Raw genomic sequence first — 144,179 nt, 5'->3', positions numbered from 1 at the left:
CAATTGGCCATGCAGTCAGAGATGACAGCTCTGCATAAAAACAAGACATGGAAGCTAGTTAAATTACCACAGGGCAAAAAGACTCTACCTTGTAAATGGGTTTACAGGTATAAGATCACCGCTCATGATAATCAGCCAAAGTACAAAGCAAGGCTTGTTGCCAAGGGCTTTAAGCAAGAACAAGGCATTGAATTTGATGAAGACTTCTCTCCGGTGGTCAAGATGACTACATTGAGATGCTTTCTTGCATTGGTTGCCATATTAGATTTGTTGATGCACCAAATGGATGTCAAGACAACGTTCTTGCATGGTGATTTAGATGTGGAAATTTACATGCAGCAGCCAGAAGGGTTTGTTGAGAAAGGCAAGGAAGATTGGGTATGCCAGTTGTTAAAGAGTCTTTATGGCTTAAAACAATCACCGAGGGCATGGTACCATAAATTCCACAAGTTTATGCTTTCTCAAGGCTACAAATGTAGTGAGTTCGATCACTGTCTATATACAAAGAAGGCTAAGGATGGCAGTTGGCTGATCCTTATTTTGTATGTGGATGACATGTTGATTGTTGGCAAGCACTTGGAAGAAATTTCAGCTTTGAAGTCAAAGATGGCAAAATCGTTTGACATGAAAGACATGGGTGAGGCAAGTCATATACTTGGTATGCGCATTGAGAGAGACAGATCAAAGAAGTTGATTTGGTTATCTCAAACAGAGTATATTGACAAGGTTTTGCAACGTTTCAATATGGAGAAGGGAAAGGCATTGAGTGTTCCATTGCCACCATATGTGAAACTTAGCAAACAAGATTGTCCTGTGTCTAAGGAAGAACAGGCTGAAATGGATAAGATTCCATATGTGTCTGTAGTGGGTAGTTTGATGTATGCAATGATTGCTACTCGCCTAGACATTGCATTTGCAGTGGGAGTAGTAAGTCGATACATGTCAAACCTAGGCAAGAAACATTGGGAGGCAGTGAAAGGAATATTGAGATACCTGAAAGCTACAAAGAGTATGCGTATATGCTATGGGAGTCAGGAGCTAAGTGTAAAGGGTTTTACAGACTCAGATTATGCAGGTGACTTAGACAACCGAAGGTCTACGTCAGGGTATGTCTTTACATTGGCTGGTGGAGCATTATCATGGCGTTCTAGATTACAAGATTGTGTTACTCAGTCTACTACAGAGGCTGAATATGTTGCAGCATCAGAGGCATGCAAAGAATCAATTTGGCTTAATCGACTAGTAACAGATTTGGGAATCAAAGAAGAGATGCCTGTGTTATATTGTGATAGTCAAAGTGCTACACAATTGGCTCGCAATCCAGTTTATCAGTCAAAGACAAAGCATGTGGATGTGAAGTATCATTTCATCAGGGAAATGCTCGAGGATAAGCAACTTCAGCTTGTCAAAGTTCACACCACAGAAAATCCTGTTGATCTACTTACAAAAGGACTTCCCTCAGAGAGCTTTGCGCATTTTCGCAAGCAGTTAGGTGTAGGGTAGTACATCACTTCTCTACATCTCTTGTATATTATCTTATATAGTAGCTTCTCTCACACTTAAAGTACCACATTGGACTTTAAGTGGGAGGTTGTTGGGGTATAAAGCCCAATGTGGTCGCCCAGGTAAGTGGGCGGGCCGCCAGGTATGTACACATATTCTTTTGTTAAAACCTAATAAGAACTCACTATGCTCTACACATTACAGTAGAGCGAGTTCACCATATCGTCGTGCTCTTCTTCTCGCACTCTCTCTCGCGTCGCACTTCCGCTCGTACTCCTTCAAATGGAGTCCCCAATAGGTAGTGCTTCCATGTGTCCAGGGCATGTAGAATAGCTAAAAGCTCTTTCTCATAAATTCCCAAGACTCATTCATCAATATTGAGCCTTCGGCTCTCATATGGTATGGCATGCCCTTCTTGAAGCAAAACTGCTCCAAGGCAATCACCACAAGCATCACATTGGACCTCAAATGGCTTTGAGAGATCCGGAAGCATGAGGACTGGTTGGGAAGTAAGCTTCTCTTTGAGCTTTTCAAAAGAATTTTGCTCCTTAGTAGTCCATACAAACTTAATGTTCTTCTTAGTTAAGTCGTGTAGTGGTCTTGCTACTTGAGAGAATTTTGCTATGAAGCGTCTAATATATGCGCACATACCAACAAAGCTTCTTAGCTCATGTAGATTTCTTGGGTTAGGCCATGCTTTTATTACCTCTAACTTTGATGGATCCATTCGGATACCATCTTTAGAGATAATATGACCTAGGTATTGAATCTCTTGAAGGAAGAATTTGCTTTTCTTTTGGTTGAGAAAAAGCTTGTTCTCCCTCAATGCTTAAAAAATCACTTGGAGATGTTTCTTATGTTCCTCCAAAGACTTGGAGTAGATGATGATATCATCAAAGAACACTCCAGTGAATTTGCGGTATGGTCTAAAAATTTTCTCCATCAAACGATTGAACATAGTTGGTGCATTAGTCAAGCCAAAAGGCATGACTAGATATTCATAAAGACCAAACGTTGTACGAAACGCGGTCTTTAAGATATCTTCATCCACTATCCTTATTTGATGATAGCCACTCTTAAGGTCAATCCTACTGAAGTAGCTAGAGCCTTGTAGCTTATTAAACAGATCTTCTACCCGAGGTACGGGAAATCTGTTTTTGATAGTGATATGGTTTAGTGCTCGATAGTCCACACACATACGGTATGTACCATCTTTCTTTTGCACTAAAAGGACTGGAGAACAAAAGGGAGAGAAACTAGGCCTCACCATCCCTTTGTCTACCAGCTCTTGTACTTGCCTCATGATCTCCTCTTGTTGAGCTTGTGAGACTCAATAAGGAGGCTTGTTAGGTGGTGAGCTTCCAGGAAGGAGCTCAATGCGATGATCATCATCCCCTTGTTTTGGAGGTAAGTCCATAGGGATATCATCGATGAACACATCTTGGAATCCTTTTAGAAAATTAGACAAGTCTAACTCTTCTTGATTCCTACCGTTTACATTTGATGAAACATTAGTATCTTTTAGAGACTCTTTGACAAAAATGATGTACGTAGAAACTGAGCTCTTCATTGACTTATCAAAAGCAAGAGGATTTACAAGTGGGATAGTGCGACCACTCTCACTAGCATCTATATACATGTTCTTCCCCCTGTAGGTGAAGTAGATTCTCCTTTCAGGGAACTTCATGTTGGCAGCTTTGCGATCAAACCATGGTGCCCCTAGGATAACATCCTCATGTTGGAGAGGAGAGATGAAGAAGTCTTCTTTGTCGACATAGCTTTGGACATGAAGCCTCAACTTCCCAATCAAGGGAGTAATGGAGGCTTGTTGTCCCTTGAAAGCCGCATCAGCCACTACTATATCTCCCATCTCAAAACCTTGAATGCCCAACTTGGTGGCCAACTCCATTGATATGAAGTTAAGAGTAGAGCCAGGGTCAAACAAGATGAAGGCATCATGCTCTCTTACCTTTCCCCAAGCATAGGAAAGTGATGATCCTTTGCAATGAGCATTCTCTTTTGGAGCTTCGATGGTGGAAGCCCTAGGAGTCTCATTGCGAGTATTCTTCTTGGGGCAAGAACGATAGCCATGTCCTTGCTCCCCACACTTGAAACACTTATGGTCCTTGCAAAAAGCTTCAAGCTCTTCAGGAGAGAGTTTGTTTTTACCTTTGTAAACTCCCTTCTCCTTGGACCGATTGTTGTTATTGTTGTAATTGACTTGGGAAGTATTTTGAACATTGGTTTTCCCCTTTGCATCATTTTTGTCTTTGTTTTCCATGGGCTTGACATTACGTCTAGCCCCTTGATGGAAATTGATGCGTGAAGCAACCATGGTGTGATGGATTACTTCGCTAATAGTACCAGGCCGTTGAGAGTTGATGTATTCGGCCATCTCTTCAGGTAATCCTGCACAGAATTGCTACCTTTGCTCGGCAAAGTCTATCGTTTGAAAGACAGTAGCCTTGAGATGTAAATCCCAAAACTTGTCTACATATTTGTGGATAGACTCATGGGAGAGGAGCTTCAAGCTGCGCCATTCGGTAAGCACTTTGTCCTTTGCATCGCTTGCAAGGAATTGTTTCATGATGGAAACTCGTAGAGTTTTCCATGTCTTTGGGGCTTCACCATTTCCACGAAGGCTAGCCCACCATTGACGAGCTGATTTTTGGAAGTGCATAGCTACATGGCGTAGCTTAGAGGACTCTATGAAGCCCTCATCTCCAAAGGCCGCATCAAATTGTTGGATGAAGGCCAACACTTTGTCGGTAGCACCGAAGGTGCCATCATAGGTGAGAAAAGAGATACTCTTTCCTCCCTCCTTGAACTTCTTTAGCTTTTGTGACCTTCGCCATGTAGGAAATGATTTGCGATGTCCTCCCCTCTTGTATTCTCTAGGAGAATAGCCATAACTTTTGTCGGAAGAGGAGGAAGGTGAAGAAGAAGGAGAAGAGGGTGACCTCTTCCTAGCCCTTTTCTTCCTTTGTTTCCTCTCTTGCCTTTCAGAGTGATGAGGAGAAGGACTATGTGTTGATCTTTTCCTCTTGGGAGGAGTGGGCGATCGTCTAGACCGCCGTCTTCGTGGAGCCACATCTTCAGAGGAACTTAAACTTTCATTGCTTTCTTGCTCTTTGGATTCCTCCTCTTGAATGGGAGAGAGTCTTCTTTTGGGGATCTCTTCAAGAGGCCTCCTAAGCTCTCTCTCCTCTTGGAGAGGAAGGGAAATTCCATAAGCACGAAGTTGTTGAGTAACTTCGGCTTGCAAAGTAGGGTTGCCCATAGCTTGCTGCAACCTAGTGACAATTTAATTCACAAACATGGGAGCATCATCATTAGCACCTTCATGTGCAAAATCAAAGCTATCAATGTTCATTCTACTCTCTTGATTATTGTCAGCCACGTTAACAAAATTTATGTATGTACTTAGTGTATGCTTTGGCAATTCAAAACCTTAGTTGCCACTCCTCTTAGCCTTTGAAAATCGGCTCTTAAGTATCTACACCCACGGCTCGAAGTGGTTAATTATAGAGAGTAGAGGAGTAGGTCTAACATAGCAGAGTTGCCAAGGGCTAGCTCCTTTTGGACTTCTTATGGCTCAATAATGGTAAAGCCGTAGGCAAGTATAAAAAGACTCCATTTTTAAGTCCAAAGCTCCCGAGGTGTGCACCATCCCCCACATGGTGGGATCAACAAAACCGATAATAGATCCCAGTTCCACTTACCCTAATATAATTAACAACATCAACCATTTAGAGGCTACTCAAGGATCTCTCTTCTTAAGCAAGAAAAGAGAAACCAAATGCTCTGATACCAACGTAATGGAATTGGCCTATTTAACTTGAGAGTAGCGGAAATTAATGAAAGTACTTTTGAGAAATGACTTTGTGAGCATAGCGGGTGTACATAGTTGAAGATAGCAACATAATCATAGCAATTAGTTAGCTTGCCATGAACAATACTTTTGCAAGAGAGAGAATTTAGAGAACATGACAACAGTTGAGGACCGGATTTATGTGGAGCCGGTCCCCCCTCCAATAGGCATTTGTATTATGATTTCTCCCATTAAGAGAGATTTGTTACAATACAATCTTTGTGTTCCTTGTGACCTAGGTGATGCAATGAATATGGAAAACTTCATTCATCACAAACATAACATAAACTTGAAGAAAGCTTTAACTATCCCAAGCCTCAGTCCCAAGACCTCAAACACCTTCGAAGGTGGAGAGAGCTAGCAGGGAATGAGGGTAGGGAAGAGGAAGAAGAAACATTTCGTAAGAGAAAGAATTAGTTCCTCACTTATCATAGCTCTTGTTGTTAGCATACATAATAGCATAGTAATGAAGAAGAAAGAGATGGCAAGCTTAAGCATTGAAGCATGGATCTTGGTTGGATTTGCACTCCATATCCAAGAGTGTTGGTGTAGGCTCTCAACCTCTACTTGCTCGGAGAAGGAGAGGGAGCTCTTGCACTTTGCATAGCACACAATGAGAGTATTTGTGAGTGTGTGTGGGTGAGTATACCCCCTAAGCAACCCCCTAGCTTGCTTGGGTCGACCCCCCTTGTAGCTCATGCTTGAAGCTCATTGGACCCCTCCAGGCCTAGCCAATCACAAGTAGGAGGCATTACAAGCAGCAAGGGTAGCCTTGAGACAAGTGTCCCCCTTTCCCCTTTGAGAGAGAGGGCTAGATAAATGCTAAATCAATTAATTAAATCTCCTAAATTATTATTGGACCCCTTGGGTGGCCAACCAATAGGCTTCAAGCACACCATGAGGGCAACATGAGGAGGAACTTGACAAGTGTCCCTTTTGCTTTATTTGTACCATGCATGCCTTGTGTCAGTGTGTGGGTGTTCTCTCTCATCCCCCCTCATGTAGGGCTCGCCCCCTCCTTGTAGGGATTGAATCTTTGAGTTTTTGACACCTCAATCCCCTCATGCATAGGCCCAGTTCCCACCACAAGCTTGGCTCATAAGCACTTTAAGCTTGGGCTGGGTTCTCACCTCAAGTGCAACCCTAGCATCTCAAGCATGTCAAGCACCTCAAGCATCTCAAGCACCTCAATCATCAAGCACCTTAGTCATCAAGCATGAGAAGCAGGACAAGCACCTCGAGCTGGGTCAGGTTCCCGCGCCTCAAGCTCAGCCCTAGCTTACCTAAGGTCAAAGGCCTTTTACACACATTATTGGAGGTCTTCAATGAAGCTAACCCTAAGGTCTTATGCTCCATTTGTTAGCCTTGCTCTTTGATAGACCATCTCTCATTTGGGCCCCTTTACCATTGGCCGTGTGTTGAGATAGATCTATAAGCACATGTCTATATCTTAACACTTGTTCCCGTTTATTCTCCCACATTAAGTGATCAATTTAATATGAGAAAATCATTTGGGTTGGTTAGATATTAGATATTAGATTTTATGACACACATTGTATGTAAAGCGTGAGGTGATGTACTTCTCATTGTAGTTCTTTATGTCGATGATTTGCTGATCACTGGACCAAATAAGAGACATATTGCTGAATTTAAGGCTGATTTGAATGCTACTCTCAAGATGAAAGATTTGGGGATGTTGCATCATTACTTGGGTGTACAGTTTAAGCAGTGTGATGGTGGTATTGCCTTGTGTGAGAAAAGTTACATAGAGACATTGCTATGTAAGTTTGGACTTGAGGATTTCAAACTTATTGCCACTCCCATGGAAACAGGTTTGAAGTTGAGTCTACATGATGCTGACGATCCTGCTGATGTCACTCTTTATCAAACTGCTGCTGGCTGCCTCATTTATGTATGCAACACGAGGCCGGATATTCAATTTGCAGTCTCACAGGTCAGCAGATTTATGCATAGCCTAGGGTCTAAGCATTGGCAGGCTGTCAAGTGGATTTTTCGCTACCTTAGTGGCACTTTACATCTTGGCTTGTTTTATCCCAAGGGGGGATCATTGCCGCCAGACTTACATGCTTTTTCGGACTTAGATTGGGCTGGTTGTTTTGACACGCTAGTGTCCACAAGTGGTTTTTGTTTTGACACGCTAGTGTCCACAAGTGGTTTTTTTTTCATGCTTGGCAGTTCATGTATATTATGGTTGAGCAAGAAGCAACCTACAGTGGCCACTTCGAGTTTGTGAGGCTGAGTACAAGGTAGTGTTCACAGCTACGGTTGAGTGTGTATGGCTCAGACGCCTTATGGCTGGTTTGGGTGTCGGGCAGGACACTACCAACACTATCTACACTGACAATCAGAGCACATTGGCAGTTGTGAGAAACCCAGTTTTTCATGCTCGCACAAAGCACATTGAGGTGCATTACCACTATGTCAAGGAGAGGCTCTCAGCAGGAGAGATCAGCTTGGATTATGTGCCAACACAAGACAACCTTGCAGATCTTTTCACAAAGGCATTGTCTCGTGAGAAACTTGAAGCTTTCCACAAGCTTTGGGCTTACTCCCCTCTGCGGATTGATCATGTCCTCAGGGCATGGCACTTCCCTTTACTCATGTGCCAACTCTCGTTCACCGCATCACTCCAGGGGGGATTTGTTACCATATACATGTGGTAGTGATGTGTGTGAACACACTAGGACCGCCGAGGCATTTTCCCCTCTTTATGAGGTTTTTTCCCCATGCATTATATATACGCCCATCACTCTAGGGCTATCTATCTTTCCATTGCACACTAAGTAACACACTCTCTATTGTGTACCTTGAGCTTCCTTTGTCTTCTCCAAGATGTGTGCGTTTCTCTGCAACCCTAATCCCAATAGAAATCGTTGGCACATATGACTAATCTTCATTTTATTGCTTGGAATCTCCACAGATTCCACTACATCCTTTGCTTGTTATACAACGAGACAAAAACAAAGATTCAAATGTTGGATTCGAACTCGTGCAACCGCATGTATATTAAGGGTCATTGCTCTAACTAGCTCATACCCGGCCTGGTGGTGCTTCAGATATGCACTTCACTTTACAAAAAGGCCTTCTTCTGGTAAGCTCCTCGTGGCACTGGTTGGCTTGGCTCTTACGTGAGCTGCAATGCTTGCCACCTTCCTCTATCCACCTGCGAGCTAGACCTGTGATGTGCCTTGGACTTTTCATTTGCTACCTTCCTCTCTCAACTCGCCGCACCGTTGGCTACCACACTTGCCTTTGCTAATTAATCAAAGCGGGCATCTTTCTTGATTTCTTCTGATGCATATTTCCAAAATCGTACCTGCATTATTATTTGGCATACGGGAACATCTAAAAGGAAAACCCAAATATCTAAGAGATACCCCAGAATGTTCTGTCACCCCCCCCCCCCCCCCCCCCCCCCCCCCCCAAAAAAAAAAAAAAAAAAAACACACACACACACACACACACACACACACACATTGGTAGAGGGCCTGGAAGCTCCCCTCATCGCCCTCATATGCACCCCCCCCCCCCCTCCCCGTGTAAGTACCTACTCATGCGTCAATGAGAAAGAGAGCATATGGGCGGAGAGAGATAGAGAGACACTCGAATTAGTACCCTAGGCAGCAAGCTCCAATGAATACCTCTATGCACTTGCCTCCCCCTCCCTTGCCTCATCCACGCGTGCCCCCTACTTTTGCTCATCCCTCTGTAGAGACCACCCGAGCTCCCTCTGCTTAGCCCAGAGAGAGAGAGAGAGAGAGAGAGAGAGAGAGAGAGAGAGAGAGAGAAGTCTTACCTACACCACCTTCCCCCCCAGCTCTCGGTCACCCTTCGACATGAGTTCTCTCTCTGCTACACTTACTACGGGCCAATCAACAAGTGGACTCTTATCTAGAGGGATAGGTCGGCAAATAGTTGTCCACCACCTTCGGGTTTCCAGAGAGAGAGAGAGGGTTCGAGAGAATTCTAGCTAAAGATCACGCCACCCCGCCTCCAGAGAGAGGGTTCGAGAGCATTCAAGATAAAGACTAGGCCCCCTTGCCTCCACCCGACTCATCAGGGCCGCTGGCTCCTCTTGCATTGCTGCCACATGGAAGGCATCGTCTGCAGATACTGCATTTTAACGATTTATTTAAAATTGTATGTGTATGACATACTGGGTCTACGCTACTTATTACGTGGAATCTTGCCAGATCCCTCTGCCCCAAAAACACCTTAAATATTTCCTGTCTCTCGTTTGTCTTTCGTCTCTCTCGTCTCTGCGCCCCCTCGTGCTGTCCATCGTCAGATACCTCGCCCCCCTTCGTGCCTCCACCGTGCTGCATGGTAGCTTCTCCTCTCCGCCTCCACAAAGTTCTTTTAGAGGCAGCGCTGACTCATGCAACCCAGATCAGCGAGGCACCCTCAAAGAGGTTTTTCATCACAAAAAAAAAACGCAGCGATCGTGTTCGCGAACGTCTGCACATCCTTGCCGTTCCCGAGTTCTTTTGCCACCCACAGTTGCCTGGTCGTGTGCGTTCTTCACCCTGGCTTCTGGCAGAGAGAAAAGAGAAAATTGATGCTGCAGCTTTACAAGCAAGACGAAAAAAAAAAAATCCACAACAGGCACTAAGGTCGAAAGCACGAAACAGAATCTTGCCCCAATCATCCAGCTATGCTACATATTAGCCTACCTGCCTCTGTTGCTTTGCTGTTGCAAAGCAGAGACGAACCCTCTTCTGTCTACGAAGAGCCCAGAGAGAGAGAGAGAGAGAGAGAGAGAGAGAGTTTACGCCTCCAGTGTACTATCGGCTCTAGACAAACCAGAGAGAGACACGGCTCCATATCTCGTGCTCCTTCCCCTCCCCAAAAACAGTCTCCTGCTACCTCCTCTGCTGCGGGTCCTTCTCCTAGCTCACAACGAAATCTCCTTCTCTCTCTCTACAATACTCTCAACGCACGGCACGTTGATCAATTCCTGAGCATCTTGCCTACCAACTGGCCACCGTCACCTCACCTTTCCTTTTCCTTCTTACCTCACCCGAGGTATCTTCCTTGATTCCCCTTAATGAGATTCCCCTTAATGAGACCAGCTTGCAAAATTGGGAGCACCTACTTTGGGTTTTTTAAAAGTCCAATTGAAAACGTCCATCATTGAACCTCCTCAATGGAATCCCCATGCGCTTTGGATGGCCTAATAATTAACCTGTCTGCTGATGAAGAGTGCCAGGCGGCGTTGATGAGCATTATTCCAGCTGGTCTAAAGAAAAAGAGAGAGGTGCATCGTGCTCTGCAATTGTGCAACCAGAGCAAAGACCTTGTCACTGGCAGGCAACTTTACGCTGTTATCGTCAAGCATGGCCTTGATTCTTCTTCCTTGTTGGCTGATTACCTTATTCGACTCTTTGGATCATGCGCTCTCGTGCAAGAAGCGTCTTATGTTTTCCAGGCTCTTCCGCAAAGAACTGTCTACACATGGCATGCTCTTATCTCTGCTTATACAAAATTGGGTGATGGCCACTCTGCTTTGAAATTGTACCATGGCATGTTGCTGGATGGCATTCACCCTGATAAGTATGTCTTAACTTGCTGCCTAAAGGCTTGCCTCTTGGTTGATGACATAGGTAAGGGTAAGATCACACATATGCATGTCGTAAAAGCTGGGTTCGATTTTGATGACGCTGTTGGTAGTGCTCTCATTGATATGTATGCGACCTGCGGCTGTATGGATGAAGCCTTTTACGTCTTTGATTCCTTGGCTTCTCATGAGATTGTCGTATGGGACACATTGATGTTTGCCTGTGCTGCACAAGGGCATGGGATGGTTACTCTTAATCTCTTTGAAAGAATGGCACAAGATGGCATAGAACCAAGCAGAGTGACATTTATCTGTGTGTTCAAAGCATGCAGTTGTATAAGGCACATAATCTGTGGTTTTTTGCTACATGCACTTGCAGTAGAGAATGGACTTAAGTTAGATCTTAAGGTTGGAAACACTCTTGTCGATATGTATGCAAAATGTGGATGTGTTGCTGATGCTTATGCGGTATTTTGTGTGCTGCCTAACAGAGATGTTGTATCATGGTGTGCACTCATATCTGGATATGCAGAGTATGGCCACAGTCATCTTGCAATTGACATGTTCAAGTCCATGCAGGGCGAAGGTGTAAAGCCCGATAATGTGACATTTCTATGGGTTTTGAAAGCTTGTGGAAGCTTGGAGTTTCTTCCAGTAGGTAGACTTGTCCACAATCACATCCTTCAAAGTCGAGTGACGTGGGATACATCCGTCACAAATACTCTGATCGACATGTACTTTAGATGTGGAGCCTTTCGAGAAGCACATTTTTTGTACAATAAGCTACCGAATCCAACGGCTGTCTCTTGTGCTGCTATGATTGCAGGATATGCCCAGCATGGGCATGGCTTGCAAGCCCTCGAAATATTTGAGTTTTTGCAGCATGAAGGTTTGGTGCCGACTCTTGCTGTATTCCTTTCTACTTTAAAAGCATGTAAAAGCGTTGAGGCTGTAGACTATGGGAGAGAAGTACATGATTCGATCATCAAAAGAATGCTTGAATCAGACATTCAAATTGGAAATGCATTAATTGATTTTTATGCGAAGTGTCGGTATTTACGGGAAGCATGTTCCATTTTTCAGAAGATGACCAGCCATGATGTTGTTTCCTGGGGTGTGATCATAACCGGCTGTGTAGAAAACGGGAGTTGTCTGGCTGCCCTCAAGTTTTATGAGAAGATGGCCAAGGAGGTCACTTTCCCTGATAAAGTAACCTTCTTGGCCTGCTTGAGAGCATGTGCCTATACATGCACAATAGTAGAAGGCAGGTGGACACACAGGATGATTGTGATGAGTGGACTCGAATCAGACATCGCTATTTGTAGTAGCCTTGTGGACATGTATAGCAGATGCGGATGCATAGTGGAGGCATGCGATGTATTTGAGAAGTGCCCATTTAGAGATATTGCAATGTGGGGTTCTATGATTGCAGGATATGCACGACATGGATCTCGTAGCCATGTGGAGAAGTGTCTACGAGGCTTGCAACACGAAGGCTTGGAGCCAAACGGCGAACTGATAACCAGTGTTCTTTCTATGCGGAATCACACGAGTCCTTTAGATATTTGTCGTGCCTATTGCGAGCATTTGTTCAAGGGTGGCAATAGTGATGTAAGCGTCGAACATTACAGCTGCATCATCAACATATTGGGGCGTGTGGGACAGCTCGATGAAGCAGCAGGTCTGGTTCATACCATGCCTATTTCTCCCAATGCAATCTCATGGACAGGTTTGCTCACCAGTTGCGGCACTTTTGGCGACCATGGACTAGGATATCGCTGTTTTGACCAGACAAAGAATGTGGATATGGAAGCCTGCAGCTTTACACATTCTCCAAGGTTGGTGCCTAATGCTAGTTTATTAGGAGAGACACCTACATATTAGAGGTACAGCAAGTGCTTAAGAGGCCCTATGCTCATTTTTACAAACCAAAGGTGTAGGGCCTCAATTTATTTGGTTTGGCTTTCACTTGCACTTGCAACAAATAACAAATGTTACACCGCCTTTCAAGGAGATTCCTGAGCCTTTTCAATTAAGAAAAAGAGGAAACTCATTCGAAGACTTTCCATGCAATGAAAGGGAGCCGCAAGGAAACTATGTTAGTCAGTCCGCTTGTAAAAGAACCCTAAAGCTAAGATGGAACCCCCGATGGGCTGTCTAGAAGTGGCTGTGGAGGGTCCTTTAGCCCTGAGATGGCAGCCCTATACACTCTCCTCATCTAACAGATGGAAGTGCTAAGAAAAGCTCTTGCAGTTTCAAAAGAGGGTGCTTCAACTACCCTCGAGAGGCAATAGTCACCGCTTTCATGGGTTGTCCAGTCAAAAGACCACACGATCTGTGCAATGCGTGAATTCTACCTGGGAGCCTTTGTGCAGAGCGGACGTGCGGGGCCAGGCTATTTTGCCTACAGTCCTTGAAACTCTTGGAGAGGCCTGTTATTTCTCTTGTATGGGAGAGTCCTTCAAACTAGTGGCATTTAGGTTCAATGTATCCTTGTTGGTTGGCCAGAACACGATCAAGCCATGACATGTAGTAGGGGGTGACTGGAACCTACCAAAAGATCAAGCCCCGCCTCCCCCTCTCAATGACGTATCAACAAGTCTTCATCCTCAATGAGAAAAGAGCTAAGATCATCAAATTCCAGCTTTTCCTTCGTGATTTGTAGCCGAAGTGTTCTAGACACGTTTCATACGCCTCAGGAAACTTCGTGGAGAACCAAAGCAGGTAACTAAGTACCGGTCAGTGCACTTTTCATAGCCGATAGTTGATCATGAATAACTTTAGCCTTCATAAAAAATAATTGCATGGAACTTCCTTGTGAAATCTGGATGGCAAATAACTGTTCAAGAAGGGTGACTGCTTGCATCGTAGAATCTCGATCAAACATTCCAACGAGCTTAAATGTCTTCAAAGTCTGAATGGTCGGAGAAATTTCCAATGACCGACATTGCCTTCGCATTACAAGCATTCCAATCAACATACGATTTTTTATGCTTGTCATCTTGAAGGTGGGTGTACCTATTGTTGGGATCCCTCGTAGGACGGAGCTCCGAGCTGTTGACTATGTCACATAAGTCTTTCTATGAGAATAAGAGTCGCATAATCAAGTTCCAATGGGAGTAGTTATTGCTGTTCAATTTGTCATTGGCGCTCGAGCAAATGGGGCCATGTTGAAGGATCTTGAATTTACAAGTCTTTCTCCTAATCCAATGGGTGGATGCACAATCCAAGCCTCTCAACACACTCCTTTATTGGTTGTGCAAGTCGCCTTTCCAAGGCGAAGAAGAAACCCACTTTAGATGCCCCTCTCTTGGGCTCCAAGGTCCTGACTCCAATTCTCCAATTTGCTGCTCAAAGCTAGGCACCTCTCCTTATCAGTTTCCAAGCCTCAGTGATTAGCCATTGGTAGCGTTTTGAAAAGTTGTCACTAGGCTCTTACTGGATAAAGCAAGGTTTGTGCATGAGGATACAAGACAACATAATGAAACGTTGCCGCAAGGGGTCGGAGGAATTGGGGCCGGCTTCGCGTGTCAAAATGCAGCTTGTAGGAGAGAGGAGAGACGACATCGTCAAGGGTTCAGGGGTGCCACTAGCCACTAGCATCTTAAAACAATGGCCACAAAGGTAATCTTGTCATTGTCACCAAGGGCCGCTCTTCACAGCTTCTTCTTCTCGGTGCAGCTCCTCCACCAAGGCTCTGATACCTTCTCAAAGTCAACGATGCGGATGTCACTTGACACATCCAACCCTATGTGTCCGTGGACAAGCTACAGCATGACCAGGGTTCAGTCAGTCAAATTTGTCTAGAATAGGAAGTGATCTCTCACTTTTGTGAGTTTGTTCGCAGATCGTGCATGACGAGTCACTTAAATTAGATGCATATCCTCCGATTGCACACAGCATGATCATAAGCATTCCCATCAGAATCCATCAGGGGAATTTTGCCAGTGCATTAAGCCTATTTTCCCTATTTTTGACGTTTTTCACTTATTATTTTTAAGTGACTTGTTGAAAAGTAGGTAGGGCAATTTTGCTAAGTTAATATATAAGCAAACTAGAGTTAGCACTTTCTGGCAGAAGAGGCAGCAGGAGCCAAGCTCAACAGGCAACTTCTCAGCAAGAACCCCCTTGGTGGTTTTTCCTCCGAGCAACACGTCCACTTCTCTAGCGTTTTCATTAGAAGACCCATCACGAGCATCACCCAAGCATTGGCGTTTTCAGCAAGCATCATCGCCAGACCATTCCAGTCAACTAGCGTTTTCGGCAGGCTTCATCGCCAAAGAACTCCTCAGCCTAGCATTTTATAAGAACCCCCAATCGTCCCCATTTTGGTATAGTGTTTTTCAGGAGATAAGACCTGCAGTTTTCACCAGACAAAGACCGGCATTTTCAGCCCTAAAGACCATCAGATTTCAGTCCCAAGTACCCGCAGGTTTTTAGCCATAAAGACCAACAAGGGCAACGTTTTCTCTTGCGTTTTCAGTCGTAGCAGATTTCAGTCTATTAGCATTTTTGGACAGCAGATAAAGAGTAGCAGGTTTCAGCCCTTAGATCGGTCTCGCCATCCCCGTCGTCGTCATTGATCTAGCGTAGACTTGCATCAATCACATGCATTCAGTTTGTACCCGTTTGTGCAATCAATAGTAGATCACTCTCGCCAACGAGAGTGGGGCCTTCGGAGGAGGGTTTTGCAACGTCTCTGGTGTCGTATTCTTGTCTCTCTCTATCTCTCAATCTTATACACTTGCACGCACAGTGTCCATTCACTTGTTTGTGTTCATAGCACTCTCTCATTAAGAACGGAAGGCTCTCCCTTCCATAAGAACAAAAGGAACCTTGAGCACAGTTCGGAGCACTTATCTTGAGCAAAGTTCAAACATTTATTCCGCTGCACCTTACATTGGCATCAGAGCTTTGGCAGTGTTCAGTATCACTCAAGGAAAGAACCACAAGAATCACAAGATTTTTTTTCTTCTTGTGGTCGCACGAACCCAAGTTCGCTTGGGCGTATCGATTCCTAATCATGTTTTTGAAGAGTGACAGGAATCCCACGAAAGAAGGGCTTGTCCAGCCTCCCCTTGTGCCTCTTTTCACTCATTGAGAGCAGACCGTGCACTTGGCGGCCGTCCAATCGACGTGGGGTGAGAAAAAGCAACCTTGGTGTGAGCGTAAGGCCGCCAAGGGATGCGCCCACAGAAAAGAGCAGAACTCGGGTGAAAAGAAGATCCTTCTCGAACACAGATTGCAAGCGCAAGAAGAACTTAAGAACCCAAGAACCCAAGACCCACAAGAACTCAAGTTCCTCGTGAACTTAAGAACCCAAGACCACAAGAACCCACGACTTCAGTGGATGGTCATCACTTGAAGCGGAATGGATACTTCACTTAGAGGTGATGAGCATGAGAGAGGCGAAGAAGAATTTTCCCCACAGGAGGTTTTTCCGACCCTCCCCCTTCCCCATCTACGCCAAGGATTGCACTGACTCTTATGGAGGAGTTGACGTAGTTGTTTATGGACAACAAGTTCGAACACGAAACAAGAGAAGCAGAAAGAAAGGTCTACGAAGAAGAAATGACAGACATAGATCGTGAATACGAAGAAAGCATGGCAGCCATAGAGCGTAAGTACGACTTGGAAGACAAAGAAAGACAAGCCAAATTGGATTGCGAGAACAAAGAAAGTCAAGCCAAATTTGATTGCGAGAACAAAGCAAGACAAGCAGAATTTGATCGTGAGAACAAAGCCATAAAAGAAAAGAGCGACCAACACATGAAAGAGTTTTTGCGACTCTTTTCTCAAGTGCAGGCACATATACAAGAGATTCGGGAAAAAGAGACTCTCTCAGTCTCTTCTTCTCCAAAGCATGACACATAAGATTTGCATGATTATGAGAAGCATGATGAATTGAATGATAATGATGAGCATGATGATTTGAATGCCAATGATTTGCATGATGATTTGGATGACAATGACAAGCATGATGATTTGCATGATTAAGATGTGATTTCTCACAAGGATGATGATTTGCATGAAGGTGACGTGATTGTTCACAAGGATGATTGTTTTGTTGATTCTTTTTCTAGCGAAGCTAACCTCGTTGCAGATTCGATAAATCACGAAGAATCGATCTTGACTTTCGAGTTGAGGTTCACAGAACCCCCACAAGAAGATTCGATAGATTCCGAAGAACCGATCTTGGCTCTCGAGCTTAGGTCCAAAGAACCATTACAGGAAGTATTATGTGTTCACATGATTAATACGCACACATTGTACAAGTGTTTTATTCGTGATCATTTCCTGTATTTTCGTCAGTGTCTTTATGTGATCCCTTTTTCTAGGCATGGCATATTGTACGTTTTACTCATGAATGAGCACGAATGTATGCGGAATGTTCATGAAAAACTGAAAAGTATGTATTCAAGGAAGTCACATTCCTTGTCTCTTCCTTGGCATGACACATTCGTAGAAAGAGCACATGAAAGTATGAGCACCAAGCATGGGCATTTCCGTTGTGAATTGCCACAGTTGATCGATTTAGATAAGAAAGACAAGATTCGATTTCATTATTTGAGTGTGTGTGGTGAACGGTTTGACACTCCGTCTATTTGTTCATCTGCATTGCATGCACAGTCTTTGTGAAAGATAAGAATTTTTACAGTCACTTTACATGGAATGGATATGTTCATATTTTGTGTTGAAAATGGTTTCAGGAATTTTCAGCCATGGACATTCTTGAAGAAGAAAGAAGCATGACTCTAGACAAAGTTGAAGCATTGAAGGAGACACAGAAGACTTTGTGTCGCTTTCGGCGCGGCCCAAAAAAGCAAGCGTTGCAGACCTTTATGAAGTTTAAGTATCTCGTGACCCACGCATTAGAATGAGCCGACGAAGAGTCCTTTCCAGGATTCCAGAGGCGATCTCCCTCGGTGCCATACAGTTCAGTACCAGTACATCACTTTGAAAAGGAGGGGATGTCACGTGATACATCCAACCCTATGTGTCTGTGGATAAGCTACAACATGACCAAGGTTCAATCAGTCAACTCAATCTAGAATAGGAAGTGACCTGGCAGTTTTGTGAGTCTGTTTGCAGACCGTGCATGACCAGTCACTTAGATTAGATGCATATCCTCCGATTGCACACAACATGATCATAAGCATTTCCATCAGAATCCATTAGGGGAATTTTCTGGTGCATTAAGCCTATTTTCTCTATTTTTGACATTTTTCACTAATTACTTTTTAAGTGACTTTTATTGAAAAGTAGGTAGGGCAATTTTGCTAAGTTAATATATAAGCAAACCAGAGTTAGCACTTTCTGGCAGAAGAGGCAGCATGAGCCAAGCTCAACAGGCAGCTTCTTAGCAAGAACCCCCTTGGTGGTTTTCCCTCCAAGCAAGACGTCCACTTCCCTAGCGTTTTCATCAAAAGACCCATTGCCAGCATCAACCAAGCATTGGCCTTTTCAGAAAGCATCATTGCCAGAACATTCCAGTCAACTAGAGTTTTCTGCAGGCTTCATCACCAAAGAACTCCTCAGCCTAGCGTTTTACAGGCACCCCCAATCACCTCCATTTTGGCATAGCGTTTTTCAGGAGATAAGACCCGCAGTTTTCAGCAGACAAGGACCTGCATTTTCAGCCCTAAAGGCCATCAGATTTCAGCCCCAAGTACCCGCAGGTTTTTAGCCATAAAGACCAGCAGATTTTTAGCCGCAGTAGATTTTAGTCCATTAGCGTTTTTGGACAGCAGATAAAGAGTAGCAGATTTCAGTCCTTAGATCGGTCTCGCCATCCCTGTCGTCGTCATCGATCTAGCCTAGACTTGCATTAGTCACATGCATTCAGTTTGTACCCGTTTGTGCAATCAATAGTAGACCACTCTCGCCGACGAGAGTGGGGCCTTCGGAGGAGGGTTTTACAACGTCTCTGGTGTTGTATTCTCGTCTCTCTCTATCTCTCAATCTCATACACTTGCACGCACAGTGTCCATTCACTTGTTTGTGATCATAGCACTCTCTCATTAAGAATGGAAGGCTCTCCCTTCCATAAGAACAAAAGGAACCTTGAGCACATTTCGGAGCACTCATCTTGATCAAAGTTCAAACATTCATTCCGCTGCACCTTACAGCGGAAGCGAAGTGACGGAGAGAGAGAGAGAGAGAGAGAGAGAGAGAGAGAGAGAGAGACCTAGTCAATTAAGCATGGAAACCGTTTACGTCTCTTGACAGTTTATGTTTGAATTGAACACTTCAAGAACCTTAGTCGTTTAAGCATGAGAAGCACCTCAAGCTTGGAAAAGGTTCCCACAAACACTTTGAGCACTTTAGTTAGCAAGTGGACAAACACCTCATGCTTTGGGTAATATTCCCACCTCAAGGTCAGCCCTAGCTTGCCTAAGGTCAAGGTCAAAGGACTTTTTAACACTAACTGTTGGAGTTCTTTAATGAAGCTAACCCTAAGGTCTTTTAAGCTCCATTAGATGCACGGCTCTTTGATAGACTACCTCCTTTTGGATCCCTATTGAGATGTAACCATCTGTCCTCTTGGTCCCTTACTGAGGTGAATCTAAAAGCACTTATTGCACATTGCTCTTTGGTAGACCGTCTCCTTTTGGACCCCTATTGAGATGCAACCATTTCTCCATTTGGTCCCCTGTTGAGATAGGTCTAGAATCACATATCTATATCCTAACTCTTGTTCCCCTTTTATCTTTCCATATTAAATCATCAGTTTAACATGAGAAAATCATTTGGTAAAGCTATATATTATATTTTATGACAGACAAACTCAAAAAACACAGTAAGTATCAATAGACTATAAAAAATTAAATTGTACTACCTACCTGATAATCACATACGGCTGTCGTCCAATCGCCTTAGCTAGAGAACAATGTTTGTGCTAAGCTACTCAAAACCAAAATGAATAGTTATACATCTCGTCTTGCAATGAAGCGTCACAAAGTGAAAATGCTAATTATACAATGCACGCCATGCATAAGTGCCATACAAAAGTATGGTGGAGAGTTGGCACTGTGCTCTCTCCAAACATTATAAGAAACAGAAACTATGCCCTATCCCACAACAATTATGTGTTGCGCAAAGCAAACATATAGGCATAGGGAATTGGATGCAGATAACGGAACTTGCAGTATTGTCGAGTTGGAGTCATGGTTGCATCTCAATCGCTCTCCCTATGCTAAAAGGAGTGAGCTTTAGAGGACACAACACATGTTTGAGGTGTTTATTGTCCGAGATGGCATCTTTTGCAACATATAGATTGAGAGTGGGATATGGCCAACATGGCAGTTAGGGAAGATACTTAATAATGCTTCAATCAATATGTGCTCAGCTAAGTTATCGTTGATATATGCTCAACTATGCTTTGGTGGTTAAACATGCCAAATGTGGTGAACTTCAAAGAAAATAAAAGTGCTTCTTATTTTTGGGATGTTGGTTGTTGGAGCTTTGATTGTGGTATAACTCTCACATGGAAGCTCGAGACGAAGAGGTCTTTTCTTCAATGCATTTATCCAAGCTTGCATCTCGTCCGCTCATAAGAGCATGTGGATGCATACTTGATCTGTGAAACTTAAAATAAAATAAGCTTAAGCTATGAGGTCTCTCCAATCTTTAAAAATTAAAAATCATTTGAAAAGATATGGAGTGCATAAGTGAAGGGTGAGTTTAGGAAATGAAAAGACCATAGAGGTGAAAAGTCAAAAGACTTTTTTGTGTGCATAGGAATAGGAATAGAGAAGGTAGAATGTTCTTTATACATTTGTGTTTTTCTTCTTAGTTTTCTTTCCTCTAGCGGTTTGAAGCCATTAGACCCATTACCAAAGCCTTTTTTTTTTTAAAGAACCGTTAAGGAAAGCCTTTCATTTTCAGCAAAGGATAGTTGAAAATAAAGCAAGCGAAGGTGGTGGTTGAAAAGAGTCGTCATCGTCAAAGGGAGAACATTGCTTGGAGAAGGAGACGTGCAGAAGATTGGAGTGCCCACTAGCATTGAGGGGAGAAGCAGAGAGGCTGGTCCTACTTGGAGCCATCGACGAGCAGGAATAGATTACAATGTCAACCGTCGTCGAGCACAGGAGCATCAATGTGAGCAAAGTGCTGCCAATGAGTGGATTGCAAGAAGGTGTTTGTGACATTTAATGGTCTAGTAGCTTGTGTGTAGTGGAAAATAGCATGAACATATTGAGCATTTCATTAGAATACCTTCCTAATGAGAATAACAAGAGTGCTTCGGTAGAGTGAGCAATAAAAAGTATATCACCTAGTTAGATAGCATGAAAAATACTTCAAAAGATAGAGAAATTAAGCAATTGACAACAGTTGAGGACCGGATTTGCATGGAGCCGGTCCCCCCTCCAAAAGGCTTTGTATTATGGTTTCTCCCATCAAGAGAGACATTTCACAATACAATTCTTTGTGTTCCTTCAATACTAGCTAGTGCAATGAAGATGGAAACTTCAAGCACTAAGCAAAACACTTATCAAACACAACATTAATTCCCTCACGGTCTCAGACCCAAAACCTCACACACCTTCGAAGATGGTGGGAGCTAGCTAGGTATGAGAGTAGATTGAGAGGAAGGAGTAGGTTTACGAGAAAGATATACATCTCCTCACATAAACACTCATATTAGCATAGCTTAGCTTAGTAATTAGCATGGTAGAGGAGATGAGCATGCATTGAAGCTTGGCTCTTGGTTGGATTTGCATCACAAAGCCAAGAGTTGTTGGTGTAGGCCTCCCTTCTCACAAGATTGGAGTAGGTGGTAAGCTTTCTATTAAAACTTGAGAAGGAGAGAGAGAGTCTTCTTGCTTTACACATTGATTGTGTGAGTGAATAATTCCTTTCAAAAATCAGCCCCCTCTCTCTCTCTTGGTGGACCCCCCTTGCTAATTGCTCATGCTACAACCCTATTGGACCTCCCCAGCCTCAGCCAATGGAAATTAAGCAGCATAAGTAATAGCCTTCTGACATGTGTCCCCCTTTCCCCTTTTGTGAGAGCTTTAGGTAATTAATAAATGCAACTAAAGTCTCATTGGACCCCTTTGCCTCCTAGCCAATAGGAATCATGCAAGCCATTGGACCGCTGAATGCACATTGGACCCCTTGAGAGACTGTCCAATAGTCTTCTAGAGAGCTTAATTCTTATTGGTTCTTTTATTAAGTGTTTTTAAATTGATTAAACTAGATTTACTCTAGCCTAATTCTCATTGGTCCACCTCCAAGGTCATCCAAAAGGATTTGAGTACACCTTGTGGACATTTGGGCTAGGGAGTTGACATGTGTCCCTCATTTCCTTTGTGTAAAGGGAGCTTGTGTGTGTGTGTGTGTGTGTGTGTGTGTGTGTGTGTGTGTGTGTGTGTGTGTGTGTGTGTGAGAGAGAGAGAGATAGAGAGAGAGAGAGAGAAAGAGTTTCTCTCTCATCTCCTACAACTAGGGCTCGCCCCCTCCTGTGTAGGGATGCATGAAGACTTTTGGGGCACACACAAAGCATCTAATTTCCCTAATGTTTGACCTTTGGACACAACCTTTGAATTTTGGAACCTTAGCACTTTGGAAGTTTTAATGGGTTGAACCTTAGGGTCTTTTAAGCCCATTGTTTCACATTGCTCTTTTGCAGATGCCCCCCCCCCCCCCCCCCCCTTTGGATCCCTACTTTCCCTCCTTCGGATTCCTACTGTGGCTGTCTGTCAGCTTAACCAATATTCTAGCTTTTTCTCCCCTGGCACTTCCCCATATTAAATGATCAGTTTAACATGAGAAAATCATTTAGGAGAATAAAATATTAGTTTTTATGACATTACCTCTCTCTTGAAACCATAGTCCTCCTTGACTGTGGGGTAGAGAAGATAAAGCATATTCATTAGTCCTTTTCCTAGCGGGTAGAGGATCCCTATGTTACTCTACGACATCGTTCCAGAATGGATGACTAGTCCATTTGGCGCTTGAGAGCCTAAGCTGCCGCAAGCATGTCTGCACATTAGTTCTGTCAGTCTTCCATAGTAGAGGGACATCCTAAATTCTTAAAGAGACCCTTCCAGAAATTACTGGTCATTCTAGGATCTCTATCCGACACTATGGACATTGGCAAGCCATGGTACTTAAAGATTTGTGAAATGAAGAGGGTTGCCATTTGATGGGCTTTGATAGTCTTTTTGACAAGTATAAAATGAGCTTGTTTATTGAACCTGTCTACTATCGTCCATATTCCCGTATTCCCATGGATAGACTTATGCAATCCAAAAATAAAATCCATGGATATGCTCTTCCATGGTGAATTAGGGATTGGAAAAGGTTGGAGCAATCCAGGTTGCTTCCCTGTATCAAACTTCGTCTTTTGGCATACCACACATTTAGAAACATACTCTTATATGTTTGCTTTCATGGTACGCCAATAGAAATATGTTTCAATTCCCTTTAGGGTAGACTGAATCCCTCTATGCCCTGCAGAAGGAGGAGCATGAGATTCATACATTAGTTTCTCACGTAATGAGCTAGTAATGCATAGTCTATTGCCGTAGAGAAGATAACCATCTTGTAAAGTAAATGGTTCCTCTTTCTTCCCTAGTGCAAGGGCTAAAATCATGTCTCTAAAATCGGGATCAATAGCATACTCATCTACCATAGAAGATAGATCATTGTGAATTGCTATGGAAACCGCATTCACTCTCGGCCATCTTGAGAGTGCATCGGCTACTTGATCATGCTTGCCAGCAATGTGAGCAATATGAAAATGAAATTGCAAAAGAAAGTTTGCCCACCTCATTTGTTTGTCGGAGAGCTTGGTTTGTGTCATGAAGTACTTAAGACTTTGGTGATCCGTTTGCAGAATGAAAGGAGTCCCCAATAAATAGTGCTTCCATGAGTCTAAGGCATGTAGAACTGCAAGGAGTTCCTTTTCATATATTCCCAGAGCTTGCTCAATTGGGTCGAGCCTTTGACATTCATAGCCTATGGCGTGCCCTTCTTGAAGAAAAACAGATCCAAGGCAATCACCACAAGCATCACATTGGACCTCAAATGGCTTTGAGAGATCCGGTAGTGTAAGCACAGTTTGAGAGATAAGCTTTTCTTCAAGGTTTTTGAAAGCATTGTTCTCCTTGGCAGACCATGTGTACTTAACGTTTTTCTTTGTTAGGTCATGTAATGGTCCTGCTATTAGTGAGAACTTTTCTATGAAGTGTCTATAGTATGCGCACATACCTATAAAGCTTCTTAACTAATGAAGATTCCTTGGTTTAGTCCATCCTTTTATTACCTCTAACTTTGATGGATGCATTTGGATGCCATCTTGAGAAATAATGTGACCTTAATACTGAATCTCTTGTAAGAAAAAATCACTTTTCTTTTGATTAACATAAAGTTTATTCTCTCTTAGAACTTGAAATATTACGTGGAGGTGTTGCTTGTGTTCGTCTAATGAATTAGAGTAGATGATGATATCATCAAAGAACACTCCAGTAAAGGTTTGGTGAGGCCTTAATAGTTTCCCCATCAAGTGGTTGAATGTGGCTGGTGCATTGGTCAAGCCAAAAGGCATGACAATGTATTCGTAAAGACCAAATGTAGTACGAAATGCGGTCTTTACAATGTCTTGATCAACTATCCTTATTTGATAATGATAGCCATTTTTTAGGTCAATCCTTCTGAAGTAGCTGGACCCTTGTAGCTGGTGGTTGAATGTGGCTGGTGCATTGGTCAAGCCAAAAGGCATGACAATGTATTCGTAAAGACCAAATGTAGTACGAAATGCGGTCTTTACAATGGCTTGATCAACTATCCTTATTTGATAATGATAGCCATTTTTTAGGTCAATCCTACTGAAGTAGGTGGACCCTTGTAGCTTATCAAATAGATCTTCTACCTGTGGAACGGGAAACCTATTCTTGATAGTGATCCTATTTAGTGCTCTATAGTCAACACACATACGATATGTGCCATCTTTCTTTTGCACTAGTAGCACAGGAGAACAAAATGGAGATGAGCTAGGCCTAACCATGCCCTTCTCAACTAACTCATGCACTTGCCGCATAATCTCCTCTTGTTGAGCTTGAGAAACTCTATAAGGAGGTTTGTTAGGTGGTGAACTTCCTAGAAGAAGTTCAATTGCATGGTCATCATTGCCTCGTTTAGGAGGTAGCTCACAAGGGATGTTGTCAATAAAGACATCTTAAACTCCCTTGAGAAAATTGGATAACTCTAATTCCTTTTGGTTGTGTAGATTTTATTTTGCTAAAACATTAGGTTCATTTTGAGAATCTTTAACAAAAATCATGTACACGAAAGCAGAGCTCTTTATTGACTTGTTGAAAGCTTGTGTATGTACAATGGGTATAGTGTTACCCATTTCCTTAGCATCTATATACATATCTTTTTCCCTGGACTTAAAGGAGATTCTCCTTTCAGAGAATTTAACATTGGCATCCATGCGATCAAACGATGGTGCCCCTAGGATTACATTCTCATGCCTGAGAGGAGATATAAAGAAGTCCTCTTTTTCCACATAGCTTTGGACATGGAGCCTCAATTTCCTGATTAAGGGAGTGACTGAAGCTTATTGCCCCTTGAAAGCACCGTCTGCGGGTAGGACATCTCCCATCTCGTAGGCTTGTATGCCTAGCTTGGTGGCCAACTCTAAAGATATAAAATTGTGAGTAGAATTAGGGTCAAAGAGAATAAAAGCATCGTGTTCTCTTACCTTTCCCCAAGCATGGCATAGAGGAGATCCTTTGTGGTGAATTTCCTCCTCTTGGATTTCGACCAAGATAGCTCTAGGAGGTTCATGGCGGGTGTTCTTTTGGGGACAAGCGCGGTACACATGCCCTTGCTCTCCGCACTTGAAACAATGGTTATCCTTGCGATAACGCTCAAGCTCTTCAGGAGAGAGTTTATTTTTGCCTTTATAAACTCCCTTCTCTTTAGCTTTGTTGGAGTTGCCCTTAGGAGACTTTTGGACATTGTCCTTCCCCTTAGGCTCATTGGAACCCTTGTCTTTCGTGGGCTTAGAATTTCTTTTAGCCCCCGTTTGGAAATTGATTCCAGCGGCCACCATAGTATGGTGTATAACCGCCAATATGGTGCGTGGCCTTTGGGGGTTGACATACTCCGCCATTTCTTCAGTTCAGCCCGCACAAAATTGTTGCTTTTGCTCTCCAAATCCAACTTCTTGAAGACAGTGGATTTGAGTTCTAAATCCCAAACCTTTTCTACATATTTGTGAATGGATTCGTAGGGAGAGAGCTTCAAGCTTCACCATTCGGTGAGTACTTTGTCTTTGGCATTGGTGGCCAAAAATTGCTTCATAATGGAAGCTCTTAAAGCTTTCCATGTTCGTGGAGCTTCACCGTTGGCCCGTAGGCTAGACCACCATTGCCTGGCAGAATTTTGAAAGTGCATAGCTACATGGCGTAGCTTAGAGGACTCTATAAAGCCCTCATCTCCAAACGCTGCATCAAATTGTTGGATAAAGGCCAAGACTTTGTCCGTAGCACCAAAAGTGCCATCATAGGTAAGGAAAGAGATTCTCTTCCCTCCCTCTTTGAATTTCTTGAGCTTGGATGACCTCTTCCATGTGGCATAGGATTTCCTATGGCCTCTTCTTTTTGATGGTTCAAAGGTTGCACCATCACTTTCTTCAGAAGATGAAGAATTTGAGGAAGATGGAGAAGAGGGTGACCTCTTTCTCGCCTTCTTCTTTCCTTGATCTTCTTTGTCTTCACCATCAATTTCATAAGAGGAAGAGGATGAAGAAGAGGGTGTTCTATTTCTCGCCTTTTTCTTCTCTTTCTTTTTGTCATCTCTCTTTGAAGTATGGTGTAAAGAAGTATGTGATGGTCTTCTCCGTTTTGGAGGTGATGGAGAGCGTTTAGCCCGCCGTCTTCGTGGAGCCATCTCCACCGAGGTGATAGGAGACTCACTTCTTTCTCGTTCCTTTGGTGGAGGCTCTTGAATTCTCCTTTGAGAAGGAGATGCGTCATTAAGGAGCACATTTCTGAGCCCTTCATATGGATCCTCTTCTTCTTCCTGAATCGGAGAGAGGCCTCTTTTGGAACTTGCAAGGAGGCTTCCTAGATGCTCTCTCTTCATGGTGGGGAGCTTGGAGAATCCCATGAGCACGAAGCTGCCGTTGCACTTCAATTCGGAGGGATGGATTGCCCATGGCTTGTTGAAGCCTAGAAACAAGATATTTAACAAGCATTGGGGTATCATTAGTAGCTTGCTCGTTAGCAAAATCAAAGTTATCAACATTAATTTCACTCTCTTTACTATTGTCAGCCATTCTAACAACTTTTAGGTGTAAACTTCTTAGGTGTACTTTGGCACTTCAAGCCCTAGTTGCTACTCCTCTTTACCCTTTTAGAAAAATCACTCAAGCTACTGTACCCGTGGCTCGAATACCATTAATTGCAAGGAATAGAAGAGAGGGTCGTTCAACACCAAAACAGTCCCGGCTCCTGTCAAGCTTCTAATAGCTCAATAGTGGTTAAGCCGTAGGCAATATCCGTAAGACTACACTATTAAGACCATAGCTCTCGACGGTGATGCCCCATTAACTGCACAAAGGCAGGTGCACTGCAAGGCTAAAAAATCCATATTCTACTTACTCACATGCAATTAATAGTACCAACCATTTATAGCTAGCTTGAGGACCTCCCTTCTTCAGCAAGAAAAGAGAAACCTTGTGCTCTGATACCAATGTAACATTTAATGGTCTAGTAACTTGTGTGCAGTGGAAAATAACATGAACATAGTGAGCATTTCATTGGAATAGCTTCCTAATGAGAATAACAAGAGTGCTTGGGTGGATAGAGCAACAAAAAGTATAACACCTAGTTAGATAGCATGAACAATACTTCAAAAGAGAGAGAAATTAAGCAATTGACAATAGTTGAGGACCGGATTTACATGGATCCGGTCCCCTCTTCAAAAGGCTTTGTAGTATGGTTTCTCCCATCAAGAGAGACATTTTACAATACAATTCTTTGTGTTCCTTCAATACTAGCTAGTGCAATTAAGATGGAAACTTCAAGCACTAAGCAAAACACTTATCAAACACAACATCAATTCCCTCACGGTCTCAGACCTAAGACCTCACACACCTTCGAAGATGGTGAGAGCTAGCGGGGTATGAGAGTAGATTGACAAGAAGAAGGAGTAGGTTTACGAGAAAGATATATATCTCCTCACATAACCGCTCATATTAGAATAGCTTAGCTTAGTAATTAGCATGGTAGACGAGATGATCATGCATTGAAGCTTGGATCTTGGTTGGATTTTCACAAAGCCAAGAGTTGTTGGTGTAGGCCTCCCTTCTCACAAGCTTGGAGTAGGTGGTAAGCTTTCTATTAAATCTTGAGAAGGAGAGAGAGAGAGTCTTCTTGCTTTACACATTGATTGTGTGAGTGTGTGAGTGAATAATTCCTTTCAAAAATCAGCCCCCTCTCTCTCTTGGTGGACCCCCCTTGCTAATTGCTCATGCTACAGCCCTATTGGACCTCCCCAGCCTCAACCAATGGAATTTAAGCAGCATTAGTGATAGCCTTCTGACAAGTGTCCCCCTTTCCCCTTTTGTGAGAGCTTTAGGTAATAAATAAATGCAACTAAACTCTCATTGGACCCCTTTTCCTCCTGGCCAATAGGAATCAGGCAAGCCATTGGACTGCTGAATGCTCATTGGACCCCTTGGGAGACTGTCCAATAGTCTTCTAGAGAGCTTAATTCTTATTGGTTCTTTTATTAAGTGTTTTTAAATTGATTAAACTAGATTTACTCTAGCCTATTTCTTATTGGTCCACCTCCAAGGTCATCCAATAAGATTTGAGTACACCTTGTGGGCATCTGGGATAGGGAGCTGACATGTGTCCCTCATTCCCTTTGTGTAAAGGGAGCTTGTGTGTGTGTGTGTGTGTGTGTGTGTGTGTGTGTGTGTGTGTGTGTGTGTGTGTGTGTGTGTGTGTGTGTGTGTGTGTGTGTGTGTGTGTGTGTGTGAGTTTCTCTCTCATCTCCTACAACTAGGGCTCGCCCCCTCCTATGTAGGGATGCATGAAGACTTTTGGGACACACACAAAGCATCCAATTTCGCTAATGTTTGACCTTTGGATACAACCTTTGAATTTTGGAAGTCTTAATGGAATGAACCTTAGGGTCTTTTAAGCCCATTGTTGCACATTGCTCTTTTGCAGTGCCCCCCCTTTTGGATCCCTATTTTCCCTCCTTTGGATCCCTACTGTGGCCGTCTGCCAGCTTAACCAATATTCTAGCTTTTTCTCCCCTGGCACTTCCCCATATTAAATGATTAGTTTAACATGAGAAAATAATTTAGGAGAATTAGGTATTAGTTTTTATGACAGTGTCGAGCAACTGAAGAGGGACAAGCAAAAGGTGCCAGTTTGCAGGAGATACGGAGTGCACAATCAAGGTTAGAATACAACAATGGTTTTGACAGGAAGCAACGCTAGCAATTTGGACTACAACTCGACTGCCCTTTTTAACACTCCTTGATGAACTCCAATACTTATCCCCTTTGATGACTACGTTTCTCCCCTATTTAGCTGCAAGTCATCTTTTCCAGTGCTACAATTCTTTATTGGCTTCAACTCTATTTCAGTTGCCCCACCCACACTGCTCGCTTCGATATATCTGCTACAGGCTGCTTGTTGTTCTTTACAGCTAGTTTGGCCTCGTCCTTCCCCTATTGCTTCTGCAGCACCTCCTCTAGTTGTTGCAGCTCGACGGTCTCAACTTGAAGCTACCCCTCACTACTCAGTTCCCCTTGTTATTCGTTGCTGCCTCCTATATTTAGTTGCGCCCTCCATATTCTTAGCTGCTTCACAATTTTTTTTTACTTTTGGCCGTTTGTGGGCTCACCGAGTAACGAGGTCAAGGGAGCTCTGGACATGGCCACCAAGACCTCATCGTCTTTTTCAACCTCTGAGCCGTGAAAATATTTCTCAGTGACTACCCTACTCTCGCCCGACGTACTGAGAATGTTGTTACCCTAATTTGTTCAAAGGGGGAAGGATGTCTTTGCGGAAAGCATTGTGGGATGGGGTTTGTGCCTTCGTCCTCAGGCTTCCAGGGTGCTAGCCTGGAACTCATCGTCAACCTCGCCAGAACGCCTATGGCTAGCCACAAGGGCCCGGCCTCATTCCCCCCAGTTCAGAGGTCCCTCAGCTCCTTTCTCAGGCACGAACAGGCCAGTGCCACAGCAAGAGAAGCAAAGCTTCATCGCATTACTAACACATTGTCTCCCATTGATCCCAAGGTGCTCCTCTACAAGTTACTCCCCCCCCTACATTTGCATTGATTCCACCCAGAGGGATAAACCCCAATGTAGTTGTTCTTGAGTCGTACGCCCCTGCCCGGTTCCACTCCTCTCTTGCGGGTACTGCTCAGATCCTTCCCTCTTCTACAAAATTCCATCCTCAATTCTTTGCAGGTATGTCTAACTACTCAGTTCACAACTTATGGCAGTATGTAGAGGATTGTAGCTATAAACCATAATAAGACTGAACCTACTAATGCCCGCCCTAATGGGACCAAAACCATTCTGTCTCCTAGCTCATGCACTAAAGACCAGATATCTCCAGAGACCCATTGGTAGGTTAGCACTAGTCTGGTAACCTAACATGACATAAAAGTATCCTTTCAAGGTTTTGGGAAAAAACTCCAAAACCATAGTAGATCCATTCATTTTGAAAAATACTTTCATGAGCTTATAGTACAAGGACTACTACATATGGAAAAAATGAGAACCACAAGCCTCCAAAGGTGATGGGGTAGTGCATTTGGCCCAAAACAACCATTTTTTATGGTTGATTGCATTTAAATAAGAGTGGGGATTTTTGTAGGACATGAGATAAAATGCTCCGTTAACTTCAATGGGTTGGTGATCAAAACATATGGTTGCTTTTGTCTCATTAAGTTTTTTTGGGGCAAAAGAAAGGTACAAAAATGTCGCATTTTTTCCATTCTGCAGACCTATCATCAAAGTTTCTATAGTCATGCTCAATACTGATACTATACACATGTTTTCATATTTGCCTTTGGGCCATTGGATTCAAAAGAAGCCATGGAGCATGTCAAAAGAACAACGGATCTATTACTAAGTGGAACCTTGGGGACAATGATGATGTGCTAAATAGAGCAAACATGAAAAAAATGGGTTTGGCATTATGACCTTTAGAATCCCAAAGAAACTACTCAATATCTATCCAAATTTGTAGTTTATGATTAGATATGGTTACTACCTACAAAATACACACAATTGGCCTAAGAAACTAGCAATATTGAGAAAGCTATACTTGCTACACTAAAATGTCTCGTATTCTTCAACAATAAAAAAACTCAACCATCATCATATACCATATATACTATATAGCGTATTAGGTTCCCCAAAACTCAAGGAAGATTAGCTTTATGTTATACATGCCACTTACACAATCAAAATTGCAGTTGAATATCAAGAAAAACACCAAAAAATCATAAAAGTGCTAATTTTGGGCAAAAAACAAGATTATGCAATTCTTGTAAGGTGGTCATAACTTTCAATTTTAACACTTCGTTCTCCCTAGAAGCATCAAAACATATTGAGAACTATGAAGGCTTATCCTCTAGCAATCTAAACCTCACAAACATGAAGTTTAGAGTGGTATAGTTGCAAAAATTTGAGAAAAATCCAAAAACAGGACCCATTTTTTCACACAATTTAGATTTGAAGATGTTGTACGAGAGTAAAGTTAATGGTGAGATCGATATTCCAAAAAAATTGTCAAGTTTTTTCTAGCTCATAAAACAACTTTTTGGATATATAGCACCTAGAAATTCATTTTTACAGTTTTCAAATAATTCAAGCAAAATGGTCACTTAACATGGCACAAAAGTGTCTTGTTACCATTCTAGTGCTAGGGACAATCTATATTACTCTATTATGGGGAAGCGAATTCAGGCATGCTAGGTGGCATTGAAGATAATTCAGGGGTGGTGAGCCAGGAGCTGCCGAGAATATTGGTGAGCCCTTTGGGAGATGAACATCCACTTATGCAAGGGAGGCAAACAGGCTAGAGAGAGAGAGAGAGAGAGAGAGAGCTGATTGAAGGCAGGCAAAAGTGATTGCATGCTCTCCATGTGACAGCTTAAGGAGGCCGTGAGCCGAAGACGTTAAGAGGGTGGCAAAGGCCCGAAACCCGAGAGCCTGGAGGAAATTCAGGGAGGTAGAATAGGCTACCTGCACATGGCGATATCTCCCCCTAATCTTGGAATCTAGCTAGCCAACTCAGCGCAAACTCCTTGAGCTGAACAACACTCTTGACTCCCGAGTCCCCATTCTGACGAGCCAGCTGCCTATTGCACACGGCGACGGCCCAGGATGTCTTATACTACTCACGACATAGTCCGTTTTTTGTGCTGGCCCATCTTGGCAGTTTCATGTGACGTGTGGCCTCCTTTATAAGGATCTCTTCCTATATGAGCTTTGCCTCTCTCCAGCTCTAGACCTCTTGCATGCAACTCTTGCTTGCAGTCTTCTAATGTACTGCAATGCAATCTCACACTTGAGGTGCATGCACACAAGTCCAGTTGTGGGATGGGCTCACATTGCACTTGTAAAGTTCTGCACCCACCTCTTGAGGTATTTTAGGAAGGCGGTACTCTTGCATGCATGATCGATATAGTGCTCTTTCGATGCACTACCGCAGGGAGCCAGTACATCCAACTCTCTCTCTCTCTCTCTCTCTCTCTCTCTCTCTCTCTCTCTCTCTCTCTCTCCTAGGCAAGTTGTTTGTGCCCTCAAATGTGACTTTCAAGCTTTGATTGAGGAGGTGAACGTCTTCCAGTACTTTGGCATATTAGCAATGAGGTCTAGTGATCTCATCTTTGCCTCACGAGGACCAGCCATGCAATGTAGTTGCGGCATTGTAAGTCGCAATTTTTGCCATCATGCACAGTGCTCTCTCTATCCCTCTCTCTCTCTCTCTCTCTGTCTCTCTGTGCGCAATAGCGAAAGGGGGATGGTTGAGCAACTCGATGCAAAGAGAAGGGGGAAATGTCCTTTGGAGCACTAGCTAGAGCAAGCAAACACATATTGGAGAAAAGGGCAATGCTAGCAAGACAGCAAATGAAGGGGTGATGCTACCAAGGCAGCTCTAGCTAGTGCTCCACAGGACATCTCTCCCTTCTCTTTTGCATCGAGCTGCTCAACCATCCCCCTTTTGCTATTGCGCGGAGAGAGAGAGAGAGAGAGAGAGAGAGAGACAGAGAGAGAGAGAGAGAGAGAGAGTCACTTGCTCTTGATTTGTCACAAAGATCTATCTGAGAGCTACATTGACATTGTTGAGCATTGTGTGAGGGGACTACTAGGCCAATTATAGGAGTGAAGTTTCAATTCTCTTAAAATGGCAAGTACTCAACATACATTGTGCAACCATCTGAGCTTCAATCTTGAGAGTGGCACACGTAGAGAGAGAGAGAGAGAGAGAGAGAGAGAGAGAGAGAGAGAGAGAGGACATGCCTGAAGCCAATAGGGTGTGTATGGCGGTCACCTTGCCTACACTCATGCGGCCTTATATGCAAGCACATGTGTAGCCTTAAAGACTCATCATAATCATGTCAAGCTCTAGGCTGCTCTGGAAGAGCTGTTTCAGGCCTTCCACGTGGCAAGAGCTGAGCAACATAAGGACCATGTGCAATGGATGGAGGAACCTGAACAATCAACTGAGTGGGGGAGTAAGGAGTGCTCTCTCTCTCTCTCTCTCTCTCTCTCTCTCTGGGAGCCCATGCATGCCAAATCTGAAGCCCATCTATGAGTTAGCACCTCCAACCTCCTTGCCCACAAGCTTGGAGCTTAGTTTGAGAAGTACAATAAAGTACAACTTGGTTTGTAGCTATGGGCATGCTAAACCAACTTCAACAAGGCCAAAGGTTATGTGTTCAATATTGCAACCGAGACAAGTTGATTGTTGGCGACATCTCCATACGTGGCCCCGATAGTGCTTGGTGAAAAGTAATCATCGACAAGACAATTACACACGTTCAAATTTCTAAGCTAATAGTGTTGTTGAGGCAAAGACAAAGCTATTGAAGATGGCCACAAGGATTGTGGTGGTGCTATTGATGGAGGCTGAGAGGCCACAATTGTTTGTAAGCGTTTAGTTTGGCAAGCTATAAAAAAGGGCCGCACCTTTAAATTATCAGCTATGTCATTGATGAGAAACTAAATGCTATTAACGGACCCCTTAAGCAAGCACATAATGGAGAAAGGGGCGATGCTAGCAAGACAACAAATGAAGGGGTGATGCTACCAAGGCAGCTCTAGCTAGTGCTCCACAGGACATCTCCCCCTTCTCTTTTGCATCGAGCTGCTCAACCATCCCCCTTTCGCTATTGCGCGGAGAGAGAGAGAGAGAGAGAGAGAGAGAGAGAGAGAGAGAGAGAGAGAGAGAGAGAGAGAGAGAGAGAGAGAGAGAGAGAGAGAGAGAGAGAGAGAGATTATAGAAGCCACAATTTAGGTAGGGCATGTGGTTGCAAGCAAAGGTGGTTGACAACGTGAGTCGAGGACGCTAGGAGGGTACTAGAACCCGAGATCTTGGAGCGGCCGATGGGAGGTGAATAGGTAGCTGAAGGCTTGGTGGAAGACAAACAAGTGTGTGCACATGAACACACACACACACACACATAGCGGGGGGGGGGGGGCTTTTCAGATCTCTGCCATGAGAAGGGGCAGAGGAGGGAATATACTTCTTTCTATAGAATTACATTGGAAGAAGGACCTCATGGGTGGTGGCTAGCTTCATTGCTTTCTCCTCCAAGATGACCTCTTCTCTTACCCTACCCTCTCAAGCCACCTCATTTATGTGTATGTTGCATATGGGCGCTTGCTAAAATCAACCCACGTGTTCCTTCAAGCTCTCCTCTCCACTGTTTTCACATGGAGTTCCATCATCTATGCATTTGCAAAACTTGGGGAAGGTGAACACGCCCTCACTCTATTCATGAAATGTTTTGAGCAAGGCTAAAGCCAGACAAACATATGGGCCCAAAAGAGTTGTACAATTTTGGTGGATGGGACGATGGCCTACAAGAGGTCATGGGGATGAATCACAAAACATCCTTTCCACATAATCTCAAGATTGCTAAAATTTTTGCTGGTAAAGGAGCCTCAGAGTCTTGTCTCTATCGGTGCCCAAGATCCCGATTGTCGTGTCTATGGAGAATAATTTAGCACATATATCCTCCCCCCCCCCCCCCCCCCCGAGAGTGGGGAGCCCACGCATGCCAAATCTAACACCCATCTATGAGTGTTGAAAGGTCAACCTTTCAACAACGCTTCCACAAAGATTCCTCAAAGATTCTCTAAAGATTCCAAATAAAGATGCTGATGAAGTGATAAAGACGAAGATGGATGCTGTAATGTGAAGATACAAGCTCATGGACATCATCGAACATCCCGTTATTATTATTTTGAGCCATTACGGCCACTTTTGTAATGTTTACGGGAACTTCATATTTTAAGTTGGCAATTGTATTTAGGCCACAGATGCTTGTTGGATGAGCAAAGCCAGCTCACAGTGTTGTAATTAAGCTCTATAGAAGCCTACGGACAAATCAGGTCATTTTGGTCGGAACATTAGGTTTTCTAAGGCTTAGTATAGAAGCCAAAACCTAAAGCTTTGTAAGGGGACTTCTAATAATCTGATCTTCTGTGTCGTTGGGAGATTGCGAGAGAGTGAGAGTGTGTGTGTGTGTGTGCTACAGAAGCTACGGTGGTCGGAATGGCAAACGGAGAGCTACGCGTTGATGCTTACATCACGCGCGTTCGTCTGTGTTTTGGCAGATTCACTCGCGAGCTACTTTTGGAGTTTCGGTGAGTAACTGTTGTCCGTTTTTTCATTTCAGCATATCCACGCGATCAGAGCGATTAGAGCTACACATTAGGCACTTTCGTTTTCGGAAACGTCGACCTGCAAAAATCGGCCAGACATCCTACGCGTTTTCTGCACGGAGGGTATTGGGTACGTTTTTTTGGTCACGGACCTTAGGGAGAGTGGCCTATTGGTGTTGATAGGATATCCCTCAAGTTTCGTAACGTTTCGAGAACGTCTAATGGGCTTTTGGCTTGCGGTAGCATCATAGGAGACTCTCACATTCACAGAACCGATGGCATGTAGATTTGATATCTCTGTAGGAAGTAGTTATTAGTCGGTCGAGTAGAGGTTGACACCCTTTGCTTGCATCCACGTGCCTGCGGGTCAAGCTTCGTCCTAAGTTGACATTATATGTTAGGTGAGTTCTCGCTATGTTGACGTCCGTCGCAGCGTACCGGTCTAACATTGGCGCCGCTGCCGGGGATGAGGGCCCTAAGTAGGTGACCGAGACTAGTCCTTGAGGATAGAGGTCCCTCTGACTTGCCAGAGTATATTCATTCTTTTAGATAGGATCGGAGAGTGGTGGACTCTTTTGGTTTTAGAGGGAGTCTAGGGAGCGTGTGTCTGGCCTAGATCCTTCGTCTTAGGTAGTATTAGGTAGTAGTAGGTTGGGGTGTAGAGAGTAGGAGTTGGAGTGGTAGATGTGGTGGTAGGTTGACTTGAGACTTCTTGTGAGGCCAGGAAGCAACCAAGACATCAAAATCACCATCTCACATGATGAGCAGGAGTAGGGTAAGTAGGATATCTTGATTGATGATCTAGAGTACTTTATGCATGTCTTATTTGCTGATTAGGCTCATCAGAGAAGTGGAAAACGCTAAGTAGCAAAGACGGTAAATTGTGTTTGGAAGCTGATTTGAAGTCCAAAAGTTTTTGTGATTATTGCTGAGAGCTCTATAGAGCATAGGGAGTACTACTGCCAGAAAAAAATTGTATTTTAAGACAGTAGACATCCTACACGTAGGATGTCTCTAGGGCACTTTTGGCAGGGAATTTGCGAAAACTGAGGCTACCAGTGGGTTCAGAGGGTAGGTTTTACCCTAGTAACATATTGACTTGAGTGTTTTTCCCTATTTTGTTGACCAAAAGCCAAAAGCTGGAGTCAAAAAACGTAAAATTTCAGAAAAGGCTTAAATTGAGTGATTTTTGCATGTTTTTGCAATTGTGAAGCATACATGCACTTGCTGAGAGTATAAGGAAGCATCAGGGACATTTCAGTCTGAAAAAATAAGCAGTAGACATCCTACGTGTAGGATGTCTACAGGGTGATCTGGGCACTTTTTTTGAAAATCTGAGGTTACCAGTGTGTTTAGAAGGTAGGTTCTACCCTATTTTCACCTGGAAAGTGGAAATTTGACCAAATTTTGATAGATCAAAGCCAAAAGACGAGAATTGACAGACATCCTACCCAAATTGTGTCCAAGGCCTAATTTTGAGACCAAACCATAGGATGACTCCATAGGCATGTTCTAAATGTTGTATTGAGTGCATGTGATAAATTTCATCTCATTTGGGTCAGTGAAAGGAAGATTGAACAGACTTTAGCATTTTTGTCTGAAAAAGGCAAGAATAGCTAGTTTTGGGGTCTTTTGACATCCAAACTCAAATCTAAGCATACCAGTGGGTTGCTGAAGACTAGGGGCATCTTTGGTCCAAGTTTGGGTTCATTCTGAGCAAAAAGACATCCTACGCGTAGGATGTCTACTGCATGATTCTGAGACCAAAATTCTCTTGTGACCATACCATGCTGTCATATAGCCTTGGATAAGCCTCCTAGGAAAATTTGGTCCAATTTGGAGTTGATTTGACTTGGGAATTCATGAGAACAGACATCAGGCTTTTGGAACAGATTCTTGATCATTTGACCAACCTATAGGTGTCAGAATCAAAAAGTAAAAATAGCTGTGAGTTTAGCACATCAAGGGGAAGCTATAGTGCGAGTTTGAGCTGAAACAGAGCGAAAAGACATCCTACGCGTAGGATGTCTCCAGGGTCATAAAGTGGTCAAAATTCTACTGTAGCCATATAGGGAGGTTCTAAGTGTCTCAAGGATTCCATAATTTTTTTTCAAAAGTGAATTTGGACCTTGTTTTGGCCTATTTACCAAGCAAAGACAAGAATTGTCAGACATTCTACTCTTGGAGTGCACTAGAGGCTTATGCAGCCCAAATCTTTACCTATTGACATCCAAATTCAATTTTGAGCATACCATTGGGTTGTTGAGCACTAGGAGAATCTTGGGATCAAGTTTGGACAAAATATGAGTAGTTAGACATCCTACACGTAGGATGTCTCCAGCTTGATTTAGGACTCCAAACCAACCTATGAGCACACCTGTGATCAGCACATCAAGGAGAAGCTGGGGTGAAAATTTCAAGTCATTCTGAGCAAAAAGACATCCTATGCATAGGATGTCTCAAGGCCATTTTTAGGTCCAAATGAAATTCTGATCATACCATTGTGTTGCTGACCTTAAGGGGAGTCTCTGGACCAAATTTTGTGAAATTCTGAGCATATAGACATACTACGCGTAGGATGTCTCTAGGCCAGTTTTAGGGTCCAACTGTAATTTTGACCATACAGGAGTGTTCACAGTGTCACAGAGATCCCAAATCTTCTTTCAAAATTGAATTTGGACTCATTTTGACCATTCTAAACTGCATTTCACTGTTTTGGCCATAACCTTCACAAACGGTATCGGATCGGAAAAGTTTTTATATCAAAATGTAGCCTGAAATGCATGCCAACGGCAACCATTTAGTTCAACTTTTAAAAAAACATCGTTTAAGGCCTCAAAATGCATCCGGAAGTCAGGAGTGTCTAAAACCTATAGTTCAAAAGAATTGTGAGAAAACGGTCACGGTTTTGAAGACTGCTAAGTTAGCAGATTGAAATTATCTTTTGGAAAAACCATTGGTCACCCGCTGGAAGGTGCTCAAGGATCAAGTGTGGCCATCAAAGGCACATCAAGAATTTTTGCATTCATTGTGAAAAAGTTTGCCAGCTAAATAGAATTTTGCAGATTGTGTGCTAAAGTGAACACAGGTTAGCTCGACCCAAGAATCGCTACAAAGGGAGCAGTCATTGCAGTATGGTGGTAAGTTGCATAACTTATCACAGTGCTTCCACTAGATCGAGGCCTGCTAAAAAGCTCTAGGAAAAGCAAGCAGCCAGACAAGACAGTATCAACCCTGGCAAGCAAGGGAGCTAAGAAGTTCAAGCAGTTCAAGCAAAGCCCAGTTCAGAAAACTCAGAGATTAAGACATCCACAAAAGCTCAAGGACCTAAAGCAAAAAAGACCGACACAAGGGTGTTAATAATTTTTATTAGCATTGAGGTAAGCAATTAGAGCTATCACTCAACAGGTACAACAAGGGAGTCAAGACGAAAGCAATGGTGTCTCAAAGGAATCAGACCGGTCAGGAAGAAGCTTCAAGTACATCCACAGAAATTACTACCATGCTATGAGGATGACAATCGGAATTTGTACATCAAGACAAAGAAAGATACAGAGGAAACTCGGACATCTCAATATGTGGAAGTTGAAACAGCGACATCCAGATTTCATGGAAGACTTTCTGGGATCAATTTACATGAGGCACGGAAAATACATCGAAAATGAAAGAGAAATGTTGTACAAGGATCAACTTACAGAACTCCACGCATATCCTCCAAGTATTTTTCTGTACAAAGCACAAAATGGAAAACGGAAAATTGGTACCCTCTATGGAGACGAAGACGGCGATACTACAGGGCTGTCACAAGTCAGGAAGTTCCTGTAGAAAACAATCATTACTTTATAGCAGAAGCATTTGGCTGAAGAGGAGAAGACTACATGTCTAAAGGTGGTAATGTATACCATCTTGTCATGGGTTTCCCTCTAACTACGCACTTGGAAGAGTTAACAACGACAACTGTCAATGCAGAAATGAGTGACACACCAGATGACACACAACAAGGCACAACACAAGACACAACATGGAAAGACACGACACAAGTCTCGTGCACCGCAATAGCACAAGAAGTACCAGCTATGAAGAAAGCCCAACTTCAAAAAGAACTAGCTCGGTCTCCAGAGCTACTTAACAGAGCACAACAAGTCATATCATCAGGCATTGAACATATGCCAACATCAGATATGGAACCCTCTCGAATGGGGGGAGTTCAAACTCAACAAAGAGACCCTATATCTTCAAGAGTGGGATTAAGAAGTCCAACTTTACAAGAAGCAGTGTCCTTTTCAGGAGCCCAAGTGGAATTTCGAGAAGCATTGGAAGATGTCGAGCCGGAGGAGAGACCACTGGAAATTCACAATGCCCAATGTAGAAGGTCAGGTCAATATGTCATTGCGGTCGACAAATACGATAGGCACCATGAAATAGCCGATGTGAAAAATATGGATGAGTTTAGCAATTGTGGGCAACCTGTAAGTCACATACTTGGACCCCGTCCAAAAGCACCATCAAGGGAAACGGAAAACAAAGATTCGGTTCGATCTTCACTCTCGGTGTAGAACTTGCCAAAATCAACTCGGTGTAGAACTCGCCAAAATCAACTCAGAAACATAGCCCTAAGGCTATGCAGAAGCCCCACGTCAAAGACCATATACTGATGGAAGAATTAGCAATACAACTGCTAGAAAGCATGGATAGTGATTTGATCTTGTATGGAAGCAATAATGGAAGCTATTTTCAGCTTATCAAGGACAAGACGATGAAGGATAAAGAGACAAAGCCAGTGGATACACCTAAGTCAGTCGTAATCTACAGGTTCATGCATGCAAAGAAGAGGTCATATCTGTATCTAGATACCACAGGAAACCATTATCAGCAGTATTATGGAGAGCTACCTCATCCAAAGGGTGCACATGTTGAGATAACAACATATTGCGACCAATGTGCCATTGGTCATTTAGTGAAGGACTGCCCATCAAAGCTCTACATGGAAAAGAAGAAGCACCAAGCCAAAAGCAAAGTTCAGATAGTGACAACAAGGGAACGGAAGAAAGAATCCCCAACAAGATCTCTGGAAAAGAAGCAGATCTTGTCGTAGAGCACAAAAGATAGGCTCAAGACACAGTTGCTTGAAGTCAAGGGTGTCAACGACATTATCATAGAGAATTATGCTTTCAAAAAAGATCAATTGAATCAGCTGATTCAAGATCGTTTAAGGAACCTCAGTGAGGACAAGTCAAAGCATCCACAAGGTGATGAAGATGAAGCTCGTACTTCAAGGTTCGAGAGCAAAAGAAGCCAAGATTCTGACGATAGTGAGCCAACACAAGAGGAGGTGGTAGAGGTAACAAAAAATCTTAGTGCCACATCACAAGTGGAAGACATGCAAATAGAATCAATGGATGAAGCTGAAAGTCTACCAAATAAATTCTCTACTGTGGACTCTTTATGGGTGATTGAACAAACCAAAGAGTATGAGAAGCTAAAAGAAGATGTAACTGAAGACATAGAATGCACAGAAGAAAGGGAATTGACCGACTCCAAAATTGACTACCAAGGACAAGCAATACAGGATATGAATGAATATTTTCGAGAAGAGACTCTACAAAAACCCATGGAACAATGGAAACCAAAGGCCACGGCGACCATTGCATCAGAAGAAGAGAGTCAACCTCAACATCTTGCTACACAAGCTTCAAAACATTTCCAAGAAGAAAAGTCACCATTGAATGACCTTCAAGTGCTAGAAGAAGTAAATAGTGACAGAGAGCTTATGAAATCAAGAATCAAGGCGTCACAGTCAGAAACTAGCAATGAACACCAATAAGCAGCTACAGCAGAAGATAGTAAGCACTTGGGACATGCTACCACCAGTCAAATGACAAAGAAGTTCAACATACAAGAGGATGACAAAGCCTTCAAGGCACAAAAGTCTAAGAAAAGTACCGAAAGCAACGAGGACATCAGTTACTTGGCAGCCAACAAGAAGATTAAACTCTCGTTGGATGTGTATGAGAAACTGAAATTCAATTTTACAGCAGAGATAGATTGCACTGCCACGACTAATGTCATGTCTTATGGGCTGTGGTTACTTCTAGATAAGCCAGAACTGTATGAAATTCAGGTACAGGTTCCTATATCACTTGGAATAGCCGTCACAAGTTTAGGGATTGCAGACGGTACCCTTAAACTACGGTCAAAGGTAATCAAAGACAAATTCCTAGTGGTGGATTCCTCCAAAATGAGTACACATTTGATTTTGTCGAAGCACTAGGCAAAAACATTGGCAGAAGAACATGAATTTTCAACAATGGTCATCACGACTAGCTCTCAAGAAATCCAGCCTACTACTGCTCCAAGATTATCGGCTTCCGACAAAGGCAAAGCCAAAATGAGCCCACAAATGTCCTACCAACAGAAGCAGCCCCTTAAATCAGAGTCTTCAATCTAGCCCCGAAAAGTTCAAGACAGAGCTTCGACATCAACTGACCACATGCTTCCACATTAAAGACAGACTCCAAAGAAAGTTTTTCAACCGAAATACCCTACACTACGAGATCACCGCCGCCAAAGGTTTTCAAAGGTCTACATTAAAGTTGAAGAAATAAAGATCAAGGACCCAATATGGGTAAATGATCCTAGCCAATTGACGAAAGATAAACACATGGGATGGATAGCCTCCCACTACAGCTTAGCAGAGCAAGGCTATTATAAGGGTCAAAAGAAACTTTGGTTACCAGAACCACAGACCTCGGCTTGTGTGGTGGATAAAGGTTTCAAAAAGCGTCCCCAAAAGCAACAAAGCTCATATTTATATCACCAAAGGAGACCAACCAACAAGGCTTGCCAAAGGGATGCAGTAAATTTCAAATCCAACTGGCCTTCATACCAACATAGGACTTCATCGATAAATAATGCCAAAAATGGCACTCTTGTACATCTCAATACGACATCAAAAACATCATGGGAAGTGCCATCTACAATTCTTCAAGCACAAGGTTACTATCAAGGAAATCGGAGAATCTGGCTACCAAAGATGCCAGGTAAACATTCTTCAATCCGACGACTTCAGCATGAAAATAATCGTAATTTCACGAAAGGCAAAATCAAGGACAATGTCACAGTCAAGGCAAAGGATATCTGCAAAGACACGCTAATCACACGATGCAGATACAACTGGGTGCCAAAAGAACAACACATAACGAAGAAGATTGAAGTCATCTCTAGCTCTCAAGAAATGTCAAGACATGATAGACAAAGTGTTACGGAGAATGGAGCGAGCCAATCTTCTCAACCAAGGGACCAACAACAACAAAAAGAAATTTTGACAACCAAGGTCACCCAGGTATGGCAAAAGAAACCAATATTGCCAGTATGGTCCTTTACAAATCCTCTCTTCGAGGATGGGAGTTTTGAATTTCAAAACCTATTCTTGGTCGAAAGCTCCCGAGAGTAAGTCAAGTCGCCATAAAAATCATGGCATAAGAGTCAAGAGTCGGGCAGCTGAGCCACTAAATGAGCAAGCATCAAACCTAAGCTTCATGTCTTAATATTTTTTGTGGTCTATGAGTCAAGATATTTAGATTATAGCTCAAGCTGGAAGAGTTGAGCATATTGTAAAATGGAGTCGCTCATGCTGGATAGGTGAGCATAAGAGTCGAAGTCTACTATTTTGAATGGTGGAGTGGCAGAGTAGTCCAGAAAACACTCACGCACATGAACACAGTGAGGAGAGTGGTAAAAACCTCGTCGACAAAAACCCTTCTTGTGAGTAACGGCAGCTCTTGAAGTCAAATATATTTTTGCTTCTCTAGCTACGTTCACTCCTGGAAGCACCCATTAAAACTCCTCTCGCACCGCATATTGTTTCCCATGCATCTATCTGTGCAAGCATATATAATGTCCCATCATTGGAAGTTTGCATTTGAAACGATTTGTGTTCCACCCATGCACTTACACAACAAAATGATGATGACGAAGCGGTAACAGGTTTCATGAGCATTTGCTCAACAACAATGACTTTGACTTCAAGCTACTAACACTTATCCAATGTATATCCAGTCAATTATAGTAGCCATACGGCCATAAGTACTTTAACTCAACAAAACTCGGTTATATCAATACATAAGTACATATAGCCTAACATTTAATTGCTACTAAGGGCATTTTTTCCCACTGGGTTTTTCCCTTTAGTCCTATCCAGGTATCCAAGACCTTCATTTTGTAATATATGCCACATTTTATTTTTCTTATAAAAACACAGAAAATCAGACCAACGACATCCCCAAAAAACTACATGCTCATCAACTAGAAAATCAAAGGGGAGCGGCCCAGAAAAAATTCAAAAAGGCTTCAAGATTACAGGTACACATGCAGGATGACACCCAAAAAACAAACAATACAGAGCTGCCAAGATAAAGACTTGCTGCAAAAATAAACCTCACTCGACTTATTCACGCTACAACAACCAATCAGAGGGGGAGAGATATGGCTTCAAATACACTACATGTACAAGAAAAAGGTACCTCTACAACATACAAAGCATCTAGTAGAAGCAACTGCAACAACAAAAGCTTCAACCAACACCAAAACATGAAGCACTCGTCAAGGCCAGTGCAGACATAGGGTCTTGTCGGGGACGACAAGACTTCGGAGGGGGAGAGTGTTGAAAGGTCAACCTTTCAAAAACGCTTCCACAAAGATTCCATAAAGATTCCTCAAAGATTCTCTAAAGATTACAAATAAAGATGCTGATGAAGTGATGAAGACGAAGATGGATGCTGTAATGTGAAGATACAAGTTCATGGACATCATCAAATATCCCGTTATTATTATTTTGAGCCATTACGGCCACTTTTGTAATGTTTATGGGAACTTCATATTTTAAGTTGGCAATTGTATTTAGGCCACAAATGCTTGTTGGATGAGCAAAGCCAGCTCACAGTGTTGTAATTAATCTCTATAGAAGCCTAGGGACAAATCAAGTCATTTTGGTCGGACATTAGGTTTTCTAAGGCTTAGTATATAAGTCAAAACCTAAAGCTTTGTAAGGGGACTTCTAATAATCTGATCTTCTGTGTCGTTGGGAGACTGCAAGAGAGTGAGAGAGTGAGAGTGTGTGTGTGTGTGTGCTACAGGAGCTACGGTGGTCAAAATCGCAAACGGAGAGCAGCAGTGTGTTGCCCACGAGGAGAGCTACGCGTTGATGCTTACATCACGCGCGTTCGTCTGTGTTTTGGTAGATTCACCCACGAGCTACTTTTGGAGTTTCGGTGAGTAACTGTTGTCCATTTTTGCATTTCAACATATCCACGCGATCAGAGCGAGTAGAGCTACACATTAGGCACTTTAGTTTTTGGAAACGTCGACCTGCAAAAACCGGCCAGACATCCTACTCGTTTTCTGCACGCAGGGTATTGGGTAGTTTTTTTGGTCTTAGGGAGAGTGGCCTATTGGTGTTCATAGGATATCCCTCAAGTTTCGTAACGTTTCGAGAACGTCTAATGGGCTTTTGGCTTGCGGTAGCATCATAGGATACTCTCACATTCATAGAATCGATGGCATGTAGATTTGATATCTCTGTAGGAAGTAGTCCTTAGTCGGTCGAGTAGAGGTTGACACCCTTTGCTTGCTTCCACGTGCCTGCGAGTCAAGCTTCGTCCTCAGTTGACATTATATGTTAGGTGAGTTCTCGCTATGCTGACGTCCGTCGCGGCGTATCCGTCCAACAATGAGTTAGCCTTCCCATGACCAGTTTACACCTCCAACCTCCTTTCCCACGAGCTTGGAGCTTGGTTTGAGAAGTACAATAAAGTACAACTTGGTTTATAGCTACGGGCATGCTAAACCAGCTTCAACAAAGAAAAGTTGATGGTTGGCGACATCTCCATAGCCAAAGGCTTGGTGGAAGACGAACAGGCATGTGCACACACACACACACACACACACACACACACACACACAGCCGGGGGGGGGGAGGGAGGGCTTTTCAGATCTCCACCATGAGGAGGGGAATAGGAGGGAATATACTTCTTTCTATAGACTTACATTGGAAGAAGGACCCTATGGGTGGTGGCTAGCTTCATTGCTTTCTCCTCCAAGATGACCTCTTCTCTTACCCTACCCTCTCAAGCCACCTCATTCATGTGTATGTTGCATATGGGCGCTTGGTAAAATCAACCCACGTGTTCCTTCAAGCTCTCATATCCACTGTTTTCACATGGAGTTCCATCATCTATGAATTTGCAAAACTTGGGGAAGGTGAACACGCCCTCACTCTGTTCATGAAACGTTTTGAGCAAGGCTAAAGCCAGACAAACATACGGGCCCAAAAGAGCTGTACAATTTTGGTGAATGGGACGATGGCCTACAAGAGGTCGTTGGGATGAATCGCAAAACATCCTTTCCACATAATCTCAAGATCGCTAAAATTTTTGCTTGTAAAGGAGCCTCAGAGTCTTGCCTCTATCGGTGCCCAAGATCCCGGTCGTCGTGTCTATGGAGACTAATATAGCACATATATCCCCCCCCCCCTCCCCCCCCCCCTCTCTCTCTCTCTCTCTCTCTCTCTCTCTCTCTCTCTCTCTCTCTCTCTCTCTCTGTGCCCACAATGTTCTCTATTACGGCTGCTACACCATCAGTATGAAACAAATATATCCAGCCACTCTCGATCAACTCCAAATGGTGCTCGAGAGCTACGTGTGGAAGGTGGAAATCATGATCTTTTTGCCTGTGTATGCACAAAAATTGTACCTCCCAACAAACTTTGATTGGACGCGTCTCAAACAGATGGTGACTTGGGGTGGAGTGGCTCACTTTTTGGGGTGTAGATACTCTTTGTGTCTAAATTTGAAGCATGGAATTCCACACAACATGAAGCTGGGAGGGTTGAAGTTGAAGCGAGAGAGAGAGAGAGAGAGAGAGAGAGAGAGAGAGAGGTCCTTTCCTAACATTCTTAATTGCAAGATTATGATATAGTTGCTAGATGTAACAATAATTGGTCACTACATCAAGATGGGAGTTGGTGGAATAACATTTTTGCAGACTATGGGCATGTTTAAGGTAAAGCATCTATGCCAAATATCAACCACAAAAGGATTTAAGCAAATATGCACCATGAAATGTGCTTTTAGGTACTTTCAAACTGAATCAAAAGTGAGGTGTTTGTATATAGATGAGTGATTTCCCTTTGCATCCAATAAGTCACTGTGAGAAGCATGAATTTTCCCCTTATAGGCTTCTTTGTGCTTCTAGGCCTACATATGGATGCGCCTAAGTTGGGAACTCTCTCCAAATTTATAGTCGGAGGGATTAAAAATGTCATACTTGGTAATCCATTTTCGTGAATAAGGAACATACCGACAAGGAGAGAGGCCACATGACATATGTCGATGATGACTCTCTAGCTTGAATGCAAGCTACAAATGTGAAGGTGTGATTGGGAGCTGAAGTTATGCTGGGAACGAACCATGAGATTCATGGATTTCAACTAGGATCTCTCTCTCTCTCTCTCTCTCTCTCTCTCTCTCTCTTTCTGTCTAGCATGCCAAGTGCATATTACCTTGCAAGGCTCTCTTTCTCTATCTCTATTGAGCAAGATGTAGGGCTTTCTCTCTCTATCCCTCCCTACCTAGCTTGTCAACTACTCTACAACTTTTGGTTATGAAGACATAAGCTACCCCTTGGAATTCATCTACCTATCCTATCTATTCCAATGCCCAAGTCTACATGTTGATATCAACACATTTCTTGCAAGAATCTAAGAGAGATGGCAAAGCTTGTATCCCATGTGATAACCCTCATTATCTTCACTTAAGGTGCAAAAGGATGATGGGCAAGGATGAGAGAATTGTGTGCATACTTAGAGAGGTTAGAGGTATCATACCCTCCTTTCTTGGGATATACCGAGGAATCCCTAACCTCGAGTGAGATTTTTCGAGAGATCCCTAAACCGAGCAAGACAAGACAAGGTACATTATCAAGAAACCAAAATCAATCAAGGTTCTTATATGTATTTAAAGTTTCAAAACAAGCAATAAAACAAGTTCCCACCTTTTTACTACTAGCACCTCCCCAAGATTTTTGTGCAAAGAGCTCTCCTTGAACATGTGCTTGTGCAAAGTGTCTCCTATCCATGGGCTAGAAAATCTATTGTACAATTCAATTTGTTCCATAAAAATGGGATTAAAAAAATCAAGTGGCTCCCATACCCCTACCCCCATGTGAAAAAAAAGGCTCCTTACCGAGCAAGACAAGACAAGGTACATTATCAAGAAACCAAAATCAATCAAGGTTCTTATATGTATTTAAAGCTTTAAAACAATCAATAAAACAAGTTCCCACCTTTTTACTACTAGCACCTCCCCAAGATTTTTGTGCAAAGAGCTCTCCTTGAATATGTGCTTGTGCAAAGTGTCTCCTATCCATGGGCTAGAAAATCTATTGTACAATTCAATTTGTTCCATAAAAATGGGATTAAAAAAATCAAGTGGCTCCCATACCCCTACCCCCATGTGAAAAAAAAGGCTCCTTACCACTCTATAAATGGCATGACTTGAAATCAGGTAGTTTGTATAATGCGGATGCCATGCATATGTCCACAACCTCTTATATTTGTCACAAGTTTTGGCTAGCAAGAACAACCGTTTATACCCAAAATTCACTCTCCTTTCCACTTCCTCTATTGTCATAAAGGACAAGAGTGCAAGGGAAAGAGGAGCTTAAACTTCTCTCTCTCTCTCTCTCTCTCTCTCTCTCTCTCTCTCTCTCTCTCTCACACACACACACACACACACACACACAAAAACTTAATATTTGAAGTTACTGTATCAATGTAATAGTATTCGTCCTAGGGTTCCGACTGTGTGGCCATTCTTTATAGAAACCTCATAACATGGTATATGTTCACTTTGGCTACCCTACCATTGCGGGGAAGAATTTGGTGGTGTCGACATAGGTGATATTGAAAAACGTTAAAATTCGGGCGGTGGGTTTATCAGGGTGCACTAATGGAAGAGTGTGAGGTTCAGAGAGTTATCATCATTATTAGTGGTGTACCAAGGATGGTCTTTCTTGCACTTGAGTGAAAAAGAAGAAGAGAAGAAAGATATCAAAAACGAAACAAACGAGTTTGGGTGAGAGAAAGGTTAATTCCTTTTTTTCTTGGTGGAATCTCTAAGCCCTTATTCAAGATATTTCTAAATTTTGACCATGTTGCGCGCCCTCTTGGAGCCCCGATACACCACTTCCATTGCAAACCCAACAACCAATCTCTCTCTCTTCAGTTCAACTCTCCTCATCGAATAGATCTTTAAGGTCTCTTGGGATAGTTTCCTACGATGTTAAAATTCTCTTCTTCTCTCTCTTACAAAAGAATTAACCTCTGTGCGTGACTGTCTCTCTGTGCCGACATTCGCTTGGAGAATGGCACCCTATTTAGTGCTATTGGCCCGCTGTGTTCTACAACGCTTGCAGACCCCCCCATTGCTGTGCCTGCGCCGTCTGAGTCTCTCACCACCCTCTGCAATACCACCATTTACCCCTCCCTCTGCCTATCCATGCTGGGGAAGTCCTTTTAAGTGGTTGGGGAAGTCCTTTTGATCAACCCCACAAGCCTCAAGAATGGACTGCGAAGATGGATGACCGGAAAAATCTTTCTGTCTGTGATCCATTAGCATTATCCCTCCCTCTCCAATCACAAAAGTTGCACCCAATTTTCATCCATCACCCTTCAAGTTTCCGGGAACACTAACTTTCTTCAAAGCATCCTTCACATCAAAAAGCATTTTGGCTGTGCTAAGAATCACTGATTTTATGCTAAGTGCCTGGTAAATCTTCTTGTCATTATCAATGTAAAGCTCTCTATCTCAAAAGCCACCCTGTTGGAACTCCTCAACACCAAGTTTCTCAATTCCAACGAAAACAACACAAACATTGTGGGCCTCAAGTGTGGGAACGATCTTCTGCAGCTCCTTTGCATTGTTTCTGCATAGCTTGCATCCAAACCTCCGCAAAAGATGAATAAGTACGGTCTTCTGCAGCTCCTTCGCATTGTGTCTGCATAGCTTGCATCCAAACCTCCGCAAAAGATAAATAAGAGCCAACTTTGACAGACTTCGCATCAGAGGGACCTTGCACCTTCTCGAGTTCTTGCACCTTGCATCAACTACAGTTGTGATCCCTTTTCCGATGCCATAGCTGTTGATATGGTACAACCGGATAGCACCTCAAGAAGGAAAGCGCCAACAAAAACCTCTCTCTCTCTCTCTCGCCATCCTCTACCTCCCTCTAGTCATCCACGCCAGCGTGGATGGGTAGAGAGAGATTTTTTTGAATATCGCAAAACTCTCAATTGAGCCCCGCAAGTGTTTTTCACTCCCCGATTTCTAGGTCTACCCATCCTCTCCCTCCCTCTAGACATCCGCGCCGGTGTAGATGGCTACAGGGAGATTCTCGTTCAGTATTCTCCACTCCCCCATTTTATTTGCATTGACTTGAGTAGGGTGTACCCGGCTGGAAAAAATCCTAAAAAAACCAAATCAAATGTGATACTTGACAACATGCAAAAATGCAAAACCTGAGAGGCATACTTCTCGACAACATGCGAAAATGTGAAATCTGAGAGACATACGACGAATGTCCAGCTGCAACAGGCGGATCAGAGGCCGTGAGCGAGGAGAGGTGGGTGGCAGATGGTGGGGTAGGCAACAGTGTAGCATGTAGCTAGGGAAAATCATCTTTTATATATGTTAAGGACGCCTTTCGAGCACCATCCGCTTGTGTGAAAATTGGCTACAACAACTATCGTGTTCTTTAGACTGACTGGCCAACGTGAGTTCAAGGCTTGTGAGTCGCTTGCTAGTAAATTTTTTGTAACATTTAATGGCCTAATAACTTATGTGTAGCGGAAATTAGCATGAACATAGTGGGCATTTCATTAGAATAGATTCCTAATGAGAATTACAAGAGTGCTTGGGTGGAGAGAGCAACAAAAAGCATAACACCTAGTTAGATAGCATCGACAATACTTTCAAAAGAGAGAGAAATTAAGCTATTGACAACAGTTGAGGACCGGATTTTCATGGAGCCGGTCCCCCCTCCAGGTCCCCCCTCCAACAGGCTTTGTATTATGGTTTCTCCCATCAAGAGAGACATTGTACAATACAATTCTTTGTGTTCCTTCAAGACTAGCTAGTGCAATGAAGATGGAAACTTCATGCACTAAGCAAAACACTTAACAAACACAACTTGAATTATCTCCGTTCTCAGACCCAAGACCTCACACACCTTCGAAGATGGTGAGAGCTAGCAGGGTATGAGAATAGATTGAGAGGAAGAAGGAGTATCTTACGAGAAAGATGTACATCTCCTCACATAATCACTCATATTAGCATAGCTTAGCTTAGTAATTAGCTTGGTAGAGAAGATGAGCATGCATTGAATCTTGGCTCTTGGTTGGATTTGCATCCACATGCCAAGAGAGTGTTGATGTAGGCTTCTATCTCGCAAGCTTGGAGTAGGTGATGAGCTCTCCATTAAAGCTTGGGAGGAGATAGAGTATTCTTTCTTCACACATGGTCAAGTGTGTGTGTGTGTGTGTGTGTGTCAATGCCAAGAAAAAATCAGCCCCCTCTCTCTCTTGGGCGAGCCCTTCCTGCTAAATTGGTCTGGCTTTTGCCTCATTGGACCTCCCCAAGTCAAGCCAATGGCTGTTAAGCAACATAAGTGATAGCCTTCTGACATGTGTCCCCCTTTCCCCTTTTGTGAGAGCTTTAGGTAATTAAATAATTAAACTAAACTCTCATTGGACCCCTTTGCCTCCTGGCCAATAGGAATCAGGCAAGCTATTGGGCTCCTGAATGCTCATTGGACCCCTTGGGAGACTGCCCAATAGTCTTCTAGGAGACTTAATTCTCATTGGTTTCTTTTATTAAATGTTTTTAAATTAATTAAACTAGATTTACTCTAGCTTAGTTCTCATTGGTCCACTTCAAGGGTCTTCCAATAGGAATTGGGCACACCTTGTGGGCATCTGGCCTAGGGAGCTGACATGTGTCCCTAATTCCCTTTGTGTAAAGGGAGCCTCTGTGTGTGTGTGTGGCTTTCTCTCTCATCCCCTACTAAATGGGCTCGCCCCCTCCTTTGTAGGCTTTGAAGAAGACTTTTGTACACACACTAAGCATCCAATTTTCCCTAGGGTTGACCTTTGGACACAACCTTTGAATTTTGGAACCTTAGCATTTTGGAAGTCTTAATGGGCTGAACCTTAGGGTCTTTTTAGCCCATTGTTGCACATGGCTCTTTTGCAGATGGCCCCCCCCCCTTTTGATCCCTATTTTCCCTCCTTTGGATCCCTACTGTGGCCGGTCTGCTAGCTTAACCAATATTCTAGCTTTTTCTCCCCTGGTACCTCCCCACATTAAATGATCAGTTTAATATGAGAAAATCATTTAGGAGAATTAGATATTGATTATTATGACATTTTTACTCCCTCTAGCAAGGCATGGGATGTAAATAAAAAAGCATCTCTGAAGATTCCGGGCAATAGTACTTCAAAGCTAACAGTAGAACAACATAGAGAGCGTAATTACATAGAAGTATGTGCCCACGATTTAGGAAAAAGCCACTATTGGCAAATCTTGGCAAATGCAGGTGAAAAAAAGCCAGTATTGACGAATCTTGGCAGATGCGGGCATAAAAAAGCCAGACTGGAGGTGCCAATTGCAGTCCGCCCCCCCCCCCCAACACACACACACACACACACAGAGAGGAGGGGGGAGGGAGATGCGAGGGCGATCGATGGGGGCTATGGGTGCCGAGAAGGTAAACTGTTTTTTTTTTAAAACTTTATGGATCTCTTGAGACAACATGAACTGTTGGATGTCGGGTTGGCTAGGTGAATTTAACTTTAGGAGATCACGCGAACATTGTGCATTCGAATCTCTCATCCACCTTTTACTAGAGATCAATCTTAGCATAGCATTGGAACTTGAGGATGGGACCCGAGGAGGTATCCCATGAAGTATTGAATATAAAAAAGGTTGTATCTTAGCATAGCATTGGAACTTGAGGATGGGACTCAAGGAGGTATCCCATGATGTATTGAATATAAAAAAGGTTGTACAATATGTACCCAACATAATGATATAATTTAAACCAATGTAAATCTAAGGTATCCAAATTCACTCTTTCTTCATTCTGTTTTGCCCATCCTCTCCCTCCTCTAGCCATCCACGCTGGCACGGATAGCTAGAGAGAGATTCTCTAGCTATTTTTGCAATTGTTCTCCACTCCTCAAAACAACTATTGTTAAAACATAGTTTATACCCAAATTTAAGATATCCAAATGAAATCTAAAAAGATGCCAACTCTTCCATTTTGAAAGTTGCATTCTAAAATTTTATGCTCAACGGAGAAATTTACACTATAAATCAAGATAGGTGACCGATGATTTTGTGTGTGTGTGTGTGTGTGTGTGCTTCTAGGAGTTTGAAATTAGGTATCAGTTATGCGTATAAGCACTTATACGCCTAGGCTTTGTATTTGCAGTGCATTGTATATCAGAGAAACATCCTCAAATTTTTATTTTTTTTCCAAAGAATTTTGGCTAGAAGAGTATCCTTTTATCTTTAGAAACAAGTAAGCAAATATTTATCACTAACATGATGCCAATTGCCCATAGGTAGTGTGGGTAGGGAGCCCTCATAGAAAGAGTGTACCTATCCATGTACATGGGTCACAAATGGGAAGGGCCTTTAGTATATGTACAAATGAGGGGAAATAATATTTTTAAGAGTTATTATGGGTGAGAGGAGGAATGGATGGAGAGGTCGCCCATACGTCCAAGCAACACCATAGAGCCTAAATCATCAAAGTTAAGCCTCATTCTTGCATGCCCACCAACGTGCATGATAGGATGTGCACCAAGGCTCATACTAATTAGCCCACCTTTATGGTTGGACCACCCATTTTCTTGCTTGTGAAAGGGGCCTTAGCGAAGCACATGTTGTGTTTTCCCTTTTGAGCATGTTGTCAAAGCACAACTAATTTTGAAGAATACTAACTTGGTATTTAACATTAGGTTGGTAACCGGATAGGGCATAAAAGTGTCCTAAGATTTTGAAAAAACTTCGATGCTCTTAATTAAAAATGCCTTCTTGAGATTAAATCTAGAAGACCTAATGATGAGAAAATAAGTAATTTTCCAAAATCCCTCACCATTCCATCATGGCAAGTGCCCAATCAAGTCCATGTACTACTTCATTTTATTGAAACAAAAAATTCTCAACCTGTTGTGGTGCCCACTAATGCCTTCTACACATGTGCCACAGTCCACTGATGCCTAGTATCACCCACAACTTATGATCTATCTGATCCCATTGTGTATGCTATTGATTCGTGCAGCTCAACCCCCCTTCTATTATAGCTTGCCCACCTTCCTTGTCAAACTATCTTCTCTATTCACTTATGTGCCTACAAATCTCGCTCGATTTTTGGTTTGCTCGGAAAATCTTGCTCGGTGTTTGGTAGGACTCGGATATACCTATGGGTGATCTTGCAGAATGCATTAAAGATACATTGTGCGAGAAGGGTGAAATAGTGCATATATAACAAAAGTGACTTGATATATGCTCTTTTGATAGGACGTGTGTCACCCACGTTGCCACAATTTATAACAGAATTTAGCAAGAGAAATTATTATTGGTGCATCCGTAAGAAAATTTAAAATGCTACCCAAGTCTCTCTCTCTCTCTCTCTCTCTCTCTCTCTCTCTCTCTCTCTCTCTCTCAGAGACTAGAGAGAGAGAGAGAGAGAGAGAGAGAGAGAGAAGAAGAAGAAGAAGAAGAAGAGAATTTTAAGTCGTAGGAAGCTATCCCCAAGAGAGAGAGAGAGTGGTGAGGGATGCCAACAAGGGAAGGATAGAGAGATTGTGATGTGTGGCCTATGGAAATATATAAGGATATACACACACATGCACACACACATACATACACACTTAGGTACGTACACACGTACTCACATGTTTCAGCTTCAAATTTGAGCTCTTATTTAAGTTCTACTTCTACGAGCAATTGGGGTTCCCACTTGGGATTGATTTCTCCTCTAGCTTTTTGACCAATCTCTACCGCTATGTGATTTTTAGAGGATGTGTTTGACCCATTTAACTATGATATCATCTTAGATGACAAAGACAAACAAACCAAGAAGAACCCGCCCATAACATAAGTTAGAAGACATGCTACCTAAACTCGGAGGATGATCACGTAATCGCAAGGGATTAATTGACCCCTCCAGAGCCCAATGCATCAAAAACTGGATCAATGATGTGAACCTACAGCTTGATTACATCTGTTTGCAAGGACTTAATGCTTCTGGTGACACCCTCAATTCAAATCTCAAAGAGCAGTGCCAATCACAAGTGGTTTTCTATTGACCATTTTGCAGGTAAAGGAGGAGCCACTATAGGGATTACACAAAAGTACAATAATGTGGTTACTTCAATCAAAGTCTCAAAAAGGATACTGGGTAGTTTTCACCCTCAACAACCCCCTCAATTACACTTTAATCAGTTTGTATGCTCCCAATTCAAGTACAAAGAGAACCTTCTGTTGGCAAGAACTTGCTAATTTGTCTAACCATATTCTGATAGCAATTGATGTCATAAAATATAATATCTAACCAACCCAAATGATTTTCTCATATTAAACTGATCATTAATTGTGGGAGAATAAACGGGAACAAGGGTAAGAATATAGACATGTGCCATTACAGATCTATCTCAACACGGGGCCAATGGTAAAGGGGTCCAAATGAGAGATGGTATGTCAAAGAGCAAGGCTAGCTAATGGACTTAAAGACCATAGAGTTAGCTTCATTAAAGACCTCCAAAGGATAGTGTTAAAAGTCCTTTGACCTTAGGTAAGCTAGGGTTGTGGTTGAGGTGGGAACCCAGCCCAAGCTTGAGGTGCTTGTCGTGCTTGTTGACTAAGGTGCTTGTCGTGCTTGCTGACTAAGGTGCTTAATGACTAAGGTCCTAAGGTGCTCCATGACTAAGGTGCTGGAGTGGGTAAGGTATTCAAAAGTCAATGCATATCCCTACACAAGGAGGGGGGTGAGCCCTCATTGTAGGAGCTAGAGAGAGAACACACACCCACACATAGAAGGCAAGCTTGGTACAAAGAAAGCATCTAGGACACTTATCAAGCTCCACCTCATGTTGTCCTCCATGGTATGACTAAAGCCTATTGGGTGACCTCCCAAGGGGCCCAATGATAATTTAGTTAATTTAATTAATTGTTTATGCATTTATCAAGTCCTCTCTTTCAAAGGGAAAACGAGGACACTCGTCCCAAGGATACCCTTGTTTCTTGATATGCACTAAGTATGTGATTGGCCATGCTTGAGGAGGTCCAATCAAATTCCAGATAGTGCTTGAAGAGGGGGTTGACCAAAGCAAGGAGGGGGATAGCTTGGGGGGTACTCTCTCCTCTAAAACCATTTGTATTAGAAACAATTGCTAGTAAATGTGGTGTTGTCCTTCTACATTAGGAAAGGCCAATTGCATAAGTAACAAGCTTGATTCTACATAGCAAAATTATTTGGCTTACAAAAGAGAAATCTATGCCATAGTGCTTGCTTTGAAAACGTGGCAACATTATTTGTATGGAGCTGAGTTTGAGATTGTGTTTGACCATGAAAGCAACAAAAGAGATTTGAAGGGTTGAAAGGTCAGGTGAGTTGAGATTCTTTAAGATATGATTGTTAACCACCAGGGTCCACTTCTAGTAGTCATGGACCGGGCTTGTCGTTCCAATAGGAAAAGGGTAAGAGTGATCACCGATGAGAGGCGCACTCTAACTGGAACATTCAAGGGTTAGTTGGCTAAGCATGGGCACCCAAGTGTGAATGGGCGAGCTCATATAAAATTCACCTAAACCTAAAAATCACTCATTCTCTCATTTGTGTAATTGAAGAGTGCTCTTGCTCCATCTCCATCTTCTTATTCATCTCGTTTTGTGTGTGTGTGTGTGTGTGTGTGTGTGTGTGTGTGTGTGTGTGTGTGGGACAGAGAGAGTGTGTGTGATCGAGCATTACGATGGCACGGCAAGGGCGAGGCAGTTGAGCACGGCATAGCAGTAGCTCCCGCTTCTTCGCGGTGAAGAATCCTCCATGAAGGCAAGCATAGGGTGTTGAGTGATACACCCTTGCTCTCTTGAGCTTGCTAGATTAGTTTGGTTGTGTGCTGGTAGCCATTTGTGGCTCACACACAGTGTACGACAAGTCCCTTGCTTTGACACGTGCATGTTTTTGGCACCGTTACCGGGGAAATGCCCTGCACTAAGATCAAATAGCACTCTATGCTACTTTGTGGTGCATTATGAAATGTAGGAAAGGTAGAGAAAGAAGGTGTGTGGCTTGTTGAGAAGGATTTGTGACCTTTTTTTTGTTGCAGTGTACTGTTTTTGTTAATAAGGTGTTGCAATGTAAGGTATTGTGTTTTCTGTTAATAAGGTGTTAGCTTTAACGTATTAGACATTGCAAGGTATTGTGTTTTCTGTTAATAAGGTGTTAGCTTTAAGGTATTAGATCTATAATGTTAGATTTGTAAGGTACAATAAGTAGATATGTTAGTTAATTAGTTGTTGTAGTACTATGTTAGTGTGTAACAGTAGCTCTATTAGTTGCAAGTAGGTAGGTTAGGTGTGTGTGTGTGGTTGTGCGCGCGGCGTAGCCGTGGCAATCTTATCCAAAATAAAAAATAAACAAAATAAGAAAAATTCAAAGGTAGGATCGGGATCAAGAACATCCCTTAGGCCCAAGCCCAAGCCCACGCTCAAGCTCACGCTCAGGCTCAGGCTCCAGGCCTCAGTCACCCTTTGGAATTACTTATTTTAGTCTCACGCCTAAGTAAAAATTGACCCTTTTAGAGCTTCGGGTAGAACACTGTGTTGTAAAACATACCGTGACCCTCTGAACGATATGCTCATTTTGAGCTATCACACGCTCTAATCCAAAAACTGATCGTAAAAAGACAATTAAAAAACATCAAAAAACAAGTGAAAACGGGGTGCAAAATGCCCAAAAAATCAAGTGGTTAACCTTCAAGGGTATTTGGCGATGCGGTCAATTAAGTTGTTTAATCACGAGAGCCAAGTATTTCATGTCCGAAGGATGACTAGAGGCTATACCTAGAAGACCTCGTAGTTAAGCTACGATAAAAGGAATTCTCATGAAATCATCGGCTGACTTATTTACTTTTCTTTGACCCCCCAAAGTCTTTTTACATTGATTCAATTTTTATGTTTGTGCTTATTTTGTATGCCTTGGGTTTTCTTCTTTTCAAGGAAAAGCGCCCACGTTGGGAGCCTCTAGGGCTCTAGTACCATAGGCAATATATGTGAGTGAAGTACCAAATCAAGCTGGGATTTTTCTTCTAGCTTAAGATTTTGCATTGTGGCACTTTGATTTTTTTGTTTGTTCATTTTCAGCATTTTAATTTTGTAGCTTTGGGGGGTCACATAACATTGTTACCCTCCCCAGGTTCATCACACTAGTAAACTCCCTTTATAATACTTAAGCTAAAGGTCAATAGGGACTAAGCCCATTAGAAATCCCTAGTACATTGCACACAATGATGCCTAAATCGGATAAAGAACCTAAGTAACCATTGATTATTAGGAAGGCATTTCCCATGGTATTAAGAGAAGATCTCTAATGCCTAGCTTGGTCAAACTAGCTTAGTTAGACTGGTTGCTTTTTAAACCTAGACAAGTGATTATGACAAAAAATTACATTGAATTTAATGTTTGGTACTAAGAAAATGTGCTGAATATTATGCTATCGATCACAATTAAAGTAAACAAACATAGATGCAAAAAAGATAAAGGATAATGCTAATGGGTAAGAAACACTTGTTTATGTTGATAATCGCGCTTGATTTGAAAAGTGAACAAGAGAAAGATTCCATGAAGGTCCAAATCCTAACCACAGCAACACATTCCTGTACACACTATCAAACACAAAGAATACCTCTAGGAGGCACATCAATGGGAAAAAGGAACTTTGCTAATCACTAAACTCTAAAACAGAAACACTCTTATTGTACTAATCCTACCTACCCTCCATCACTCAAGTGATGAGGATCAAGGTGTTTGATGACATAGGTTTATGTTTTAGTGTACCGGATGTAAATGTGTAGGTCTGGGTCAATGTTTTGACTTTTATTGTGCACACTCGTTTGCTAATTGCTCTTGCTCATTACTATTTATTGTTTTTTGTGAGTATAAGGCTTTATATACATTCCCTGAGATCGGAAAGCTCAAGGGTCATGGAAAGAAGGGTAAGAGGGAAATAAAGGCTGACATGAATGAAGACTTCCCCCTTCCTTGGGTAGATCATACGTTAAAAGGATGTCATCACCTTTTGGAACTAGTTATTCCAATTGGTAATAGGTGAGGATTTTTGCCAATAGTTCTCTATTACCTTGGGTGCCTCATTGAGTTGCAAGGGTGGTAAGATACTCTCCCATGAACGAACTTGAAGTAGTGCATCAGGTAATAATTGAACAATGGGTGGTGTCAAATCTTTTGTAACTTCATGGAGACTGCCTATGGTAGGTGGAGGCTGTGTAGAAGCTTTTACCTCTATGGATGCATTACATGAGGAGCTAGAAGCTTTATTTGTTTTTTCTATGGTTGAGTTGAGCAAAACAAGCCTTTCTCGCTTGAGAACCCATACTAGCTCCGGATCCGGTGTATAGTGTTTTGTGATTTTCCGTTTCCCATGATCTTTCATCGGCTTTGTCATCACACGGTTTGACTCACATGGGTCAGGTGACAGGTAAGAACACAATCTACGTTTTGGCACCCAGATTTGATCATTTCCTTGATAGTAGCCTTGGGCTTCCAATAGTCGTTTAGGAATTGAACACCACGTTTCCTTACATTTCTTTGAGCGAGTGGGACATTTCTTACAAGGCTTCTGTTTTTTAGCATCAACCATGGTCGCTAAAAAAGATTTAGGGACCCACTTGTATGTTTTCTTTTGTTATATGAGTATGAATCTTGTCAGAAGCTATATGCATTGCTTCTACCATATTTAAGGGTATGAGTGGTGGCATTTCATCCCCCTCAGGTGTTACCCAGGTCGTCCCCTGTTTTCCCAAGTGTCTAAGGTTGCTGCCACGTGAATCCAATCCACATTGTCCGACTCAATCATCCCAGGTAGTACGTCCATATAAGGAGAATCTTCCCCAACATCAGTGTCCGCTTTACACGTGTAACAATACTACAATAGGGCCGAGTGAACTATGGTGTCAGATCCATGATCAATTATAAACCTATTTCCTAGGGGATGTGCTTGACCAGTTACAAGATCCACTCGAATGACAGAATCTTGGAATTGCAAGTAGACATGGTTTTTAGACCAGTCATGCACCATTTTTGCTTCCCTCATGAAAGGACGTCCTAAGATCATCTCGAATGCCATAGTGTGCTTGGAGAAATCCACAACAATGAAGGTCATTCTTATTTTATGTCCAAATACCTTGATCTTGAGATCTTCCAGAATCCCAATAGGTTTAACAATAGACCCATAGGCCATCTTTACTACTATGGTTGTGGTCCCAAGGTAAGGTCATCCCATAGTTTCCCATCAATTTTTAGTCACAATGCTAACACCGGCGCCACCATCAAGGATTCCCTTCACAGTTAATCCCTTAGAAGTGATTGGGATGGTTGCATTGGATTCATCTCCCTCAAAGTATTGTCCCAACTTGTTAACAGGTATTTCTACCACAAGGTTCTCATCTAGGTTGGGTTGTGGATCTAAGTTTTCCTCCTCTATTGGCATCTCCCCAACTCCATCCATCTGTGCAAATTGTGGTAGCACAACCTTCATTTCTCCATTGAGAAAGCTCGAAGAGCTGAGACTAGCTCAGGGTCTTTATATAGTTTGGACATGATGGTGGTTCTAACTTCTAAAGACATGAAATCCATCAATTTGGCAATGTTTAACGACACCTTTTTTCCATTCTACGGACCTATCATCAAAGTTTCTATAGTCATGCTCAATACTGATACTATACACATGTTTTCTTATTTGCCTTTGGGCCATTGGATTCAAAAGAAGCCATAGAGCATGTCAAAAGAACAATGGATCTATTACTAAGTGGAACCTTGGGGACAATGATGATGTGCTAAATACAGCAAACATGAAAAAACTGGGTTAAGCATTATGACCTTTATAATCCCAAAGAAACTACTCAACATCTAGCCAAATTTATAGTTTATGATTAGATATGGTTACTACCTACAAAATCCACACAATTGGCCTAAGAAACTAGCAATATTGAGAAAGTTATACTTACTACACTAAAATGTCTCGTATTCTTCAACAATAAAAAAACTCAACCATCATCATATACTATGTTATATAGCATATTCGGCTCCCCAAAACTCAAGGAAGATTAGATTTATGTTATACATGCCACTTACACAATCAAAATTGCATTTGGATATCAAGAAAGCCACCCAAAAAATCATAAAAGTGCTAATTTTGGCCAAAAAAACAAGATTATGCAATTCTTGTGAGTTGGTCATAACTTTCACTTTTAACACTTAGTTCTCCCTAGAAGCATCAAAATATGTTGAGAACTATGAAGGCTTATCCTCTAGCAATCTAAACCTCACAAACATGAAGTTTAGAGTGGTATAGTTTCAAAAATTTGAGAAAAATCTAGAAACAGGACCCATTTTTTCACACAATTTAGGTTTAAAGATGTTGTACAACAGTAAAGTTAATGGTGAGATCAATATTCCAAAAAAATTGTCAAGTTTTTTTCAGCTCATAAGACAACTTTCTGGATATATAGCACCTAGAAATTCATTCTTACAGTCTTCAAATAATTCAAGCAAAATGGTCACTTAACAGGACACAAAAGTGTCCAAGGACATAAAAATGTCTTGTTACCATTCTAGTGTTAGGGACAATCTATATTACTCTATTATGGGGAAGCAAATTCAGGCATGCCAGGTGGCACTAAAGAGATTTCAGGGGTGGTGAGCCGGGAGCTGCTGAGAATATTGGTGAGCCCTTTGGGAGATGAACATCCACTTATGCGAGGGAGGCGAACACGCTACCGAGAGAGAGAGAGAGAGAGAGAGAGAGAGAGAGAGAGAGAGAGAGAGTTGATCAAAGGCAGGCAAAAGTGATTGCATGCTCTTCGGGTGACAGCTTGACGAGAGCGTGAGCCGAAGACGTTAAGAGGGTGGCGAAGGCTCGAAACCCAAGATCCTGGAGGAAATTCAGGGAGGTAGAATAGGCTACCTGCACATGGCGATATCTCCCACTCCTCTTGGAATCCAGCCAGCCAACTCAACGCAACCTCCTTGAGCCGAACAACACTCTCGACTCCCGAGTCCCCATTCTGATGAGCCAGCTGCCTATTGCACACGACGACGGCCACGATGTCTTATACTACTCACGACATAGTCCGTTTTTTGTGTTGGCCCATCTTGGCAGTTTCATGTGACGTGTGGCCTCCTTTATAAGGATCTCTTCCTATATGAGCTTTGCCTCTCTCCAGCTCTAGACCTCTTGCACGCAACTCTTGCTTGTAGTCTTCTAATGTACTGCAATGCAATCTCACACTTGAGGTGCAAGCACACAAGTCTAGCTGTGGGACGGGCTCACATTGCACTTGTAAAGTTCTGCACCCACCTCTTGAGGTATTTTAGGAAGGTCGTACTCTTGCATCCATGATCAATATAGTGCTCTTTCGATGCACTACCGCAGGGAGCCAGTACATCCAACTCTCTCTCTCTCTCTCTCTCCCCTAGGCAAGTTGTCTGTGCCCTCAAATGTGCCTTTCAAGCTTTGATTGAGGAGGTGAACGTCTTCCAATTCTTTGGCATATTAGCACTGAGGGCCAATGATCTCATCTTTGCCTCGTGAGGACCAGCCATGCAATGTAGTTGCGGCATTGTAAGTTGCAATTTTTCCATCATGCACAGTGCTCTCTCTCTCTCTCTCTCTCTCTCTCTCTCTCTCTCTCTCTCTCTCTCTCTCTGTGTGTGTGTGTGTGTGTGTGTGTGTGTGTGTGTGTGTGTGTGTGTGTGTGTGTGTGTGTGTGTGTGTGTGTGTGTGTGTGTGTGAGCGCGAGCACAATAGCGAAAGGGGGATGGTTGAGCAGCTCGATGCAAAAAAGAAGGGGGAAATGTCCTGTGGAGCACTAGCTAGAGCTGCCTTGCTAGCATCACCCCTTCATTTGCTGCACCTTGCTAGCATCGCCCCTTTCTTCATTATATGCTTGCTTGCTCTAGCTAGTGCTCCACAGGACATCTCCCCCTTCTCTTTTGCATCGAGCTGCTCAACCATCCCCCTTTCGCTATTGCGCACAGAGAGAGAGAGAGAGAGAGAGAGAGAGAGAGAGAGAGAGAGAGAGAGTGTTTGGGTGGATCCATGTTAAAAAATCCAAACCATTACCACCATGCAAAATAAAAAAAACAGATGGAAGACTTTTCATTGGAAGCTAGACTTAGGAATTAGGATGATATATGATTTCTTAGAGAGAGAGGGAGAGGGAGAGTTAATGGAAACTATTGAATCAAAACTACCCAGAGCTTCGATGTCAGTAATTGCCATTACAAGAACATTCAAAATTCATTTTTCTAAGGGTGTGTTTAGAGTGCATGCCCTCCACTTTTGATAATCATGTAATGAAATTCACATTGCGGATCCTTACGCAACGGATAACTTAGCCCAACAAGAGGGCTATTGAATCTAACTTTCCGCACAAAGAAACCTTTAAATCCACAAAAGTTGTAATCATGTTATGCTTGCCATCACTTGCAATCCTTGGTTTTCAAAATACCTTTCTGCCTTTTAGAAGTAGTTGTTCGTGAGTTCAACCTCTTTTTTTGCTATAATGGAGGACAATTACACACGTTCATATTCCTAATCTAATAGTGGTGTTGAGGCAAAGACAAAGCTATTGAAGATGGCCACAAGGATTGAGGTGGTGCTATTGATGGAGTCTGAGGGGCCACGGTTGTTTGTAAGCGTTTAGTTTGGCAAGTTGTAAACAAGAGCCGCACCTTTTAATTATCAGCTATGTCATTGATGAGAAACTAAATGCTATTAACGGACCCCTTATGCTTACTATCAATAGTAAAAGAGGTCGTGAATTTTATATTGGTCGTGTAATCCAATGTCAATCATTGCTCCATTTGGCACCATCTACTACTTGCAACTAACTACCAGTAGGTTGAGTTTGATTTGAGACTCACACAATGTCAAGGAGCTCAATCACGAGAGGCATTGCCACTTGCCTGCCAATCTCAAGTTGCAATGCCAAAGAAGAAGAGAAGTTTTAATGTTATAGGAACACCAATAAGAGTATTCAAAGGAAGAGTGTTGAACTCAAGGAATGGTAGAGAGAGAGAGAGAGAGAGAGAGAGAGAGAGAGAGAGAGAGATGGATATTTTATTATCGTCCACGGAGGTCAGATATGACCTATGGGACCAAAGACAAAACATTACAAACATGGGGGGATTTTGGGATACATCTCAGTTAAGGACTGAGGGTCCAAAAAGAAGGTGAAATAAAATAAGATGAACAAAATCTACGCAGAAGGGGGTGAGGAGGGAGCCGGTTTGGGAGTTCAAAACTCTTGAATAATGGCTTTAACTCCTCTATAGACTTTCCATTTCCCTGATGTGCATGCTTCTCGCATTTTTTGTAGTTCTGCCTTCTTTGCTTGAGTTGCGTGGGTGTAAGATCTTCTGCAAACCACATTATGGTGTCCTTGAGAGAGAGAGAGAGAGAGAGAGAGAGAGAGAGAGAGAGAGAGAGAGAGAGAGAGAGAGATTATAGAAGCCACTATTCAGGCAGGGCATGTGGTTGCAAGCAAAGGTGGTTGACAACGTGAGTCGAGGATGCTAGGAGGGTGCTAGGACCCAAGATCTTGGAGGGTTGATGGGAGGTGAATAGGTAGCCAAAGGCTTGGTGGAAGATAAACAAGCATGTGCACATGAACACACACATGCACACAGAGCGGGGGGGACGGGGGGCTTTTCAGATCTCCGCCATGAGGAGGTGTAGAGGAGGGAAAATACTTCTTTCTATAGACTTACACTGAAAGAAGGACCTCATGGGTGGTGGCTAGCTTCATTGCTTTCTCCTCCAAGATGACCTCTTCTCTTACCCTACCCTCTCAAGCCACCTCATTCATGTGTATGTTGCATATGGGCGCTTGCTAAAATCAACCCACATGTTCCTTCAAGCTCTCCTATCCACCACTGTTTTTACATGGAGTTCCATCATCTATGCATTTGGAAAACGTGGGGAAGGTGAACACGCCCTCACTCTGTTCATGAAACGTTTTGGGAAAGGCTAAAGCCAGACAAACATACGGGCCCAAAAGAGCTGTACAATTTTGGTGGATGGGACGATGGCCTACAAGAGGTCATGGGGATGAATTGCAAAACATCCTTTCCACATAATCTCAAGATCGCTAAAATTTTTGCTGGTAAAGGAGCCTCCGAGTCTTGCCTCTATCGGTGCCCAAGATCCCGATTGTCATGTCTATGGAGACTAATATAGCACATATATCCCCCCCCCTCTCTCTCTCTCTCTCTCTCTCTCTCTCTCTCTCTCTCTCTCTCTCTCGGGGAGCCCACGCATGCCAAATCTGAAGCTCATCTATGAGTTAGCCTTCCCATGACCAGTTTACACCTCCAACCTCCTTTCTCACGAGCTTGGAGCTTGGTTTGAGAAGTACAATAAAGTACAGCTTGGTTTGTAGCTACGGGCATGCTAAACCAACTTCAACAAGGCCAACGGCTATGTGTTCAACATTGCAACAAAGAAAAGTTGATGGTTGGCGACATCTCCATAGCCGAAGGCTTGGTGGAAGACGAACAGGCGTGTGCACTTGCACCTGCACACACACATAGAGCCGGGGGGGGAGGGAGGGCTTTTCATATCTCCGCCATGAGGGGTAGAGGAGGGAATATACTTCTTTCTATAGACTTACATTGGAAGAAGGACCTCATGGGTGGTGGCTAGCTTCATTGCTTTCTCCTCCAAGATGACCTCCTCTCTTACCCTACCCTCTCAAGCCACCTCATTCATGTGTATGTTTCATATGGGCGCTTGCTAACATCAACCCACATGTTCCTTCAAGCTCTCCTATCCACTGTTTTCACATGGAGTTCCATCATCTATGAATTTGCAAAACTTGGGGAAGGTGAACACGCCCTCACTCTGTTCATGAAACGTTTTGAGCAAGGCCAAATCCAGACAAGCATACGGTCCCAAAAGAGCTGTACAATTTTTGGTGAATGGGACGATGGCCTACAAGAGGTCGTGGGGATGAATCACAAAACATCCTTTCCACATAATCTCAAGATCGCTAAAATTTTTGGTGGTAAAGGAGCCTCAGAGTCTTGCCTCTATCGGTGCCCAAGATCCCAATTGTCTTGTCTATGGAGACTAATATAGCACATATATCCATCCCCCCCCCGCTCTGTGTGTGTGTGTGTGTGTGTGTGTGTGTGTGTGTGTGTGTGTGTGTGTGTGTGTGTGTGTGTGTGTGTGTGTGTGTGTGTGTGTGTGTGTGTGTGTGTGTGTGTGTGTGTGTGTGTGTGTGCCCACAATGTTCTCTATTAGGGCTACTACACCATCAGTATCCAACAAATATATCCAACCACTCTCGATCAACTCCAAATGGTGCTCCAGAGCTAGGTGTGGAAGGTGGAAATCATGATCTTTTTTCCTGTGTATGCACAAAAATTGTACCTCCCAACAAACATTGATTGGATGCGTCTCAAACAGATGGTGACTTGGGGTGGGGTGGCTCACTTATCGGGGTGTACATACTCTTTGTGTCTAAATTTGAAGCATGGAATTCCACACAACATGAAGCTGGGAAGGTTGAAGTTGAAGCTGGAGAGAGAGAGAGAGAGAGAGAGAGAGAGAGAGAGAGTTGGGTAGCATTTTAAATTTTCTTACGGATGCACCAATAATTAATTTCTCTTGCTGAGAGAGAGAGAGAGAGAGAAGAAGAAGAAGAAGAAGAAGAAGAAGAGAATTTTAACGTCGTAGGAAGCTATCCCCAAGAGAGAGAGAGTGGTGAGGGATGCCAACAAGGGAGGGATACAGAGATTGTGATGTGTAACCTATGGAGATATATAAGGATAGACACATGCATATACACACATGCACACGCACATACATACACACTTAGGTACGTACACACGTACTCACATGTTTGAGCTTAAAAAACTTTATAGGAATGACCCCTTGGTAAGAGCGAACGCGTGAGCTTGTAAATAATACAAAATATCCCTCTTTTTGTTTTCAAGTGGTCTGAGGGTTTAACCCCAAAGGTGAGAAGCCATCCAAAGCCAAAGTCCCCATTTGGGTAGACTTCCCTAACTTCCCAGTCGAATTCACCCTTGGCTGAAAGACATTGGAAATAGCTTGAAAGGATTTGCCCTGTTTGGATTTCTTCACTGATTTTTTCTTATTAACCTACTAGAAGAGTGGATCATTAGGGACCAAATTTGGGTAGTTCTTGATCACATGTCCCTATTTCATGCATTGAAAACATGCATTAGGTAGATTTCTATATAAGACTCTTGAGAGCGGAGCCATCTACTAGTGGAATCTCTAATAGGAACTTCAAATTTGAGCTCCTATTTAAGATCTACTTCTACCAGTAGTTGGGGGTCCCACTTGGGATTGATTTCTCTTCTAGCTTTTTGACCAAGTACTACCACTATGTGATTTTTAGAGGATGTGTTTGACCCATTTAACTATGATATCATCTTAGATGACAAAGACAAAAAAAAAGACCAAGAAGAACCCGCCCATAACACAAGTTAGAAGACATGCTACCTCAACTCGGAGGATGATCACGTAATCGCAAGGGATTAATGGCCCCTCTAGATCCCAATGCATCAAAAAGTGGATCAATGATGTGAACCTACAGCTTGATTACATTTTTTTGCAAGGACTTAAAGCTTCTGGTGACACCCTCAATTCAAATCTCAAAAGGATCAGTGCCAATCACAAGTGGTTTTCTATCGACCATTTTGCAGGTAAAGGAGGAGCCACTATAGGGATCACACAAAAGTACAGTAATCTGGTTACTTCAATCAAAGTCTCAAAAAGGATACTGGGTAGTTGTCACCCTCAAAAACCCCTTCAATTACACTTTAATCAGTTTGTATGCTCCCAATTCAAGTACAAAGAAAACCTTCTATTGGCAAGAACTTGTTAATTTGTCTAACCATATTCTGATAACAAGTGATGTCATAAAATCTAATATCTAACCAACCCAAATGATTTTTTCATACTAAACTGATCATTAAATGTGGGAGAATAAATGGGAACAAGGGTTAGAATATAGACATGTGCCATTACAGATCTATCTCAACACGGGGCCAATGGTAAAGGGGTCCAAATGAGATATGGTATGTCAAAGAGCAAGGGTAGCTAATGGACCTTAGAGTTAGCTTCATTAAAGATCTCCAAAGGATAGTGTTAAAAGTCCTTTGACCTTCGGTAAGCTAGGGTTGTGGTTGAGGTGGGAACCCGGCCCAAGCTTGAGGTTCTTGTCATGCTTGTTGACTAAGGTGCTTGTCGTGCTTTTGCTGACTAAGGTGCTAAGGTGCTTCATGACTAAGGTGCTAGAGTGGGTAAGGTATTCAAAAGTCAATGCATATCCCTACACAAGGAGGGGGGTGAGCCCTCATTGTACGAGCTAGAGAGAGAACACACACACCCACACCCAGAAGGCAAGCTTGGTACAAGGAAAGCATCTAGGACACTTGTCAAGCTCCTCCTCATGTTGTTCTCATGGTATGACTAAAGTCGATTGGGTGACCTCCCAAGGGGTCCAATGATAATTTAGTTAATTTAATTAATTGTTTATGCATTTATCAAGTCCTCTCTTTCAAAGGGAAAAGGAGGACACTTGTCCCAAGGCTACCCTTGTTTCTTGATATGCACTAAGTATGTGATTGGCCATGCTTGAGGAGGTCCAATCAAATTCCAGATAGTGCTTGAAGAGGGGGTCAACCAAAGCAAGGAGGGGGCTAGCTGGGGGGGTACTCTCTCTCTCTCTCTCTCTCTCTCTCTCTCTCTCTCTCTCTCTCATTGTTTGAAGTGTAAAGTGCAAGAGGTCTATCTCCTTCTCCAACTAGTAGGGAAGTTGAGAGCCTACACCAACACTCTTGGCTATGGAATGGAAACCCAACCAAGAGTCATGCTTCAATGCTTAACCTTGCCATCTTCTCCATCTTCATTACTATGCTATTATGTATGCTATCAAGAAGAGTGATGATAAGCAAGGAACTATTTCTTTCTCCTATGAATGTTTCTTCTTCCTCTTTCCTATCATCATTCCTCGTTAGCTCTCTCCACCTTTGAAGGTGTTTGAGGCCTTAGAACTGAGGCTGGGGATGGTTAATTCTTTTTACAAAGTCTATGTTATGCTCATGATGCACGAAGCTTTCCATCTTCATTGCATCACCTAGGTCACAAGGAACACAAAGATTGTATTGTACCTAGTCTCTCTAGTGATGGGAAAATCTGTAATACAAAAGCATATTGGAGAGGGGACCGGCTCCACATAAATCTAGTCCTCAACCATTGTCAAGTTCTCTAAACTCTCTCTCTTGAAAAAGTATTGTTCATGCCAAGTTCATTAAGTTTTATGATTAAGTTGCTACCTCTTACTCTATGTTCTCAAAGTAGTCTCACAAAAATGCTCTCTTTAGCTCTGCTAGTTTTGCTATTTCAAAGTTCATAGGCCATTTCAATTACATTGGTATTAGAGGTATTGGTTTCTCTTTTCTTGCTTAAGAAGAGAGGTCCTTAAGTTGTCCATGAAAGGTTGGGCATGTTTATTGCTATAGGGTAATTGGGACAAGGATCTAATTTCTTGGTTGATAAGGACTAAGGACTTAGTTCGAGGTACACTGTTGGGAACTATAGTCTTAATAATGGCCTTTGGATTAACCATTATTGAGCTACGAGCAAGCTCAACAGGAACCATAATCAACCGAGCAATATTAGACCCTCTCCACTAGTCTTTTCAATCAATAGTGTCTAAACCACGGGTGTGGCTGCTTGAGAAGTGATTTTTAAAGGTAAAGAAGAGTAGCGACTAAGATTTTTGAGGGTACTAAAGCACAAAGTAATCTACACATAAGTTTAATTAGCATGGCCAACAATAACCAAGAGAGTAGAATGAACATTGATAACTTTGATATGGGCAACCCTGCTTTGCAAGCCAAAGTTACTCAGAAACTTTATTCTTATGGGATTTTCCTTCCTCTCCAAGAGGAGAGAGAGCTTAGGACGCCTCTTGATGTGGCTCCACGAAGATGGCAGTCTAAACGATCACCAACTCTTCCCAAGAGGAAATGGTCAACCCACACTCCTTCTCCTTGTCACTTTGAAAAGGAAGAGAGAAAACAAAGTAAGAAAAGGGTAAGAAAGAGGTCACCCTCTTCTCCTTCTTCTTCACCTTCCTCCTCTTCCGACGAAAGATATAGCTATTATCCTAGAGAATACAAGAGGGGAGGACATTGCAAATCTTACCCTACATGGCGAAGGTCCAAAAAGCTCAAAAATTTCAAAGAGGAAAGAAAGAGTATCTCTTTTCTCACCGATGACAACCCCTTTGGTGCCACCGACAAAGTATTGGCCTTCATCCAACAATTTGATGTGGGCCTTTGGAGACCAGGGTTTCACAGAGTCTTCCAAGCTACACCATGTAGTTATGCACTTCCAAAAGTTGGCTTGTCAATGGTGGGCTAGCCTTTGTGGCAACAGAGAAGCCCCAAAGACATGGAAAAGTCTACGAGTTTCTGTCATGAAGCAATTCCTTGCAAGAGATGCAAAGGACAAAGTGCCTACCGAATGGTGGAGTTTGAAGCTTCTCTCCCATGAGTCTATCCACAAATATGTGGACAAGTTCTGGGATTCACATCTCAAGGCTATTGTCTTTTAAAAGATAGACTTTGCCATGCAAAAGTAACAATTCTGTGCAGGATTACTTGAAGAGATGGCCAAGTACGTCAACTTCCGATGACCTAGTTCTATTACCGAAGTAATCCACCACACCATGGTTTGTTTGTGAATCAATTTCCAACAAGGGGCTAGAAGGAATTTCAAGCCCATGGAAAGCAAAGACAATAGTGATGCAAAGGAAAAAACCAATGCCCAAAATTTTTCCCAAGACAACTCCAACAAAACAACAACAACAATCAGTTCAAGGAGAAGGGAGTTTACAAAGGTAAAAACAAACTCTCTTATGAAGAGCCAAGGACCATAAATGTTTTAAGTCTGGGGAGCAAGGACGTGGCTATCGTTCTTGTTCCAAGAGAAATGCCCGCAATGAGACTCCTAGGGCTTAAGTTCCAAAAGAGGATGCTCATTGCAAAGGATCACATATCTCCTATGCTTGGGAAAAGGTAAGGGAACATAATGCCTTCATCTTGTTTGACCCTGGCTCTACTCACAACTTCATATCAATGGAGTTGGCCACGAGTTGGACATTAAAGCTTTTGCGATGGGAGATACTATACTATCGTTACAACTTTCAAGGGACAGCAAGCCTCCGTTACTCCCTTGATTCGGAAGTTGAGACTTCCTGTCCAAAGCTATGTTGACAAAGAAGATTTTTTCATCTCTTCTCTCTCCAACATGAGGATGCTATCCTAGGGACACCATGGTTCAACCGCATGGCTACCAACATGAAGTTCCTTGAAAGGAGAATCTACTTTACCTACAAGGAAAAGAGCATGTATATAGATGCTAGTGAGTTTGGTCGTACTATACCACTTATAAATCCTCCTGCTTTTGATAAATCAATGAAAAGCTTAGTTTTTGCGGACATGATTTTAATCAAAGAGTCCTTAAAAGGTCCTAATGTTCCATCAAATGTAAATGATAGGATTCAAGAAGAGTTAGACTTATCTAATTTTCTAAAGGGATTCGAAGATGTGGTCATCGATGATATTCCTATGGACTTAGCTCCAAAATGAGAAGATGATGACCATTGAATTGAGCTCCTACCAGGAAGCTCACCTCCTAACAAACCTCCTTATTGAGTTTCCCAAGCTCAACAAGAGGAGACCATGAGGCAAGTACAAGAACTGGTAGACAAAGGGATGGTGAGGCCTAGCTCCTCTCCCTTTTGTTCTCCAGTCCTTTTAGTGCAAAAGAAAAAATGGTACATACCGCATGTGTTGACTATCGAGAACTAAACCATATCAGTATCAAAAATAAATTTCTTGTACCTCAAGTAGAAGATCTATTTGATAAGCTACAAGGCTCTACCTTCTTCAGTAGGATTGACCTTAAAAGTAGCTACCATCAAATAAGGATAGTGAATGAAGGTATCCTAAAGACCGTGTTTCGTACAATGTTTGGTGTTTATGAATATCTACTCATGCCTTTTGGCTTTACTAATGCACCAGGTACGTTCAATCATTTAATGGATAAAATCCCAATCGCAAATTCACTGGAGTGTTCTTTGATGATACCATCATCTACTCCAAGTCCTTGGAGAAACACAAGCAACATCTTCAAGAAATTTTTCAAGCATTGAATGAGAACAAGCTTTTTATCAATCAAAAGAAAAGCGAATTTTTCCTTCAAGTGATTCATTACTTAGGTCATATTATCTCTCAAGATGGTATCCATATTGGATCCATCAAAGCTGGAGGTAATAAAAGCATGGCCTAATGAAAGGAATCTACATGAGCTAAGAAGCTTTATTGGTATGTGTGCATACTATAGATGCTTCATAGCAAAATTCTATCAAATAGTAGGACCATTACATGAGTTAACAAAGAAGAACGTTAAGTACTCATGGACTGCTAAGGAGAAAAATGCTTTTGACAAGCTCAAAGAGAAGCTTACCTCCCAACCACTCCTTATGCTTTCGGATCTCTCAAAGCATTTTGAGGTCCAATGTGATGCTTATGGTGATTGCCTTGGAGCAATCTTGCTTCAAGAAGGGCATGCCATAGCATATGAGAGCCGAAGGCTTAATACAGATGAATGGATCTTGGATTTATGAGACTGATATTTTAGCTATTCTACATGCCCTAGACACATGTAAGCACTACCTATTGAGGACTCCATTTATTTTACGAGCAGACCACCAAAGTCTCAAGTACTTCATGATGTAAACCAAGCTTTTCAACAAACAAATGAGGTGGACAAATTTTCTTTTGCAATTCTATTTTCATATTGCTCACATTGCTGGTAAGTACAATCAAGTGGCCGATGCACTTTCGCGACGACAAAAATTTAATGGGGTGTCTATAGAAACTCACAATGATCTATCTTCTATGATAGATGAGTATGCTATTGACCCTCACTTTAAAGAGATAATGTTAGCCCTTGCATTGGGGAAGAAAGAAGAACCATCACCTTGCGGGATGGTTATCTTCTCCATGGCAATAGGCTATGTGTTACCCACTCCCTTCGTGGGAAAGTTATGTATGAATTCCATGCTGCTTTCTATATGGGGCATAGAGGTATTCAACCTACTCTTCGAGGAGTAGAGACGTACTTCTATTGGCCTATTATGAAAGTGGACCAAGTATGATAGAGGGAAGCAACCTAGATTACTCCAGCATAAGATTAAATTTGAAAATCTAGGCATAAGATTAATTTTTTTTTTGGCCTGTCACCCACAAACGGATGGTCAAAGTGAGATAATTAATCTTACGATACTCAATTTACTAAAGACTTATTTTATAGAAGTAGATCAACGTTCACAATGGGAAAAGTATTTACCTCTTGTAGAGTATGCGTACAATAATGCTATCCATACTTCTATGGGAAAAGCACCTTTTAAAATTAGAGGGAAGACCTAACAGTCCCTTGCTACTTCAAGTACATGGAAAGATCTTCACTGCCAATGAGTATAGCCATGACCTATAAGAATCTTTCAAAAGATTAAGGAAGCTATATCCATCTCTCAACAAAGGCAAAAAGCTATTGCTGACAAGCACAGAAGGGCCTTAATGTTTAAAGAAAATGATTGGGTCTTACTTAAGTTTCCCAAGGCTCAATTGAGACAAACGAGGGCAAAAATCCTACTGGCCATCAAAAGTATTATGCTAAACTAGCAAAAAGATACTATGGTCCTTTTCAAATTTTGAAGCCAATCAATGAGATGATGGCTTATCAACTCAAGTTGCCCAACCATTGGTTTATACACAATGCTTTTCATGTGAGTCTACTTAAATCCTACAAAGGAGATCCACTAAGTGAACCAATTATTGAAGACCCTCCTGAAATCAAAGACCAAGAAGAGGTGCTATAACCTGAGGCTATCCTTCGGCATCAAAACAAGGTACTACGACATGGTAAGATTATCCGATGGTATCTTATTAAGTTCAAAAATTATCCTTCTGAAGATGCTAGATGGACGCAAGGATTACAGCTTAAGGATAGTATGAACCTTGTAAGTTGTCAATGCTTACAATGCAACAATAGGAGTAAGAAAATGTACAAATTTCTTTTAAATGACCAATGTTTTTGTCATGTAAGATTAATTCTCTTTATATTGTGCATACATTTAAGTAGTATGCATGCTTAGAATCATGTTTGTGATGACGACGTCTCTCAAACACCAAGTAGAATTTTCCACTCTACTTTGAGAGAATGAAATGGACTAAAGAGTAGACATGCTTGCGGCAGCTATGTCTTCCAAGCAACAAATGGATTACTCATCCATCTTAGAATGCTATCGTAGTGTAAAAAGGGATCCTATATCCCGCTAAGAAGCATTGACTAATGACTAAGGCTTTATCTCTTCTACCTCATAGTAGAGGACGACTATGATTTCAAGAGAGAGGTAATGTCATACAATCTAATGCTTACAATGCAACAATAGGAGTAAGCAAATGTACAAATTTCTTTTAAATGACCAATGTTTTTGTCATGTAAGATTAATTCTCTTTATATTGTGCATACATTTAAGTAGTATGCATGCTTAGAATCATGTTTGTGATGACGACGTCTCTCAAACACCAAGTAGAATTTGCCACTTTACTTTGAGAGAATGAAATGGACTAAAGAGTAGACATGCTTGCGGCAGCTATGTCTTCCAAGAACCAAATGGATTAGTCATCCATCTTAGAATGCTATTGTAGGGTAAAAAGGGATCCTCTATCCCGCTAAGAAGCATTGACTAATGACTAAGGCTTTATCTCTTCTACCTCATAGTCGAGAACGACTATGATTTCAAGAGAGAGGTAATGTCATACAATCTAATATCTAACCAACCCAAATGATTTTTTCATATTGAAATAATCATTTAATGTGGGAGAATAAATGGGAACAATGGTTAGAATATAGACATGTGATTACAGATCTATCTCAACATGGGGCTAATGGTAAAGGGGTCCAAATGAGAGATGGTTTGTCAAAGAGAAAGGCTAGCTAATGGAGCTTAAAGGCCTTAGGGTTAGCTTCGTTAAAGACCTCCAAATGATAGTGTTAAAAGTACTTTCACCTTAGGTAATCTAGGGTTGTGCTTGAGGTGGCAACCCCGCCCAAGCTTGAGGTGCTTGTTGTGCTTGTTGTGCTTGTTGACTAAGGTGCTTGACATGCTTGCTGACTAAGGTGCTAAGTTGCTCCATTACTAAGGTGCTTTAGGGGGTAAGGTTTTCAAAAGTTAGTGCATATCCCTACACAAGGGGGGGGGGGGGGGGGGGGGGGGGGGGGGGGGGGGGGCTCATTGTAGCAGCTAGAGAGAGAACACACAAACCCTCACACAGAAGGCAAGCTTGGTACAAACAAAGCATCTAGGACACTTGTCAAGCTCCTCCTCATGTTGCCCTCATGGTATGCCTAAATCCTATTGGTTGTCCCAAGGGTTCCAATGATAATTTACTTATTTTAATTAATTGTTTATTCATGTATCAAGTCCTCTCTCTCAAAGGGCAAAGGGGGACACTTGTTCCAAGGCTACCCTTGTTGCTTGATATGCACTAAGCATGTGATTGGCGAGGCTTGAGGAGGTCCAATCAAATGTCAGATAGTGCTAGAAGCGGGGGTCGACCAAAGCAAGGAGGGGGCTAGCTTGGAGGGTATACTCTCCCACACACACACACTCATTGTGTGAGGAAATCCATACACCGAGCGGGAAAAACCGAGCGTGGCATTTCTCCGAGCAAAAAATAAAGAGAATTGTAGCATAAAAAGATTTTTTGTATTAATCCCTGTCATAATGTCAAGTGCAAGCAATCCAAAAAAATGGTCAATCAATAGAAGGTGATCATTATGACAATATAAATTCCTAATTGACTAAGTAACATAAGCTATCAAAACAATGCAAGTATAATTAATAGCCACCCATCTTGCAATGGCAATTGCAATTGCAGTGAATCCAAAAAATTGGCCAATCCATAGAGGACCATAAACCTTAGCTCCAAAGGTCAATGTTATGTTGAAACTCTGGTGTCCCAAACAATCCCGGAACAACTCTACTTTTGTCAGTGTTGCCTGAAGCACAAACTCGTGAGCTATAGAATCCAACCCAAGGACTCAAAAATACACAAAGTAGATGTGTTTACGATGCATGTACGTGAGGCACTTGCTGTCTCTTTTCTGGAAATCCTCGCAAGTACATCCAAGGAAGTTTGCAATGGTCATAGCATAAGTAACCCCCTGTTGAAGCAAGCCAAGAGTGCTAGGTCATGAAAAACATGAAACACATTAGGTACCAATATATATACCCTCTCTCACTAGTAGTGCTTGCATGCTGCAACCCAATGCTATCCTCTCACTAAAGTCTTTGGTTAACTTTGACCTCCATCTGAGATGCTTTCCATCTCTGAATCTAGAATGAAAAGAAATAGGCTGTGTTTCGCATTGCCCACTGGGCAGAGGTTGTGTTGTGTTGATGCATTGCTGCCGTGTAGCACAAATCCATTTTTTTGCAGCATCTCAACCTCCCATGAAAGCAGATAGGTTCCTTCTTCCACGACCCACATCCTCGGGGCTGTCCGAAGAGGTCCAATAATCATCTCGTCAATATTCCATGCATGAGTGTTACTCTCATTCCAAAACCATATGAACCCCTCCACAATTCCTCTTGGTTTGACACCCACATCACAATATTTTATCCCCCCCCAAAAGCAAGGGACATGAATATTCACCATTGTTCACATTATCTAAATTTTTGTTTATGGACCTACCACAGCGTACTTTCTCTCCAAGAAGAACACCAAAACACGTCATTTTTCTACCAGGGTCTCTGCGCCTATTTTCCCAAAATGTCTAAGGCACCTTCTTCTCCAATCAGAGACTAGGAGCGGTGGAAGCATTTTGCTTGCTTGTGGTATGGTGTAAACTGGTGTAGTGGTAGTAACAAACTTTGATCTATGGAAGTCTTCTTCAAGAGTTTCATCAAGGTCAAGAAAGACTGACAACTATTTTTGCACACTCTTAAATCTCATATTTTATCTCTATTCATTTTTGGACTTGGTATTTGCATTTCTAGAACTGTTGATTGAGCTACATCAACCAGTATTCTACTTGCTGCAAACACTGACTGATTGCTCATAAATCTAGTTCTCAAGTCTACCACATTGGTCCTATGGATGATTACTTGCCCTTCAAGTAGGTGTTGTAACAAACACTTCGAAGAACTGCTAGTGACATATCTACACAAGTGACTCCATAAAGACCAATGATTTTTTTTATAACCAACTGAAGCATGCATACTCGCATGTTTAGCCTTTAAAAAAAAATGTTCTTGGGACAAAAGCACCTAACTCATCTTGAGCAACAAATCTATCTCCTCAGTGTGGCACTCTAACATCTCACCATGACAACCAATTCGATGCTGGAATCTTATCCAAAATAGCATATCCCATTCTCTAGAACTGTTTGAGTTCGTCCTTGCACACTTGTACTGCATGTTCTGATGGTGCATGTAACCATTTTCAACACAATATTTATGCTTCTCTTGAAAAGAGGAGGATATACAATTTTTAATGTGCTTAAAAAACACATGATATCTCTTCGTTCAGCATCTTTTTCTTGGCTCCACCAAAGTAGACAATATGAACTGCAATCCAATTTTCATTTTCCTTATCTGCTATAAATCCTCAAAATTCAGGCTTATCATAACCATTATAGTGATATGGCGACCGCTAGCAAATGTTGAACAACTATTGTCCTAGAGCAAAACAAGACCACTTTTTGTAGAGCACAATCTCTTGGAAAAGACAAACCAACGGTTTTTTTAACCCATGCCACACGCTTTTAGATACTGAGTCTGAAAATGCCAAAACCTAGGGAATTTTTTTTCAAGATGTTGTGTTTTTTTTTTTGCAGAACCTCAATCGACTACACCTCTCTCAACTTATTCTCAACGTTTCATACTCCTCCATAACGTTAATGAACTACACCTTTATGCTCCATCTTCCTCCTTATATGTGTTCGCTCAAGTTTTTATCATTAAAACCTCTTCGATGTCTCAAGCTACATCTATCTTATTTTCATAAAGTCTCAAAAGAGCTGCGTTTTTAATGTTTTTCAACCCTAGCCATCGTTGCTTCTCGTTGTTCAACTATGCACAAAGCATAGAATTTTCCAAAGCATGTCTCCAAAGCAAGGTCCACCCATCATATGGACGTCACTCTTTCTATTTACAAATGTAACAAAAACTACTTGGACACTGCTCTAATTGCTCCCGCGTCGGCGCAGGACAGTTTAGGACAAAGTCCCATTTTAGGGTAGCAAGGGATTGGAGCGCGTTGTTAAGCAAGGTAAGGGGGGCATGCTTGAGAAACTTGCATCTTTTCGTTTTCAAAACTGCAGAGGTCAGCGAGTCGAAGTGTGAAGAAAGGTTTACGATCTAGTAGATAAAGGAGTAAATAAAGATGTTCATGTTGTTTTGTTCATTTAATTAATGATTGACTGTGAAAGCATTAGCTCATGTTAATTGCAATCATGCCTTAACTTGTTCCACGTCGACGCGGTATGTTGAAGGGCCATGTACGGATAGATAGGATTAAGAAGATTAACACATGTATGATGATAAGCACATCGAGCTTGGGACCCTATCCTAATAGGCCTCCGCGTTGATGCGGAATGCTCAACAGTCAAGGGCCGTTCGGATTGAGATGAAATTAAATTAAATGGACTGAGAAAAACTTTTGGGCGACTATAAATTGGGACTCTATCCTAAATGCTTCCGCGCCAACGCGGAATGGTTAAGGTGTGTATCTCGGATGAACTCGTTTGCTCGTTCTAAGTTCTAACCAGGAAGGGACTCTATCCTAAATGCTCCCGCGCCGACGCAGAATGGTTAAGGTGTGTGTCCCGATTGAACTTGTTTGATCGTCCTAACCATGCAGGCTGCTCGAACTTACTACTGTTTGATCGTCCTATGCAACAGCTACCGGTTGTGAGACAGGCCACCGCAGACGACACCCAGTGGCAGCCTATGTACTCAAAGGCTGGCTGGTCCTCCCACCTCCTCGGTGCCCATGCCGCCTCCTCCTTGACTACAGCATGTCCTCTAACTCCACAACTTGACGACCTACCTCATAACTTCAGAAAAATTTATACATGGGTTTTTGGCACTGCCTGTGTGTGTGTGTGTGTGTGTGTGAGAGAGAGAGAGAGAGAGAGAGAGAGTTGTAGCACAATATCTTACACTTCTGGTTTCTATCATCTCTTTGCGCTGCTACTGTCGAAAAACATGAAAGAGAGAGAGAGAGAGAGTTGTAGCACAACACCTTACACTTCTGGTTGCTCTCATCTCTTTGTGCTGCTGCTGTCAAAAAATATGAGAGAGAGAGAGAGAGATTTGTAGCAGCATACCTTGCTCTTGTCTCTTTGCGTTGTTGTTGTCAGCAAACGAGAGAGAGAGAGAGAGAGAGAGAGAGAGAGAGAGAGAGAGACGAGCGAGAGAGAGAGAGAGAGAGAGAGAGAGGAAATGTAAAGAGAGGCAGCATGTGGATGGTATATTGAAAAGCAACCATAATCGCAGTGATAGAGAAGAAGAAGAAGAAGAGATTTTTAACGTCGTAGGAAACTATCCCAAGAGACCTTAAAGATCTAGCCGACAAGGAGTTGAACTCAAGACCTGTTATGAGAGAGAGAGAGAGAGACGATGGCGTCATGGGCTGTGCTAGGCGTGCCGACAGCGGTGTGCGGGGGACAAGGAGTCATTCTCGAAGATTGATCCCATTGCAGAGCGTGGAGGACGCCCCGAAAAAGCCCGCCGCCCCGCGAGCATCAACGCCCTCTCACAAGTCCTAGCAGTCTTCTTTTGGCACGGGCGGTGGTGTCTTGTTCGGCCTCTTCGATAAGGAATGAGCTCAATCAGCATCATACAGATCTTTGCCTTCATGGTACTTACGAGAGTCTAGACCCATGCACAAACAATGTGAAAACAACAACTTATCATGAGGCGCTGCCTAATGTTTATTTGTAATTCCAAGGTATTTTCTCCATTTGTAAGTGGAGCCATTCACTGTTCCAAAGCTCAACATATTGTCATTTGTAACATTCAATGGCCTAATAACTTATGTGTAGCGGAAATTAGCATAAACATAGTGGGCATTTCATTAGAATAGATTCCTAATGAGAATTACAAGAGTGCTTGGGTGGAGAGAGCAACAAAAAGCACAACACCTGTATTATGGTTTCTCCCATCAAGAGAGACATCGTACAATACAATTCTTTGTGTTCCTTCAATACTAGCTAGTGCAATGAAGATGGAAACTTCATGCACTAAGCAAAACACTTAACAAACACAACTTGAATTATCCCCGTTCTCAGACCCAAGACCTCACACACCTTCGAAGATGGTGAGAGCTAGCAAGGTATGAGAGTAGATTGAGAGGAAGAAGGAGTATCTTACGAGAAAGATGTACATCTCCTCACATAATCACTCATATGTAGCATAGCTTAGCTTAGTAATTAGCTTGGTAGAGGAGATGAGCATGCATTGAAGCTTGGCTCTTGGTTGGATTTGCATCCACATGCCAAGAGAGTGTTGATGTAGGCTTCTATCTCACAAGCTTGGAGTAGGTGATGAGTTCTCCATTAAAGCTTGGGAAGAGATAGTCCTCTCTTTCTTCACACATGAGCTTGTGTGAGTGTGTGTGTGTGTGATAATGCCTTGCAAAAATCAGCCCCCCTCTCTCTTTTGGGCGAGCCCTCTTGCTAAATGCTCTTCCTGAAGCCTCATTGGCCCTCCCCAAGTCAAGCCAATTACAATTAAGCAGCATAAGTGATAGCCTTCTGACATGTGTCCCCCTTTCCCCTTTTGTGAGAGCTTTAGGTAATTAAATAATTAAACTAAACTCTCATTGGACCCCTTTGCCTCCTGGCCAATAGGAATCAGGCAAGCCATGGGGCTCCTGAATGCTCATTGGACCCCTTGGGAGACTGCCCAATAGTCTTCTAGGAGACTTAATTCTCATTGGTTTCTTTTATTAAATGTTTTTAAATTAATTAAACTAGATTTACTCTAGCTTAATTTTCATTGGTCCACTTCAAGGGTCATCCAATAGAAATTGGGCACACCTTGTGGGCATCTGGCCTAGGGAGCTGACACGTGTCCCTCATTCCCTTTGTGTAAAGGGAGCGTGTGTGTGTGTGTGTGGCTTTCTCTCTCATCCCCTACCTTTAGGGCTCGCCCCCTCCCATGTAGGGATGTGCAAAGACTTTTAGGGCACACACAAAGCATCCAATTTTCCCTAGGGTTGACCTTTGGACACAACCTTTGAATTTTGGAACCTTAGCATTTTGGAAGTCTTAATGGGCTGAACCTTAGGGTCTTTTTAGCCCATTGTTGCACATGGCTCTTTTGCAGATGGCCCCCCCTTTGGATCCCTATTTTCCCTCCTTTGGATCCCTACTGTGGCCGGTCTGCTAGCTTAACCAATATTCTAGCTTTTTCTCCCCTGGCCTTCCCCACATTAAATGATCAGTTTAATATGAGAAAATCATTTAGGAGAATTAGATATTGATTATTATGACATTAAATCTCTCTTGAAATCATAGTCGTCCTCAACTATGGTGTAGAGAAGATAAAGCATGTTCATGAGTCCTTTTCTTAGCGGGTAGAGGATCCCTATGTTACCCTACGACATCATTCCACAATGGATGACTAGTCCATTTGGCGCTTGAGAGCCTGAGGCTGCCGCAAGCATGTCTGCACATTAGTCCTATCAATCTTCCATAGTAGAGTGACAAGCTCTACTTGGTGTTTGGGAGACGTCGTCTCCGCAAACTTGATCTAAGCATGCATACTACTTCATTTTTGTGCACAAGTAAAGAAAAAGAGAGTTTTATAAGACAAAAATTTTGTTCATTTTTAACATTTTGTACATTTGCTTACTCTTGGGAAGCATTGTAAGCATTGACAAGGTTTAGGTTATCCTTTAATTGTATGCCTTGCATCTATCTAGCATCTTCAAAAGGATAATTCTTAAACTTAATAAGATATCGTCAGATAGTCTTACCGCCTCTTAGTACCTTGTCTTCATGTCGGAGAATGGACTCGGGCTGCAGCACCTCTTCTTGGTCCTCGATCTCTGGTGGGACTTCAATAGTTGGTTCTTGAGGTGGATCTCCTTTGTAAGGCTTTAATAGGCTCACATGAAAATCATTGTGTATGAGCCAATGATTGGGCAACTTGAGTTGATAGACCATCTCATTCATTGGCCTAAGAATCTGAAAGGGACCATAGTACCTTTTTGCTAGTTTAGCATAGTACTTTTGGTGACCCGTAGGATTCTTGCCCGTTGTGTGCCTTAATCGAGCCTTGGGAAACTTTAACAAGACCCAATCGTTTTCTTTAAAGGCTTGGGCTCTTCTGTGCTTGTCAGCAGCAGCCTTTTGCCTTTGCTTTGAGATAGAGATAGCATCCTTAATCTTTTGGAAAGATTCTTGTAGGTCTCGGCTATACTCATCTGCAGCGAAGATCTTCCCATGTACCTTAAGTAGCAAGGGACTTTTTGATCTTCCCTCAATTACCTCGAAAGGTGCTTTTCCTGTGGAAGTATGTACAGTGTTATTGTAAGCATACTCCACTAAGGGTAAGTACTTCTCCCATTGGGATCTTTGATCTACTTTCGTTACATAGGCTTTTAGTAGATCGAGAATGGTTAGGTTAGCTATTTCACTTTGGCCATCAGTTTGTGGATGATAGGCCGAAGAGAAATTTAGCCTTGTCCCTAAATTCTCAAAGAGACCCTTCCAGAAATTACTGATCATTCTAGGATCTCTATCCGACACTATGGACATTGGCAAGCCATGGTATTTGAAAATTTGTGAAATGAAGAGGGTTGCCATTTGATGGGCTTTGATAGTCTTTTTGACAGGTATAAAATGAGCTTGTTTACTGAACCTGTCTACTATCGTCCATATTCCCATATTCCCATGGATAGACTTAGGCAATCCAAAGATAAAATCCATGGATATGCTCTCCCATGGTGAATTAGGGATTGGCGACGGTTGAAGCAATCCAGGTTGCTTCCCTCTATCAAATTTTGTCTTTTGACATACCACACATTTGGAAACATACTCTTGTATGTTCACTTTCATGGTAGGCCAATAGAAATATGTTTCAATTCCCTTTAAGGTAGACTGAATCCCTCTATGCCCCGCATACGGGGGAGCATGAGATTCATACATTACTTTCTCACGCAGGGAGAAGATAACCATCTTGTAAAGTAAATGGTTCTTCTTTCTTCCCTAATGTAAGGGCTGAAATCACATCTCTAAAATCGGGATCAATAGCATACTCATCTATGATTGAAGATAGATCATTGTGAGTTGCTATGGAAACCGCATTCACTCTCGGCCGTCTTGAGAGTGCATCGGCTACTTGATTATGCTTGCCAGCAATGTGAGCAATATGAAAATGAAATTGCGAAAGGAAATTTTCCCACCTCATTTGTTTGTCGGAGAGCTTGGTCTGCGTCATGAAGTACTTAAGACTTTGGTGATCCGTTCGCAGAATGAAAGGAGTCCCCAATAAATAGTGCTTCCATGAGTCTAAGGCATGTAGAACTGCAAGGAGTTATTTTTCGTATATGCCTAGAGCTTGCTCAACAGGGTCGAGCCTTCGACTCTCATAGCCTATGGCGTGCCCTTCTTGGAGCAAAACAGCTCCAAGGCAATCACCACAAGCATCGCATTGGACCTCAAATGGTTTTGAGAGATCCGGTAGTGTAAGCACAGGTTGAGAGATAAGCTTTTCTTGAAGCTTTTCGAAAGCATTGTTCTCCTTAGCAGACCATGTATACCTAATTCTTTTCTTTGTTAGGTCATGTAATGGTCCCGCAATTTGTGAGAACTTTTCTATGAAGCGTCTATAGTATGCACACATACCTATGAAGCTTCTTAGTTCATGCAGATTCCTTGGTTTAGGCCATCCTTTTATTACCTCTAATTTGGATGGATCCATTTGGATGCCATCTTGAGAGATAATGTGACCTAAATACTGAATCTCTTGCAAGAAAAATCACTTTTCTTTCGATTAACATAAAGTTTATTCTCTCATAAAACTTGAAATATTACCTGGAGGTGTTGCTTGTGTTCCTCCAATGAATTAGAGTAGATAATAATATCATCAAAGAACACTCCAGTGAAGGTTCGATGAGGCCTGAACAGCTTCTCCATCAAGCGGTTGAATGTGGCTGGTGCATTGGTCAAGCCAAAAGGCATGACAATGTATTCGTAAAGACCAAATGTAGTACGAAATGCGGTCTTTACAATGTCTTGATCAACTATCCTTATTTGATGATAGCCACTTTTTAGGTCAACCCTACTGAACTAGGTCGATCCTTGTAGCTTATCAAATAGGTCTCTACCCGTGGAACGGGAAACCTATTCTTGATAGTGATCCTATTTAGTGCTCTATAGTCGACACACATACGATATGTGCCGTCTTTCTTTTGCACTAATAGCACAGGTGAGCAAAATGGAGATGAGCTTGGCCTAACCATACGCTTCTCAACTAACTCATGCACTTGCCGCATAATCTCCTCTTGTTGATCTTGAGAAACTCTATAAGGAGGTTTATTAGGCGGTGAACTTCCTAGAAGAAGTTCAATTGCATGGTCATCATTACCTCGTTTAGGAGGTAGCTCACAAGGGATGTCATCAATAAAAACATCTTGAAACCCCTTGAGAAAATTGGATAACTCTAATTCCTTTTGGTTGCTTTTATTTTCTTTTGCTGAAGCATTAGGTTCATTTTGAGAGTCTTTAACAAAAATCATGTACACGGAAATAGAGCTCTTTATTGACTTGTTGAAAGCTGGTGTATGTACAATGGGGATGGTGTTACCCATTTCCTTAGCATCTATATACATGTCTTTTTCCCTGAACTTAAAGGAGATTCTCTTTTCAGGAAATTTAACATCGGCAGCCAGGCGGTCAAACCATGGTGTCCCTAGGATTACATCCTCATGCTTGAGAGGAGAGATAAAGAAGTCCTCTTTGTCCACATAGCCTTGGACATGAAGCCTCAATTTCCCAATTAAGGGAGTGACTGAAGCTTCTTGCCCCTTGAAGGCACTGTCTGCGGGTAGGGCATCTCCCATCTCGTAGGATTGTATTCCTAGCTTGGTGGCCAACTCTATAGATATAAAATTGTGAGTAGAACCAGGGTCAAAGAGAATAAAAGCATCATGTTCTCTTACCTTTCCCCAAGCATGGCATAGAGGAGATCCTTTGTGGTGAGTTTGGTGAGTCTCCTCCTCTTGGATTTCAACCAAGGAAGCTCTAGGAGGATCTTGGCGGTTGTTCTTTTGGGGACAAGCGCGGTACGCATGCCCTTGTTCGCCGCACTTGAACACCGGTTATCCTTACGATAACGCTCAAGCTCTTCAGGAGAGAGTTTATTCTTACCTTTGTAAACTCCCTTCTCTTTAGCTTTGTTGGAGTTGCCCTTAGCAGACTTTTGGACATTGTCCTTCCCCTTAGGCTCCTTGGAACCCTTATTTTCTGGGGGCTTATTATTTCTTTTTGCCCCCATTTGGAAATTGATTTGAGAGGCGACCATAGTGTGGTGTATTACCGCCGATATGGTACGTGGTCTTTGGGAGTTGACATACTCCGCCATTTCTTCCGTTAAGCCCGCACAAAATTGTTGCTTTTGCTCTCCAAAATCCAACTTTTTGAAGACAGTGGCTTTGAGTTGTAGGTCCCAAAACTTGTCTACATATTTGTGGATAGATTCATTGGGAGAGAGCTTTAAGCTTTGCCATTCGGTGAGTACTTTGTCTTTGGCATCGGTGGCCAAAAACTGCTTCATAATGGAAGCTCTTAAAGCCTTCCATGTTTGTGGATCTTCACCATTGGCTCGCAGGCTAGACCACCATTGTCTGGCGGACTTTTGAAATTGCATAGCTACATGGCGTAGCTTAGAGGACTCCGTGAAGCCCTCATCTCCAAACGCCGCATCGAATTGCTGGATAAAGGCCAAGACTTTGTCCGTAGCACCAAAGGTACCATCATAGGTAAGGAAAGAGATGCTCTTCCCTCCCTCTTTGAATTTCTTCAACTCGCACGACCTCTTCCATCCGGCATAGGATTTCCTATGGCCTCTTCTTTTTGATGGTTCAAAGGTTGCACCATCACTTTCTTCTGAGGGTGAAGAATTTGAAGAAGGTGGAGAAGAGGGTGACCTCTTTCTCGCCTTTTTCTTGTCTTGATCTTTGTCATCTTCACCATAGTTTTCATAAGAGGAAGAGGATGAAGAAGATGGAGAAGAGGGTGTCCTCTTTCTCGCCTTTTTCTTCTCTTGCTTTTCACCATCCCTCTTTGAATTATGGCGTGGAGAAGAGTGTGATGGTCTTCTCCGCTTTGGTGGTGATGGAGAGCGTTTAGCCCGCCGTCTTCGTGGAGCCATCTCCGCCGAGGTGGCGGGAGACTCGCTTCTTTCTCGTTCCTTCGGTGGAGGCTCTTGAGTTCTCCTTTGGGAAGGAGATGCATCATCAAGAAGTAAATTCTTGAGCCCTTCATATGGATTCTCTTCTTCTTCTCGAATCGGAGAGAGACCTCTTTTGGTAGTCTCACAAGGAGGATTCCTAGGTGTTCTCTCGTCATGGTGATGAGCTTGGAGAATCCCGTGAGCACGGAGCTGATGTTGCACTTCACTTTGGAGAGATGGATTGCCCATGGCTTGTTGAAGCCTAGAAACAAGATAGTTAACAAGCATTGAAGCATCATTAGTAGCTTGCTCATGAGCAAAATCAAAGTTATCAACATTAATTTCACTCTCTTTACTATTGTAAGCCATTCTAACAACTTTTAGGTGTAAACTTTTTAGGTGTACTTTGGCACTTCAAGCCCTAGTTGCTACTCCTCTTTACCCCTTTAGAAAAAGCACTCAAGCTACTGTACCTGCGGCTCGAATACCATTAATTGCAAGGAATAGAAGAGAGGGTCTTTCGACACCAAAAGAGCACCGGCTCCTGTCAAGCTTCTAATAGCTCAATAGTGGTTAAGCCGTAGGCAAGCCCCGTAGGACTCCACTATTAAGACCATAGCTCTCGACGGTGATGCCCCGTTAACTGCACGAAGGCAGGCGCACTGCAAGGCTGAAAAATCTCTATTCTACTTACTCGCAGGCAATTAATAATACCAACCATTTGTAGCTAGCTTGAGGACCTCCCTTCTTGAGCAAGAAAAGAGAAACCTTGAGCTCTGATACCAATGTAACATTTAATGGCCTAATAACTTATGTGTAGAGGAAATTAGCATGAACATAGTGGGCATTTCATTAGAATAGATTCCTAATGAGAATTACAAGAGTGCTTGGGTGGAGAGAGCAACAAAAAGCATAACACCTAGTTAGATAGCATCGACAATACTTTCAAAAGAGAGAGCAATTAAGCTATTGACAACAGTTGAGGACCAGATTTTCATGGAGCCGGTCCCCCATTATGGTTTCTCCCATCAAGAGAGACATTGTACAATACAATTCTTTGTGTTCCTTCAAGACTAGCTAGTGCAATGAAGATGGAAACTTCATGCACTAAGCAAAACACTTAACAAACACAACTTGAATTATCCCCGTTCTCAGACCCAAGACCTCACACACCTTCGAAGATGGTGAGAGCTAGCAGGGTATGAGAGTAGATTGAGAGGAAGAAGGAGTATCTTACGAGAAAGATGTACATCTCCTCACATAATCACTCATATGTAGCATAGCTTAGCTTAGTAATTAGCTTGGTAGAGGAGATGAGCATGCATTGAAGCTTGGCTCTTGGTTGGATTTGCATCCACATGCCAAGAGAGTGTTGATGTAGGCTTCTATCTCACAAGCTTGGAGTAGGTGATGAGTTCTCCATTAAAGCTTGGGAAGAGATAGTCCTCTCTTTCTTCACACATGAGCTTGTGTGAGTGTGTGTGTGTGATAATGCCTTGCAAAAATCAGCCCCCCTCTCTCTTTTGGGCGAGTCCTCTTGCTAAATGCTCTTCCTGAAGCCTCATTGGCCCTCCCCAAGTCAAGCCAATTACAATTAAGCAGCATAAGTGATAGCCTTCTGACATGTGTTCCCCTTTCCCCTTTTGTGAGAGCTTTAGGTAATTAAATAATTAAACTAAACTCTCATTGGACCCCTTTGCCTCCTGGCCAATAGGAATCAGGCAAGCCATGGGGCTCCTGAATGCTCATTGGACCCCTTGGGAGACTGCCCAATAGTCTTCTAGGAGACTTAATTCTCATTGGTTTCTTTTATTAAATGTTTTTAAATTAATTAAACTAGATTTACTCTAGCTTAATTTTCATTGGTCCACTTCAAGGGTCATCCAATAGAAATTGGGCACACCTTGTGGGCATCTGGCCTAGGGAGCTGACATGTGTCCCTCATTCCCTTTGTGTAAAGGGAACGTGTGTGTGTATGTGTGTGGCTTTCTCTCTCATCCCCTACCTTTAGGGCTCGCCCCCTCCCATGTAGGGATGTGCAAAGACTTTTAGGGCACACACAAAGCATCCAATTTTCCCTAGGGTTGACCTTTAGACACAACCTTTGAATTTTGGAACCTTAGCATTTTGGAAGTCTTAATGGGCTGAACCTTAGGGTCTTTTTAGCCCATTGTTGCACATGGCTCTTTTGCAGATGGCCCCCCCTTTGGATCCCTATTTTCCCTCCTTTGGATCCCTACTGTGGCCGGTCTGCTAGCTTAACCAATATTCTAGCTTTTTCTCCCCTGGCCTTCCCCACATTAAATGATCAATTTAATATGAGAAAATCATTTAGGAGAATTAGATATTGATTATTATGACATCATTTGTACTCATGTCTTATATTTTTAAAAGCTTTGGGATCTTTGTCCGACAAGACCTTTATATAGTATCTAACAATTTGGCAGAGAGAGAGAGAGAGAGAGAGAGAGAGAGAGAGAGATTAGCAGCATATCTTGCATTCCTTGCTCTCGTCTGTTTACGCTCGACAAATTAGCTTTTTTTATGCAAGTGCTATTTTTATTAAAGGCATGACTCCAAAGGAACGCTGAAAAATAGCATCTTAAAATAGCTTCAAAAAGCCTAAAATTGTGTACAACGTTTGATAGGCACCACGCTTATATCGCTCCCTGCAAGAAAGCAGTGCCAATAAATACTAATAACTAGGAAAACCCACCACTATTATGTGCTTTAAGAGCCCCTTCCCACCCCGCACCTCTAGGGGTTATAGCAGCTTGGATCCTCCAAAAACAATTATCACACCAATCCGCTTGCAGGACTTACAGGACATGAAGACCGTGTTGCAAGTGCTGCTAAAATTGTGAAAATAGGTAAAACTTAGAACACATAGGCTTAAACCTCAAATTGAAAAGTAGGATGCATTTGAACCATAATTCGGGGAAATTGTGTTTTCTCTCCATGACTATTGAGAAATAAGATGGAATTTGCAGAGCATAGGATGCTTGTCCTGTAGGTCTTGCAATCCCTTGGCGAGATGGGGCTCTAAGTTCCTCAATTGCTTGCCAACGACCACTTTTAGGGTACAGAGAATTAAACCCATATCATTATTCTATTACTATCTTTAGTATCATGTTCATAGAATTACCCTTTTGTGACACTTCCCTTAGCTGACCTGCATCGACATTGGACAGTTTTGGAGAGTGTCCCATCGGTTTGCATATTTGGCCCACAAGCTTTACATGATTTGTCCACATAGAGAGATTGCATGGGCCATGTGTTAAGTCTGGCAAGAATTAGATGTTCAAGCTTAATTTTTTTATTGAAATGAACAAAAGTATTGATTATAGCTAGATAATTCGGTATATGTAATTGAATGTTTGTTGGGTATTACACTTTAAAAAAAAGGCAAGCATTGTAGAGTTTTGATTACAATCATTGATGCCACAAAGGTATCAGAGATTTCTTTGTTGACAAGTCTTCAAAGAATGAACTTGTAAGTGCAATGCTAAACCAACTGTGTTATTTGGTGAATCTATTTCTATAGCATAAACACGAATGCTTTGGCCTCTAGTACCTCTACTTCTGTAGATGTGATGGATGAGGAGAATAAACCTCCCTCTCAGAACCTGTTCAATCATTTGTAAGCATTCCATTTCTTTTGGTCATGGACATGCTATTTTTTTAGTACCTCCCCTTACGTATATTTTTTCTTTGCAAGCTATGTATGTTCATTGCAATATTGGATAGTAGCTAGCCGGCTATTGCTGTGGTTTTGAATGATTTTAAAAAAACTGGTTTGCACTATGTGAGGTCGGTTGATTAACTTTGATGTGTTGATTTTTGCTTCATGAAAGCGCCTTGCCTATGTACATTGAGGCCGGGGCTAAAAGGATGGTGTGAGATCCATAATACAATGTTCAAGCCTGCAACAAACCACGTAAAAGACATGCCTTCATCGATGACGAGTGTGATTCATGCTAAACTATCATGTTTTGTACTTGATGAAATCAATTGTTATGATTACTGTGTTGTTCAGAAATGAAGTTAATGATTACTAAAGTGTTACTCATGACTTGGAAATGAAAACAAATAATTCCATCTCTCTCTATCTCTCTCTCTCTCTCTCTCTCTCTCTCTCTCTCTCTCTCTCTCTCTCTCTCTCATTTTTTGTGTTCGCTCGGTAAAGTTTGCTCGGTGCTTGGTAAAACTCTCATTGTGTGAACTGCAAAGTGCAAGAGCTCCATCTCCTTCTTCAAGCTAGTAGGGAAGTTGAGAGCCTACATCAATACTCTTGGCTATGGAATTCAAGTCCATCCAAGAGCCATGCTTCAATTCTTAAGCTTGCAATCTTCTCCATATTTATTAATATGCTATTATGTATGCTAGCAAGAAGAGTGATGGTAGATGAGGAACTATTTCTTTCTACTATGAATGTTTCTAATTCTTCTTCCCTACGCTCATTCCTTGCTAGCTCTCTCCACCTTTGAAGGTGTTTGAGGCGTTGGGACTGAGGTTGGGGATGGTTGATTCTTTTTACAAAGTCTATGTTATGCTCGTGATGCATGAATCCATCTTCATTGCATCACCTAGGTCACAAGGAACACAAAGATTGTATTGTACCAAGTCTCTCTATTGATGGGAGAATCTATGATACAAAAGCCTATTGGAGGGGGGACCGACTCTCATAAATCCGATCCTCTGTCAAGTTCTCTAAACTCTCTCTCTCTTGCAAAGGTATCTTTCATGTCAAGTTAATTAAGTTTTATGATTAAGCTGCTATCACTGAAAAGTTCACCATCTATGTTCTCAAAGTAGTCTCACAAAAATGCTCTCTTTAATTCTCCTTTCTACTATTCTCAAAGTTCATAGGCCATTTCCATTACAGGTGACTTCAACATGATTGAAATTTTTTTGTCAGGTGGTCAAATAAAGGTTAGGTGATCCCAATGATGTTAGGGTTTAGGCCAATTGGCCAGACATCTATCTTAATGATTGTACTAATCTTATCCGATTCATTTGGTAATAGATCAATAAAGTGTAGTGAGGGACTCTAATCCTCACTAAGAGCTCCACCCAAAGCTCTCTGGGTTCTACTTCCTCACATAACACGCCGAGAGCGTACACATCCATGCACACACTCTTTTCAAGTGGTATCAAAGCCTATTGGTTGTTGATGAGAGAGCTTCATCATTGTGAGTGCTTTGTGCTTTATTTGGAGTTGATTTTCAACCATTCTTGAGTGCTTACGAAGGAGATTATTCAGGCAGAGTGTTGTACTTTGATTGCACACACATTGGAGTGCATTTGCGTGTGCTTACAACAGGATTTGGAGCAAGAAGTTTATAGCCATAAATTTTGCAACCACGAATGGGATTGTGGAGCTGAGATCTTCAGCTTGTGTTTATCTCATTTAGAAGATGATTTTGTTGAGATTTGGGACAATTTTGATGTGGTTATAACACCCACAATGTGGCAGATTAGCAGAAACAGGTTTTTGCAGGCTTGAAAAACGCATTGTTGGCCATTATTCCCTTGTACGCACTAAAAATTGTGCAACCTTGGAGTCGTTTTGGAGATTTTGGCACGTTCCAAACGCAATGGTGGTGTCCATTTGACCTAATTTTCCTCACATTTTTTCAGCAACATGCATAACATCTGTATCCTCATATCAGCACTATGTTTTTTAAAAACACACATACGCACACCAGCATTGTGCTTTTAAATAAAAGAAAAAACACACAGAGGTGTTTGGCATCGGAGTAGCAACATCACCTCTTTAGATTACGACATCGACAAAGAATCTTTGAGCTAGACGGCTTTGATATAGAGCGTGCGAGAGAGCGCATTGGCTTTCTTGATGTTATGCATTGACGTTTGATACCGACGAGGTATTTCCGTCGCGCGATAAAAATCATCATCGACATCCCAAGCTTTTTCTTGGCATGACATTGACACCAGATTCGGCATCGACACATTGTCTTAACATTGGCACAGCGGTTTTTACAGCATCGTCATGAGAGAGCAGTTTTGATAATTATTGCTCAAATCCTTAGCGCCTTGTTTTGTACAATTTTTGTGATGTATTCCTATTGTGGTTTAGTTATGTGATGCTTATGCATTGAAGGCTAAGTTTACCAATTTCATCAGTTTGTTGGACTCACAGGTCTACATAGCTACAAATTTTACAGGTTTTCTTGCTAGGCTTTATACTACGAGTTTATTGTTCTTACACTTGTGAGGGCCATACCCAGACTTGCTCCTACTCATATCTCTTAGTCTTCCAGACTACACTAGGGAATGATGTAGATCTATGTGCATGTATCCCTCCCACTTGGGACCGACACCCAGACATTACTTTGGCCTATCTCGAATGCCTATCCAAGGGGGTAAATCCCATCAATCTGACGACTCTATCCTCTTATCATAACTTAATCCATCCTAGGCATCTTTCAATCACCCACACCCGAAATCGTGGTCCTTAGTCTTGATTCTCTTGATCTTTAACTTGAGGATCTACTCTTGCTTTCTTGTTCTCCCTTGGTTCATGGTGATAACCCCTTTTTCTTGACAAGCAGGCATGGCATTTATTGCTTTCCGCTAAGAAGAGGAATCTTGTAATCCTACATGGTCTCGCTCGTTCCCACTTACCCATTTTTATCCCGCATAGTCCTAGCTTTTAACATAAACTTTTTATTCAACATCCGGCCATCTGACCCTCCGGATCCTCCCACCCATCGAACCATTTGAGGAAAATCCCTTTCCGAGGTAGTACTTAACTACTACAAAATCATGAACACAGTCTATCAGACATCGTCATACAACAAGCATCATACAATCTGTTGTATACCCTCGTTCAGGGAGATTCATCTGGTTGTTCCCATCAGATCTTTATTTAGAAACTTTAAATTCATTTCTTTACCTTTATCTGCTACAATTAGCTTGTAACTAGTTTCCTAACTAGTCATGCAACACATTTAGTTTCTACCAATTCATCTTGACTTACTCAGGACCAAGATAATCGGTTACAAGACATCAAAATGGCAGCATCTTCATAATATTTCCCAGAATTAAGTTTTTGGGAAAGGCTCATCAAGTAATTTAATCATTCCTTCTTTAAAATTTTATTTCGAGAGGTATAGCACCATCTGGTGACAGATGCACAGGATAGCCCCCTATATTCCTAGCCTTTCCAGTTCCTTTTTACGCAGCCAAATCAAATAAATTTTCTTAATTCATTTCACATCATCCTCCCTGAGTATAACCTTCTCATTCAACTATTGGCATCAGGCCATACCCAGATTATGGCCGTTTTCTAATAAAAAACCGCGAGTACTTCACCCGATCGGGCAAAAATAAAACAAACTCATTCATCCCTTAACCCTCGGGGATGAATGACCTAAGTATAATAAACTTGGTGGTTACGCTGCCCTAGCCGGAAAGGACCAATCTCCATCAAGTTCCCCAAGAGAAATCCTCTCACTGGGTCGTCCTTTCAATCAAATTGACCCCAAGAAGATCCATCTTGATTTCCGGTCATTTCCAGACAATCTTCAAAACTCTTAGTTAAATCTATGTTTTGCAATGGGCTATCCCTATCACCTCTTGAGATTCTTTTTTAACTCCTAGTTGGTAATTTTTAGGTTCATTCATTTATCAACCTTAATTCCTACTTTCATTAATTATCTACCATCCAAGTTTATTTAGAAAATACAAGCAAGGTTTTTTTCCATAGGCATTTGATGGTTAATGTCTCTTCAGAAATGCCAACTTTTTAAGTTCGATCCCCGTTTTGTATGATTCCCAAGTTTTACAATCTTTTGCCATCCATGGGGCATCTCCATGGAAGCTTATAGAGTTTTGGGTTCAAAACAACACGGAGATCAATTCCGTGAAGTTATCCCCCATCTCCCCCATCCCGTATTTGCAAACACACTTGAAATTGACAACTTTAGAAATACTCTTCAATACCAAAAATTGAACTACTTCTATCAAGCTTAGACAACTACTCTTTTCTTATGGTGCCTAGCTTTCCATTTAGGAAGCTAGAAGGTCATCCTATAATTTTTGAGTCTTTGAGCTTTCCATTAAAGCTCGCTTTCGGGATAAAATGGAAATCTAGAGCTTTCCAATAAAGCTTGGAAGAGAGGATTATAACCGTACATTCTTCCTGCAATAAAGAGACATGCAAACCCTAAGCCTGATTACCATAATGAGACTAAACCTTTCTCTCTTTAATGAGACAAGGTTTCCATGGAAGCTTAACCCTAATCACACAAGGTCACCATGGAAGCTTAACCCTAATCACACAAGGTCACCATTGAAGCCAAACCCTAATCACACAAGATCACCATGGAAGCTTAACCTTAATCACACACAAGGTCACCATGGAAGCAAAACCCGAATTGAAACTTTGTCTTTCAAAGATTTTCCTAAGTGCAAGGTTACCATCAAAGCTTAGCTTAAGGATGAAAATCTACCTTTGAAGCTTAGCTTAATGATGCATAGATACTCTTAGCACTTAACCCTAATTGTTGAGGTTGCCATTAAAACTTAAATCTAAAATACAAGGTAGTCACTAAAGCTTACACCTAAGTAAAAAGTTACCATTAAAGCTTAGCTTAAGAGTGAAAATCTACCTTCGAAAGCTTAACTTAATGATGCATAATTACCATTAGAACTTAACCCTAATTCAAAGGTTACCATTAAAGCTTTAACCTTAAATACAAGGTAGTCACTAAAACTTACACTTAACTGCAAAGTTACCATTAAAACTTAGTTTAAGGGTGCAAATCTACCTTTGAAACTTAGATTAATGATGCATAGATATCCTTAGCACTTAACCCTAATTCCAAGGTTACCATTAAAACTTAGTCCTAATATGATGCACATAAACGTTCATAGTATTAAAACACATGGTTTAGGTTAATTAATCCTGCTAGAAGTGAAGATTACCTCCTCTAAACAAGAGGGAAGTGGGGTTGAAGTCCTTCTTGAAGAGATGTGAGGCTCAAGGAAGAAGGAAAGGGATTTAGGATGAAGAGGAAGGAGAGAGGAGCTTCTTCACAAAACCCTCACGGGTTTGGCCTTCAAGAGAGTGAGAGAGCAAGAGCAAGGTCTAATGGAAACCTTGATTTACTTAAGCATAATCTTGAGCATGACAAGTATGCAAGTAGCTTAGCAATGTGTGTAAAATTACAAAGGAGAGGGGGTGCTTATATAGGAAATGGTGGGTAGAATACAACGTATATACTCGGGGGTGTGGATGAAAAAAATACAAATATAGTCCCACTAAAAATCCATGAAAGTATAGAGAGAGGGAGGGTGGTTGGGCTCACCTTCAATGTAAGCTAGCCTAGAGAATGAGTGGGAATTTTACTGTAAATTGAATTCTTCAATCAAAGAATTTTATTTCAATTTGAATTCTCCTAAATTCCTATTGGACCCCAATTCTCTTCTCAATTCCTATTGGACCCCAATTTCGTCTCAATTCCTATTGGACCCCAATTCTCTTCTCAATTCTTATTGGACCCCAATTTCTTTTCAATTCCTATGTCTTAACTTTATCTTCCAATCAAGCTAGTCCCTTTTTCTACCAGTTCTCGATTTAGATCAGTTCCCATGTAGCTTTTGACGAATAAGTATAAAAATAATCTTAATCTTTTTGAAAAAATATAGGGATGACATAGTTTCTTATCCGGGATATCCTTATCTTTTCATTCTGGAGTAAAGTCTCGTTGTCCGCATGACTTCTTTGTCGGTCTTGATTTTTCTAAATTATTTTCTAGGCTGAAAAAGTTTTGAATGGCTCTAGGGTTTAGGGAGGAACCTTACAAACTCCAAAAAGAAAGAGTTGTCCTCAGCTCGGGACATGCTTTAGAGAGTAGACAGACTCAATCTTTGGTCAACTTATGATTGAAGATGGTTAGTAACTTTAGGGTATTTAGATGGTCAGTAACTTTAGGGTATTTAGATTAAAGATGGTTTGTAACTTTAGGGTATTTAGATCAAAGGACAGTGCAGATGGTATGGACCTTGAATAATACACTTCTCTTCCATTTTTAACGCTGACTCAAAAGTCTTAATCATAAAGAAGTCTTAATGACTTGGGTTTACTTTAATTACTGAATGTGATCTTACTCAACTAGGTATATTTTCTTTGGTGTGACCGGATTGTGTTTCTCTTGTGAGGTCTGAAGATCATTTCTTCACTTCGCTCTCTATCTAGCCTCAATACGCTTTGTAAAAAATCTTACCATTCTTACCGAGACTTTAACTTTCTTCGTTTTGAGCGTTGACTCATTTCTCTATTGATATCATCCAACTGATACCATGTTCTTGACAGTTAAGGATTTCATACTGATTTTTCAATTGATCTTGCAATATCTCCTCCCTTGTGTCCCCAGTTTATTTTATCCATCCTTATTTCTCTTATGTCTATAGCTTACTGCTTCATCTCTCACTTGGTAATCAGATATTTCACGTATCATAACAATTAGACTTGTAAAACACCATAGATGATTTGAATCTAAAAGAATTGACTGACTAGAGATGCTTGAATTCCATATATATATATATATGACGATTGATTACATCCGCATAAAAATTACATCAAAAGTGCCATTGATATCTTGAAGATTAATTATAAGTTGTTCTGAAGAACCAACCAAAAATGTGATCAAGGGTTTGGACAAAAGGGAGATATTGATTTGATTCTAAAAGATGAATTACATGGCTCATCCTCCAAAACTTGGAAATTGGGTAATTAGTTGGTCCCAATCTTCCCAGGAAGCATCTTCAATCGGATAGCCCTTCGAGTTGATTAGTACTTCTCGAATTGTCATGTACCGTAGTTGCTTCTCTTTAGTTTCCAAAACTTATTCTGGTTCCATTTGAAATTCTTCTTGATTGACGAGAATGGTGTCATCATGATTAAAAACATTTAGAGGGTCAGCAACATATTTCTTAAGAAGGCTGACATGAAAAACATTATGAATGCACAAGTGAAGAGGTAAGGCTAACTCGTAGGCTTGTTTTCCTATCTTTCTAAGGATTCCAAAAGGTTCACAATATCTGAATGCAAGCTTACGGAATTTTCCTAGCTTTAAGGAGCTGCGTTTGGGTTTGACTCTGAGGAAAAATTGTTCGCCTTCACTAAAGCTTCTAGCGGAGCGGTAAAGATCAGCGTAGCTCTTCTGCCTATCACTAGCTCTCTTCAGGTTGTCTCTAATGACTAGAAATTGATGATCCATCTCTTCCACGGTAGAATTAGCGGCAGGAATATGAAGAGTTGGGTCGGCTAATCGAAGAGGGACTAAACATTCCTGAGCATAGAAGGCTTTAAAGGGTGACATTTCGAGGCTGCGATGGTGAGATGAGTTATAAGCAAACTCAACTAGGGGAAGAAACTTGATCCATTGGTGGGGCTGTTGGTTGCAGTATGCTCGAAGCATATCTTCCATTAGGAGAAACTTGGACTCAATTTTGGGCCCTGTAAGAAACGCCAACTCAACATAGAGAGAGGTAATTATGAAAAATGCAAAAGTTCTTTTTTGAAATTCTATTTCTCATAGTACATACGTAAAAGTTTTCTCAATCACTTAAATGCATGCTCGTACAAAATGCTTTTCGAGAACCCAACTAAAGTGTACACAAAAATCCATGTCTGTGAATCCTAATGAGTGATGTGATGTGCGATGAGAGAAAACACATAAGAGTTGTTTTCAAAAGACAAAACTAATGCCACGGATGCATCCGGAATGTCCAAAAATGTTAGGATAGCTCTTTAAAACGCTGAAATCTGACGTCTCTACCTCAAGATATAGCATTTTTAAGCATAGGGCCTCATGAGGTCAGTACCAAGCGAATAGAGGCCCTTGAGACCCTAGGCTTAAAAATGCTATATCTTGAGGTAGAGACGTCAGATTTCAGCGTTTTAAAGAGCTATCCTAACATTTTTGGACATTCCGGATGCATCTGATTAAGATATCATATTTTTTAAGCCCACAGATGACGTCTCTATCTCAAGATATAGCATTTTTAAGCCTAGGGCCTCATGAGGTCAGAACCAAGCGAATAGAGGTCCCAAAGACCCCTCAAGGGCCTCTATTCGCTTGGTTCTGACTCCTTCATAGTTTTAAATAGTACTTATCAATCACTATCAAGTATGATCTATTCAAATTTAAATTGCGAGTACTTCATAAAAAGGTGATTGATACTTATACGAGATGCACAAGTACAAGTACTTCACTTTATAGGATAGCAACAGCTGGTCATAAAAAAGCATTCGGCGCTTGTGCAAGATGTCATTATCAAGCGCCTTACTTTTCTGATGATAGTGACAATTTCACCAAAATGGTTTTCATGCACATTTTCAAAATGAGAAAAAAGGTTTTTTCAACGTAACGTTAGCCTTCTTCCTATTGGCTAAGGAGCATTCTCTCACTAGAGCTAAAAGGCCCAAAAATGAGTCTATTTCTTTCCTAATGAATGACTTGATTCACTCGCTTAGTTTGACTATCAGTATCCGGATGATATGCTGAGTTGAGATTTAGTTAGGTACCCAGAGATTAAAACATGGCTTGCCAAAACTTAGAAGTAAATTTGGCATTCCAATCACTGATGATTCTTGCAGGGATTCCATGTAATCTTACTACCTCTTTGACAAATACTTGGGCTATGTCGATGGCGGTGGATGTCTGCTTGACTGGAATTTGATGAGCCACCTTAGTGAGCTTATCTACTATGACAAAAATAGAATCATAGTTTCCTATTGTCTTTGGAAGACTTGTAACAAAGTCCATACTCAGATATTCTCACTTCATCTGAGGAATATCTAAGCTTTCCAGGTAGTAAAGAAGACCATCTGCTAAGGTATAGTCAGTTAAGTGTTCACTTGGGTTCTGAGCTTGAATCTCTTACAAAAGAGGTCTAAAATAGGGGTCTACTTGAATTTCTTGTTGAGATTCCTTGGGTAAAGAAGAGCTAAGGAGTGAATTAGTCAGGGTTGATGAGGACAGGATTGTTGGTCAAGAGGTCTTTGAGTCTATTGAAGGCAGCATCTCTCCCCAACAAAAAAAGAAAGAGCTGTCCTCAACTCGAATAAATTATGTAATCGATGAAGCTTCTTGGATACGTCTTGCAACTTAACTTCTTGTTAACGCTTTCAACTTGACTTCTCTCTTACACTTCTTCATCCCCAAAAATCTGCTAATATAATATTGGAGTCATGGGAAATCTTTCTTAATAAGCTATCTTCTTGAATAAGTCGTCGCATTTGTGGCTTCTTCGATACGCTACTTCCTCTTTATAAGCTACTGGTAATCCCTTCTTTATCAGCACTTGTTATCCTCTTATTTTTGTGATCTTCACTCTCTTGTAACTTAGTCATTTTCTTATCTGATGTCGTCTTGGCAAGAAGATTTGGTTCTTACTGTATGCATCTCTCACTTACAGAGTGCAGATGAGGCAGTTAAAAGATAGTTTTTAGAGTGATACAAAGATCTCCTCTTTTCTCAGCCAAATTCTTGTGTCGGCCAGATGAGATGGAAGACATGACGACATCTCACAAGAGTGACTCTCTGGGATAGAGACTATTTCAGCAACAATACCCGACTTGCTATGGTTACGAAGGCTCTGGGACTTGGCCCTCGATACTACTACGTCAAAAGGACACGAGATCCTGAGTTCTCTGCAAGGTTGTTCTTGCTTGTGCAGTTTATATCCCATTCCAAGATTTGTCTCGATACCATCTGAAAAGTCTTCCTCTTAGAGGTCCTTTCTTTTCTCAGCTCATACTCGAGAAATTGCTCAAGTTGTTTCTCGTAGAAGCATTCCAGAGGGTGAACGTCCTAATATGTGCGGTGCTTGCGATACTTGATTATGTGACCATATATTAGAGGATCTTGATGAGCGGTAAATTTTCTTGCCTCTCTTGTAATTACTTCCTGTCTCCCTTGTAATCCTTTTTGGATTTAATTGTAGAAATAACCCTTTTTTGAGAAATTTAAGTATTGTCTGTACTTCCTTGTCTTAAAATGTCAGTCTCTCCTCTTTAATTAAATTCTTACGAACATCTCTATTTAGTGCTTTTTTTTTAAAAAAATCAGCAAAGGGTCTTTTGTCTATGATAGTTTTGAGTAAAGATTCCAACTTTGAGTTCTTGGCTAACTCATAAGTTTGTTTTCTTATTCTTCTTCGGAGTTTTAAATGTATGCAATATTTATGAGCTTATCTATTGCACTTTCCCATCTTGATTCCTTGTGAGTTTTTAAGCACGTCTCATTTATTGTCTTTTCTATTTGTCAAATGCACAGCAATAACTTCTCATTGCACTACAAGAAGTTGAAAGTAGAAGGTTGGATTGATCTTCTTTTTCCAAAATTTACAGCATCATGAGCTTACATATCATTTAAAAATTGTATTCATCTTATAATCAATACATCAAGAGCTTACATATCGCAAAGGGATAGTAACGCTAAAAGAGAAGTGGTTACAATATGTGTTGGATAGTTTTTCTTGGGGGATCCTAATGTAGAATCCCTCCTATAGGGGACATGACCTCCGCTACTGGAACTTCAAAAACCTTATCAAAAATTTGGAAGCTTCAAAACAGTTTCAATGGCTTTCTAAGACATTGTCACAGATATTGTTTACGATATTCTTGGCTTCTAAATAAACCAAATGTCATCCGCGAAGACCAAAACAAATACTTCTAACTTCTTTGTGAAGAGATCTGTCACCACGCGATTAAAGGTAGTGATAGCCATTTTTCGGCTCTTTGTAATTGCCATAGTGAGTTATCTCACCCTATCAAATCACTCAAACACTGTGGTTACCCTCACCCTTTCACTGTATATAGGTGCGTGTGAGTTAGGGGACTTTTCCCATATCTCCTTACTGAAATAAAAAACCCTCAATTAGCTAGTCATTGGGCTAGTTGAGCCAAAAAAAATTTAAAAAAATAAAAAATATAAGTATATTATGGCCCATGAGTATGTAAATATTTCTTTGTATATAGGGCCTAAATAAAAGATTTTTTTATAATTATTTTGGTATTTATTTAAATATTTCTACCTAGGTGTGTGTTATTTATGCTCTGTACATTGCCTCACCATTACCACAATTTTTCTTACCATTTTTCATACTCTTTATTCCATATAGAAATAATTTCATGTAAGCTTCTCTTATATTTGGTGTAACTCCATCCCAACAAAAATCCAAAAAAACTAGTTCTATTTATGTGTATTTTTTTTTCACTATTGTGATTTTTTCCTTCCTGCATATATTCTCTATTACTCTCATAAATTAGACCACCAAAAATATTCATCTTTTTATGGTAGACTTATAATGAGAGAGATTTATTTTGACCTCTTTATATTTTTCCACCTATATTATTTATATTTGACATGTACATTTTTTTTAGACCCCTCAATATTTGATTTTCTTAGTTGTACTATTCACTTATATCATGATCTCAACAATATCTTCAATTATAGACCTACCAAATAAGGTCAAGGGTAGGTGGCATGCATACATGCACTATGGAGGGCTCACTCTTGGAGGTTTTGAAATGAATCATCCAAAGAAGGACCCCACAAGGACCTTGTGCAGTGGAAAAAAACGATCGGTTTTGCTGAATTTTTAAAGTTCACTTGCTCTCTGAATTTGAAAAGGTGATACAAACAAAAGTTGTAGCTCATGGGCTGAACTTTTGCCTCAAATTTTTTCATATTTTTTTGACCTACGAGCTGTGAGCTATGATTTTATTAGTGGACCCCAGTTTTCCCATGTTATGCAGCCACACTCTCTCTTCCACTTTATCATTTTCCTCTTTCACACACACTTCTCCACTCATCATCCCCACCTCTCTCACCCCTCCTCTCTGCACCCTACTCACCTTCTCCTCAACCTTGAAGAATAAGAGAAACCATGGTGAACTCATACCTTCCACACACAATTCCATTCCAAAATTGACCACCTAGTCTCATTTTTCCTCCTCCAAGTTACCCATATCTTTCAAAAAAACCACAAAATTCAGCCTCTTCTCTTAAAAGACAGCATCATGGTGGTTGATTACTCAGATTCAATTACCTTGTCTCTCAAGGAAGGTCAAGAGTGGAGAAAAAATGTACCGTCAAAGCTAGTGGACCGTCAACAAGCGTCAAAATTGGCCCTACTCAAGACACTTCGAGCATCAACCTTGTAAGAAATCCACCTTTTCTTACCTCTTAAGAGTTTTTCTTCCTTATTTGTATCCTACATGGATACTCCCATTGTAAATATCCAATTTCATTTGTAAATTAATACTAACTCTACTAACACTAACCCACTATGAAAAGTCCTATCACCTCCATTTCTCTCCTCTCTCTTTCCCCACCAACTTCTTGATAATTCCAAGCAAAAGAAATTAGATAAATTGCTGAAAATCTAACCCAACCATGGTTAGAGGAGTAACCCTAGCCTTCAAAATTGCTATAAAAGGAGGGTGTAGCTAGCACAAACAGGGGGAGCCATAAGCAAGAGCACTATGCTATAGCTTGAGAAGCCAAGATCAACCTCTCTAGAAGGAGCTCTTGAGTGGAAGCTCATTGTCTTATGCATGTGCATGTGTTGTAATAGGGGATTAGCAAGGAAACTCTATGCCATTGTAAGAGAGAGAGTGATCATTCAATTGAGAGTAGGAAATCTATCATTTCTCCTACTAGTGTAAGCCCAACATTTGCTGAATCAAGGAGGGTGGATTTGGACTAAGCTTGGATACTTTGTCTCCTTTCCAACGTGAAGTAATGGACAACAATGATGCGTAAGTGTCTTGGTGTTTTTTGTTAAGTTCTTGATAGCTTGTCTCTGGTGTTGTCATCAATCTAGCCATAAATCCCACATACTGTAAGAAGGCGACAGGGTGGAGAGGACTCCCCTGGCCTTAAGACAGTGATTGGGGTGGCTTTTCTTGTGATGTGTTGTGGTGAAATTTACGCAAGCTATGTTGAACAAATACTAATCTCACTTTGATTTGTCATGACAGATTTGTAAGAAGGTATTAATACAACAAGCACCCCCTCCCCCTTTCTCTCTCTTTCTTAAATATATAGTTGTGTTTGCTTGATCATTGCCGATACGTTTCAAAGCAGCCCGAGCACTATCTCTCTCTCTCGTGTTTTAGTGTGTGAGAGTGTTCCATTGGTGTTAGGGTTAGTGTAAATTCCTTGCTTGTTTGTGGGTTGCTCTAACGATTCTCCTCTTTTGCGTCCTAGTTCGCTCTTAAACTAGGTGGTGCCCCTTGTGTAGTTGGGATTTGGCTGTGGGTTGTTGTTTTGGTTTGTGTTGTGTTGTGCCCCAGCCCCATTGAGCAGCACGGGAGCCTTGAAGGGTGTCTAGAGGTTGCTCTTCTTGTTGCCCGCCCCGGACCGCCTCAGTAGCAGGGGTGTTAGTTAGACCAAAAGGCCTAGCTGTAAAATTGTAATACCCAAACGTGGTGTTGAAGGTGATCTTGGTAATGTCTCCCTCCTTGATCCTAGCTTGGTAGTAACATGACCTGAGATCTATCTTGCAATAAATTGAGGCTAAGTGAGGAGTAGCATCAATAGTGGTGGTTTTAGGTATAAAGGTTACTGGAACTTCAAGTGATACTTGCTCTGAAGGGTTTACAGGTCTTTCAGGATCAGTTATCGACACAACAGTAGGGGCAACTCGTTCTCTCAGCTTTCAACAGGGTGGCATGGTTACTATCTACAATATCATATTCTTTATTTAGCAAGAGAGACTAGCACAATTCTGAGATAGAATTCTAACTTGGATTTATAAACATCTTTTCATGAGGCCAATTAGATGCTATAAGTATAAGTTTACTTTCAAAATCTGAAAATAAGATTGGACCATTCCATATCTCTTTGGTCCCAATTCCAGCTTTCTCTCATCATTGCAATCCGTAAATTGTTCAATAGTTGTATGCGTCCCTATAGGGTTAACGGTGTAACTCCATTCGACCCACATGTTTTCCATTTCTTAGTAGAAATGGCACTTTCCTTAGGAGAGAAAATTTTGATAAGGTGTCTCAACATGACTAACGTGTTCTCTGGTTCGGCTATCCCCATTCTGTCAGGACTATCCTATAAAATTCTTCTTCTTGAATATTCCAAGCCATCAATAATTTCAAAATGAGTCTTGCTATATATACTTATAGCTTTATCTGTGGCTAATCATAAGAACTTCTTGGATTTCTTCATTATTACTCATAATTATCTTCTAGTCAATGTCCCAAAAATTAATTCTTCATGTGGTAGCTACCTTACCCAATCTTGCTCCTTATTACTAAGCTTAAGGGAGAATGACAAGTAAAGCTCGATAAAAGTTTTATCCATGCCACTTTCATGTGTTTTCGCACAAGTGCATGCATCTTCATTCATTTATGCCACTTCCATGCGTTTTCGCACAAGTGCATTACCTATTCTTTCACAAATTTCTATATCGTTCATTTCCAACTTTACTCACACTTCCCACTTGCTTAAATCCCAGGGACAAGTATAGGTTTCTAGAAATAAGAGCTTCCTAAAATATTCTAGCATAGAGAGTCTTCGCTCTAGCGTAGTAGTTTCCATCCTCTCATAGATAATCCATTGAATTTGTTCTGGCAGATCCCAAGCCATCTTGAAATTTTTTGAATAATTATTCAAAATATCAAGACTTCATTTTGTAATATAATTGAAATTTGGGTGCTAGACTGAGTTGTTTTTCTCTCATGCATTAATCTTAAATCCAAATTTCTAAAGGTACAAGATTCAAAATTAAGCTTTGATACCACTTATGAGGGCCATACTCATACTCGACCCTACTCACCTCCCTCAGTCTTCCAGACTGCTCTAGGGAATGACATAGATCTATCTGCAGTGATCCCTCCCACTTGGGACTAACACCCAGACAGTACTCCAGCCTATCTTGAATGCCAACCCAAGGGGGTAAATCCCATCAATTTGACGACTCTATCCGCTTATCATAATTTAATCCGTCCTTGGCATCTTTCAGTCACCCACACCCAAAATCGTGATCCTTATCTTTATCTTTAACTTGAGGATCTACTCTTGCTTTCTTGTTCTCCCTTGGTTTATGGTGGCGATAACCCATTTTTCCTGACAAGCAAACACGGCAGTTATCACTTTCCCCTAAGAAGAAGGATCTTGTAATCCTACATGGTCTCGCTCATTCCCACTTACGTGTTTTTATTCCGCATAGTCCTAGCTTTTAACATTAAAAAATTTTATTCAGCATCCGGCCATCTGACCCTCCGGATCCGCCCACCCACCAAACCATTTCATCAAAATCTCTTCCCGAGGTAGTACTTAACTACTACAAAATAAGGAAGATAGTCTATCATACATCGTCAGACAACAAGCAACATACAATCTGTTTGCATAATCTTGTTCAGGGAGATTCATCTGGTTGCTCCCACTAGATCTTTATTTAAAAACTTTTAATTCATTTTTTTAACCTTAATCTGCTACAATTAGCTTGTAACTAGTTTCCTAACTAATCATGCAACACATTTAGTTTTAACAATTCATCTTGCCTTACTCAGGACCAGATAATCGGTTACAAGCCATCAAAATGGCAGCACCTTCACAATATTTTCCAGAATTAAGTGTTTGGGAAAGGCTCATCAAGTAATTTAATCATTCCTTCTTAAAAATTTTATTTCGAGAGATATAGCACCATCTGACTAATGCACAGGATAGCCCCTATATTCCTAGCCTTTCTAGTTCCTTTTTACGCAATCAAATCAAACAAATTTCCTTAATTCAATTCACATCATCCTCCCTGAGTATGACCTTCTCATCCAACTATTGGCATCAGGCCATACCCGGATTATGGTCGTTTTCCAATAAGAAACCGCAGGTACTTCACCCGGACGGACAAAAATAAAACAAACCCATTCATCCCTTATCCCTCGGTCATGAATGACCTAGGTATAACAAACTTTCCGGTTACGCTGCCCTAGCCAAAAAGGGCCAATCTTCGTCAAGTTCTTCAAGAGAAATCCTCTCACTGGGCCGGCCTTTCAATCAAATTGACCCCAAGAAGATCCATCTTGGTTTTTGGCCATTTCCAAACAATGTTCAAAACTCCTAGTTCAATCTATGTTTTGCAATGGGCTATCCCTATCACCTCTCAAGATTCTTTTTTAACTCCTAGTTGGTAGTTTCCAAGTTCATTCATTTATTGACCTTAATTCCTACTTTCATTAATTATCTACCATCCCAGTTTATTTAGAAAATACAAGTGAGTTTTTTTGCCATAGGCATTTGATGGTTAATGTCTCTTCCGAAATGCCAACTTTTTAAGTTCAATCTCCGTTTTGTACGATTCCCAGGTTTTGCAATCCTTTGCCATCCATGGGGCATCTCCATGGAAGCTTATAGAGTTTTCGGTTCAAAACAACACGGAGATCAATTCCGTGAAGTTATCCCCTATCTCCGCCATCCCGTACTTGCAAACAAACTTGAAATTGACAACTTTAGAAATACTCTTCAATACCAAAAATTGAACTACTTCTATCGAGTTTGACAACTACTCTTTTCTTATGGTGCCTAGCTTTCCATTTAGGAAGCTAGAAGGTCATCCTATAATTTTTGAGTCTTTGAGCTTTCCATTAAAGCTCGCTTTCGGGATAAAATGGAAATCTAGAGCTTTCCAATAAAGCTTGGAAGAGAGGATTATAACCGTACATTCTTCCTACCATAAAGAGACATGCAAACCCTAAGCCTGATTACCATAATGAGACTAAACCTTTCTCTCTTTAATGAGACAAGGTTTTCATGGAAGCTTAATCCTAATCACACAAGGTCATCATGGAAGCTTAACCCTAATCACACAAGGTCACCATGGAAGCTAAACCCCAATCACACAAGATCACCATGGAAGCTTAACCCTAATCACACACAAGGTCACCATGGAAGCTAAACCCTAATTGCAAGCTTGTCTTTTAAAGCTTTTTTTAAGTACAAGGTTACCATCAAAGCTTAGCTTAATGATGCAAATCTACCTTTGAATCTTAACTTAATGATGCATATATACTCTTAGCACTTAGCCCTAATTCCAAGGTTACCATTAAAGCTTAAACCTAAAATACAAGGGAGTCACTAAAACTTACACTTAAGTGCAAAGTTACCATTAAAGCTTAGTTTAAGGGTGCAAATCTACCTTTGAAACTTAACTTAATGATGCATAGATACTCTTAGCACTTAACACTAATTTCAAGGTTACCATTAAAGCTTAGTCCTAATATGATGCACATAAACCTTCCTAGTATTAAAACACATGGTTTTGGTTAATAAATCCTACTATAAGTGAAGATTACCTCCTCTTAACAAGAGGGAAGTGGGGTTGAAGTACTTCTTGAAGAGATGTGAGGCTCAAGGAAGAAGGAAAGGGATCTAGGATGAAGAGGAAGGAGAGAGCAGCTTCTTCACAAAACCCTCAAGGGTTTGGCCTTCAATAGAGTGAAAGAGCAAGAGCAAGGTTAAATGGAAACCTTGATTTACTTAAGCATAATTTTGAGCATGGCAAGTATGCAAGTAGCTTAGCAATGTGTGTAAACTTACAAAGGAGAGGGGGTACTTATATAGGAAATGGTGGGTAGATTACAATGTATATACTGGGGGGGTGGATGAAAAAATACAAATACAGTCCTACTAAAGTCCCATGAAAGTAGAGAGAGAGAGAGAGGGAGGGTGGTTGGGCTCTCAAACCTGACAAGGATGGCATTGATTCAAAAAGCATTGTGTTTGAATTGCAAAGCACCAGCAACAAATTGACTGTCGTAGCATTACAACATAGTACAGGTGTATCTGAAGTCTATCACAAACAAGCACGATGCATTGGTGTCGACCCATTGGCCCAAGAAGGGGCTTAATGTAACTGGAGATGTTCCATCGAGTTCAAAGCAAGGGGGCCCTCACAAGAAGTGAATTATGTAGTGGATGATAATACTCACGTCTTCCTCATTTATAGATTTGCAGATCTATGTGTTCTTCTCTCTCGTTTATAGGCTACTATGGGAGTCTACGTTTTGGGGGTCTATCTCATGTATGTAGTGGATGGATGATGAGCTTTATCTAAGCTCTCTTTTCTAAGTGTTATTTCCATTATGTATCTTGAGTCTCTCTCTCTCTCTCTCTCTCTCTCTCTCTCTCTCTCTCTCTAAAATTGTGGCCATAACATGTTGAAAGAAATGCTCTCCAAACTGTGTTATGCACCAGCTCTCTCTCTCTCTCTCTCTCTCTCTCTCTCTCTCTCTCTCTCTCTCTCTCTCTCTCAAACTGGTCATGCTAATTTGGTGCACAAACTCCTCCCCCTTCTGCAATCTCACCTCTTTCAAGGTGTATAGATATAAATACATCTCTCTCTCTCTCTCTCTCTCTCTCTCTCTCTCTCTCTCTCTCTCTCTCTCTCTCTCTCTCTCTCAGTTTCCAACATGAAACATGAGAGATGGAGATAGTTGGAAAATCCACTCTCTCCTTAATTCTCCACATTTAAGATTACTTATAAGAGTTCTTTTTGGGACGGCTATTTGTCTCCTAGACATGCAAGACGTAGTAGGATCTATCAAGCCTCTGGAGCTACATGACGTGAGGCAGCAGGAGAGAGAGAGAGAGTTTGGTGCTCTCTAGGGGGAATTAATGTAGCTCTCTTGGAAGATTGCTAGCATTTGATTAATGTGGATCAATGCAATGAGTTCTCATAGAGAAGGGTTGGAACGGATGTGGATATTGATCCAATGCTTTCGCAAAAGTTTGAGGAGATTGAAGTCAGAAGCAATTTGGAAGCCAATAATGGAGATGTTCATGGGGAGCCCATAGTTGTCTCTAGAGAGGGAGATTACTCCAAAGTCGAGACACGTTGTCTATCCATCACCTACATATATCCTAAAAACACACCCTTGATGCATATCTCTATGTTGTCACTTTTTCACAAAAAGTCTATACTTCACATCATAGGCAGCTCGGATTTTTCATGTTCCCTTTGTGGTGATCTCGCTTGGAAGACAGAAGCAAAGACCATTAGCACATTTGTGGGAAAAAGTTGTTGCAACTCAAGGAGTGTTTCTTTGCCACCATTATGTGAACCTCCTTTAGAATTAAGAGAAAATGCAAGAAGGTAATACTAGAAGCAAGAAAGTCCTAAAACATATCACAACATACAATAGTGTTGGCATTTGCTTCTTTAGGAGCTCATATAGATGAATCTCTTTGTCAAAGAAAAGGAATCTATACCTTCAAAGTGCATGATCCGAAGGATGAATCAAGCTTACTGACAGAATCCCAATCTGCAAACACAGTAGCCACAAGTAGTAAATGCTCCAAGGTTTTGAAGTGGTATGCAAATCTGCAAACACAGTAGCCACAAGTAGCAAATGCTCAAAGGGTTTTGAAGTGGTATGCAATTAGAAGAAATACACTAACCACGACACAAGTGAGTGTTTTTACCATCAAAATTATGTGAGGGAAAGGCCATACGGACCTCCAGAGGTGCACATATTTCCACCACCCCCGAGGTACCAAATAGGACCCAACAATGCAGCCCAGGGAGGGGACAAATCTCACAAGCCGTTGTTGGGCCAATAGCCACATTTTTCTCAAGACAATTGAGTCATTGTTTGATACACGCAGCCAGTAGAACCACTTATGAGTACATCAATAATGCCATCAATAGTTTATTACCAAGAGCCTATGGAAACGGTGTAGCATATGCCACTAAATATAGTCCCTTTTGCGCAAGCGCAAATGAAGCTACAAAACCTTCATATGTGGCTCAAACAACAAGAAACCAATTTACGATGGACAAAAAATACATTCATATCCATAGCAAGTCAAAATTAGAATCCTAGAGGATATCCTCCTAGGACATGACAGCCAATGGAGCACCACTAGCTACCCAACCAGAAGGTACATGCTATGAATGTGGAGATGACCATCGAGCACGAGTCTGTCTTAACAAGGGCCAATGAACAAAAATCTTTGGATTTTTGTGACAGATGTGCATTATATCACCTCATCCAACATTGTGCTAAGAATCCAAACAACAATGAAAAAGCAACTATGAATGTCATTAGAGTTTTATCTTTTTCTAGTAGATCTGAGTAAGAGCTGATAGTTTTTGTCAAGGTGGTAACTAGAGCTCAAGCTTAGAAAGCATCCAAAAATAAGCTAGGGGTAGACGAGCTAAAACTTCTAGAATAAACTGAATTTGAAAGAGGTTCAGTAAGGACTCAACAAAAATTGTAGAAAGCAAACAAGATAGAATGAAAGCGAAGATGCTGAAGGAAAAGACAGCCTTGGAGATTGAACTAAACCAAACAAGAGAACAACTCAAACGTGAACAAGAAAATAAAGAAAACATCAAGGGGATGGAAGTTCCAAAAACAATATTGAACGGTTCAATCTTGGTTGAGAAAGTGAACGAGCACTTAGATGCCATGCTACATGCCTATGAGGCAAGGCTAAAAAACAACCAAACACTTGAACAAAGATTGTTTACCTATTTATATCCAAAAATGGAAACAAAATAAATGGAAATGTGCCAAAGGCTCACAGTGATAGCTCACTCTAGTGCAGCTAGAAACATTGAAAATCCATGAGCAAGTAGTGCATGTGCCAAAAAAAGAGAACATAAGCACCTCAAAAGGGGGAAAAAACGGCAAACCAACCAAACCAAATGAGGGAACATTGGATATGAGGGTTGTGGTGAACACCATGGATGAGTCCAAATCTCACAAGATGCCGCCAATTTTTGAAGTGAACAAGCTGTGGCCACAATCAATATGGGAGACAATCAAAAGTCGAAAAGGGAGTAGTGCCATGTTGCAGTTAGCAACAATCTTGGAGATCAACAGGGATGGATTTCATGGTGGCATGTTAGAGTGTTTCATTGGGGAGAATATATCTTCAAGATTTATATTATCTAGTTTACTAATATTCTTGTCGTTAAAAATAAAATTATCTCCTATCAATCAATCTAATGCCAATTTTGATCATCAACAAGAAGATAAGGCTCAAATATCATAGGTAGAGGTGAGCAAAACTACATGGGAATTACGTCAAACCAATCCATGTAACATGGTTAGATGTCAGGGATATCTCAGTTCTGTTAAAGCAAAGTGTAATAAATGTATAGATTTAAATGGCATGAAGGTAAAGAAGGAGTTTTGGCACCTTTATTCTATGGAAGAACTAAAATATCAATAGATGACTCTAAAATTAGATCACAAATAATATGGTTTTGTGATGATTGCATTGAGCACACTGATGAGCACACCTATGGCGGGTACAACAGACGAGGAAGAGAGAGAGAGAGAGAGAGATTCGATAGCTTGAACACACTTTTGATTAATTGCTTGTAAAAAATAACCTTACATATAAAGGAGGAGTTGCCATGCAACACTCAACTCTAAATGAGTCTAACCTGCATGCTATAGGGGACAGTGCCCACGGGTTGACAACTACTCACCAAACTCTGGCTTGTATACCCAACAACCCCCCCCCCCCCCCTTCAAGCCCAAACCACTGACAATGGACTTGAGACAGACAGACCATGGCAAAGTTCATTCACATGAAACCATGAGTAAAAGTCCCCCCCTTGACAATAACATAGGTGTGTGTGTGTACTTCCCTCAAACAACTATTAGTGTGAGACATACCAGAACCCGAACAAAAATAAAGGGTGGTCTTACCATTATATTTTTTATGGCAGTGTCTATAACCCGTACAATTATTGATAAATGACTGACATGACAAAACATGACTTTTAGCTAGAATAATTAAACTGAAAAGCAGTTGAAGAATACTGCCAGAAAATCGAGTTGAAGAAACCAATCCGAACTTGCTTCTATTGCTTTGATTTTGGAGTCGCACTTTTGCTTTTCTTCGGTATCACCATGAAGCAAGAAGCTTTGCAAATAATTGTCTTTGCAGTACTTCGATACTCTTTGTTGTGTATGAGCGTCATCAAAAGCACCACACATTTCCATGGTTATCTGCTTAACAGTTGCCAAGCAACACTTTACTAGGTTGTGCCTTGAACGACCAACTTCACCACTAAAAAGGGAAAAAGTTTGTTGTGACGGAAGCAACAAGCAACGGCTAAAAAATCAGTGTCGGATCTTTGAGAAGAAACTTTGATGGCGATTGAATACCAGTTGATGGGTTGTAGCGGCTATTAGCATTGACAAGTACCGTACTATCACGTCGAGGATACCCGAGGGTGGTAATACCCGATGGCTTAGGGATAAGACCTTGCTTGACGGCCAGCGGGTATTCCCACCCTCGGGTACAGCATGGTGTGCAGCAGACGAGGAAGAGAGAGAGACTCGAGAGATTTGATAGCTTGAACACGCTTTTGATTAATTGCTTGTAAAAAATGACCTTACATATAAAGGAGGAGTTGCTGAGATTTCTCATTCGTGCTCATTTCGACCTCCGTTTCCACTACAGGCAGGTTTGCAAAGGCAATTTCGTCATTTGGTGCAGAATTTTTGTGAATGCCAATTTTTGCATAACAGGTGCCTTACAATCTTCTATGGTTTGTGCTATATAGCACGTGTTGTTCTTGCTCCATTTCTCCTATTTTCGAGCAATTTTCACATTAGGTGCAGCATTTACCATGGCTGACAACAACACAGATGTGTTCAAGATGTTTGCTATTGAGGACAGGTTGGATGCGGACAATTACCCTATGTGGGCTTACATGATGCAATATGTTCTTGTGTCAAAGGGCGTCTGGAATATTGTGCAGGGCATTGACGTACGACCTGGTTCTAAGGATGTAGGCGATGTTGAGGATGTTGCAGGTCTTGCTGCAAGGATTGCTGCTATTAGAGTTGTTTTGCCTACGACAGAACAAGCTCGTTGGGATGTAAAGGATGCGCATGCTCATGCATTGATTGCATTACCTGTGAAACGCACCATTGTTCCTCTCAGCAAAATCTGCAAAACAGGCTTGGGATATTCTAGCAGGTCTTTATGCAAGCCGCAATGAGGCTAAAATTGCTTTGCTGCATAAAGAGCTGGAGTCGAAGATTATGCATGAGGAAGATGATATGGAGACTTTCCTTGCTAGTGTCAAGGATATCAATGAGCAACTTATTTCTGCAGGTGAAGTCATTTCAGATAGTTCCCTTGTGCAGACTGTTCTTGATGCCTTACCAGATTCTTACCAGACTTTTGCTAGTACTTGGAGACTTATGACCCAAGGAAATCCAAAAGTTGTCAAGTTTGATGCATTATGCACATTTCTATTGCAAGAGTCACTTTTCAGAAAAAATAGGACTAGACAACGCGCAGTTGAACAGGCTTGTATTGCTTCTCAAAGAAAGGGTGGTAACAGTAATGCAGCCACTTCTTATGGTTTTTCTTCAAGTGGCAAAACTTCTATTCCTAATGCTTCTACTGGCAACAATTCGTTTCGAAATTCTAGTGATATGGGCAAAAAGAAGATGCGTTGCCACTATTGTAAAGCTAATGATCACTTGATCAAGCAGTGTCCTAAGTTGAAGGCCAAAGAGGCTAAGAAGAAAGAGGGTGGTTCCACTGCAAATGTTGGTTCCACTACAAAGGCAGCCATTCTTGAGTCTTCTGTAAAAGGAGACCGTAATGTTGACATTGATGTAGAATGGGCTTTTAGTGTAGAGTGCACTTACAATCCTGTTGTCCATGATGCACGCTTGTTAGTTGCTGCAAATTCACATGTGTGGTATTTCGATAGTGGTGCTACCAAGCACATTACCTCACATCGTGAATTGTTCACCTCTCTCGAGTCTGTCCCTCATGGGAATTCAGTCACTTGTGCCAACAATGCCTCTTGTCCGGTTTAGGGAGTTGGAAAGATTGTGCTTACTGCTGCAAATGGCAGTTCCTTCACACTTGTTGATGCACTTTATGTACCTGGGATCAAGAAGAATTTATTGTTTGTATCCGCACTTGCTAGACTTGGACTTGTAGTCAAATTTGTGGATGGCAGATGTATAGTTCATGATCTCACTTTTGGTGATGAAATTGTTGCATCTAGACTTTTGTGTCGTGGGCTGTATAAGCACACTTTGTATGACAAGTGTGGACAAAATTTTGCAAATTCTGTTGCAGTTTCAAGGGCTATTTCAAATGCAAAACTTTGGCATGCACGTTTTGGTCATCTGAATTTTGCCAGTTTGCTCTGTTTGTAGAAATCTGATATGGTTGCTTCTTTGCCGCCTCTTGAAGCACCTGTCAAACATGTTTGTGAAGGCTGTATTTTGGGTAAGATGCAGCGTTCTAAGTTTCCAAAGGATGGTTCAGTTTGGGCCACATGCAGGTTGCAGCTTGTGCATAGTGATGTTTGTGGGCCCATGCAAACTCCTTCCTTGGGCAATTACCTTTACTTCGTGACTTTCATTGATAATTACTCCAGGCATGCATGGGTATTTCTGCTTAAAGTGAAGTCTGAAGTTTTTATGTGCTTCAAATAATTTCTGGCTATGGCTGAAAATGTCTCGAAATGTACTATGTGCACCCTCCATTCTGATCGAGGGGGGGAGTATATGTCTTATGAATTCAATGCATTTTTGGCTAGTCGTGGGATAAAACACCAATGTACAGTGCCTTATACACCTCAACAAAATGGTGTTCCTGAGAGGAAAAACAGGTCACTTACGAAAATGGCACAATGTATGGTCAAAAGTCAAGCTTTGCCGCATTCTTTTTGGCTTGAGGCCATCATGTGTGCCACTTATGTACTAAACAGGTGTCCTACGAAAGCTTTGCAGTCTATTACTCCATATGAAGCATGGCATGATAGAAAGCCTTCTATTGAGCAAATGTGTGTTTTTGGTTGTTTGGCATATGCTTTGGTGCCACAAAAATAGAGCAGAAAATTGGATGATAAGGCTGTCAAATGTATTTTTGTTGGTTATAGTGTTGAAAGCAAAGGTTATAGGTTGTATCATCTGCAAACAAAACTTATTTTGGTTTCACGAGATGTAGTTTTTGGGGAAGATTCTGTTCAGCCCTTGCTATCATGTACTAGAGACAATAATGTAAGCTCATAGGACATTTATGACACTTTGTTGCCTCTTTTTAGTGGTGGAAATACGAATGTAAGTTCCAATGAGGCGAATGTACAGCCTATGGGGTTTTCTGAAAATGTTACAGATCAGCCTATTACTGATGCAGATGTACTTGATGAGGAAAGGGCTGAAAATGAGCAAGCTAGAGGTATGCCAAAATGGTTGGTGCACACTTTGCGTGACAGTAAATTGGATGCACCTTTGTATAGTCATACTCATTCAGGCTCTCACCATGCATCTTATGCATCAGATTGTTATGCTTTGGCTATGTCTAGCTTACATGATGTTGAGGAGCCTCGGTCTTTTGATGAAGCACAGAATTCAAAAAATTGGATGGCTGCCATGCACTTAGAATATGATGCACTTATAGAAAATGACACATGGACTTTATGTGATTGCCTCCTGGAAAAAAGGCCATTGGTACAAAGTGGGTTTACAAGTTGAAACGTAAGCCGGATGGTGAGATTGATCGCCATAAGGCTCAACTTGTTGCAAAGGGTTATGCACAGCAAAAAGGCATAGATTATGAGGAGACTTTTGCTCCCACTTGTCGTATGACTACTGTGTGTTTTCTATGTGCATTGGCAGCTTATTTTGGTTGGATGTACATCAATCAAACGTTGTTACTGCTTTCTTGAATGGTGACATATTTGAGGAAGTTCATGTAACGCAGCCTCGCGGTTTTATCATAAAAGGACAAGAGGACAAAGTGTGCAGATGTAAGAAGGCTTTGTATGGGTTGAAGCAATCTCCTCGTGCTTGGTATGAGAAAACTGACACTCATTTGGTCAAACAAGGCTTTTGTAATAGTCCAACAGAAAGCACATTGTATGTAAAGCGTGAGGGTGATGTACTTCTCATTGTGGTTCTCTATGTAGATGATTTGCTGATCACTGGACCAAATGAGAGATATATTGCTGAATTTAAGGCTGATTTGAATGCTACTGTCAAGATGAAAGATTTGGGGTTGTTGCATCATTACTTGGGTATACAGTTTAAGCAATGTGATGGTGGTATTGCCTTGTGTCAGAAAAGTTACATAGAGACATTGCTATGTAAGTTTGGACTTGAGGATTGCAAACCTATTGCCACTCCCATGGAAACAGGTTTGAAGTTAAGTCTACATGATGTTGGCGATTCTACTGATGTCACTCTTTATCAAACTGTTGTTGGCTGCCTCATTTATGTATGCAACACGAGGCCAGATATTCAATTTGTAGTCTCACACGTCAGCAGATTTATGCATAGCCCAGGGTCTAAGCATTGGCAGACTGTCAAGAGGATTTTTTTCTACCTTAGTGGCAGTTTACATATTGGCTTGTTTTATCCTAAGGGGGATCATTGCCGCCATACTTACATGCTTTTTTGGACTCAGATTGGGCTGGTTATTTTGACACGAGAGTGTCCACAAGTGGTTTTTGTTTCATGCTTGGCAATTCATGTATATCATGGTTGAGCAACAAGCAACCTACTGTGGCCACTTTGAGTTGTGAGGCTGAGTACAAGGCAGTCTTCACAACTATGGTTGAGTGTGTATGGCTCAGACACCTTATGGCTGATTTGGGTGTTGGACAGGACACTGCCAACACTATCTACACTGATAGTCAGAGTGCATTGCCAATTGTAAGGAACCCAATTTTTCATGCTCGCACAAAGTACATTGAGGTGCATTACCACTATGTCAGGGAGAGGCTCTTAGCAGGAGAGATTAGCTTGGCTTATGTGCCAACACAGGAGAACCTTGCAGATCTTTTCACAAAGGCATTGTCTCATGAGAAGCTTGAAGCTTTTCCCAAAGCTTTGGGCTTACTCCCTTTTGTGGACTGATCATATCCTCAGGGCATGGCACTTCCCTTTACTCATGTGCCAGCTCTCGTTCACCGCATCACTCCAGGGGGGATTTGTTACCATATACATGTGGTAGTGATGTGTGTGAACACAACACTAGGACCGCAGGGGAATTTTTTCCCTCTTTAGGAGGTTTTTTCCCCCGAGCATTGTGTATACGCCCATCACTCTAGGGCTATCTATCTTTCCATTTCACACTAAGTAACACACTCTCTATTGTGTGCCTTGAGTTTCCTTCGTCTTCTCCAAGCTATGTGCATTTCTCCACAACCCTAAATCCAACAACAGGGGCTTCGACATAAACGAGCTATGTTTTGATGCTCTTCAGTCTATTAGCTAAAGCTGCAATGTTTTCATCTTCACGCATGCAAAGAGAATACAATTCCATTTTTAAACTCATTTTGGAATACTTAGCTTTGGCACCGAAAACCTTCTCTAACTCTATCCAGGCAGCACTTGAAGAATCATCATCATCCAAATAATGAATAAAGTCGTCTTCTAAGGAAGTTAGACTGATACCAAAGCTTGTTCATCTTTCCTTTGTTGCTCGACAGAGAGGGCTTGAGTTACTACAGTTGTAGTGCCTGCTTCGTCGGTTGTGAGAGGCTTGACCACGTTCCATAGGTTTTTTTGCATCAAATAGCCTTTTACTTTGATCTGCCAAGTATGGAAGCCAAATCCATTAGGTTTATCTGCCTTTGATGCCATCCTTGATATGCTTTGTGATACGCCACAAAAGCCCCTCGCTGATCGACCTCTCAGGCGGTGTTTTGAAGTGCTTTGGGAATCCCACTAATTAATGTGCAAATGTCGATAAAAATTTCTTGACAAGTTGCTCTACTGTCCGTCCATACCTTGGCCATGCAACATTTTAATATGCATGCAAAATTGCACACAACTAAATTCCTTGCCGACTAGAGGTGTTTCAAGATGCACGAAGATGCTCAGTACAGAAATATCACCTTCTTTGTCGCCTTGGTAGACTTTGGAAAATCGCCTAGAATTCCCTGCGTTTTGAGATGCTTGTCAAAAACAATAGCAAAAATATGCCGGCTTCAGAAGCTTGACCGATATGATGCAAATCGAACCGAGCAGTGAACAGTGGGGTGTGAAGACCCTCTTGACTGAAGGCCTAAGACCAAATAAGGTGGCCACTATTTCATAATAGTGTGAAATCAAAAGCAAAAATGGCAAAATAAATCTACAGACAGTGTTGTTGGCAATTTTGTTCCTTGTAGCTTGTAGAGGCCGAATTCGCAGGTGCTTTAGTGTCAAAAGCTCTTTCTTATGCCATGCCGATCCTATTGATGCCAGGTTTGATCAGTTTGATGCAGGTCGACAGGCTATCTTTCCCCACCGTTCAGTGCTCGGTTTTATTTGCAGCATATTGGTTAAGCTTTTGAAGCCAACATATTTTAGCTATTGTTTTTGACAAGCATCTCAAAACGCAGGGAATTCTAGGCGATTTTTCGAAGTCTACCAAGGTGACACAGAAGGTATTTTTTCTGTACTGAGCATCTTCATGCATCTTGAAACACCTCTAGTCAACAAGGACTTCAATTGTGTGCAATTTTGCATGCATATTAATATGTTGCATGGCCAAGGTATGGACGGACAGCAGAGCAACTTGTCAAGAATTTTTTATCGGCATTTGCACATTAATTAGTGGGATTCCCAAAGCACTTCAAAACACCGCTTGAGAGGTTGATCAGCAAGGGTTTTTTGTGGCGTATCACAAATCATATCAAGGCTGGCATCAAAGGTAGATAAGTTTAATGGATCCGACTTCCACACTTGGCAGATCAAGATAAAAGGCTATTTGATGTGAAAAAACCTATGAAACATGCTCAAGCCTCTCGCAACCGACGAAGCAGGCACTATAGCTGCAGTAACTCGAGCCCTCTCTGTCGAGCAACAAAGGAAAGATTTTTTGAATAGTCTACTAGCAGAATTTTGTCAAATTGTCACTATTTTAAAGGAGAAGGATCCCTTGCCTTCTTTGGATGGTATTGTTAAGTCACTCCAGGAAGAAGAGAAACGAGTACCACGAATCAGCTCTTTCGTACCAACTGCATATGTAGCTCGTGGTTGCACTTCAACTACCAATTCAACCACGCCTACTACCAGTACTAGACCTTGTGCAATATGTGGATGCAGCAATCATCACACCAAGGATTGTTTCAGTGAAAATCATTGCACCCATTGTGGAAAGACTAATCATCCTTTGGAAAAATGCTTTAAGAAGAATAAGCAACAGATCGATATGGTTGAAGGAGATGAAGATGGTGCAGCACCAATGCTATTCGTAGAAAGTGATGTCCTATAGTTTATTTTTTTAGTTTGTCTTTATGTTTCCTTTATGCCATTCATTTATCAATAATTGTACGGGTTATAGACACTACCACATAAAAAGTGGTAAGACCGCCTTTGTTGTTTGGTTGAGTTATGGTAAGTCTCACACTGGGTCAAGTTCTGGTAACGCTTTTGATTGATTGCTTGTAAAAAATGACCTTACATATAAAGGAGAAGTTGCCATGAAACACTCAACTCTAAGTGAGGCTAACATGCATTCTATAGGGGATAGTGCCCATGGGTTGACAATTGCTCACCAAACACGGGCTTGCATACCCAACAAACCCCCCCCCCCCCCCTCAAGCCCAAACCACTGACAATGGACTCCAGACAGACAGACCATGGCAGAGTTCATTCACCTAAAACCATGAGTAGAAGTCCCCCCTTGACAATAACATAGGTGCGTGTGTGTGTACTTCCCTAAAACAACTATCAGTGTGAGACTTACCAGAACTCGACCAAACAACAAAGGGTGGTCTTACCACTTTTTATGTGGTAGTGTCTATAACCGGTACAATTATTGATAAATGACTAACATAAAGAAAACATAAAGAAAACATAAAGACAAACTGAAAAAAGAAACTACAGGACATCACTTTCTACAAAAAGCATTGGTGTTGCGCCGTCTTCATCTCCTTCAACCATATTGACTGTCGCTTATTCTTCTTAAATCATTTGTTCGATTGATGATTAGTCTTTCCAAACAATCCTTGGTTTGATGATTGTTGCGTCCACATATCACACAAGGTCTAGTGCTGGTAGTAGGCCTAGTTGAATTGGTAGTTGAAGTGCAACCACGAGATACATATGAAGTTGGTACAAAAGAGCTGATTTGTGGTACTCGTTTCTCTTCTTTCTGCAGTGAGTTAACAATACCATCCAAAGAAGGCAAGAGATCCTTCTCCTTTAAAATAGTGACAATTTGACGAAATTCTGCTAGTAGACTATTCAAAAAAATGGCTATCAGATCTTCATCTGGCACAGGGGCTTCAACGTAAACAAGCTGTGTTTTGATGCTCTTCAGTCTATTAGCTGTTGCAATGTTTTTATCTTCACGCCTGCGAAGAGAATACAATTCCATTTTTAAACTTATTTTGCAATACTTAGCTTTGGCACCGAAAAGCTTCTCTAACTCTATTCAGGCAGCACTTGAAGAATCAACATCATCCAAATAATGAATAAAGTCGTCTTCTAAGAAAGTTAGAATGATACCAAAAGCTTGTTCGTCTTTCCTTTGTTGCTCGACATAGAGGGCTCGAGTTACTGCAGTTGTAGTGCCTGCTTCATCGGTTGCGAGAGGCTTGACCACGTTCCATAGGTTTTTTTCGCATCAAATAGCCTTTTACATTGATCTGCCAAGTGTGGAAGCCGGATCCATTAAACTTATCCACCTTTGATGCCATCCTTGATATGCTTTGTGATATGCCACAAAAAACCCTCGCTCATCAACCTCTCAAGCGGTGTTTTGAATTGCTTTGGAAATCCCACTAATTCATGTGCAAATGCCGATAAAAAATTCTTAACAAGTTGTTCTACTGTTCGTTCATACCTTGGCCATGCAACATTTTAATATGCATGCAAAATTGCACACAACTGTGAAGTCCTTACCGACTAGAGGTGTTTCAAGATGCACGGAGATGCTTAGTACACAAATATCACCTTCTGTGTCACCTTGGTAGACTTTGAAAAATTGCCTAGAATTCCCTGCATTTTGAAATGCTTGTCGAAAACAATAGCTAAAATGTGCCGGCTTCAAAAGCTTAACCGATATGCTACAAATCGGACCGAGCACTGAACAGCGGGGTTTAAAGACCCTCTTGGCTGAAGCCGGCATATTTTACCTATTGTTTTCTACAAGAATCTCAAAATGCAGGAATTCTAGGTGATTTTTCAAAGTCTACCAAGGAACAAAAAAGGTGATATTTCTGTACTGAGCATCTCCGTGCATCTTGAAACACCTCTACTCGGCAAGGACAGTAGAGCAACTTGTCCAGAATTTTTTATATCCGCATTTTCACATTAATTAGTGGGATTCCCAAAGCACTTCAAAATATCGCTTGAGAGGTTGATCAGCAAGGGTTTCTTGTGGTGTATCACAAAGCATATCAAGGATGGCATCAAAGGTGGATAAGTTCAATGGATCCGGATTCCACACTAGGCAGATCAAGGTAAAAGGATATTTGATGCGAGAAAACCTATGGAACGTGGTCAAGCCTCTCACAACCGACGAAGCTACTCCCACGCGTTGACTCAAGGACAAAAACCTTGCTTGACGTCCATCCTGAGCTCTGACGCCAAGCTGATCAAACCCGGCATCAACAAGATCACCATGGCATAAGAAAGAGCTTTCAACACTAAAGCACCTGCCAGTTCGGCCTCTATAGGCTACACAGAACGAAATTCCCAACAGCGCTGTCTGGAGATGTATTTCACCATTTTTGCTTTTAATTTCACACTATTATGAAATAGAGGCCACCTTATTTGGTCTTAGGCCTTCAGTCAAGAGGGTCTTCACACCCCGTCGTTCACTACTCGGTCCGATTTGAAGCATATCGGTTAAGCTTTTGAAGCCGTCATATTTTAGCTACTGTTTTTGACAAGCATCTCAAAATGCAAGGAATTCTAGGCGATTTTTCAAAGTCTACCAAGGCGACACAGAAGGTGATATTTCTATATTGAGCATCTCCGTGCATCTTAAAACACCTCTGGTCAGCAAGGACTTCAGTTGTATGCAATTTTCCATGCATATTAAAATGTTGCATTGCCAAGGTATGAACGGACAGTAGAACAACTTGTTAAGAATTTTTATCGACATTTGCACATTAATTAGTGGGATTTCCAAAGCACTTCAAAACATCGCTTGAGAGGTTGATCAGCGAGGGTTTTTTGTGGCGTAGCACAAAGCATATCAAGGATGGCATCAAAGGTGGATAAGTTTAATGGATCCGGCTTCCACACTTGGCAGATCAACGTAAAAGGCTATTTGATGTGAAAAAACCTATGGAACGTGATCAAGCCTCTCACAATCGACGAAGCAGGCACTACAGCTGCAGTAACTCGAGCCCTCTCTGTCGAGCAACAAAGGAAAGACGAACAAGCTTTTGGTATCATTCTCACTTCCTTAGAAGACGACTTTATTCATTATTTGGATGATGTTGATTCTTCAAGTGCTACCTGAATAAAGTTAGAGAAGCTTTTTGGTGCCAAAGCTAAGTATTGCAAAATGAGTTTAAAAATGGAATTGTATTCTCTTCGCAGGCATGAAGATGAAAACATTGCAGCTTTAGCTAATAGAATGAAGAGCATCAAAGCACAGCTTGTTTACGTAGAAGCCCTTGTGCCAGATGAAGATCTGATAGCCGTTTTTTTGAATAGTCTACATGCAGAATTTTGTCAAATTGTCACTATTTTAAAGGAGAAGGATCCCTTGCCTTCTTTGGATGGTATTGTTAACTCACTGCAGAAAGAAGAGAAACGAGTACCACCAATCATCTCTTTTGTACCAACTACATATGTAGCTCGTGGTTGCACTTCAACTACCAATTCAACTAGGCCTACTACCAGCACTAGACCTTGTGTGATATGTAGACGCAACAATCATCAAACCAAGGATTGTTTCAGCAAAAATCCTTGCACCCATTTAGGAAAGACTAATCATCAATCGACAAATGCTTTAAGAAGAATAAACGACAGATCAATATGGTTGAAGGAGATGAAGATGGTGCAGCACCGATGCTTTTCGTAGAAAGTGATGTCTTGTATTTTCTTTTTTCAATTTGTCTTTATGTTTTCTTTATGTTAGTCATTTATCAATAATTTTACGGGTTATAGACACTGCCACATAAAAAGTGGTAAGACCGCCCTTTGTTGTTTGGTCGAGTTCTGGTAAGTCTCACACTGATAGTTGTTTGAGGGAAGTACACACACACCTATGTTATTGTCAAGGGGGGGGACTTCTACTCATGGTTTCAGGTGAATGAACTCTGCCATGGTCTGTTTATGTAGAGCCCATTGGCAGTGGTTTGGGCTTGAGGGGGGGGTTGTTGGGTTTGCAGGCCCGAGTTTGGTGAGCAGTTGTGAACCCGTGGGCACTGTCTCCTATAGCATGCAGGTTAGCCTCAGTTAGAGTTGAGTGTTGCATGGCAACTCCTCCTTTATATGTAAGCTCATCGTTTACAAGCAATTAATCAAAATCGTGTTCAAGCTATCAAATTTCTCTCTCTCTCTCTCTCTCTCTCTCTCTCTCTCTCTCTCTCTCTCTCTCTCTCTCTCTCTCTCTCTCTCTCTCTCTCTCTCTCTCTCTCTCTCTCTCTCTCTTCCTCGTCTGCTGCACACCATGTTGTACCTGCCATAGTTGTGCTCATCACTTGGTATCAGAGCTTAGGATGGCCATCAAGCAGGGTTCTTGTCCTTGAGTCAATGCGCCAGAGTAGCTGCTTGCAGAGGAGAAAGCCAGCCTGGCAACCTGCATCAAATTGATCAAAGCCGGAGTCAACAGGATCGCCATGGCATAAGAAAGAGCTTTTGACACTAAAGCACCTGCCAGTTCAGCCTCTACAAGCTACACAGAACGAAATTGCCAACATCGTTGTTTACAGATGTATTTTGCCAGTTTTGTTTTTAATTTCACACTTTTATGAAATAGTGGCCACCTTATTTGGTCTTAGGCCTTCAGTCAAGAAGGTCTTCACACCCCGTCGTTCAGTGCTCGGTCCAAATTGCAGCATAATGGTTAAGCTTTTGAAGCTGGCATATTTTAGCTATTGTTTTCGTCAAGCATCTCAAAACGCAAGGAATTATATGCGATTTTTCAAAGTGTACCAAGGCGACAAAGAAGATCAAGGTAAAAGGCTATTTGATGCATAAAAACCTATGGAACGTGGTCAAGCCTCTCGCAACCGATGAAGCAAGCACTACAGCTGCAGTAACTCGAGCCCTCTCTACCCAGCAACAAAGGAAAGACGAACAAGCTTTTGGTATCATTCTAACTTCCTTAGAAAACGACTTTATTCATTATTTGGATGATGTTGATTCTTCAAGTGCTGTTTGGATAGAGTTAGAGAAGCTTTTTGGTGCTAAAGCTAAGTATTCCAAAATGAGTTTAAAAATGGAATTGTATTCTCTTCGCATGCATGAAGATGAAAACATTGCAGCTTTAGCTAATAGACGGAAGAGCATCAAACACAACTCGTTTATGTTGAAGCCCCTGTGCTAGATGAAGATCTTATAGCCAATTTTTTTAATAGTCTACTGACGGAATTTCGTCAAATTGTCACTATTTTAAAGGAGAAGGATCCCTTGCCTTCTTTGGATTTTTTTGTTAACTCACTGCAGGAAGAAGAGAAACGAGTACCACGAATAAGCTCTTTTGTACCCACTACATATGTAGCTTGTGGTTGCGCTTCAACTACTAATTCAACCAGGCCTACTACCAGCACTAGACCTTGTGCGATATGTGGAAGCAGCAATCATCGAACCAAGGATTGTTTCAGCAAAAATCCTTGCACCCATTGTGGAAAGACTATCATCCTTCAGACAAATGCTTTAAGAAGAATAAGCGATAGATCAATATGGTTGAAGGAGATGAAGATGGGACAGCACCAATGCTTTTCGTAGAAAGTGATATCCGTAGTTTCTTTTTCTAGTTTGTCTTTATGTTTCCTTTATGTCAGTCATTTATCAATAATTGTACGGGTTATTGACATTGCCACATAAAAAGTGGTAAGACCACCCTTTGTTGTTTGGTCGAGTTCTGGTAAGTCTCACACTGATAGTTGTTTGAGGGAATTACACACACACACCTATGATATTGTTAAGGGGGGGACTTCTGCTCATGGTTTCAGGTGATTGACCTCTGCCATGCTCTGTCTGTCTCGAGTCCATTGTCAGTCGTTTGGTCTTGAGGGGGGGGTTGTTGGGTATGCAAGCCCGAGTTTGGTGAGCAGTTGTCAACCCGTGGGCACTGTCCCCTATAGCCTATAGCATGCAGGTTAGCCTCAGTTAGAGTTGAGTGTTGCATGGCAACTCCTCCTTTGTATGTAAGGTCATTTTTTACAAGCAATATCAAAAGCGTGTTCAACCTCGATCAAGTTAACAATACCATGCAAAGAAGGCAAGGGATCCTTCTCCTTTAAAATAGTGACAATACCAGTAGACTATTCAAAAAAACGGCTAGCAGATCTTCATCTGGCACAGGGGCTTCAACATAAACGAGTTGTGTTTTGTTGCTCTTCAGTCTATTAGCTAAAGCTGCAATGTTTTCATCTTCACGCATGCAGAGAGAATATAATTCCATTTTTAAACTCATTCTCGAATACTTAGCTTTGGCACTGAAAAGCTTCTCTAACTCTAACCAGGCAGCACTTGAAGAATCAACATCATCCAAATAATGAATAAAGTCGTTTTCTAAGGAAGTTAACATGATACCAAAACTTTTTCATCTTTCCTTTGTTGCTCAGCAGAGAGGGCTCAAGTTACTACAGTTGTAGTGTCTGCTTTGTCGGTTGCGAGAGGCTTGACCACGTTCCATAGGTTTTGTCATATCAAATAGCCTTTTACCTTGATCTACCAAGTGTGGAAGCCGGATCCATTAAACTTATCCACCTTTGATGCCATCCTTGATATGCTTTGTGATATGCCAAAAAAAAACCCTAGCTGATCAACCTCTCAAGCGATGTTTTGACGTGCTTTGGGAATCTCACTAATTAATGTGCAAACACCGATAAAAAATTCTTGACAAGTTTCTCTATTGTCCGTCCATACCTTGGCCATGCAACATTTTAATATGCATGCAAAATTGCACACAACTGAAGTCCTTGCGGACTAGAGGTGTTTCAAGTGATGAGCACAGCTATGGCGGGTACAGCATGGTGTGCAGCAGACGAGGAAGAGAGAGAGAGAGAGAGAGAGAGATCCGATAGCTTGAACACACTTTTTATTTATTGCTGGTGAAAAATGACCTTACATATAAAGGAGGAGTTGCCATGCAACACTCAACTCTAATTGAGGCTAACCTGCATGCTATAGGGGACAGTGCCCACGGGTTGACAACTGCTCACCAAACTCGGGCTTGCATACCCAACAATGGGGTTGCCTATGGTGGATGCCGCCTTTGGGGTGCCATGGCTAGGAGAAGTTGCAGCAGAGACGAGAGAGAGAGAGAGAGAGAGAGAGAGAGAGAGAGAGAGAGATTCGATAGCTTGAACACGCTTTTGATTAATTGCTTGTAAAAAATGACCCTACATATAAAGGAGGAGTTGCCATGCAACACTCAACTCTAACTGAGGCTAACCTGCATGCTATAGGGGACAGTGCCCATGGGTTGATGACTGCTCACTAAACTCGGGCTTGCATACCCAACAAATGCAATCTATGGACTAATATCACCTACACCATATAAATGGTTGGTAGAAAAAGGAACGTCACTTGCTTCACCTGAAATTCAAGGCCTTCAAAGTGAAGGATTTGTTCTTGGTGGCTTGCAAAAATTGGGTGTTTTGAATCCTTCAAAAAGAGCTCTTGAGAATATTGCACGCACAAAATCTAGGCATGAGTATAGGGAAGACCAAAAAATAATTTCAATGAGGTCAATCAATAAGGATATGCATAGTAGGATTGATTTTGCAACGTCTTTGGAATATGAGGTGCTACATACACATAGGATTCAACAAAGGGAGTATGTGGAGTTTGTATTGGCCACTCATGGGACAATTTTATTCATAGGTCCTGCGGAGCACAATGTTAAATGCCTTGTAAACACATTTATTGTGTCTTCCTCCATCAATTACAATTAGACTTGGAAATTCATAAACTAGTCCACTAGGCTGCTTTGAAAAAAGAAGAGGTCCACGCTGCACTTTCCCAAGTTTGAAAACTCAAATAGATTCATTTTGGTGCCTAGACCATGTGTCTACCTTTTATGCTTCAAATGCCCTCATTTTTGTACCTCACCTTCTTAGCTAATCAAGTCAAAGTACGTTTTCCTACTATGCAAGGTTCTTTTCTATGCAAAGGTTTCCAAGCCCGATGAGTATAGAAAATATTTTCTCTATGGTGAGCATAGCTTCTTGTACACAAATACATTTTCTACTCAAAATATAGTTTGCTCAGATCAAAAAATTAATGTATGAATGATAAATTATGTATGTTATTTGACCCTTGGCTTGTTAGCTCGCAGGTTTTACCTCGAGAATTGGTAACCCCCAAAGAAAAGGTGGTAACAGCAATGTAGCCACTTCTCGTGGTTCTTTGGTGAGTATCAAATCACCTATTCCTAATGCTTCTGCAGGCAACACCTCGTTTGGATATTCTGGTGAAAACGGAAAGAAGAAGATGCGTGGCCATTTTTGCAAGGCTAATGATCACTTGATTAATCAGTGTCCTAAATTAAAGGCAAAAGAGGACAAGAAGAAAGAGATTGGTCCCACTACAAGTACATCTATTGTAGAATCTTCTGTGAAAGGAGATTGTGATGCTGATGTAGATGCAGGGTGGGCATTTAGTGTAGAGTGAACTTATGATTCTTTTGTCCATGATGCATTTATGTTAACAATTCACATGTGTGATACTTTGATGATGGTTCTACAAAGCACATTACTTGGCACATTGTGACTTGTTTATCTCTCTTGAGTTTGTCCCGCATGGGAATACAAACACTTGTGCTAGCAATGACTGAGGGATTTAGTCTACCCTATAAGGGATTAAAACATATTTCTATTGGCCTGCCATAAAAGCAAACATACAAGAGTATGTTTCTAAATGTGTGGTATGCCAAAAGACGAAGGTTGATAGAGGGAAGCAACCTGGATTGCTTCAACCTTTGCCAATCCGTAATTCACCATGGGAGAGCATATCCATGGATTTTATCTTTGGATTACCTAAGTCTATCCATGGGAATACGGGAATATGGACGATAGTAGACAGGTTCACCAAACAAGCTCATTTTATACGTGTCAAAAAGACTATCAAAGCCCATCAAATGGCAACCCTCTTCATATCACAAATTTTCAAGTATCATGGCTTGCCGATGTCCATAGTGTCGGATAGAGATCCTAGAATGACCAGTAATGTTTGGAAGGGTCTCTTTGAGAATTTAGGGACAAGGCTAAACCTCTCTTTAGCCTATCACCCACAAAGGGATGGCCAAAGTAAAATAGCTAACCTAACAATCCTTGATCTACTAAAATCCTACATAACGAAAGTAGATCAAAGGTCCCAATGAGAGAAATACCTACCCTTAGTGGAGTATGCCTACAATAATACTGTACATACCTCCACGGGAAAAGCACCTTTCGAGGTAATTGAGGGAAGATCTAAAAGTCCCTTGCTACTTAAGGTACACAGGAAGATCTAAAAGTCCCTTGCTACTTAAGGTACACAGGAAGATCTTCGTTGTTGTTGCAGTTGAGCATAGCCGAGACTACAAGAATCTTTCCAAAAGATTAAGGATGTTATCTCTATCTCATAGCAAAGGCAAAAGGCTGTTGCTGATAAGCACAAAAGAGCCAAGCCTTTAAAGAAAATTATTGGGTCTTGCTTAAATTCCCCAAGGTGCAATTAAGGCACACGACGGGCAAGAATCCTACGGGACACCAAAAGTACTATGATAAATTAGCAAAAAGGTATTATGGTCCCTTCCAGGTTCTTCGACCTATCAATGAGATTGCCTATCAACTTAAGTTTCCCAGTCATCGGCTCATACACAATGCTTTCCATGAGCCTACTAAAGCCTTACAAAGGAGAGCCACCTCAAGAACCAACTGTTGAAGACCCACCGGAGATCAAGGACCAAGAAGAGGTGTTGTAGCCCAAGTCCATTCTCCGACATGAAGACAAGGTATTGAGAGGCGGTAAGATTATCCGACAGTATCTGATTAAGTTTAAGAACTATCCTTTTGAAGATGCTAGATGGATGCAAAGCATAGAATTAAAGGATAAACTAAACTGTTAGGAAATAAGACGTAGCTAAATAGATAATTGAGTAGATTACTTAATGGAGAGAGACAGATTTATATACACGAGATTATAGAGTAGAGAGAGAGAGAGAGAGAGTACACACGATATACGTGGTTCACCCAATGTGGGCTACGTCCACGGAAAAGCAGCCACTCAATGGCTTTAGTACTTCAAAACAAGAAGTAGTTTACAAAGGGATTATACCCTTAATGGAGCGCCCGCCTTGCTTCACTCTCACCACCTCACACTCACCTTGTTGCATCAACTTCACACTATGAAATGTGTGTAGAAATGGCCTCCTTTTATAGGCCAAAAGGGCTGCCCTCTCTTATGAGAGACAGCCATGTGTAGCCGCCCTTGTGCTAATAAGTCCAAATCGGACCCTCCAATCCGCCCATGTGTGGCCGCCCTTGAGAAGACAAGTCCGCCATTGACTATCGGCCACCGGCCAACCGACCGGTTGTTTTCCGACCACTTTTCGGCCGCCGGCCGGCCATAATATTCCGGCAAAATGGAATATTCCGGCCTTTAAAGTTGCCCTTAATTCTTGTCCGTGAAAATTTTGGTTTCCGGTGAGTGATTTTCCTCCACGCACGATGGCTTCTCCTCATAATGGGGGCCTTACAAATGTGCGCTTTTACCACAGAAAATTACAAGGGTAAATCAGGCTCCATACTTAACAATCTCCCACTTGGAGACTGATCTCCAAACCAAACCTGTGACTGCTTTCCATTCTGGCTTCTTATCCTTGAATGCCGATTGAAGATGAGCAAAAGCTCAACTTCTCCTTGTTGAACACCTTTGTAAACATGTCTGCAGGATTTTCACTTGTATGCACCTTTCCTAGCTTTAGTTGTCCCTCTTCCAAAAGAGTGCGTATGAAGTGATATCTCACCTCAATGTGCTTTGTCCTTGAATGAAAGGCTGAGTTCTTCGCAATATGGATAGCGCTTTGGCTATCACTGTACAAGACACAATTGTTTTGTTTGAATCCAAGCTCTTCTAAGAATCTGTGAAGCCACAGAATTTCTTTGCTTGCCTCCGTCATTGCTACATACTCTGCTTCCGTGGTAGAAAGTGAAACCACTTTCTGCAGCTTTGAAGCCCAGCTTACTGCTGTGCCTCCAACCGTGAACACATAGCCAGTAGTGCTCCTTCGAGTATCTTTGTCACCTGCCATATCTGCATCAGCATACCCTTCTAGAAAAATATCAGTTCCTCCAAAATACAAAGCATTTGTTGTTGTCCCTTTTAGATACCTAAGTATCCACTTCACAGCTTGCCAATGCTCTTTACCTGGGTTGTCCATGAACCTACTCACAACTCCCACTGCATGTGCAATGTCTGGCCTTGTCCAGACCATAGCATACATTAAAGAACCTACCGCTGCAGCATATGGAACTTTAGACATATAGGCTATCTCCTCTTGTGTCTTTGGACACATATCCTTCGTTAGTTTAAAATGACCAGCCAAAGATGTAGAAACTGGTTTTGCATTTTGCATTGCAAACCTTTCTAGTACCTTCTTGATGTAATCTTCTTGAGATAGCTTTATTGTCTTCTTCGTCCTGTCCCTTGATATTTTCATACCAAGTATCCTCTTTGCAGCACCTAAATCTTTCATTGAAAAAGATTTGGACAGCTCCTCTTTTAGGTCTTTGATGTCTTGCATGTTAGCACTTGCAATCAACATGTCATCAACATACAACATTAGGATGATGAATTTCCCATCTCCCAAATCCTCCGTGTAGACGCAGTGATCCGAGTTGCATCTTGTGAATCCGTGATCCAACATCCATCGATCAAACTTCAAGTACCATTGTCTTGATGCTTGCTTTAAACCATACAAGCTCTTCTTTAATATGCAAACCATTTTCTCCTTACCTTTTACTTCATACCCCTTTGGTTGAAGCATGTAGATTTCCTCCTCTAAGTCACCGTGAGGGAATGCCGTATTTACATCCATTTTCTCGAGATTTAGATCATGAGCGGCTGCCACAAGGCTTAAGACAAGCCTAATTGAGTTCATTTTTACAACAGGAGAAAATATTTCATTGAAGTCAATACCTTTCTTTTGAGAAAAACCTTTTACCACAAGCCTAGACTTGTACCTTTTCTTCCCACCTTCTTCTTCCTTTAGCTTGTACACCCATTTGTTTTGAAGTGTCCGCTGACCTTTAGGCAACTCAACCAACTCCCATGTTTGGTTGCGATGTAGTGAGTCCATCTCCACTTGCATGCTCTTCGTCCATTCTTCTTTGGATTCATGTTGCATAGCTTCTTCATATGATTCCGGCTCTCCAGAATCTGAGATCAAGAGATGGTTGAAGGAAGGAACAAACCTTTATGGAGGTCTACTTGCTCTTGTAGATCTTCGGGGAATAGGTGGAGGCTCCTCATTTGGTTGACGTTGTTGCACATTGTCACCGTTTGCAGTCCTTGAGTCTTCACCGTCCTCAAGCTCCATGTACTCATCACCTGTTTCTTTTGTTTGTTTTCTTTCCAAGTAATCTTTGTACATATTTTGTTCGTTAAAAATTACATCCCTACTCCTTAAGATTTTACCATCTTCAGGATTCCATAGGCGATACCCAAAGTCTCCTTCTCCATAGCCAATGAAGAAACACTTTTTGGACTTTGCATCTAACTTTGATCTTAGGCTTCTATCTATGTGCATGAAATCCTCACACCCAAACACTTTGAGAAATGCATAATTCACCAGTTTACCTGTCCATGCCTCTTCCGGAACTCCCCCCATCCAATGCCGTTGAGGGTGACCGATTGATTAAGTACACAGACGTACTTACAGCTTCCGCCCAAAGCTCAAGTGGTAGGCCTGCATGTAGCCGAATGCTTCGTGCTCGTTCCATGATTGTCCTGTTCATCCTTTCCGAAATCCCATTTTGTTGAGGTGTCCTTGGGGTTGTCCTTTGCCTCCGAATGCCATTGCTAGCACAAAAGCTTTCAAAAGATTGGCTGCAATATTCGCCTCCATTGTCGGATTTGAGGCATTTAACCTTGGTACCTGTTTCATTCTCCACAAAGGCTTTCCACCTTTGAAATATGGAAAATACATCGGATTTATTCTTCATGACATAAACCCATGTTTTTCTAGTCGCATTGTCTATGAATGTTACATAGTACAATGAGCCACCAAGTGATGGTGTACTTGCAGGACCCCAAACATCAGAATGAACCAACTCAAGTTTTTTATTTTTTCTTTCATTTCCTGATTTTTGAAATTTTACCCTCTTTTGTTTACCATAAACACAATCTTCATAGAACTCTAAGTCCACTTCTTTCAAACCTGGTAGAAGCTTCTTTGTTTGAAGGATTTGCATTCCTTTGGCACTCATATGCCCAAGTCGGTAGTGCCACACCGCACTGTCAACTTCTGTAGTTGCTGCACAAGCTGAAGGTTGCGTGCTAACAGTACACAAGTAAAGTGTACCGACTTTTTCACCCTTGGCAACCACCAAAGATCCCTTTGAGATCTTCCACCGTTTGTTTCCGAATGCAATGTTGTGACCTTCATCGTCTAATTGTCCTGTAGAGATCAAATTTTTGCGAAGAGAAGGAACATGCCTAACATCTTTAAGCTTCCATTCATTTCCGTTAGCAGTTTTGACAGAAACTGTACCTTTGCCGACAATCTCACAAGCTTCATCATCTCCCAAGTATACATACCCAAAATTACCTTTGGTGTAGTCTTGGAAATGTTGCTTGTGTGGTGTCGCATGGAATGAAGCCCCGGAATCTACTATCCAAGAATTAAACACATTGTCTAATGAGAGAATTAGAGCATCTTGCTCTACTTTACCTGCCACATTGGCCTCCGATGTTGGCTTGTTGTTTTGAGACTCTGTCTCCTTCTTGTTCTTGGACCAGCAATCCTTCTTGACGTGGCCCTTCTTGCCACAGTTCCAACATTCAAGAACTGACTTTGTGTGTGACTTGCTCCGCCTTGAGCGATCACCACCCTTTTGGTTTTTGAACCTCTCCTTAAGCCTTCTTCTTGTTTCCACTGATAGTGCAGTACTTGATGATTCTCCTGTGCTTCTCCTTCGCATTTCCTCGCTTAGGAGAACACCCACAACATCATCAAACTTAAGAGTATTTGTGCCAGAGATAGAATTACTTACAGCCATCACAAGGCTGTCCCAACTATCCGGTAGAGATGATAGTATAAGGAGAGCTCGCACTTCGTCATCGAAATTGATTTTCACTGATCGAAGTTGACTTATGTTTGTGCTAAAGTCATTTAGGTGTTCTGCAATTGAACCATTCTCTGCCATCTTTAGATTGAACAAGCGCTTCATGAGAAATACCTTATTGGATGCCGATGGTTTCTCGTAGAAGTCGTCAAGTGACTTCATCAAGTCCTCCGTGGTCTTCATCTCCGAAACATTGAAGACCACCGTTGACGCCAAGCTTAACCGGATTGTTCCCAGTGCCTTTCGATCAAGGACAATCCATGCTTCATCTGCCATTGTTGCAGGCTTCTTCGCTAGACCGCCTAGTGGCAAATAGAGGTCCTTCTGGTAGAGATAGTCTTCAATCTGCATCTTCCAATGCTGGTAGTTTTGCCATTGAACTTCTCAATCTTGAGCTTCCCTTCCTCCGCCATAACTCCCACTCAATTCAAGGAATCCTTTCCTTGAGATAATTTAGCTACGAGCAAACCTTGCTCTGATACCAGTTGTTAGGAAATAAGACGTAGCTAAATAGATAATTGAGTAGATTACTTAATGGAGAGAGACAGATTTATATACACGAGATTATAGAGTAGAGAGAGAGAGAGAGAGTACACACGATATACATGGTTCACCCAATGTGGGCTACGTCCACGGGAAAGCAGCCACTCAATGGCTTTAGTACTTCAAAACAAGAAGTAGTTTACAAAGGGATTATACCCTTAATGGAGCTCCCGCCTTGCTTCACTCTCACAACCTCACACTCACCTTGTTGCATCAACTTCACACTATGAAATGTGTGTAGAAATGGCCTCCTTTTATAGGCCAAAAGGGCTGCCCTCTCTTATGAGAGACAGCCATGTGTAGCCGCCCTTGTGCGAATAAGTCCAAATCGGACCCTCCAATCCGCCCATGTGTGGCCGCCCTTGAGAAGACAAGTCCGCTTTTGAATTCGGCCACCGGCCATTGAATTCGGCCACCGGTCGCCGGCCACTGACTTCCGACCACCGGCCATCGGCCATTGACTACCGGCCACCGGCCAACCACCGGTTGTTTTCCGACCACTTTCCGGCCGCCGGCCGGCCATAATATTCCGGCGAAAAAAAGAATATTCCAGCGAAAAAAAGTCTCGGGGGCCTCCGCCCCCGAGGCCTTTAAAGTTGCCCCTGATTCTTGTCCGTGAAAATTTTGGTTTCCGATGAGTGATTTTCCTTCACGCACGATGGCTTCTCCTCATAATGGGGGCCTTACAATGTGCGCTTTTACCACAGAAAATTACAAGGGTAAATCAGGCTCCATACTTAGCATAAACCTTGTCAATGCTTACAATGCTTCTCTAGAGTAAGCAAATGTAAAAATGTTTAAAATGAACAAAGTTTTTGTCTTATAAGACTCTCTTTTTCTTTATTGTAAACAAATGTTAAGAAGTATGCATGCTGAAGATCAAGTTTGTGGAGACGACATCTCCCCAACACCAAGTAGAGATTGTCACTCTATTATGGAAGATTGATAGGACTAATGTGCAGACATGTTTGCGGTAGCTTAGGCTCTCAAGCACCAAATGGATTAGTCATCCATTCTGGAACAATGTCGTAGGGTAAGATAGGGATCCTCTACTCGCTAGAAAAAGGACTAATGAATAGGCTTTATCTTCTCTACCCCATAGTCGAGGACGACTATGATTTCAAGAGAGAGGTAATGTCATAATAACTAATATCTAATTCTTTTGAATGATTTTCTCATGTTAAACTGATCATTTAATATGGGAACGTACCAGGGGAGAAAAATCTAGAATATTGGTTAAGCTGGCAGACCGGTCGCAATAGGGATCCAAAGGAGGAAAATAGGGATCCAAAAGGGGGGCCATCTATAAAAGACCAATGTACAACAATGGGCTTCAAAGACCCTAATGTTCAACCCATTAAGACTTCCAAAATGCTAAGGTTCCAAAATTCAAAGGTTATGTCCAATGGTCAAATTCTAGGTAAAATTGAATGCTTATGTGAACAAAAAGTCTTCACATATCCCTAGATAGGAGGGGGCGAGCCCAAAATTGTAGCAGGCTCCCTTTACACAAAGGGAATAGTGAACACATGTCAGCTCCCTAGCCCAGTTGCCCCCAAGGTGCATTCAAATCCTATTGGATGGCCATAGAGGTGGACCAATGAGAATTAGGCTAAATTACACTTGGATTAATTCATTTTAAAATACTTGATAAACGAATCAATAGAAATTAATCTCTCTAGAAAACTATTGGACAGTCTCCCATGGGGTCCAATGAGCATTCAGCAGCCCAATGGCTTGCTTGATTCCTATTGGCCAGAAGACTAAGGGCTCCAATGAGAGTTTAATTGCATTATTTAATTACCTAAAGCTCTCACAAAAGGGGAAAAGGAGACACATAAGTCTATCACTTATGCTTCTTAATTATCATTGGATAAGCTTTGCAGGGTCCAATGGGATGCCACCGTGAGTAAAAATCAAGAAGGGTCGACCAAGAGAGAGAGGGGGCTGATTTTGGCAAGGCATTATCACACATACACTCACACAATCTCATGTGTGAAGCAAAGAAGACTCTCTCTCCTTCTCAAGCTTTAATGGAAAGCTCATCATCTACTCCAAGCTTGTGAGAAGGGAGGCCTACACCAACAACCTCGTGGCATCCTTGTAGCTACCAAGGCCATAGAATAACACCTTTAGGCTTGAACTCAAATTTGAGTCTTGTTTGCATTTTCTATTGTAGCACTAGGGTGTAAGACTAGCATCATGACATCCTTGTGGCAAACAATGGCAAGATGCTTGAACTTAAGTACACACCTTGCCTACATACGTCAGTATAGCACTACCATGCAAGTCTACCTTCATGAAATCCTTATGGATACCAAACGAAAAGAAAAACACTTTAAGGCTCAAACTTAAGTTTGAGCCTCAACTGCATAAGCTATTGTAGCACTAGGGAGTAAAGCTAACCTCATCCTTTTGAGATACTAATTCCAAGATTCTTGAACTTAAGTTCGATCCTCACTTGCATAGGCTAGTGTAGCACTAGAATGCAAGGCTAGACTAATGACATGCTTGTGGCTACCATGGGTATAGAATAGCACCTTAGGCTTGAGCCTAAGTTCAAGCCTCATTTGCATATGCTAGTGTAGTACTAGGATGCAAGGCTTGCCTCATGAAATCCTTGTGGCTACTAAGGGCAAGAGGCTCGAACTTAAGTTTAAGCCTTGCCTACATATGCTAGTATAGCACTACCATGAAAGTCTAGCTTCAAGAAATCCTTGTAGATACCAAGGGAATAGAACAACACCTTTAGGTTCAAACTCAAGTTTGAGCCTCAATTGCATATGCTATTGTAGCACTAGTGTGTAAGGCTAACCTCATGACATCCTTGTGGTTACTTAGGGAAAGAGGCTCGAACTTAAGTTTGAACCTCGCTTACATATGCTAATACAGCAAGTCTAGCTTAATGACATCCTTGTGGCTACTTAGGGAAAGAGGCTTGAACTTAAGTTCAATCCCGCCTACATATGCTAGTATAGCAAGTCTAGCTTAATGACATCCTTGTGGATACCAAGTGAATAGAAAAACACTTATAGGCTTGAACTTAAGTTTGAGCCTCGATTGCATATGCTATTGTAGCACTAGAGTGTAAGGCTAGCCTCATGATATATGTGTGGCTACCAATTCCAAGAGGCCCAAACTTAAGTTTGATCCTCACTTGACTATACTAGAGTAGCACCAACATGCATGGCTAGCTTGATGGGCATCTTTGTGGCTACCAAGGGCATAGAATAACACCTTTAGGCAAGGCTCGCCTCGTGACATCCTTGTGGCTACTAAGGGCTAGGCTTGAACTTAAGTTTGAGCCTCCCCTACATATGCTAGCCTTATTTGCATATGCTATTATAGCACTAGGGTGTAAAGCTAGACTCATGACATCCTTGAAGGCAAGAGGCTCAAACTTAAGTTTGAGCCTCACCTATATATGTTAGTATAGCACTATCATGCAAGTCTAGCTTCATCACGTCCTTTTAGGATTCATGCAAGAATAGAAAAACACTTAGGCTTGAACTTAAGTCTAGCCTCCTGACATCCTTCTAGTTACCAATGCCAAAAGGCTCAACCTTACTTCAACCCTCGCCTGCATATTTGAGTATAGCACTAGCATGCAAGGCTAGCTTGATGACATACTCGTGGCTACCAAGTGCATACAATAGAACCTTTAGGCTCGAGCTTAAGTTCAAGCCTCAAGTGCATATGCTGCAAGATTAGCCTCATGACATCCTTGTGGCTACAAAGCGATTAAAACATCACTTTTAGGCTCAAACTTAAGTTTGAGCTTCCTCTCATATGCTAATGTAGCACTAGGGTGCACGCCTAGCCTCATGACATCCTTTTAGCTAGAAAAAGTCATAAAGCTTCACTTTTAGGCTCAAATTTAGTGTAGCGCTAACTTGCAAGTCTACCCTCATGAAATCCTTGTGGCTAGCAAGGGCACAGAGCAACACCTTTTGGCTCAAACTTAAGTTTGAGCCTCGCCTACACATGCTAGTGTATTTTTTTAAATGTACTATTTAACTTAAACATGTGCTCCTTGTTTAGGTTCTAAAATTGTTATTTTTTGTTGTTTCAAGAATGGAGGCTTCCGGAATGTACGAAGTATACCAGTGCAGGGTGCACAAGTCTTCACACTCGATGTTCTTGGAATGTCCACTCAAGCCAAAACTACTACTCCAAGAATAAAGGTCGACAATACCTTTGAATTAACAAAAGAAGAAGGAGTGACACATAAAGACTATGTGTTGCTAGAAAAAAAAAATCATGTGGATTGAAGTGGTTTGTGAATACCTATGATACATATGCAAACTACAAAGGTGACATCTATTTATATTTGTCACAAGGGAATGTGAAATACGGAGACATGGTAATTGTTTTGGGAGTCAAAGATGATGTGGATGCAGCAACAATGCCATGCTTTGTATGTAATGTGCTACCTATTGGAGAGACTACAAAGGCAAACAAGTTTTGCTTATCATTGGGCACTTTTCATGTAGTAGACATGAATGGTAGCAAACTAGGAAAAGAAAATTCTATTGTAAAATTAGGATTGAAGATCTACAGCTTTACTAATCAAGAAGACTCGGGTGTGAATTGTGTGGAAGACCTAGTGAAGGTAGTGAAACATGCAAAGCGAGCCTTGATCTTACCAAAGAAGCTTGTACCTACAAAGAAACCAATATGGTCACTATCTAAGAAAGTTGTGGAGAAGACAGGGAAAGCCATAGTTAGGAGTGCACTTGCAGCATCAAGAGGTGCCTGTGCAAGCTCTGATTAACACATGCAGAGAAGATCTCTACCACCATAAATTTAGAGGAGCAAGAAGGTTCACAAGAGCAAGATTCGCAAGGCCTCACAAGAAAAAGGAAGGCAAAGGATAATTCTACTCTTGAAGAAGATTGACAAAAACTAGCAAAGAGGAAGATGAAAAAGAATGCAGAAGACAAAAAGGTTTTTGAAAAGGGGTTGATGGAAATGGAAACTCCATCAGAAGATAACAAGGCACTGACCTCCTTAAAAATCAAGAAGGGATCCTATCCTTTTGGCATTAATGAAGCCTTTAACATGGACGTGTCAAGTTGTTTCCTACTCCATCAAACTATGTTTACAAAAGATTGAATCTAGATTGGGTTAGGATTTTGACTTTGGACTTCATTCAAGAACCAAAGGAAGATGAGATATTGGCAATTTTGATGCCTTGTGATCCTTCCAAAAAATTTCCTCCTGAAAAACTTGCCAAAGAGGATGTTCACAATGTTGACTATTGGATCATCTCTGGACAACACTCCATTAGTGCAGCAAAACAATTGCAGGGTGCAAAAGTTGCAAAGGTTATCCCTCAATTGCGTGAGCAATTCAAATATAGACGATCAAAGATTATTCTCAATCTCTCACGAATCTCCAAAGGTGCAAATCTATCTGTTACAAAGTCAATGAAAAAGGAGCCATTTCTTGACCAACTTATGTAAGCATGAGCACAATGGCATGCAAATGGTTGTCCTTCTAAGCCACCACCTTGTGTCAACCAAACCAAGAAGGGCTTTGAGTCTTGGAAGGTACTTGTTTGATTCTTTGAAAATGTAAATGTAATTCTTTTATTAATATTTATTTGTAAATCAAAGTCTATCATAGGCTCAAGCATGCCCTCCATGTGATCATTTAGAACTTAAAGTGAGGTTTGAACTTAAGCTTCACTGTCACTTGCATATAAGGCTCTAGCACTAATAAGCAAGGCTCAAACTTAAGTTCGAGCCCCACTTACATATGCCCATGTATTTTGGACTTTGCATAGATGTATGTGAGCATATCAAGAAACAATTCAATCTAGCATGTCATGCTTGAACTTATTAAGTATGCTTCTCAACTCCACAAGTTAATGCCTTGTCAATACTGATGTTGAAATTTTCAATTTTGCAGACCTTTGTTGAGACCATACAACACACACTTCAAAAAGGATTTGTCAAGACTGACTTGCATTTGCTTCTATGTGATGAGGAGATATGGAAGAATTGGGTCAAGATTATAAAACAGTATGCTCGAGGTTTGCTACCAAATACAAAGGGAGAAACAAATGACGAGGCTTCCAATAAAAATCTTATATTTCTAACTATGAAGGGTGGTCAGATTCAACAAGCACCCATTAAGCAACGCTAGCACCTACATTGTTCAAGTGCATTTTAGGCCTTGAGAGTAGAGAAGTTCTTGAACTACAAAATGCAATCCTGGACAAAATCATCGTTCTAAAGAAGGGCAAGCATACCCCTCATAGAATGGACATGGATAAGATGGCTTGGAAGTTAAAAACAAATCATATGTTGAAGAAGCAATAAGACCATTCTTCTTTGATATGACAAGGAAAAGGTTATCTTGAAAGAAACTTTGTGAGAAGTACAAGCTAAGAGAGTATGAGTACAATCTAATAAGGAGCTATAGCTTGTACTATGTCAAGGACTCCCTTCACACAGCAAAGAAGACTCCACCATTGCTTCCAAAAAGTGTTGTAACTCTCCTCAGTCATCTTTATAAAGCTAATATGGGCATAATAACTCAAGATGATTCTATTCCTTGGAAAATCAAGGGGGTGGGCTTTGATATGGGGGAGATGAAATACTTTTGCAATACAGAGCCTGTACCATTTCAAATGGTCATCTTGGATCTTTATGGTACTAAAGAATAGCTCTCTACAGATTTTTTTGCAAATTTGGCACTCAATCTAGACACATTAAATGCACAAAATGAATATGTGCTAGTGTGTTTCATTGATTTCATCAATATCAAAAGCTTGTTGAAGGGGTCTCTAGCCAGTCAACTAAGGTCCATATTGAATATGGAAATATCCAAGCAACAAGAGATGACTCATGGATAGATGGAACTATGGACACTACAATGGTTGCTCTTTTTGTTAGCAAGGTTGGTAGGTTTGATTCTATTGGCAAGGCTCATACAAAAAGAGTCTTTTTCTCAGGCTCTTGTGGCAAGGATCATGAATTTATTGATAGAAGCTTCATTGATGGCCTTATCACAAGGTTTTGTCTTGAGCAGAGCTATATTTTAAGTTTTTTTGCGGTGGAGTTGTGTTGGATCAAAGCTTGTCAAAGAAGAGAAGGGTTATTGCTCTATGTAAAGATGATTTTGAAGCAATGGAGTTAGAATCTCAATGCTCTACTCTTTTGGAGAGCGATCTATCCTTGAAGGAGTGGTGTGGTGCAAGTCAAGCATCACTTGCGAGACAAACAATAGAATTGTATGATTCAGAAAAAGAAGATCTTAACAATCTTGATATCCATGAGCAACAAAGCGATGGAGAGGATGTTGATGGAAATGAAGACAATGATAATGTATACAACATAGATGATAGCAAAGTTCAAGAAACTACAAATTTTTACCATCAAGGGGGGGGGGGGGGGGGGGGGGGGGGGGGGGGGAGACAATGTTTGAGAAATTTGTCTAGTTTTGGATGTTGAGGGTGCAAAAGACAATGTTGAAGATAATGGGGATCATGGTGCCGGCAACGAGGATGCACAAGAGGATGATAGAGTCCCTCAAGACATTGTAGCTGATGAAAAAGATGAGAATGATTCTTAGAGTATTCGTGACACTAGTTTTAATGATGCATGCCATTATCATGTACCAACAAACTCCCAAAGTGTAAAAAGTAGGAAAGTGTATTGAATTGATTAATTGTGAAACTTTAGTTCCTCTAAACACTATTTTCTTAATACTATCTTGTGTCTTGCTCTAAAAGAATGTCATTTTTCTAAGATTTAATTGTTGCTGATTGAGTGGTATCTATGCACATCTACCATTAAAAAATCATGGGGAGTCAAAATTGAGTTTGAGCCATCACAAAGCACGTATTTTCTATTTAAAGTGCCATTGACATATCATGGCTAACATACAGCTTTATATTAACAGTAAGCAATCTTGGTTTTTGTGAGACAATAATAGCATTATCAAATACTAATGAGGCTCAAACTTAAGTGCAAGCCTAACTAGGAGAGCTAGTGAAGCACTATTGTATAAAGTTCAACCACAAAAGTCCTTGTTGTAGACTCCTAGCTTGAGTTGTCCTAAGTGAGACTTAAAATTCCATATCCTAGTGTAGCACTTGCATATGTTATGTGAAACTTGTAATGTCTTTGTACCTAACAAGGCATTGAAATTTAGTTTGTAGGTTCGAAATTAAGTTTGCACCTTGCCTCCACATGTTAGTGTAGCACTACCATGTGAGGCTAGGCTCATGAGCACTACCATGTTAAGCCAATCTCATGAGCATTGTAGCAATAGAATCTTCCAAATAACAAAAATACTTATGGATTATAAAGTAAAAGGGATCATACCTTGAAAAATTCATAGTTAAGAGGTTTTTTAAATAGACCTTGATGTGCACAATATAATAATTTTACACATAGTGAATGCATTGAGACTAGAAAGGGCTTGACACTTAAGCCTTACACTTGAAACATAAGCCTAAGGTTAAGACTTAAGCCTTACGAATAAATTTAAGTTTGAATCTCACCTCCAAATGTGAAATAGGTAGCATGCTAGTATGAGTTTCAACGACAAAAGTCCTTGTCATAGAATCTTACCTCAACAGTTCCAAGTGAGGCTCAAATTTTCATATCCTATTGTAGCAATTTCATATGTTAAGAAAGAGTCATAATCTCTAACAAAAAATTAAAATTTATTTTGTAGGATCGAACTTAAGCTCGAGCCTTGCCTTTGTATGTTAGTGCAGCACTACCATGTGAGTCCAAGCTCATGAGCATTGTAGCAAAAGAATGTTACAAATAACAAAATACTTATAGATTATGAAGAAAAATGGATCATTCCTTGAAAATTTCATAGATAAGGGGTTTTATAAATAGGTCTTGAGCTCACATAATATAAAAGTTTTTCACATAGTGAATGATAAAAACTAAAATGGGCTTAGGGCTTATGTTTTAAGCTTGAAACATAAGCCTAAACTTTGAGAGTCAAGTTTTAGGCTTGAAACAAAAGCCTAAACTTTGAGACTTAAGTTTGGGCTTCACTTTCAGATGTGCTTTAGGTATCATGCTAGGTGAGCATTTTGTGTTGATATGTTCAATGGAGCCTTTCTAGCATAAAACTTTTGGGTTATATAGAAATGAAACGGATTCTATGGTTATTGAAAATCCACTAGACTATTTCTTAAATAGGTAACAATGGCTTTTTTCATCTTTCAGATGAAGACAACAAAATAGAAGAGGAAGGTAACATGACTCAAGCAGAACAAGTGCTACCCACCATGGAGAATTTTTCATGATTTGGATGGAAATAATACCTTAATTTTTGACAAAGCCCTTTACAGTATAATGTGGAATATGCCTGGAGCCTACTTGATTTTTCCAAAAAATGTAGAATCGATCAATAG

At 41.5% G+C, this 144,179-nt stretch overlaps 1 protein-coding gene and 1 pseudogene across 2 annotated transcripts; one reads left to right on the top strand and one right to left on the bottom strand.

Annotated features, from left to right (window-relative positions):
* Positions 1–9,640: 9,640 nt before the first annotated feature.
* LOC147432092 (pentatricopeptide repeat-containing protein At4g39530-like) lies at positions 9,641–14,301 on the top strand. Of its 2 annotated transcripts, XM_086492105.1 has the most exons (2): positions 9,641–10,948; positions 11,444–14,301. In XM_086492105.1, exons 1-2 carry the CDS (start codon positions 10,542–10,544, stop codon positions 12,834–12,836), a joined length of 1,800 nt encoding a protein of 599 aa, XP_086348231.1. In that variant the 5' UTR covers positions 9,641–10,541; the 3' UTR covers positions 12,837–14,301. The 2 variants fall into 2 exon arrangements, with proteins under 2 accessions (XP_086348231.1, XP_086348230.1); XM_086492104.1 differs by having other exon boundaries at positions 9,641–14,301.
* A 35,090-nt stretch (positions 14,302–49,391) lies between these two features.
* LOC147432091 (uncharacterized) lies at positions 49,392–126,351 on the bottom strand (annotated as a pseudogene).
* Positions 126,352–144,179: the final 17,828 nt, after the last annotated feature.

Source organism: Adiantum capillus-veneris, chromosome 20 (assembly GCF_014529385.1).
Source record: "Adiantum capillus-veneris isolate H3 chromosome 20, ASM1452938v2, whole genome shotgun sequence".
NCBI lineage: Eukaryota > Viridiplantae > Streptophyta > Polypodiopsida > Polypodiales > Pteridaceae > Adiantum > Adiantum capillus-veneris.
The sequence above is the reverse complement of the archived record's forward strand: the minus strand, read 5'-3'. Positions and strand labels throughout refer to the sequence as shown.

Excerpts from the sequence above, each read along its gene's own strand:
- LOC147432092 (XM_086492104.1), top strand. The coding sequence starts at position 10,542 with ATGGAATCCCCATGCGCTTTGGATGGCCTAATAATTAACCTGTCTGCT.